The sequence below is a fragment of the Callithrix jacchus genome, chromosome 4, assembly GCF_049354715.1.
Source record: "Callithrix jacchus isolate 240 chromosome 4, calJac240_pri, whole genome shotgun sequence".
NCBI lineage: Eukaryota > Metazoa > Chordata > Mammalia > Primates > Cebidae > Callithrix > Callithrix jacchus.
This window is the reverse complement of record NC_133505.1, coordinates 116,562,680-116,706,344: the sequence shown is the minus strand read 5'-3', so window position 1 is coordinate 116,706,344 and position 143,665 is coordinate 116,562,680. Positions and strand designations below refer to the sequence as shown.

The following is a 143,665-nucleotide window of genomic DNA, read 5'->3' as shown; positions in this document are numbered from 1 at the left end:
CCTGTGAAGTAAATGTTATTATTATACCCAGTTTACAGATGACGAAATTGAGGAACAGAAGGGTGACAGAGTTGGCCCAAGGTTACATAGTAAGTAGCTGAGGGCCCATGTGCTTTATCACTCCATTGTCAAAGAGTATGGTACAGAGGCTTTAAAACCATGACATTTGCATTTATGCAGCCACTAAACCTTTTCGCAGTGTTCTTTATTCATCATTTTCCTTAACATAGTATATTATATTAATACCTGAAAGGCATATTTGAATTGTTATATAACATGTTTGAAATCACAAGAATGGAAAGACCCATTTGGTTCAGTCTGCCTTGAGGAAGATAACAATATATATATAGAAAGTCCAGCCAGAGCAATAAGACAAGAGAAAGAAATAAAAGGCATCCAAATAGGAAAGGACGTCAAACTATCCCTCTTCACTGATGATATGATTCTGTACTTAGAAAACCCTAAAGACTCTGCCGAGAGTTTACTAGAACTGATCAATGATTTTTGGTAAGAGTTCAGGATACAAAATTAATGTACGAAAGTCAATAGCATTTCTACACACTAAAAACATGTAGACTGAGAGTCAAATAAAAAACATGGTCCTCTTTACAACAGCCATGAACAAAATGAAATACCTAGGAATACAGCTAACTAAGGAGGTGAAAGATCTCTACAAGGAGAACTGCAAAACATTGCTGAAAGAACTCAGAGGTGACACTAACAAATGGAAAAACATTCCATGCAAATGGCTTGAAAAAATCAGTATCATTAAAATAGCCCTACTGCCCAGAGCAATTTACAGATTCAAAGCCATTCTTACTAAAATATGATGTTATTCCTCACAGAGTTAGAAAAAGCTATTGTAAAATTCATATGGAACCCAAATAACCAAAGCAATCCTAAGTAAAAGGAACAAAGCCAGAGACATACCTGACTTCAAACTATACTGTAAGGCTACAGTTACTAAAACAGCATAATACTGGTACAAAAAAGATACACAGACCAATGTAACAGAATAGAAAACTCATAAGCAAAGCTGTATTCCTACAACCATCTGGTCAATAAGGCTGACAAAAAGAAAAGCAATAGAGAAAAGACTTTCTATTCAATAAATGGTGCTGGGATAGTTGGCTAGCCATACACAGAAGAGTAAAACTAGACCCTTACCTTTCACCATATACAAAATTAACTCAGGACGGATTAAAAATTTAAATATAAGATCTCAAATTATAAAAATCCTAGAAGAAAACCCAGGAAATACTCTTCTCAATATTGACCTCTGCTAAGAATTTTTGGCTAAGTCCTTAAAAGCAATTGCAACAAAAAACAAAAATTGGCCAGTGGGACCTAACAAAATGAAAGAGCTTCTGCACAGCAAAAGAAACCATCAACAGAGCAAACAGACAACCTACAGAATAGGTCGTGAAATATTCTCAAACTATGCATCTGACAAAAGTCTAATATCCAGAATCTATAAAGAACTTAAATCAACAAGCAAAAACCAAGTAACTCCATTAAAAATGGGCAAAGGACATAAACAGATACTTCTTAAAAGAAGACATATAAGCAGCCAACAAATATATGAAAAACATTCATCATCACTAATCATCAGAGAAATACAAGTCAAAACCACAATGAGATACCATCTTACACCAGTCAGAATGGCAACTATTAAAAAGTAAAAAACAACAGATGCTGGTGAGGCTGTGGAAAAAAGAGAGTGCTTATACACTGTTGATGGGACTGTAAACTAGTTCAGCCACTGTGGAAAGCAGATGGACATTTCTCAAAGAACTTAAAACAGAGCTGCCACCTGACCTAGTGATTCCATTACTGGGTATTTACCCGCAGGAAAATAGATCATTATGCCAAAAAGGCACATGCACCTGTATGTTCATCACAGCACTATTCACAATAGCAAAGACATGGAAACAATGTAGGTGCCCATCAGCAGTGGATTGGATAAAGAAAATGTGGTGCATATACACCATGGAATACTATACAGCCACAAAAAAGAATGAAACATGTCCTTTACAGCAACATGGATGGAGCTGGAAGCTGTAATCCTAAATGAATTAACATTGGAACAGGAAACCAAATACCCATGTCCTCACTTACAAGTGGGAGCTAAACATTGAGCACATATGGACATAAACATGGGGACAACAGACACTGTGGACTACTAGAGGGAGGAAGGAGGAAGCAGAGTGTGTGTTGAAAAACTACCTATTGGATGCTATGCTGACTAACTGGGTACAATATACCCACGTAACAAACTGGCACATGTACCCCCTTTATCTAAAATAACAGTTGATTAAAAAGAATATATATCATCTTATATATATTATACGTAAAATATATATCTGTATTAGGGCCTCACACATGCTAATAATGGCTCATATGGAAAGCCAGTGAGCTTTCGTAAGATATTGCGCACAAGGAAAGTTAAAAACCAGCTTGCTAGGCTGTCTGATCACTGGTTCAGGGTTTCTGCATGAGCTTGGCTCTCTGATAGGAAAATCCAGGGCTCTGAACCTGGAATGAACATATGTATGGCCCAAGCTCCATCAGCAGCTTAATTCACTGTGACAGTTATCAATTAGTTGTCTCTCAGATCCAAATTTGCCCTTCATTACTTGCTCTGTGAGAATGATGAGGGAGTCCTGGAGGGACATTGTGAGAGAAAATGGCTGCTCTTCCTAGTTCTAGGGGACTTGCTTTTTTAGGCTCTTGCAGCCTGCACAGCTTTCTCTGCAGCTCCAGGCGGCCAGCAGCCTGGGATGCCTTCCTGCAGGCAGCTTCCCTGGGCATCTCCCTGTGAATGACCTCTGCCAGATCCCCCTCAGGAAGCTTTGCAGTAGAGTACCAAAAAATGGGGTACCACCCCTTGGATGGCTTCCCTGGCATCCGCTTGGGCAGCTTTGCAGTGGATGCCCTCCTCAGCACTCCAGAGACAGCTTTCTGGAAAGCCTCAGCAGTAAGACCCCTCATGAACTTTTCCCCCATCCTGAAAGCCCTGGCCAGACCCTCTCCCAAAAGGCCTGGATCTCAGGCCTTCCTTGAATGCTGTATCTCAGTCCTAGGGGAGATAGCTGCTGTCTGTATCTGCTATTCCTGTATGCTTCAGAGCTCTCTTTACTGGTTACTAGCCAATCTTTCATCACTTCAACCCCTGTTAATAATTTGTTATAGTTAACTTTCCTTGTAGAAATTACTGATTTGTCTCCTGTTCAGACTTTAGTACCTTCACCATATTTTTTCAGTCCACCATTTAAAATAAAAATGTAGCCCCCTTTACATGGAAAAATCTGCAAGAATCATGGAAGCAACAAAAACAGTATGAAAACACTTTCACCATTAATTTACTCAGAAGATTCTATATTCTCTTTCAGTTCTTGGCTGGCTAGCTGATTTTTCCATCTCTGTAACCCCCGTGCATAATTGGGTCTGCATTCTATCAGTTAACCTTAGTTTACATAAGCAGTTTGATAGCCTTATAGTCCCCAAGTAGTCACTGGTCACATAGTCCTTGCATTTGTCATCAGGCATGGCAATATCATATTCCATTTTCTTCACACACTCAAATTTGCTAAGCTAGTTCCAGATTGTTGGATACCTGGGTTGGTTCATGCTTTTCCATATTACAAGAAGCATAGATCAAAATATTGTTCAAGTTACATCAACCCTACCTAATTTTTTCTCCTGTTTCTTCCTTTCTCGGTTCTCTAACAGCTGGGCTCACATATTTTCCCACCTACAGACAAGAGATTATAGGAAAAGGGGTGAGGAATCCAGAGAGAATGTCTGCACAAAAGGAGGGTAGAGATTTCTTACTGAACTAAAGACTTCAAGAATCAGCAAATGCCTGCTCAGTAAATATCTCCTGCCAGGAACAGAACCAGTCTCAGAGGTGGAGGCAGAGGGGAATCATTGGTTGGAGTGGAGAAATTTAGAGCTGGGAAGCAAGGTCGTTCTAGAGATGAAGACTGTCTTTTCTTGAGTCTCTCATAGTGTAACCTGTGACTAATGCATTAGTCATACTGAGCACGTGGAAACTACACAATATACACTAGGAAAACATTTTAGTTCTCAAGAATAGCCTCAAAATCAGACAATGCCTGAAGTAACTGAGAGTGGGAAGCATATTGTGCAAGTGATTACTGCTCTCTGACATTTTAAACCGCCAATAACTCAATTGTTTCCTGAATTCCCAGAGAGTCAGGGAACATGAAAAAAATCTTCTTTGTCACTCAGTGGAGTAAATGCTAACCTCATACCTAAAAAACCTTTTTCTTTTTCACATAAAAGTGTTTCTGGTATGAAGCCCAGAAAGAAGCTTAAGCACAGCACCCCCACCACCCCCGTACTGTTCATTTTCTTGTTCATACATAATGCTTACCTGGAAATTCTTTTTTCTTTTTTTTATTTTATTTTATTATATTTCTTTTTTACCTGGAAATTCTTTATTTCACATTCATTCTTAAAAGTAATTTTGCTGAGTCTCGAAACGACTGTTTTCAAATTTTTCTTCCATTTTTCTGACTTGGAATCACTAGAAATTAAAACTGTGCTTTTCTTAAAGCCCTGTAAACTGAAGCTAGCAACTTAAACTTTGGGAGAAATAACAGCAATTTATATATATAAACAACTTTTGTGCCTGCCTGCTGATGTTTGGACTTCTCAGAAAGTTCACTTGAACACCCAGTTGGAGCCACAATCCAGAACAATCTGTCAGGTTGCCACTGCAGCCTGAAGATGCTTCAGAGACGCTAGAAAAGCTAGTCTGTAGACTGCTCCAGGGCATTAATCTTTGTTTTTCTTCTGCTTCCATAGAAATGCCTCCCATTAAAGATCTGTTTGCCTCTGTCTTAAATTGTGGCCCCGTCTGCAACTTCACCTCCTAGAATGAGACACAGCTGTTTAACTTAACTGATCTGTTCTCAGGACTAAGAGACTGACTAAAGAAGATACGAGGATAGATATCTACATTTGTTCTTTTCTGTTTTTGCCAATTTGTCTTTCCATTTCATTGACTATCTGTAACAACCTCTAAACCAAATTGCTCCAAAGCTATCTGCTTGGCTTTTAATATGTGAATTTTCGTTTTAAGTTTCAAAGTGACAACTGAAATATTTCACCGCAAAATATGGCTCCCTGGTATAGTGAGTATGTTGAATTAAACACCCTTAAAGATTAACAAGCACCAGAAGAGACTTTTCCCCTGTCTACACAAAGATAGGACTGACCCACCAAGAACAATTGCTCCTGTTCTCCTCTGTTATCTCATTATCCATTACAGGAAAGAAAGCTAAGAATGTAACCACACCTGAACAGAACTTTTTTTGAGATAATGACCGTCTCCAAGGATCATTTAAATTCCAAGAACTATTTACAAGTTTATTTCTGCTCCCTGATCCAACCATTTTCCCTGGTAATCATATATTGCCTCTCAATACAATTATTCTCCTCCCCCTTCTCATAACCTGTTTTACCCAGATCCAAGCCCCATTCTTTCTGTAACCTCAAGATGGCATGTAAGCTGCTGTACCACATTGAGAAATTGGGTCTTCATTCTGAAGGTTCCCAGGTGTACACATTAAATAAGTTTGTATACCTTTCCCCCTATTTATTATTATTACTATTTTTGAGTTGGAGTCTCCGTCTGTTGCCCAGGCTGGAGTGCAATGGCGTGATCTCGGCTCACTGTAAACTCCACCTCTGAGGGTCAAGCGATTCTCCTGCCTCAGCCTTCTGAGTAACTGGGATTACAGGTGCCCACTGCCACACCTGGCGAATTTTTGTATTTTTAGTAGAGATGGGGTTTCACTATGTTGGCCAGGCTGAACTCAAACTCCTGACCTCAAATGATCTACCTGCCTCGGCCTCCCAAAGTGCTGGGATTACAGGCGTGAACCACCATCCCTGGCCATCTTTTCCCCTAATTTTTTTTTGAGTAGTTTTACTGCACATCCAATTCTCAGTTATTTTCTCTTATCACTGTGAAGATACTGTTCCACAGTTGTTTAGTGTCTATTGCTGTGTAAAGGTGTGTTGCTAATAATCTAATTGTTGTTTCTTTGTAGATAACCTATCCTTTTTCTGCTTTAAGATCTTTTTGAGTTTAGCATTCTGCAATTTTATTACTACCTTTTGCAGACTGAATGTAGATTTTTAAAAATGTATCCTGCATGGTATATGGTGTGCATCTGTAACCACCCAGTGAGTTCTTGCCTGCTGCCCAGAGAGAGCCAATTTATCAAGACAGGAGAATTGCAATGGAGAAAGGGTTTAATTCATGTAGAGTTGGCTGAATGGAGAGCAGGCTAAAAGGAAGACTGAAGTGTTATTATTACTCAAATTAGCCTCCCTGAAACACAGCTTGGCAGGCAGGGGGCTAGGGAATGGGGAGTGCTGATTGGTTGGGTTGAGGATGAAATCACAGGGAGGTCAGGCTGTCCTCTTGCTCTGAGTCAGCCCCTGGGTGGTGGCCACAAGACCAGAGGAGCCAGTTTATCGGTCTGGGTGGTGTCACTGGATCCATCAGAGTGCGGAGTCTGAAAAACATCCCAAACATCAATCTTAGGTTTTACAGTAGTAATGTTATTCACAAAAGCAATTAGGGAGGTTAGGAATCTTGTGCCCTCTGGCTGCATGACTCCTAAGCCATAATTTCTAATCTTGTGGTTATTTGTTAGTTTTACAAAGGCAGTCTGGTTCCCATACAAGGAAGGGGCTTGTTTCAGGGAAGGGCTGTTATCCTTGTTTCAAAATTAAACTACAGACTAAATTCCTCCCAAAGTTAGTTTAGTCTATGCCCAGGAAGGAAGGGGCAGGTTGGAGGATAAACGCAGGTTAGAGCCAGTTAGGTCAGATCTCTTTCGTTGTCATAATTTTCTCACTGTCTTAATTTTTGTAAGGGTGGTTTAACTTTCTATATCTGAGAACTCATGTCTCTCATCAGTTCTGGAAATTCTCATTTGTTATCTTTTTTATCATTGGTTTTTCATTAATTTTCTCTAGTCTTTTCTGGGATTCCTATTATAAGTCTATGAAATCTTATTCTATCCTCTATGTGTTAACCTCTCTTTTATGTTCTATTTTCCTGTCTCTTTGTGTTATATTCCAGGTAATTTCTTCAGATACGTTAGTTAAATATTTCTCTTTTCAGTTGTTTCTTATATATTGTTTAATTTGGTCTTTGAGTTTTTAATTTCAACAATTGTATTTTTCATTTATAAATGTTTTACTTGGCTCTTTTTCAAATCTGCCTGGTCATATTTCATAGTCTCTGGGTTACCTCCACACATTTATGATCTCATCTTGGATTTCTTTAAATATTTCCTATACAACACTTGGTATGCACTACTCTGCATTTCAAATGCACTATTTTGCATTTAATAATTCGAATACCAAAGTCTTGGGAGTGTAAATGTATTGTTTATTATTTGTGCCTTCTGTTTCGTATGCTAGCTTATTCTCTTGCTGTTTGGTGGTGGCCTTTGATCCTGAACACATTGTGCTTGATCGTTGAGAGTCTTGAGGACCTAAATTGAAGTTATTTACTCCAGAAGAGGTTGCCACTTGCTTCTTCCATGACTCAGAGGACTGGTTGAGCCTCCTTTAAGGGTCACGGTTGTAGTGGGAGACTTGAAGTTGGCTTTTGCACCTTGCAATGGGCTTGGGGCTTAGTGTCAGATTTTGTCCCACACTTACCTCTTAGCTCTTTCCTGGATTTCAGCCCACTGCTCTTGTTTCTTTGTTTGGAGAGTTTGTTTGCCATTGCTGCAAGCCCAGCAGTGCATTCAAAACCCTGTTGTATCCAGAATGTAGTAGAATTATAGCAGGAGGCCTTCAGAAGATCAGCTTTGTCAGAATGGTGAGAATGTGTGGCATATGTTCATAATGTTCAAGGCATATGGACACGACAGCAAACGTTAGATAGGCACAAGTAGGTGTAGCCCACACGTCAAAATTTTAGCAACAATAAGACAGAGATACAGTAAAGAACTAGAGCACATTTCAAAGCTCTCTGTCTCTCTTTCTCTATGTCTGTCTATCTATGTCTATATCTATATCATGTAAATATCCTCATATGTAATGCAAAGGTAGAGATGGATGAAGAACTGATACCCAGCGTAAGTGCAGGATTTCCTTTAAGGGCCTGAAGCTAGTACTCAGGGTGGAGCAAGCAGCATAAACAGAGGCACTGGCTCATCACTGTGTCTCTGTTTATAACAAGGGCCTTGCCTCACTGTTAATTTATCCTTCTGGCTTCATAATTGCAGAATTTAGCTAGTAATTTTGTATACAAATATCCCTTTTGGGTGTCCCCCGTAATTACCTTATTTACAATATGGATGCTCATTAGGGTCCTCATAGTCTTGTCAGGTGGCTTTCATATGTGAACAATATATGGACTGTATTATTTACCCCTTTGATGATCATTGTAGCTAAGGGTGCTGAAATCAAGCAACAGCCCCTCAGAGAGATGTACCTTGTTTCTGATTTTTGCATGCAAAGTTGCTGTTTTTCGCTTTCATTGTCCATTTATTGAGGTGGGGTTTGAGAGTTCCCGTTTCTGTTTTTTAACACTAAACTTACCGCCGACTTGTCCATCAAGTCAGCAAAGTCTTTCCTTGGTTCAGCAAAGTCTGTCTGGCTCAGCCTCCATCTGGGCCTGTGTCATTCCACTGAACTTTGTAGTTTTTTCTATCCTTCAAAACAAAATTATCTGAAACAGGGTCTACTTCTGGGTTGTAAATTAGCTGTAGAAAATCTGGGCTCTGAACAAAAACCACATTTGAAAGCCCATGTCTTCTCTTGTATTGGCTTTTGCTCTAAAAAGCAAAGGCTGAAAAGCAGCTGTTAGCTGTTTATACAGTATTTTTTATTTAAGTGTTAGACAATAGCTGTTTTCTTCTCCACTTACAATGGCACATTTTTTCTCAGGCCATTTAAGTCCTCTCTCCGTGTGGCCATGGGTATTGGTATGCACCTCCTCCCTTTCCCTAGGTTTCTGATGAGACTAAGGGTTGTTGTTTTTTTTCTTCCTTTCTTTAGTTTCTGGTTTTTGGTTTTGAATTCAGACTTTGGTCTTTCAGAATAGATGGCCAAATTTGGTCCTAGGCCAGAATCCTTCTGGGCCCACTTGACACAGGTATTCACACAAGACACTCTAAAGGAAGCTTCTGTAGGTGCAAAGTGTTGATGGTCTGTGGCTAGATGACATGAGCAGAATTAGATCCAGACGGAGTTATTGCTGTCTGTTCTTCAGCCCTGAACATTGATGGTTTGCTTTCCTCTGTTAGGAATTCAGAAGATAATGCTTTCCAATCCCCTCGTCCTTGGACATGCTCTGAAAACACTGCCATTTCTTATTATCCTCATGATCCCAAGCAAGCAAGATCAGCAGGGCTCAGGGACATATTGCACATGAGTGAAAAACACTCCCTAGCCTGCAAAAGGAACCAGCCAAAATGTTTTTCAGCACTCTTGTGCTGTGTGTTACCATAGCAATTGCTACTACATAAGGCAATGGTAACACCACCAAGTTACTTGTTACATTAGGTTTTTCTGGGATTTTATTTTGCCCACAATCTGCCTCCTTTTAATCAATTTCTATTATTTCAGGTCATCAACTTGTATTGATTTACATGCAGGGGAATAATCTGGCCTGTGACTTCTGAAAAAGACAGGTGCTTTACCTAAGAAGACACAGGGGCTAGGTAAGTCTCCCTGAGATCTCAAAGATTGGAATCCTGCCTAACGAACATGAGCCCCTTCATTTACCCACCCATCACACCATGGGCAGGGCCACCTCTAAACCAGTTTCTGGGACTTGGGAATTCTTTTTATTTTGAGATAAGGTCTCACTCTTCCACCCAGGCTGAAGTGCAGTGGCATGATCACAGCTCACTGCAGCCTCTAGCCCTCGAGGCTCAGGTGATCCTCCCACATCAGCCTCCCAAGTAGCTCAGATGACAGGAGTGTACCACCACACCCAGGTAATTTTTAGTAGAGACAGGGTTTTGCCATGTTGCCCAAGCTTGTCTCAAACTCTTGGGTTCAAGAGATCCTCCCACCTTGGCCTCCCAAAGTGCTGGGATTACAGGCCTGAGCCACCATGCCTGACAAACTTGGGAATTCTTATAAGGTGATGCCGTGGAAGCACTGCAAGCTATTAGAAACTGCCTTTGCAAAACTTATAACAGTGAGAAAATCATGACGGTGAAGGAGATCTGACCTGACCAACTTCATCTTGCCTTTAACCTCCAAACTGCCCCGATCATTCCTGGGCATGGGCTGAGCTAACTTTGGGAAAAGTTAATTTATAGTTTAAGTGATAATAGCTTTTCCTAAAACTAAACTGCCTTTCTAAAACTAATAAAAGGCCACAAGTTTAGGATTATGAGAGGCACTTGAATTCTGCTAAGATGTAGGCATAGTTAAAGGATTACCAGCCATTGTTCCAGAGGTCACAAGATTTGTAACTTCCTCAATTGCTCCTATAAATGGCATCACTATTGTAGACCTTTTGAGATATCTTTTCCGACTTTTGCATTTCTGATGACCGGATGACTCCACCTGGACCCGAGACTCATGACTCAACCAGTCCCGTGGTACCACCCAGAAGTGGACTCAGAGCAAGAGGACCATTTTCCACATTCTAATGATCACATCCCCACCAGTCAGCAGCACCCGAAATTCCCTAGCCCCCTGACCACCAAACTCTCTTTGAGAAACCCTAGCCTCCAAATTTTCTGGGAGGCTAATTTGAATAATAATAAAACTTTGGTCTCCCATGTAGCTGGCTCTATGTGTATTAAACTCTTTCTCTATTGCAGTTCCCCTGCCTTGATAAGTCGGCTTTATCTGGGCACTGGGCAAGAAGAATTCATTGCGTGGTTATATTCATTGAGTCCAGGAGTTCGAGACCAACTTGGCTAACATAGTGAAACCCAATCTCTACTAAAAATACAGAAATTAGCTGGACGTGGTGGCGCATACCTGTAGCCCCAGCTTTGTACCCTTCACAGAGACTCTAGGTATTTGCAAATCTATAGTAACAATGCCACCTCCAATCCCCCCAACAATCCTCCCCAAAGTACTTCTTCATCTTATTCTTCATCACACATGACTAAACACATTTTCTCTTATTTTAAAAGGGAACAACACATTATGATTGTTGCTTTTAGAATAATTGGTCCAAATTAGATGATTAGAAAAGTAGTTCCCATATACATAACTCAAAATAGTGGGTTTGTAAATGACACTATTTCACAAACAGGTTTTGTGGTTAAAATAATACCTCCCTTTGGGAGATAAGAGTTTTGGCATATTAAAGGTTCCAAGAAGTTCTGTGACAAAGACATTTCGTGGAACTCTGTTTCTACAGGATATTTATTAACCTCCTTCAGTACAGCCATGGGGAAAGCAGGTACTGAAATCTGTCTTGAAGTTCTAGTTGTCAGCATCCTCAGGCACGCTTGCCCACTGGGGATCCCGGTTTCAGCCGCCCCATCCCACATCCTGCTGCTGCTGCCTTCTCTCCAATGATCCTCACCCGACTCCCTTTGTTTATGGGACAGGGCTCAAATCAGGAGCCAATAACGGGGTAGGTCAGGGTCCCACACACTTCCTCAGAGCCGTAAAGTAAGAGGGGAGGGGAGCTGATGGTGGAGGGGAAAAAGCTGCCTCTTCTCCACAGTTGTCCTCACCCACCCTTTTGCCTACAGGGGACTGTTTCTCTTGTGTGGTACATTTGCTTTCACTATTAATAACTGTATAGTTCATTTGCCATCCTGTTCTAGTTGTGGGCCACATGGAGGAGGGCATAGTCATAATATGTGAAGAAGGATGCTGACCACAGCTATTCTTCCAGAAAAAGGCAGGCACCCCCAAAGTATAAGGGGAAGGGCACTTCTCCTTAGCCTGGTGAAGGCTGGCATGGAACATTAAGTCTGAGTTAAAATGGATATGGTGACCACAAGGAAACGTGTGACTTTGCAAAGAGAGACAGATGGACAGTGACTTGGACAACTGTACCATACCAGAAGTGCACCAGTTTCCTGAGCACAGAAACATCCATCTGCAGTCCAGAGAGAGAAATCTTTGTAAAACAGCATGGCAAGATTCTGCCCAGTCTCCCGCTAGGTGTCTGGGGAGTGGATGGGGGGATGAGGAGGAGGAGGAGGAGGAAACAGACATGTCCTGGACAGTAATTTTCTTGAACAGGGGCTGAGTATTGTTGCCAGCAGGACTTCTCAAAGGAGGATATCTTAGTTCAGGCTGGCATAATAAAATACCATAGACTAGGGGGCTTATAAACAACAGAAATTTGTTTCTACAGTTCTGGTGGCTGGTACCCCCAAGATCAAGGTGCCAGCAGGTTTGGTGCCTGATAAGGGCCCTGATCCTCATAGATGGCCAAATGCTCACTATAACCTCACAAGGCAGAAGGGGTGAGGGGTCTCTTGGGTCCTGTTTTATGGAGGCACTAATCCATTCATGAGGGCTCTTTATGACCTAACAACCTTCCAAAGGCTCTACCATCATTTTGAGGGGGGTTAGGATTTCAATATATGAATTTGAGGAGGGACACAAATATTCAGGTCATAGCAGAAGATGACTTTCATTTATCAATGAAATCAGACTGTGTATGTATCACTCTTTGCATGTGATGTTGGGCAACAGGTTTATTTGGCCACATGCACGCACACACCCACTAGACATGCACACTTCCCAAGGAGACGGAAAAAAAGCTAGAAACTGATTGCATAACAATCATTAGTTTTATAGCTGAGTAAGTATGAATAATAGTGCTTTCAGCGATTTCATTACCGATCTGCCCCCAGAAGCAAGATGAAGCTGATAAAATATTTATGGGCTAGTAAATTTTTTCTACTAATTTGCAAGGCTATAATAAAATCCATGAACTTGATGGCCTGCAGGAAACATAACAAGAACTAGGAATGTAGAGTAATTTGGAGCTAGAAAGCCTCTTAAGACCCTACAGGAAATGACTCCCAGAAAGCAGATGAATCACAGTATTTTAAACAGAAAATAATGATGTTACGTTTGTACTTAACCAGTTATAGCCTGAGAACAATTTTCCACAAGGAAATTGTGAAAATTTCCTGCTCTCCATTATTCTTTCCTTAAGAAATAAAATTAATTCAAATATATAAAAAAGAATATTCAAATAAAAAAAATTACTGGAACGCAGTGTATCCTGTAATGAATATGAACTTTTAGGATTGTAATTATTAAGAAATGACAGTATACACAGTCACATTGTGCCCTCTTGTGGCAGAAATATTGTGATGAGAGGACACACCCTAGTGTATTTTATTTAGTAATTAATCAGCTTTGTCTGAGGGAAGTTTGTTCAAGTGAAAGAGTTTGCAGAAGGTATTTGTCAAAGAGTTGTTTCCGGGGAAACCCTAGAGGGCGCACACCTGGAAGGGGCTGTTCTTAGCTAGGGGAGCAGCTGTTGAAAGGATTCCTGATGTTTTAGCACATGCTAAGAAATACCCATCACAGAATGCTGTTTTAATTGTCTAATGTTAAACTTGCTCACTTAAAATATTTTATTACTAGTTATCCTCATCTATAAATAACAGTAATTGCTACTATTTAGTGAAACAGACAGTTGATATGCAGTATCTCATTTAATCTCAAAACAATGAGGTAATATAAGGAAACTGAAGATGACAGATATTAAGGAATGCTCTAGTTCACCTAACTAGTAAATAGAGATGGGATTTGAATTTAACTTCCCCTGATTCCATAAGCCTGTGCACTTTCCATCTCTACCAAGCTGAGTCTTTAGCCAAATGTTTCTTGAATACTAAATACATGTGAGACGCTGCTGCTGCTGGGTGCCCTGGAATTCACAAGGTGTAAGTAATATACTCCCATCCTTCAGGAACTTATGGCCTAAATAGGGAAATAAAAACATCGCGGTGGCTCAAGCCTGTAATCCCAGCACTTTGGGAGACCGAGGCGGGTGGATCACGAGGTCAAGAGATCGAGACCATCCTGGTCAACATGGTGAAACCCCATCTCTACTAAAAATACAAAAAAAATTAGCTGGGCATGGTGGCGCGTGCCTGTAATCCCAGCTACTCAGGAGGCTGAGGCAGGAGAATTGCCTGAACCCAGGAGGCGGAGGTTGCGGTGAGCCGAGATCGCGCCACTGCACTCCAGCCTGGGTAACAAGAGCGAAACTCCGTCTCAAAAAAAAAAAAAAAAAAAAAAAAAATTCATAGAAGAGAAACCACCATGTGAGGCAGCATACAAGGGTTTTACATGTAGAACTATTTTTAAAACAAACACCCAAAAGATCTGTATAGTCATGTACATTTCTCCCCATCAGTGCAGTGGAGCTATATACTTTCTGCAGTTACTCTCCTATTGCTTTTGGCTTTGAGTGTGAGCAGGACTTGTGACTTGCTTCTAAGCAGTAGAATATGGCAAAGCTGATGGGATGTATGTGATTATGTGTGACTATCTGATTATGTTACATAAGACATTAGCACTCATCTTGCTGGGGTCTCTTTCTCTCTGGCTTTGAGGAAGCAAGTGATTACTTTGGGGAACACATGGCAAGGAACTGTGTGCGTGGTGTCTAGGAGCTGAGGGCAGTATATTGATGTCCTTAGTCCCAAAACCATAAGAAACTGAATTCTGCCAGTAAGTGTCTCTCTAGTTGAGCAATAACATTGTTACTCAACAATAGATAACTAGTACAATTATCTTTTAAAGTTTTAAATCTTGCACTTAAGTCTTTGTCCATTTCAAGTTAATTTTTGCTTTTTTTTTTTTTTTTTTGAGACAGAGTTTTGCTCTGTCACTCAGGCTAGAGTACAGTGGCAGGAGTTGTTGCTCACTGCAACCTTTACTTCCAGGATTGAAGTGATTCTTGTGCCTCAGCCTCCTGAGTAGCTGGGATTATAGGTGCACGCCACCACATCCAACTAATTTTTGTATTTTTAGTAGAGATGGGGTTTCACCATGTTGGCCAGGCTGGTCTCGAACTCCTGGACTCAAACACTCCACCCACCTCGGCCTTCCAAAGTGCTGGGATTACAGGCATGACCCGCAGTGCCTGGCATCATTTCAAGTTAATTTTTATAGATGGTGCAAGTTTCCCACTGTGAGATACAGCTGACATTCTCTTTCTTTTTCACTTTTTGGCGTATATCTTTTGTCTGTTGAATTGCCTTGGCATCTGTATTATTCTGTTTTCATGCGGCTAATAAAGACATACCCAAGACTGGGAAGAAAAATAGGTTTAATGGACTCACAGTTCCATGTGGCTGGGGAGACCTCACAGTCATGCGGAAGGCAAAAGGCACTGTTTACATGGTGGTGGAAAGAGAGAATGAGAGAGAAGTAAAAGTGGAAACCCTTATAAAACCACGAGATCTCGTGAGACTTACTCACCACCATGAGAAGAGTATGGGGGAAACTACCCTCATGATTCAATTCTCTCCCACAGGGTCCCTCCCACAACATGTGGGAATTGATGGGAGTGCAATTCAAGATGAGATCTAGGTGGGGACACAGAGCCAAACCATATCAGGATCTTTGTCAAAAGAAAATTGGCCATATACATGTGTCTATTTCTTGACTTTCTGTTCAGTTGATCTGTGTGTCTGCTTTTATGCCAATGCATGCTGCTTTACTTATCGTAGCTTTTTAATGATTCTTGAAATCAGATAGAATAAATCTTCCAACTTCATCAGTTTTTTCCCCAAAGATATTTAGCTATTCTCGATGCTTTACATTTCCATAAAATATTAGAATGCAAGTTCATCACAATGCAAGAGCATTCCCCTTTTCTGCCCTGCTGTCCCAGGCCGAGAGCCATAGCCTCTTTCCTTGAGTTTCCTCAACCCCGGATAACCTGTCCTGTGGTTCACAGTTTCAGGGGACATGCATCAAGCTCTCTGGGAGGTTTCCTTGAAGCTCCTCTTCGGACTTATGGTGAGAAAGTGTCATCACTCTCACAGGGTAGCAGCAGTTATCACCAGAAGCCCACAAGCTTACTCCCATTGGAATTCCAAGGGGAAAGTCACTGGACTGTTTTGTGTGTTCAGTGTGACATGTATTCTTGGCCACTTGCATTGAACATCATCTTGGTCTGCCTCAGAACTTGCTTTGTGTCCAGTATTTATCATGTTTTGGTGTTTCGCTCAACACTTCCAATTCAAAGTTTTGTTACTTATCTAAATTTAAATGTTACATGTTTCGATCATTTCATCTAGAATTTTTAGTTGCTTTATAGGCAGAGGGATGTCCAGGGAATTGAGTCTGCAATGGTCTTAGAAACAGAAGTCTGCAATTACTTGCTTACCCATTTTTGCTGCTCTTTTCTTCCAGTTACTGTTATAGTTATAGATCAATCATACAGAATGTACAAATTGTTTCTCTGCAATGCAATCTCATCACAGAATACAGAACTATCCTATTTGGGGCGGGAGAAGAGAGAGAGTAACACTTTGCCTTTTGAATATATTGGGAAGAAGAAAAGTGCTCAGATCTCAGTAAAATCAACATTTCTAGGTCCTTTTCAATATTTATATGTAGCTCTTGTGAGTACTAAGCCCACCTCCCAGCTGGGGAATGTTACATAGCAGCATTGAAATGGGAGATGAACAATCTTAACCACATGCTGGTTCTGAGGCACTTTCCTTCAGAATGACTATATAAATCCAGGTGAGTGCTTGTAAAACACATAATTACACCCCCACAGAGTGGACTGAAAGCTCGTAGGCAGGCAATGAGCACAGTTTCTCAAGTTTAATAATATGGCTGTAAAAGAAACACAGGATCTCCCTCATTTTTTTTTTTTTTTAAAGGAAAAGGCCAATATTTATTGCTTGAGTGTCTTTGTAGTTTGGGACACATTTTTTATTAAAATAAATTAATATGTAATTGATAATGTGTATATACATATGTACCTTGGTTTGGGGTCACTTTTTTTTTTTTTTATAACCTTGTAATTTAAACCCAAGGGACAATTTTTGGAGAAAAAATGGGAAAGTGTCACTTCACGGTCTTGGGACAACTGGCAGTTATTTGGAAGAATGTAACTATGTATCCTTACCTTTTACCTTTCTTTCTTTCTTTCTTCTTTCTTTCTTTATCTCTCTCTCTCTCTCTTTCTCTCTCTCTCTTTCTTTCTTTTTCTCTCTTTCTCCCTCTCTCTCTTTCCTTCCTTCTTTTTTTTTTCTTTTTGTTGAATCTCACTCTGTTGCCCAGGCTGGAGTGAAGTGGCACAATTATAGTTCACTGCAGCCTCAACTTCCCAGACTCAAGTGATCCTCCTGCCTCAGTCTCCCAGAGTGCTGGAATTATAGGTACAAGACACTGCTCCTTGTGACTTTACTCTTTCTACCAATAAAAATTCAAGATTGTAGGGGTCCAAAGAGGCTCCCGCCGGAGGTTGTGGCACGTGCGAAGGCGAGGTCATGAGTTCAAGGCTAACCTGAGCAACCTTATAAGCTCAAACTGATTGGCAAAAAAAATAAAAAATAAAAATAAATAAAAATTCCAGATTGTATTAGTCTGTTCTCACACTGCTATAAAGAACTACCTGAGATTGGGTAATTTATAAAGAAAAGAGGTTTAATTGACTCACAGTTACACAGACTTAACAGAAAGCATGACTAGAAGGCCTCAGGAAACTTAAAATCATGGGAGAAGGTCAAGGGAAAGTGCCCACATCTTTTCAATGGCAGAACAGGAGAGACAGAGCATGCGAAGGGGGAGGTGCCACACACTTTTAAACAACTAGATCTCTGTGAGAACTCACTCATTAGCATGAGATCAGCAAGGGGGAAGTCTGCCCCATGATTCAATCACCTCCCACCAGGACCCTCTCCTGACATGTGGGGATTACATTGCGAGATGAGTTTTGGGTGGGGACACAGAACCAAACCATATCACAGATGAAGTTTTATATGAAAAACACAAAGAAACAAACCTTAAAGCACCAGAATAAACCCATATATGTATATGTACCTATGTGCGTGTGCACACATACATACATGTACTCATGATAAAAATTTTATAGCACCCAGCAGTGTAAAGTAAAAGATAAATGTCCTGTTCATGTCCTCTTCCCTGGGAGAAAAACAAGTTATCCGTTTCTTGCATGTCCTTCCAGAGATATTCTGTATATATTTAAGCATATATGTGTATACTTTTATTAAAGACATTCTATTAATAGAAAAGACTATTCACTTTTTCACAAAATATTAATATCTTGAACATCTTTCCATTTAGTACGTATTGTTCTACCAACTCATCGTTAATGATTGCCTAGGATCTCATGGTATAGATGCACCATAATTTATTTAACCACCTTTCTAAATTGCTTTACTCATATGGCAATGTTTCATGGTCTTCCCAGATAGCACATATGGATCTCAGTATGGGCGATACCTCTACCTCATTTTCCCCTATTGCATAGCATTCCACTCTAAGAATACACCGCAATATATGAATCCATTGACAGGTTGTTTTCCACTTTTCTCTGTTACAAACAGTAGTTTCCGGTAGATGTCCCCTTTGAGAATTTCTTGAAGACAGCAGTTCTCCTACAGTCAAAGGCTCACCCTGGTTATTGTGTTGAGAATAGACAAGGGATCAAGAACAAAAGCAGTGACAGTGGCAGGCCATTGTAAATAGTCCAGATAAGTGACTAAGTGGCTTGTACTAGAGAGTGGTGGCCAGGATGGTGGTGACAAGTGGTTGGAGTGGGGCACATTTTGGAGGTAAGGTAACATGATTTCTCAACACTTTGGTGTAGAGTGTGAGCAGAAAAGAGACATCAATGAAGATTCCAAAGTTTGGGGCCTAAACAACCAAGAGAATAAAGATATCAATTACCAAGACACAGGACACCAGGAGAAGAGCAGCTCTGGGGACAGGATCAATGTCACAAAATCTGTTTTGGACATAATAAGGTTGAGTGCCCATCAGACTTCCCAATAAGGTGTCAAGAAACTAAGAAAGAAGGAAAAGATCCAGGAACAGACATTGTGAAAAAGCAGCCATAGAGACAAGAGGAAACTGGGGAAGCATGGAGTCCTGGTTTCCAGAAAAAGGAAGTGATCAAATTTCTTAAATGCTGCTGACAGGTAAAATAGGTGAAGAGATACCATACACTACAGGAAGTGGCAAAATGGAGTTTACTGATGTGGGCAAAAGCCTGATTGGTGTAGGTTCAAGGGAACAAGGGAGAAGAAGAATTAGAGACTGATTACAATTACAACTCTTAGGAGACTTTTGCTTTAAAGGGGTACCAGAAAAAAGGGACAGTAACTTGAAGGGATGTAGAATCAAGTGAGGATGCTAAGATCACATTTTCGTAGGCTGTTGGGAGATCCCAAAGAGGAGGAAAATGCAGGGAAGAAGGGCACTCAGGACTCAACTGAGGATTGATGTACTTGAGTAGGTGAGAGGAGCTGGGACCCAGTGCACATGTTGTAGGTCTGGCCTTAGGTAGGAGCACAAGAGTTTGCCCTTCATAGCAATGGGAAAACAAAGTACATGAGCATAAACGCAGGAGGGGTTAGATGTAGAGCTGGGAATGTGTAGAAGTTATCTACTAACTGTTTCGATTTTCTTGGTGCAATAGGAAGTTAGGATCAGCTGAAACCGACCGGCTAGGTGACGAAAGGCAGTCACACAAGGGGTGAATGCAAAGTTTTGCCTATGATGAAAGACAAATGGTCACAGTTGTGCCATAAAAGATAACTGAGTTGGCAAGTAAAGACCATCATATCCCCTGGCAAGGCGAGCTTGTAAGCTGTCCCAGCAAACCAAAAACCAAGGAAGCATAAGGCCAGCCGGGAGGTGTGGTGCGGTATGGTGAGGTGCGGGGGAGGGCCCCTTTACCGAGCAACTCCCTTAAACACCGGCTGAGAGCCAGCACTAGGAGAGGATGGTGAGGTGTGATTGTGGGTGAGACAGGTCACCTCCTCTGTGACTGTATAACCTATGGAGATATATTTTTCTGTAAGAATAAATCTCATTTTATAATCAAAATTATTGGTGGGGGAAGATGATATCTTCAGGTATCTGGCGAGAGCAAGTAGAAGAGGGAAGGGAGTTGGGAGAACTGAAGAATGAATTTGCAGAGAAATGGGAGGCACAGTTTTTACAGCTTAGAATAGACATGCACTGTCCTTGTTAGGCGCAACGCACCTTTTTACTTGAGTTATGCAGAGCTAGCTGCCACACACTGTGCTACCAGGTGACTGGATGGACTTTGACAAGTCCCTTTACATGCAAAGCACGTCTGGAAGAGGTGCTTTCTGAGGCTCCAGCCCACAGCCCCATGATTCTTTCACGGGACCTATTTTCCCATTCTGAGCAATAACTGGAGAAGTTGGTTTTTCAAATAGTTATAAGGAACATCTATCCCAGAGATTAACTGCTTTTATAAACCTCTTAAGTCATTCTGTCCCTTTCCTCTTTTATGGTTCCAGGTAAATCCAAGAAGGTCATCATTAAATAAGCCCAATTATAAAAGACATGCTAAGACTTAGTGTGCTTGGCCGCCTCTGCTCTTTAGCCGGCAGTAATAAAACAATGAATCTCAGCGGGACTCCGTTCCAAATCATATTCTGCAGTTATTGTTTTGACTCCTTTCTTCCATTATTGCAGACAGAATCCCACTGAGCTCACACACTTTCAAAACGACTGTTTCCCCATGCTGCAGAAAGTCGTGCGGAATTTCCTAAGCGCTGCTGTTGTTTTCCCATGGCACCTTCATATCTCAAAGCTCCATTACCTAATGCTTGCTGCACATTATGATTTTCATTTGCTTCTTGTAAATGCCCTTCTTTAACGAATTTTTAGAAAATACAGATTTTTTTTTGTCAAACTTTTTTCTACCTTTTTTTTTTTTTTTTTTAAATCTTTGATTATTTTATTCCACTGGACTCAAAGCGGTACTTGGCAATAATTAATTCTAGTCAGCCACTTCAAAAAAGCCATTATTAGCATTTTCTATGAAGGCCTAATTACTAAATAGTTGGTAAAGGCAATAATAATGTCTTTGTTTTCTTGTTCTGGCCTTAAAATATTCTTATTTTCCCATGTATTCTTGTATAGTTCAATGATATTTAATCACTTCGTGCTAAAAATTAAGCGATTCTAAGTTTTCTGCTGTTGGAGGAAATTGGTATGCGACTGCACGAATCATTCTGTATTTTGTAAGCTGGGATAAACCCTGAAGTGTTTTTCTTCCTGACTGTAGGTCCATCTATCCTTAAAGCTTAATATGAAGTCTTCATGCATCTGTGCATCAATAACTCAAAGTAGTTCAAAAACAAAAAAATATATTGGTTTCTGTAACAGAAAATTCACAGGTTGTTGAACTCAAATGAGGTCTGATCCAGAGAACAATGTCATATAGGAGAAAATATTATAGAGGGGACCAGGACATTCATTAATACAAATATTAGGCTAGTTTTTGAGATTTTATGATTTTAAAATAATGTTTTTCAGCAATTTTTTTTTTTTTTTTTTTTGCTGCGGGTGGGCATGTGTCCGCATTTGTTCACCTGAATTGGTTTGTAGGTTCTGTATGCCTCTGCTTTCATGCTGTATTCTTTTGTAAAAAAATTTTAACATTATTCATTAATTTTTTTTTTTGCGACAGGGTCTCACTCTGTTGCCCAGGCTGGAGTGCAGTGGTGCCGTCAAAGCTCACTGGAGCCTTAATCTCCCCAGGCTCAGGTCATCCTCTCACCCATCCAAGTAGCTGGGACCACAAGCACATGCCACCATGCCCAGCTCATTTTGTATTTTTTGTAGAGATGGGGTTTTACCCTGTTGGCCAGGACGGTCTCAAACTCCTGGGCTCAAGCAGTTTGCCCACCTTGGCTTCCCAAAGTGCTGGGATTACAGGTATTAGCCATGCTTCTGGCCCTGTTAATTTTTTAAGCTGACAAGTGATAACTGCCTATATTTATTGTGTACATGTTGTTTTGAAATATGTACATATGGCCGGGCGCAGTGGCTCATGCTTGTAATCCCAGCACTTTGGGAGGCCAAGGCAGGCAGATCGCCCAAGCTCAGGAGTTTGAGACCAGTCTGGGCAACATGGTGAAACCTCATCTCACTAAAATACAAAAAATTAGCTGGGCGTGGTGGCGCAGGCCTGTAGTCCCAGCTACTCAGGAGGCTGAGGCACGAGAATCACTTGAGCCCTGGAGGTGGAGGTTGCAGTGAGCCCCACTGCACCTGGGTGACAGAGTGAGACTCCGTCTCAAAAAAGAAAAAGAAATATGTACATCTTGTGGAATGGCTGAATTGAGCTAATTAACATATGTATTACCTCACATATGAAGGTCAGCTTTTAAAATTTTATAATATATTGTGATTTCTTTTCTTATTCTAAATACCTTCATAATTTTTAATCTTCTAAAGTGGTTCCCCCAAATTGTATAAAGTTTAAGACTCATGAAATCTGGGCTGTTTCTGCTGAACAAAGGGTGAGGTTGCTCCCAGAAGAAAATATTTTGTGCACATGCAGGAGAAAGGACACCTAATGGCAAAACCAGGCATGACCACTCAAGTTTTAAACCTTTTCTGAACTTGCTTTGCTTTGAATTCTGCCTATTTGAGGCTGATGTTTTCATTGGCAATGAAGCTATTTTAAGGCAGGCATTATGTGTTAAACATCTCTGGTTGTGCACCCAGTGATCATCGAACTAAGTTTTGTGGAAGAACATATTGATGTATTAATACTTCTTTCCAGTACAGTGATCCCAAAGTGATTATGCAGTCGTCCCTCGGTATAAGTGTGGATTGGTTCCAGGACCTCTCCTCCTCACCCACCCCCTCACCTACATACCAAAATCCATGCATGCCCAGAGCAAGTCCCATAGTCAGTCTTACTGAACCCGCACATAGGAAAACGCAGCTGGTCCGTACAGGTGGGTTTCATTTCCCTTGAGTACGGTATTTTCAATCCACATTTGGTTGAAAAAAAATCCACATACAGGTGGATCTGTGCCATTCAGACCTGTGTTGTTCAAGGGTCAACTGTATGTTTTTTTATTTGGACACATAAAATTTTCATGGAGGAGTCCAAATTCCATAAAGGAGTTACATCATAAACTCAAAAGGTCGTATAGAGAAAGATTATTACAACAATAGCAAAACATGTTTGCATAACAAAACAATGACTCAAGTCTTGGATGTGGACTCATTTATTTCAAATAATTATCTGTTGGCTGCATCTCTAGTATTTGTTGAATAGTAAGAAATCTTGCTTGATGTCAGATTATCATTAATTTAAGAATGACTAAATGTAACTCAGTGTTTTCTCATGTCCTTGAGGAGTATATATTTGTTTTTAAGGTTAATCTGGAAAATGCATTTTAGGAAAAAGTTAATGTGCATTTACTTGGGAGGTAAATATTTAAATTAGATTATTCCCCTTGGCCTTTCCAAGGAGGTTTGGGTTTCACGTTGCGTTTTGTCATAAATTGAAATTCATTTGCAGCGAGAAAGAGTGAGAGAATAGATTTTGTCAGGTTTGTCCAGAGACTGCTGTGATTGGTCTGGAGAGGGTAGCATCTTACTCCCGTAGAAGGTTTGGCTTCTTCCAGAATGTCCTCATTTGGCAGTTCTGGGTGATACTTTGCTATGTTATTAAGTAACTGTAATTTGACCTCTTGGAGCTTGTCGGGAACAAATTCACATAAACCGGCATCTACCTTCTGTTTGCCTTGTTCGTGCTTTGCTGTTTACCAAATCACCACTCTCAGCAGAGTGTCTTCATTTTATTTTTAAACAGTGTCCCCGGGTAAAAACTAGGGGGTTGTTTCAGAATGAACTTTGAGATTCAGGTAGCTGCAACTTTCTTTTCTTCTAGGATTCTATTTTCAGGAGCACAGATACTTTCAGACAAATGTTAAAAGGCTTGGTTAACATTGGAAATAGTTACTCAAAACTTAGATATCTTCAAAGTTAAAGGACTGACTTTAAACTTTTCTAGAAATTTTCTGGGAACAAGTAGTGGTTGCAAATTTTTTAGAGGAAAGAGACCTTTCTTCCCTACCAGCAGTCTGTCCATCCTTTCAGACAATCATTTTGGATTAAGAATATTTATATAAGTGGTTAGTATGCTTCAGAATACCTGGGGGCTTATTAAACATAGGTGTATGCATTGCCATATATTGTGAATATCTTTCCACATTAATAAATACGCAACTAGACCCTCATTTTTGTTTTCATTTAAAAATTATATATTATTGGTCTGGCACAGTGGCTCAGGTCCATCATCTCAGCACTTTGGGAGGCCAAGGTGGGTGGATCACTTGAGGCCTAGAGTTCAAGATCAGCCTGGCCAAAATGAGGAAACTCTGTTTCTACTAAAAATATAAAAATTAGCCAGGTGTGGTGGTGCACGCCTGCAGTCTCAGCTACTCAGGAGGCTGAGGCATGAGAATTGCTTGAACCTGAAAGGCAGAGGCTGCAGTGAGCCAAGGTTGCTCCACTGCTCTCCAATATGGGCAACAGGGACTCTGTCTTAAATACATATATATATATATATATATATATATATATATATATATATATACACACACACATATACACACACACGCACACACACACATATATATATGTATTTATATTATTACAAAAGTAATAGCATCCTAGTATAAAAACTTCAGACAATTCACTGTATATTCTCCCATGCCAAAATATAATTTTCAATAAGCTGCATAGTACTTTCTTATATAGAAAACACCATTATTTACTTAGTTTCCTGTGAACATTTGACCCTTAAGTTGCTTCCTTTTTTGCTTTTTTTTATAAATAATACTATACTGAAAATGTTGCACATAGACAATTGCACATTTCTCTGATTATTTTCCTCATTTTAATAAACTTATAATTATCAGGGTAATATACTGTATACAGTATTTATTATAGAAAATACAGAAATAATCAAAATACATTTTTTTTTTTTAGATGAAGTCTTGTTCTGTCACCAGGCTGGAGTGCAATGGCACAATCTCAGCTCACTGCAACCTCTGCCTCCTGGGTTCAAGTGATTCTCCTGCCTCAACCTCCTGAGTAACTGGGATTACAGGCACCACCACCAGGCCCAGCTAATTTTTGTATTTTTAGTAGAGATGGTGTTTCACCATGTTGGCCAGGCTGGTCTTGAACTCCTGACCTTATGATCCGCCAGCCTCATCCTCCTAAAGTGCTGGAATTACAGGCTTGAGTCACCACACCTGGCCTAAAAATATTTTTATCTGAGGCAATTAGAACCAGTAGATAGTTGATGAACTGAAAAAGTTGGTAAAGCAAAGAATCATTGAAAAAGAGAAATTTTTTGAAAGATACAGATGACTTCAATGCTATTTGAATTGTTCCAGAGCATAAAAAGAGAAAGTACCCAAGTTATTTTATATGAAGCCAACATAACGTTGAAAATAGTGTGGAACAATGATTGCACAGGAAAATTATAGACCAATCTCAGAATTTATGAATATCAATACAATAGTCCAACATAAAATATTAGCAACCAGACTTCAGCAGCACATCAAAAGGATAATAACATCAACAATTAGAGTTTATTACAGAAATGCAATGACCATTCTTTTTTTTTTTTTTTTTAGGCAGTGTTGCTCTGTTGCCCAGGCTGGAGTGCAATAGCACTATCTCTGCTCACTGCAACCTCTGCCTCCCAGGTTCAAGCAATTATTCTGCCTCAGCTTCCCAAGTAGCTGGGATTACAGGCATGTGCCACCACACCTGTCTAATTTTTGTATTTTTAGTAGAGATCAGGTTTCACCATGTTGGCCAGGCTGGTCTCAAACTCCTGGCCTCAAGTGATTCACACACCTCCGTCTCACAAAGCGTTGGGATTACAGGTGTGAGCCACCACACCTGGCCCAGAAATAGCCTTTTAAAAGTAAAAACAGTAATCAATGAGAAGATGTAATAGAAGATCCTACTTACATTATAGCTGAAAAAGTAGATTATGCTTAAAAGAAATATAGAAATTCCAGTTCAAAAAAATTTAAAGCCTGCTGAGAAACACAGGAGAATGTGAACAATTGCAAAGGCATGTTCTGCTTTTGAGTAGAAACAGTCATCATAATCATGTCAGCTATCTTTATTTTAGTGCAATCTCAGTAAGAACACTTTAAGGAATTTGTTTTTTGAGACCAATTAAGGTGCCTCTCTAGTTAATATGAAAAATAAATGGGTAGGAAGAGCCAAAACAATTATAAAAAGGGGTGGTGGTATTAAAGGATATTATTACATAAAACCAGAATAATTTATGTAGCACAGTGTTGGTATATTATAGGCAGCTTGATGGAACAGGGCATCAAATTCTGAAATGGATCTCAAAATGCACATCAAACCTCATTTATGATACAGACTGTTGTTCTGTGGTATGATAACGGTGCATTTCAAATACAGAAGGAGAAATGGATTACTTAGTTAATGGAAGTGAGACAAACTGGATACTCTCTGGAAATAAGTTGAATTCATATTTCACGTCCTATATCAAAATACATTTGAGATGGAGCCAATATTTAAATATAGCAAGTAAAGAGAAGTAGAAGAAAACCAGGAATGTTTTCATCATGGAATGGGAAACAAATTTCTGAGTATAATATGAAACCCAGAAGAAAAGAAAAGTTTGATCAACTGGATTACATAATAATAAAATAATTCAGTATGACAAAAATAACCACAAGGAAAATGAAAATTCAGACAACAGACTGGGGGAAGTATGCAATTTCCATCATATGTAAAGGTTTTATTTTCCAGTTATATAAGAAGCTCCTATAAAACAATGAAAATACCAATAACCAACAGAAAAATGCAAAAAACTAGATGTGAACTTTAGAAGAAAAACACAATAGGATTTTAATCATATGATAAGATGCTCAATTTCATACATAATAAGAAAGTGTGAGAAAATACAAACTATAAAGTAGTAACATTTTACATGCCAATTTGGCAAATGTCACAACTTTGCTAACATACCGTGTAGGTTAAAGTGAGGGAAAAATAAACAGTATTACAACATACTGAACGGAGTGTAGATTGGCACAATGACTATGAAGAGTAACTTCACAATATTCATCAAGATTATAGATATAAATATACTTTCACCCAGCAATTCACTGCTGGGAATTTAGCCAACAAATAGCTCTCATACATGCAGATAGCACCTATTACTATGGCAAAATTATTCAAGGTAGTTTTGTTTGTAATTGTGAAAGACTGGAAACAATCCAAATGTTCAACAATAGAAGTTTGGTTACAGTGTTTTTGTTTACTGTTTTTTGGTTTTTTTTAAATGATGAAAAAATATTGTGTGACTATTAAAAAAGAGAAATGTAGTGGCTTCAATTGTCCTCTAAGATAGGGTACAGCAAGATGCAGAACTGTTTGTGTGAAAAAAAGGAAGGAAAGAAATATATTGATTTTTTTGCTTGTTTATGCAAAAAATATTTCTGAAAGGATACCTAAATACCTTAGTTAGCTGGGGCTGCCATAACAAAGTACCATAGCATACGTGGTTTAAACAACAAATATTTATCTTCTCACAGTTCTGGAGGCTGGAAGTCCAAAATCAGAGTGCCAGCATGGTTGAGTTTTGCTGAGGGAGAGAGACAGCTCTTCAGTGTCTTCTTTTTCAGATGGAGTCTTGCTTTGTCACCCAGGCCGGAGTGCAGTTCACTGCAAAAACCTCCATCTTCCAGGTTCAAGCAGTTGTCCTGCCTCAGCCTCCCAAGTAGCTGGGATTACAGGCGTATGCCACCACATCTGGCTAACTGGCTAATTTTTTTGTTTTTAGTAGAGACAGGGTTTCGCCATGTTGACCAAGCTGGTCTGGAATTCCTGACCTCAGGTGATCTGCCCGCCTTGGCCTCCCAAACTGCTGGAATTATAGGCATGAGCCACTGCGTCCGGCCCAGTGTCTCTTCTTCTGAGGGTACTAATCCCATTGGCCTCACCCTCATCAACTCATCCAAACCTAATTACCACCCAAAGGCTCCATCTCCAAATACCATCACATTGTGAATTAGGGCTTCAACATATTAATTTGAGGAAGACACAATTCAGTCCACAGCACCAAATATTTGATCATAGCAGTCGCTATGATCATAGCAGTCCCAGGCAGGGAAGCAAGACATAGGAGAATAGGATTGGAAAGGTGATTTTTCATTGTTTGCTCTTTGTACCTCTGTAATTCTCTACTTATCTGATATCAACTGAGTGTCCAACAATTCAATTCAATTCTGACCCACTGTGTTACTGACCACATGTTCTTGGATTCTCAATAGAAAGTGACATGAGGCTGAAAGAGTTTTCCCAGATAAGACTTCATTGGAGCTTATGCCCAGACAGGAAGGCAGCATGAGAGAGAGAGAGAGAGAGACACTGGGGTAGGCTGAAGGGTAGAGTATGCAGGTCAGCATTATCTGCTCATGATGATTATCTTGAATAATGAACCACCTGGTGGTCTGGGCAGCAGCAACAAGGCTGTAATCAATTGTTCAGAATTTCTTCCCAGGTGGGGCATTCCACAACCTTGGTTTGATATTTAGATTTCCTAAGGGCAGTTTCTGGAATTCTTTAAGTAAAAGGCATAAACATGAAGGAGGAGCCGCTTCCCATTGCTGTTCTATCTCATATGTACTTAGGGTTAGCATCAGATTCTGTAAGTTAAAGAGCTCAGTCCCACAAAACTTACAGGACATGCGACAGGGGTGAGACTCATGTGTTTGGCTGTCATACACTCAAACCCCTAACAGGAAGGGGAGCACACAAAGAGGCAGGCACAGGAGCTGAGGTGAGTGCTTTGAGGCTCTGGCCCCAGAATAGCATATGCAGTGGGTGCCTGTGACTCCCAAAGCTCAAGTGGGCATGGCATGTGTTACAGTGTGTTCTTTTAGCTTTGCTGTCCACAGGCGGCTTAAGTGTTATCCAGCTCAGTGGATCCTCTTCATTTTTGCAAGGGCAGAGGGCCAGTGTGACAGCTTTCTGTAACCCAAGCTCTTGTCCAACATCCTGGAAGAATCAGGTCATACACAGACTTGAAGGGTGGTGAATGTGGGGGTTTACTGGGTGGTGAAGGTGGCTCTCAGTGGGATGGATGAGGAGCTAGAAGGGGGATGGAGTGGGAAGATGATCCTCCCTTGAAATTCAGATGCTCTTTCTCTTCTCTCTGCTGTACCATTCTGCTGTTCTTCTGCTCTTCTGTTCATCTGCTCATCTCCTTCTGTAGCTTGAGGTCTGGGGTTTATATGGGTACGAGATGGATGGGTGTGGTGGCCTAACAGGCAACTTTTTGGTCATGAGAACACAAATGCCTGTTTCCATTTATGGCTGTGAGTATCCAGGCTTGAGGATGGAGCCTCTGCCAGAGAACTACCCTCTTCCACACAGTATTTCTCTGTCTCTTGTCCATGTCACTCCTACACTGTCACTAACTATTATTGACTCCTGAAAAAAAGAATTTATCAGATTCCTACTTCCAGGTCAGATTCTAAGAGCAGGCTTCTTCAGAAATGGGACAAGTGGCTGATGAAGAGTCAAACTCTGTAAAATATTTTAAGAGATTTATTCCCATCCAACTTTGAGTGATTGTGGCCTATTAAACAGCTCTCAGGAGGTCCTGAGAACATGTGTCCAAAGTGGTTGGGTTGCAGCTTGGTTTTATACATTTTAGGGAGACATGAGACTTCAATTAAATTCATTTAAGAAATACATTGGAGGCTGGGTGCTGTGGTTCATGCCTGTAATCCCAGAATTTTGGGAGGCTGAGGCAGCTAGATTACTTGAGTTCAGGAGGTTGAGACCAGCCTGGACAACATGGTGAAACCCTGTCACTATTAAAAATAAAAAAATTAGCTGGGTGTAATGGTGTGTGCCTGTAATCCTGGCTCCTTGGGAGGCGGGCGCAAAAATAGCTTGAACCCAGTAGGCGGAGGTTGCAGTGAGTCAAGATCGCGCCACTGCACACTCCAGCCTGGGTGACAAAGTGAGACTCTGTCTTAAGAAAAGAAAAGAAAATACATTGGTTTGGTCTAGAAAGGCAGGACAACTTGAAGCAGGGGCTTCCAGCTTACAGGTAGATTTTAAAATTTTCTGGTTACAATTGGTTGAGTTTATCTAAAGACCTGGGATCAACAGAAAGGAATGTCTGGATTAAGATAACAGGTTGTAGAAGCCAAATTTCTTATTTGCAGAGGAAGCCTTCAGGTAGTCAGAGAGAATAGATTGTAAAATGTTTCTTATGAGACTTAAAGTCTGTGTTGATGTTAATGGCAGAGAGGTATAATGAAACATGTCCAACCCCCAGTTTTCCCATCATGTCCTGAAAGTCTCTCATGTTAAATTTTAAAAGAACCCTGGCTGAGGAGGAAGCCCATTCAGGTGGTTGGGGGCCTTGGAATTTTATTTTTGGTTTACAAAGGGATAATAAATTTTGATTTAAAAAACAAAATACCCGAGGGCTGGGCTCAGTGGCTGATGCCTATGACCTCAGCATTTTGGAAGGCCAAGGTGGGAGAATCACTTGAGGTCAGGAGTTTGAGACCAGCCTGTGCAACATAGGGAGACCTTGTCTACACACACACACACATACACACACACACACTCACACAATCTGAGGATTTTTGTTATTTTTTTCTTCAAAGACAGGGTCTTACTATGTTACCTGGGTTGAATTTGAACCTGTAGACTCAAGGGATCCTCCTGGTTCAGCCTCCCAAGTACATGAGACTACAGGTATATGCCACCACACTCATTCTTTTGGTTTTGTCATCTGTAAAATGAGTGAACTGGACCAGTGTGTCCTCAGATTTCCTTCCTTGAGATTATTTTTCTTACTTGTCAGATGAGGAAACCAATATTCAAGAGTTCCATGATCACCAGCTCTTTTAATCCATTTGAGCTGTTAAGACAAAATACCACAGACTGGGTAACTTATAAAAAATTGGAATTTATTTCTTAGAGTTCTTGAGGCTAGGAATTCAAAGATCCAGGGGGCAGCTGATGAGGGCTCAGTTCCTCTGTGTCCAAGATGGTGCCTTGGGGCAGCATCCTACAGAGGGGATGAATGCTGTCCCCTGATGTGGCAGAAGGCAGAAGAACAAAAAAGGACTGAATGTTACTTGGAGCCTCAGGGCCTTAGTCCCATTCACAAAAAGTAATCTAATCACCTCTTAAATGCTCCACCTCTTAATACTATCACATGAACCATTACGTTTCAACACATATATTTTGGAGGAAATCCATTCAAACCATATCACCAGGCAGGGAGCCTGTTTAGCATGTCCACTTACCTCCAAGTTCCATGGCCTTTCCACTGTATCATACTCATTCATTCATCCTTTGAGTACAAGGTATGATGCTACCTGCTGGGGATGCAAAACCAAAAAGATAAGCCTCCTGCTCTCTGGGGCTGACAGCTGCTAGGGAAAATTAATGCTTATAGAGCCTCATGGTCAGCTCCCTGCTGGAGAGAGAGATGAAGGAAGGAGGACAAAGGGTATCGGGGAATGGGGTCAGAGCAAGTTTCCCAGGAGAGGTCCATCACTGAAGCTGAACAAGAAAGGATGAATAGGTGTTTGGTATAAAGAAAGAGAGGGCCTGCGCTCTCAGGAGACAATACTTTATCCTTAAGTGGGATACTTAGGGTCCATGTCAGTTGTTTGTGGTAGACTGGGAGACAGAAACTTTTGGGTAGAGGGGTCTTTCAACCCTTTTTGGATAAGATCATTTGTCACTGCCCTATTAAAGTCTGTATCAGATTTTCAGGGTCATAGGCTACTTCTAACTTGTTCTTCTGCCAACCCCTATGTGGTCTTTATGCAAGAGGCTACATTGTGAAAGATTGAAGCTGGCAGATAAATAACAGGCCAGGCCATAACTACTTCTTTGGGTGGTTTATACTTGGTTTTACTTCCTAGATTATGAAGAGGGGGATTTGCATTCCTCTTAAGGTTGAGAAAAGACTCAGTAACACACCCAAGTTTCAAAGATGAAACACAAGAGCAAATTTTCATCATTGCTTTTTAAAAAAATGCATGATGGCTACTACCTGGGCTGACGGCTCCCTGGAGCAGGGACAGGTTCTTTCCAGGTAGTTTCAGTGCATCACATTCTGCAGCTCTCTCTTTCACTCCCCAGCCCCTTAAGAAATACATTTTGGAAGCTGAGCTGGAAAAATTTCTCTCTTGCCTTCCTCAGCCCTGTTCCCTATTTTTTGATAACTTTGGTCAGTGTCACTGTGAGAGGCAGCTAGCTGCCTCAAAGGTGTTAGTTTTTCTTCAATTCATTCACAGACCAGTAAACACACACACCCACAACCTTGCACCTCTCTATTGATGCTGGCGGAAACCATCTTCTGCTACATTCTTTGCATTTCTAACACCAACATATTATAACATTCAAGGTTCCTAGGCCAAAATTTTATCCATCTCATGTTCTTAGAAAGGGACTGATAGCAGCTATTCTAGATCTTTTGCACGTTCTACAGATCCCCTGTTTATTTCTTTTTCTTTCATGGGAAGAGGGAAAACATTTCATTCATCAGAATCTTTCTTAATTTGCTGCATTTGTTTAGGAACCAGTCCTTTTCTAGACTGTTCCAGGGAAAGCCCTCAGCTGGTGTGCAAGTGAAATGCATCAGAGCAAGACTGCTGTCCAGGATAAGTGAGAAACATGCATCATTTTGAAAGAGAGTGGGGAGGGAGGGAGGGAGAGGAGGAAAAGAGGGAGGAGGAAAGAGTGAAGCTGGAAAGGTCAGACCACCATCCTCTCAGACACCCAGGCTTGTAACCCCCTCTCTGCTCCTCACATTCATTTACCGTCCCCTGGGAGTAGATTCTCAAAGCCTGTCATTCTTTTCCATCATTGAATGAAGCCCTTTATTCTGTGTCTGAATACCAAGGTCCCAGAGCGTCTTTCTGCCATCAGCTTCTCCACCCTCTGCCACACCTCCGTTGTCGGACCAATCTTCTGACAGCCCCTCGCTGTGGACCCAACTTATCCTTCTTGGTCTATCTTCATAGCATTAGCTTTTATTGAGCACTTATCACAAGCCAGGTACTCTGTTAAAAGCTTCTAAATGTAATTTGTCCATCTAAAATCTCTTTCCTGGAATGTGCTTTCTCCCCTACCTCCTCTCCCACGCTCTGAAATTGCATTGTGATGCTATTGACTAGAGCTGAGCATGTGATGCAGGCCAGCCAATCAGAGCATTTCGCAGCCTTGCCATGGGCCAGCCAATTAGAACCCTTCACAGACTTGCCATGGTCCAGCCAATCAGAACCCTTCACAGCTGGGCCATGGGCCAGCCAATGAGAGAATTTCACAGCCTGGCCACAGGCCTGCCAGTCTGAGCATTGTACCCTCTGCCACCCTACCACCACCCTCAGCTTGCTTGCTTTCTTTTTACTTTTCTCTTTCTTTCTTTCTTTCTTCTTTCTTTCTTTCTTTCTTTCTTTCTTTCTTTCTTTCTTTCTTTCTTTCTTTCTTTTCTTTCTTTCTTTCTTTTTTCTTTCTTCTTTCTTTCTTTCTTTTTTTGGGGATAGAGTCTTGCTCTGTTGCTCAGGTTGGAATGCAGTGGTGGTCACTGAAACCTTCACTCCCCGGGTTCAAGTGAGTCTCCTGTCTGAGCCTTCTGAGTAGCTGGGATTACAGGCACATGCCACCACACCCAGCAAATTTTTGTATTTTTAGTGGAGATGGGGTTTTGTCATGTTGGTCAAGCTGGTCTTGAACTCCTGACCTCAGGTGATCTGCCTGTCTCAGCCTCTCAAAGTTCTGGGATTACAGCCATAAGCCACTGCACCTGGCTCCATCCTCAGCTTTCTAAAATATGATGTGTAGGTGTGGTGGTGAGGAGTCTTCTCTTCTGTGTTTGAAATCTACACAGAGAAGCAGAGAGGAGAGGTGATGCAGAATGAGAGAGAAAGGGAGACCTGATAACATTGTCCCTCTGGATCCCATGGCATGTGGGGCTTGTTCTACCTCTGGACTTTTTCCAGAGTAAGTAAAAAAGTCCCTTTCTTTCTTCAGCCTGTTTGAATTAGGTTTGAAGTTCCTTACAACTGAAGCCATGAAGAAAGTATCATGGATTAGCAATTGCTGAGTCTGTCCTGCAGACTCTGGGCGAGTGACGGATGAAAGGAGTACTCAGACACAGGTATACAGTGTTCAAGAGCAGCTAGGGGACTGCCAGCACTAGTGGTCAAAGAGAGTGAGCAGTCCAATCAGTTGGAGCTGCTAGCATTTACTGCATACAGACAATGCCAAAAACCTGGAGCAAACACAATCTGCTGGTAATTAATTTCTTCCCCCTTACAGGGAGCAGTCATGCTCATGAATGCGAAAGGGTTGGTTTTAGGACAACATGGGTAAACAAGCTATTTAGATCAACTCCCCTACATTTCCTTGTTCTTACTCCTTGCCCTTTGCCTCAGGGTAAGAAGAGCCACCGTCTGCTCATTCTTCCCTGAAGCTTTGCAAAACCTCCCAGCCTTCCAAGAAGGTTTGCATTTTTCCTACAATTTTTCCCACCACCCTGACCAATCTCCCACAAGTGACTGGGCCAGCGGTAGGGAGGTAAAATAATTTACCAAGACAGTTGTAGGTAGAAAAAGGCAGACTCATTAGAGAAAGTATGAAAATACCTTTCAAATAAGCAATGGACAGGATCAGTAGAAGAGGCACTGACTGCAAGGAAACAAAGGCTTGCTGGAGGTTTTATAGTTGGTTCTTGGGCTACAGAGTGCTCAGTGCTGATTAACACCAAGGGTGCAGGGAGCTAAGTTGCGTTTTATCATATCGGCTGCAGGTCTGGTAATAGCTGGGCACAGGAAGATTATGAGTTATTTGTGCAGGAGGGCTGTGTGTCCTGAACCATGTGGAAAGGCAGACTTGTGGCTTATCTGCTTCTTCTTTTTGCTTTTGCCTGCTCTTACCAGCCTGACTCCCTTTCCCTAATTAGGACACTTGAGAGAGAATTTAAGAGGGCCTTTGTCCTTTGATCCTCATGACCAACATGAGGCAAGACTGTTAGTTCACCATTTTGATGGGGAAGTGACAACTGAGAGATAAGCCATTGCTCAAGGTCTCATGGTTTTTAAGTGGTTGAGATAGAATTTATAGCCAGGCCTCTGACTCTGAGGCTGCTCTCTTAACAGTGAGTTCTAAGGCCTTCCAGGAAAATGTACCTGGTATTTCCTGTTTCCCACGCACATCTGCACCAGTTCCCAGCACATTCCACACGCCCCTCAAACAGGCCCTGGGTTTTCCCAGGTCTGCATTTTTACCTGGAACATGCTCTTTGCCCCACCTCTGCCTGGCAATATTTACTTAACTTTCCAATCTTGGATCAAATGTCAAATCTTTCTGGAAGGCTTCAATACCACACTCAGAAAGCAAGTACTTCCTCCCTGGAGTTTTAAGGCTTTTGATTAGACCCCTAGGCCAGGTAGCTACATTTGAGGGCTGATGGCACAGGATCGTGTAGGGATTTCTTAGGGAGACCTAAGTCTTGGGGAACTGATCATTTAAAGTTACCAGATTTAGGTGCTAGTCATTTTGATGGCATCTCAGCAAAACACCACACTTTTCAATAACAAGAAATGACACTGTCATGGAATGGGCAGTGCCTTTGGGGTAAGACAGAAGTGGGTCTGAATCTGGCTCTGGAACTCTAGAGCTTGGGTGACATTAAAAAGATTACCCATTTTCTCTGAGTCTCATTTTTCTCACCTGAATATGAGGATGAGAGCAGTACTGATCTTAGAGAGTTGAGAGAAGTAAATGGGATCATGAATGTTAAGGGCTTAGCACAGCATATATGTTTTTACATAAGGGATTACATCTTAAACTCATTTTTGCTCCTGTATGCAGAGCAGACACAGGTAACACACATACTTATTAAATGAAGGACCAAATCTTACGAATATCCGTCCTATAAACCTTCTCCCAGTCTTTGATAGCAAATGGCCACCTACGGTTGCTCAAAGAAGCTAAAGAGAATTGGAAGCAGCAGGACGGAAGAGAGGTGGAGGGAAATGGGAGTCAGAAAATAAACATCCTTTTAAGAAAGGCTTACAAGAGCAGTGCAGGTGTACCGGTGAGGCAAAAACCAGGATTAGCTTTGTTCCTTAAATGACCCACACTTCGTCCCTTACTTTGTCTTTTCTCAGAGGACACTGGGTGAGATGATCAATGACATAGGCTGCATTGTTTCTTTTGGAACTGTGCAGCGCTCCCAGTTCAATCTTCCTCATAAGCAGGCGTGAGGCAGTGGTGCAGTGGTGGTGTTGCCATGGTGGCAATAGCAGCTACCCAGCAGCTTCCTGACCTCTGAGTTGAAACTCTGGTTGTGTGACCTTGAAACCAATACTCATGTTGTGACCCTTAGCTTCTCCTCCAGCCCCTCCAAAAATGTTGAAAGCATACAATTATCTTTCTTATATCCCTCTCTGCTTGAAATACGTAGAGGGGTTTCTGTTTCCACCACTTAGCACTGAGTAATACACATTGTATAGAAAAACAAGCGTATTAAACATTAGTTTTAAGTTGGGCATGATGGCACACTCCTATAGTCCAAGCTACTCAGGAGTCTGACAAGGGAGAATTGCTTGAGGGCAGGACTTTGAGGATGTAGCAGGCTATGATTGACTTTTACCAGTGGGAAATATCCGAGTGGTGAATCCGTATGGGTCTGCAGCAACCTCAATTCTTGCTTCCTCAGAAGAAAGAATTCAGCCAAGGAGCATAAGGCAGAAAAAGAGACTGAAGCAAGTTTCAGAGTAGTTTATTTTAAAAGGATTTTTTATTTAAAAAAAGGCTTTAGAACAGGAAAGAAAGGAAAATTCACTTGGACCCAAGCAGGTACCTGAAGGTCAGGTGCAGTGTTGAACCTTGATCCTAGGACTTCATAGGCTGGCCCCTTTCCCATGATTCTTCCCTCAGGGTGGGCTGCCTGCATGCACAGTGCCCTCTTTATCCTTGGGAGATGAGCACTCACAGTGTTTAGGAAGTTGTGCACATGCCTATCTGAGGCTTCCTTCCCTTTTCTGGTGGAGTGCCCTCAGAGGATCATCCTCTGCCATTTTGTCTCTTAATGCATATGCCCAGGAAATTGTGTCTCCCTGGAGTTTGCTTTCAATTAACACTTTAGTGCAACAGGTGTGGACCATCAGGAGATGGCCTCTCCCTGGTGCTGGCTGCCAGTGCATCACTTTTAGAGAGGTTATGTGATCACTGCCAAACCATCACCTGATGTTCTTAAAAAAACTTTTTTTAATGTGAGACAATTTATTTAGAAAATTATAGAGATATGACAGTTATGAAGGTGGTCATAAGTGGTGGTATGCTGAAGCGTGGGAAACGCCGGTCTCATTTAATAATCAGAACCAGGTACCATCATTACCTTCAAGAGAAAACTTAGAGAGGTTAAGTGAATTCCTCAGAATTACATAGCTGTTAGGTAGTGGTTCTGACTCCACAGCTCACTTTTTGAAGCTGGGGAAAGAAGTTGGAACTGATTTGGTTGTCATCAGAGACCAAATATCAAGTGGCACCGTAACTGAGTCCTGAAGAATTAGTAGGATTTATCTGTGAGTGAGGTGGGGAGGGATTTCCAGGCTGACATGGACAAAGCTGTGGTGGCGTGAGTGAGCACTATGCATCTTGGGAACTGACGGAGCCCTTAAATTCTAGAGCAGAGGAGTTGCAAGGGAAACTGACTGGAGGTGATACTGAGAGGTGAGCAGGAATCTGGTCCTAGCGTGACGTGGTAAATGCCCCATAAACTGCATACCTTGACCATACCTCGGCTTTCTGTTGAAACTGCTCTCTGTAACCCAAATGTGACAGGAAAGCAGTCCAAACCAATGCCATTTTTGCCCCTGTGCCATTTTAGGAATCGTAGTAAGTAACTAAGGTCTGTGATTTCCACCCTACCCAGACAATGTGTAAACTAATGCTTATCTTGACTTCTGTGAATCACTTAAGTAACAATCAGAATGTCCAAAGCCCCCTGGCCCTCGGAATGTCCAAAGCCCCTCACCCCCACCCCCACCCAGGAGGTGGTTTACAGGCATACAAGGTCTTGACACCCTCCTTTTGGGGCCACAGGTTAGAGAGACACAAGTCTTCCGTGGCTGCCGGCAATAAAGACCCTGTAATTTGGCCTAGTCTTTGTCTCAGTGGTGATTTTGTGCTTGCTCGGTTACAACACTAGGAGTCCTTAAAAGCTATGATGAGGAGATGACACAATTCTGAAAGCCAAGGAGCCATGGAAGGATGTTAGTGACAGGGTGACCTATTTGGATGGGAATCTTAGAGAGGTTACTTCATCCAGTAGAGACTTGGGGCTTAGGATCTAAGCTGAGAGACAGGGGTGGGCTGAGGAGCCTGTAGGTATGTTTTGAGAACTAAAACCATTTCCTTCCACAGCTGACTTTCTACATGGACATCGTTTTACTGTTACACTGTCTTTATTAACATGACTTTACTATTCCAGGAAACTCTTGCCCAGAAGGATAGAGGTTACAAATATCCTGTGGTTCAGTTCAGGAACTTCCCAAATTTGTTTAAATGAATATCAAATGGTTAAACTTTTTAATAGAAAGTGTGAAACAACAGTTTGCTCCCCAGAATCTTTTGAACCCCTTCCCTCAAAATCCTCGCCTCACTGTGTCCTTAAGTCCTAAACTCAGATCAAGATCCTTATCAAACCCCGATCCAGCCCCTTCATTGAAATACCTGCCAGGAACCAGACTCCAAAACCTGATCTCTCTTAGTCCTCTGAACACTCTTAAGACTCTGGCAAGGTTTGTTTTCCTCACTGCCCAGGAGGCTTGGCTTTATCAAATAGTGAAACTGCCTATGCAAAAATTATGACAGTGAGAGAAATCTGATATAGCTTGTGCTAATCCGCTTTGTTAACTTTAAAAAGAAGGTAACAGTCTCTTCCCAGAACTAATCTTCTCCTTGAGCAGGAACTGAAACTGTCTTTGTACGACTCAGGAAAGTCCCCAAGGTTAGGATTATGGGAGCGGCCTGAATTCCAATAAAATGTAGGCGTAGTTAAATGATTACCAGGTATTGTTCCCTAGTTTGCTTTTCTATAAGCCCTTTACAGCTCAAGAGTCACGTCGCTGGAGGGCATAATTTTTGTAATTTACCAATCCCAATTGCTCCTACAGATAACATCATTATTGTCAAAACCTAAAATGGATCTTTGAGATATTTTTTCAGACTTTTGTATTCCGGCAACCAACTGACTCCACCTGGACTCGTGACTCATATCAAGGAACGTGACACCCACACAGAAACTCTCCAGAAACTAACTCAGCACGCAAAGACAATTTGGACACTCCTGTATTTCATTCCCAATCAATCAGCAGCACCCATTTCTTAGCCCCCTGCCAGCCAAATTATACCTAAAAACTCTACCCTCCAAACTTTTGGGAAGGTGAATTTGAGAAATATTTCCTGTCCTGCTTGGCTGGTGATAATTAACTCTTTTTTTTTTGGACAGGTCTCACTCTGTTGCCCAGGCTGGAGTGAAGTGGTGCAATCTTGGCTCACTGCAGCCTCAACCTTCTGGCCTCAAGTGATCCTCCTTCTTCAGCCTCCCTAGTAGCTGAGACTATGGGTGCATGACCACCACACCTGACTAATTTTGTTGTCAGAAAGGGGTCTTGATCCAAACCGTAAGAGAGTGTTCTTGGATGTCGCACAAGAAAGAATTCTAGGTCAATCCATACAGTAAAATGAAAGCAAGCTTATTAAGAAGGTAGAGGAACAGAGAATGGCTACTCCATAGGCAGAGCAGCCCCGAGGGCTGCTGATGGCCTGTTTTAATCATTATTTCCTGATTATATGCCAAAGAAAGGATGGATTATTCATACCTCCCCTTTTACACCATATAAGGTAACTTCCTGACATTGCCATGGTATTTGTAAACTGTCATGGTACTGGTGGGAGTGTAGCAGTGAGGATAACCAGAGGTCACTCTCATTGCCATCTTGGTTTTGGCAGGTTTTAGCTGGCTTCTTTACCTGTTTTATAAGCAAGGTCTTTATGAATTGTATCTTGTGCTGACTTCCTAACTCATCCTGTGACTTAGAATGCCTAACCAGCTGGGAGTCCAACCCAGCAGATCTTAGCCTTATTTTACCCAGCCCCTATTCAAGATGGACTTGCTCTGCTTCAAACACCTCTAACATTTCCTCCCTCCTTTTTATAAGAGAACCCTTAACCCTAAGGGTTGCAGAGAGATGAAGATCCATCTTCTGTAACTTCATGCTGAAGTTCTGCCTATTAGGGTCTCTTGTATTTGGGTAGAGAGGAGCTCAGTTAGAAAGCATTGGTATGGCGAGGGTCATTTATAACTTTTAAGTTCTGACAAAAGAAGATAGCTGGAAGTTTAATAAGTGTTCAGTTTAAGAGAACAGTGTGTAAACTTATCCTGCATTCCCACACAGAGTACAACAGCAATATATTTCACAAGAGTAAAGCTAAATAAGCAAAATTATCCCAAGTAAATGAAATAAGAAGCCTTTCCATCAACTGGGCAGTATGTGCCCAGAATTAGAATATTGATCCAGATTTTTATATTACTCATCCCTCTTGTTTCTTCTGAGCAGCAGCCAGAGATCACTAGGTGGTTCACAGGAATAAGCAGAGTTAATCTAGATTGTAGGAAAAAAAAACCTCAAAAATAACTTATGAGGTTAGAATCTAATAACAGATGTACCATAGTTCTTTAAACATAATTTTTTCTCTCTCCAGTCTGTCACTTTTATTAAAAACAAATCATAGTATGACTCATTTGCTTTGTTATACTCAACCTGATTATTTGTATAAAAAGCAAGAATAATTATTTTTCACATAGGTTTTTAAAGTTGGCTTTGTTGGAACTCTATTCCACAAGGAATCTCACATAAGATCACTTTTTAAAGCTGAGCCCAGCCATGGGTTTGCATCCTCAAAATACTTACGAGTTGGGTAAATTCCTCTCCTCTTGAGGTCCTAAGATTACCTGGGGCTCCAAGGTCTGTCAGAAAGTGACAGTCATTACTTACCAAAGGTCACAAACCCTGTAAAGGGACTGTGTAGACAAGGGATGAGGTCAGTTTTCCCAAGGGGCTTTTATTGGCTCTGTAAGTTAAGTTTGATTCCTTAAAGAAAAGCATGCTATTTTAGTCAAAACCTCAGTAAAATAACCAGTTTTTCCAGTTGTGTCTTGTTACAAATGAAAACAGATGCTTATTACACTGCTGCAAATAACTATATTGGCATTAATTAAGAATACTCACAGATAATCTTCAAATTTTGGAGAAATCAGGTAGAGAGAAACAAATATGCTCCAAATTTTATTCACAGGAGCATACTGTACTCAATTTTTAAAAGCTGTAAATAGCTCAAAGGAAAAGTTTTCATGACTCTGAAAAACAAAACAAAAAAATCAGCAATTTTTTAAAGCAAAAAGTCAAAAAAGATTACTTAAGTCTTCTATTAGTTCAGTCTATTCAGTTAACTCCTATTCTGCTTGATATTCATGATCATTTCAGCTTCTCATGAGTCTTGAAAGGTTTTTCCTCTATATAATGTCACAATCTCCAGAGTTACCAGAAAGACTGCATTTAAGAAAATCTTTTAGAGTTCTATAGTTGATTATAAACCACCTTTTGAAGAGGATTTAAACAAGACAGCAGTTGTCTGTGAATGACAAAAAGTCTTAGAGCAGCCAAAGTCAAAAGCACAGTTGAGGTGGGTACAGTGGCTCATGCTTGTAATCCCAGCAGTTTGGGATGCCAAAGTGGGCGGCCCACTTGAGATCAGGATTTCAAGACCAGTCTAGCCAACCTGGTGAAACTCCATCTCTACTAAAAATACAAAATTAGCCAGATGTGGTGGCATGTGCCTGTAATCCCAGTTACTTGGAGGCTGATGCAGGAGAATCACTTGAACCCAGGAGGCAGAGGTTGCAGTGCCAAGATTGTACCATTGCATTCCAGTCTGGGCAACAGAGCAAGACTCTGTCTCAAAACACAAACAAACAAAAAACAGTATTGACAAGGAAATTTGTTACCTCCGTGGCACACAGTAATTTAACATAACAATTATTACTGGTAATGCACACTAAGTCCTTATAGGAATTTCACATAACTTTGGAACATATCCCAGTAAGATATTGATACAAATACAACCCAAAGAAAGTAAAACATTATTTCATATTTGACAATGCTTCCTATATAACTTTTTTGCCAAATAAGCCAAATTATGTTATTTTTGGACTTCAGGAAACCTAATATGTTAAAATATTAGTTAGGTCAGAAAAAGACCTAATTTCTAATTTTCGTTAAAGAGCAATTAGTGCTCTAAGAAAAATCTGTTATGCTTTTATTCTAATATTCGATTTATGAAAAAGCTGAATATTACTCCTTTAACTTTAACCAATATGTTCAACACTTAATTTCTTTCATAAGACCAATTTTTCACAAACCTTCCAAAAAGTCAAAGAAGCAGTTTATTACCTTAAAGCATTTAGCAAACTTAATATCTGACCTGCCTAATTTAGACCAAATGTCTACTTTTTGGAAGATATTTTTATTTTACCAATAATCTTTAAAAGCATTTTTATTTCTCAAAGATTACTCAAATTGTGTGAACTAAAAGGCATCACACTTTTTACTTTTCTGACAAAATATTTGCCTATTTAGTTATTACACACCAAAGCTCTCTCTCATAATGTGAAGCAATTTTTAATACCCCTGAAAGTCAAAAACATCAGATAATGCAATGCAAAACAATACAGAGCCTTAGATTTTGAGAGGAATCCATCTACTTTGTGATTTCTGGGGTTCCATGAGGAAAAGAGAGGTTTTTCCCAAAACGGGATCCATGGCTCCTCCTATGTTTTTCCCAAGGATTTCCAGGCTATTAGAGCTTGAATAAGCTGATTTTTAACCACAGCATTCTTTTAAACAGTCCTTTAAAATCTCTTATTACTGGATATTAGCCAGGCCAAATAGCTGAGTTTCCAGGCTTTTGAACTTACCAAAAGCAACCTCACAGGTGAAACCAGTAAGTCTTAACAAAGTTATGTCTTGATCATGAGTGGTATGAGGTATTTTCAAAGAGGTGGTAAGCCATTTTTACAAGATCTAGAATCTCCAACGGTAGCTAAAAGAAAGGTTCAAGAAGGGAAACCAGAAGCTGTGCATGGAAGGGAAGAGAATCAACAAATGGTAAAGGTCAGATATCAAACCAGAAAGGAGTCATCCCCTAAGTTGGAATTGAACCCCGGCCACTATTGCAAAATGGCAGAGACCAAGAGAAAGTACTGCCACATAATTACAAGGTCAAGCTCCCAAGGAAATGAAACAAGATGAGAGGAAACTTTATCCAGTTTTTTTGGTTCCAGAGGCCTGTAGCAAAATTTGTAACTGACCAGTTTGCTGGGCCATCTTGAACAGTAGGTTTACAGGGGTCCTCGGCCCACATTCTATCCTAGAGTACCCCTCTTTATGACAGAAAATACAGAAAGACACACAAAGCACACCAGATTAAGGCTAGCCTCACAAATTCTTTTTCCCACTTATTGAAACTTTACAGAAGATAAACAGAGATTTTTACTATTCATTCGATCAGTTTGCACAGCAAGAGAGAAAGGCTAGAAGTCTGACTGGTAAGAGATTCTTACCCTTTTTTGCTTGTAGCCATTACTGGAGATAGTGAAAAAAAAAAGAGAGCGAAAAAAGAAATTCTTACTCTTTTGCCAGTATGCCAGGCTTCTAGGTTCCCTTTCTCTGAGCAGCCCTAGTGACCTAGCTCACTGCACCATAGCTCTGGGGCCAACTCTCAACACAAAGGAAAATTGTCTTTCTCTTTCCAGCTGGAGCAAAATATGTGTGACAAAACCCAGATCTTAGCCACTCTGCTTAGTACCCAATATCAAACTGGCAAGGCTCAAACTTGCCCCCGGTTGGCCCCATAATTGTTAATCCAACCTCCAACCATGAGTTTCAACTTTTGGTCTCTGGGAAAGTTGATCACCCTGGGTAGTAGAAAAGATAAGGAAAGGAGAGAAAAGGAGTAAAGCATTCTCTGCAGCAGAGTGAGGAAGGTAAAGAGCTCAGGGAGGCCAGAGAAAGACCCACTCATCCCAGCTATGCTTAATCAAAAGTTCAGGTGGCTGCTTATCAGTCATGAAGGGATCTTTTCTAGCAGTTTCACCAGCTCTCAAGTTTCTGCCTTTAGGAATGCAAAAGCTCCCCATGTCCCATGATCCTGTACATGCCTAATTCTGTCACCTGCAGCCATCAGTAAAGAGTGCAAGACAGATTAATCCAAAGAAATAGCAGTTAACATCCTGTAGTGCCAAATCCATTCTTAGTTGAGAGGGACTTTACCGAGGGGGGCCTCCAACCCCGTAAATTTTAGGAAGGACTCTTATCTTCCTAAGTTGGGCCTTGAACCCAGGTTTGGTCAAGTGTCCTTGCCTTTTATTAAGAGGGAACTTTAACCCACTATGTCTTAGGAAAGACTCTAACTTCCCTAAGTTGGGCCTCTAACCCAATCAAATCCTTTACCCGGGTACCCCACCATTTACCCAAATTTGGCCAAACAGTCCTAGTCTATGTCCTTTGGGTAGAGGGTCTCCTCAGTATAGTCTCTTCGTGGCTCACCAGAAAGATGCTACTGGATCTCAGAAACAAGTCCAGATTAAAAAAAGAAAGAAAGAAAGTGAAAACAAGTATATTAAGAAAGTAAAGAAATAAAAGAATGGCTACTCCATTGGCAGAGCAGCCCCAAGGGCCACTGGTTGGCCATTTTTATTGTTATTTCTTGATTATGTGCTAAACAAGGAGTGGATTATTCATGCCTCCCTTTTTTAGACCATGGCAATGTCAGGAAGTTACCCTATATGATCTAAAAATGTTAGACTATGGTTACCCTCACTAGCATTTGTAAGCTGTCATGGCACTGGTAGGCGTGTAGCAGTGAAGATGACTGGAGGTCACTGTCCTGGCCATCTTGGTTTTGGTGTTGGCTGGCTTCTGTTTTATCAGCAAGGTCTTTATGACCTGTATCTTGTGCCAACCTCCTATCTCATCCTGTACATTAGAATGCCTAAGCAGCTGGGTATGCAGCCCAGCACATCTCAGCCTTATTTTTCCCAGCCCCTATTCAAGATGTAGTTGCTCTGGTTCTAATGCCTCTGACAATTTTGTTTATTTTTTGTAGAGATGAGATCTCACTGTGCTGCCCAGGCTGGTCTCAAACTCCGGGCTCAAGTAATCCTCCTGCCTTCGTCTCCCAATGTGCTGAGATTACAGGTGTGAACCACCATGCCCAGCTAATTAAACCGTTTATTTGTTGCAATACCTCATGTTCTTAGTGTATCAGCTTTTCTGGATGGTGGGCATTTTTTTTTTTTTCCACAGCACCCACTGTTTATTAGGGGTGGCTTCCTGGAGTCGTGGCAACAGTGAACAGAAGGTCTGGCCAGCCCTCCCCACCGCACCGCTGGACGGAGCCCTGGGAGGGAGGGAGGCAGGAGGATGTCATTTACCGAGATTTACAGGCACTTCTTTCTCGACGGTTTGTGAGTCTTTCACTGCCTCGTGGATCGCACGGCAGATGAACTGTTTTTCTGCTCCCATTAAGCCCTGGTCACCTCCAGGCGGCTGAAGACGAAGAAGCCGGGGCCCTTGGTCTTGTGGGGCGGCGTGGTGCTATACCGGGAGGGCGGGAGCGCCACTCCATTGTGCAACCACTGCACCGAGATGTCCATGGGCAGGAAGTTCTGGATCAGGCAGCTGAGGGTTCGCTTGTCCGGGTTCCCCAACTCCTCTGGTGTTGCAAACACTTGGACTTCCGGGACAGCACGCGAGCCGCTCATCTTGGTCATGGACCAAACAAGGGCCCTGGGCAGGTGGGGTGGGTCACCCTGCAGTGGTAGGTCTTTCCCTCGATCCAATCTCTGGTGCCCACTGGCAGGGTGGACGCGATGGTGACCGTGCCATTGCACTGCTTCTGCTGCTTTGGGATCATGTTGGGCGCCAGGTCCACCACCAGACAGGTGATCGTGGGGGATTTGCTGACGAACAAGTCCAAGGGGCTGGGCCGGCTCACGTAGGTGCTCACCCCTCTCGGGTTGGAGTCTGTACACTTCTTGGCACTTTCCTCAAAGGTGTCGCCTTGATAGGTGTGGTTGGACAGCCAGCGCTTCTGGGTCCGCAGAGGATGAGCTCGCTCTGCCTGGAGGCCAGCTTGCCCTCCAGCATGGGAGCAGAGACGGTCCAGTTCACGTTCACGACCTGCCCGTTCTGCAGCCAGGTGATGTTGATGTCGCCTGGGGTGTACCCGGAAACAGACACAGGAGCTGGATGGTCGGGGGGAAGTGTCCGCCGCCACCACAGGAGGACTGCAGGATCTTCACCGTGGGCGTGTCGACATCCCTGGAGCAGACTCTGAAGGTTTTTTCGACCAGGTCTGGGGATGATGGAGTATGTGCCACCCTGCAGGTGAACCCCTGCTTCTTCCATGCACCCCAGACGGTCAGCTGGCTGGTGGTGGCGTAGTGGCCAGAGGCCATGGGGGTGGTGGCTGGGAGGGTCACAACAATCCCGTTGAGGGAGCCTGTGTCCCAGGTCATGGTCACTGGCATGGGGAAGTATCCTGTGGCCAGGCAGCCCACGGTCACGAAGGCTTTGTTCTTAACTTCTTTGCAGCAGGGGATCAAGGGGAAGACGGATGGGTGCTGTGTGGAGGCTGAAGTGCTGGGTCCTCCGTCTGGTGCCCGCGGCTGGTGTGGCCCGTCTGGCTCCCTGTTGGGTCCCTGGATGGCCCCCAGATAATTGAACAGTTTATTTGTTGCAATACCTCATGTTCTTAGTGTATCAGCTTTTCTGGACGGTGGGCAAGACGAACCCATTAGGCTGTTACAGTTTGGGTGCTATTTTCTGGGATCTGGACCTGGAGAATCTGCTCGCAGCAGAGGGAGCCAGCCACGGTGGCACGAGCACCTGCAGTCCCAGCTACTTAGAAGGCTGAGGTGGGAGAATCACTTGAGCCCACAAATTAGAGTTGTAGCCTAGGCAACATAGTGAGACCCTGTCTCTAATTTTACAAAAAGAGAGAAAGAGAAAGAGGAAATAGGAGAAGAAGAGCCAGGGAAAAGAAATGCAGGAGACATCAACATTCGAAGGCAGTGGAGGAGCCAAGGTAATTTTTTGACAGAGAATCCAATGCTAGCGGAAATTCCATCTAGATTCACAGGCCCTGGAAAGCAGGACTTTGAGAAATGGAGAGGAGGTAATTTGGAATCAAGAGCCTTCAGATGGATAGAACACAATGAGTGCTAGGTAGGGGTGAGGGTGGCAATTAGAAACCAGCTCCAGCCTGGCTCATGGTGGGACAGAGGTGATGAGGTGCCTGGAATTGGAAAGAAGTGTGGGAAGTGAAGGGAGAAGGTGCTGAGACAAACTTGACTCTGGAATGTCCCCAGACAGGCTCTGACGGGGCTCTCCTGAGAAGAACTTCGGCTTGGTAGCTGGAGCAGGCTCTCTGGGCCAAGGGGAGGACAGGGTGGGGTAAAGCCTGGGAGAATGGCTGTAAGACTCTTACTGCGAGAACTCAGTGAGCTGCTACCCTCCGCCTTCCCCACTACACAAACTCCCCTTCCTGCTTTGTTGGTGATTCCTTACCTCTGGACACTTCCAGTGCATTTATAGCTAACTTTATAATCAGATGCATACTTGTCATTTTGTAAGTATAGCTCTGGGTCACTCTTTGCCCATCAATTAACTCAATTATGGTGTTTGCTGTCTATCTTCTTTCTACTTTCTGGATACCTTTTATGGACCTAGACGTAGTTCCAGGGACACTTTGAATAGAAAGGCCAGGCTGAGATGAGAGTTGGAGCCTGGAGGCCCCTTGGACCACAGGACATTAGAACATTTACTCCTGTGCCAGGGAGTCTTAGTCACCCAATTGAACAACTAGCCTTCTAGATTTAGAAGAAGCACACACATAGTTTTCTCTCAGGCCCCTGCTTTCTCCCTTCCCATTCCCCCACTAGCAGAAATATATCTAGTGAGTTCTACTGACTAGCAGAAATATATCCACCCTGTATTGTGATAAGGTGACCTTATTGTATTTCTAAAGGGCAAGTGTGTTGTTGGTAGTCTCCTCTTAAGGAAATCAAAAGGCTTGCCTGAGTGGTGGGTGCGGTTAGAGCCAGGCCCCCGGTCTTCTTGCATTCATGTGTGGAGAAATTGCTTTCAGCAAATTGCTTACAGTTTGTTTTATTATTCCCTATGCTTGGACTGTGTCCATTCATTCATTTATTCAGCATGTATTTACTGAGCACCTACTATATGTCAAAATGCCTGCTCTCATGGAGCTTGTACTCAAGATTAATGATATCAGAATGCATATATTGTATATGTATTACATATAAAATATATACTTAATTAGATTGAAGAAAAACAAAACAAGGTAGCATGGTAAGGAGCTAGAGAGTAATGAGGATTGACATTTTAGGAGGAGCAGAGAACAGTGACCTGACTGAAGTGAGGAGAGCCATGTGGCTCTCCAGGACCAGAAGTTTCAGGCAGAGGGAATACCACGTGTAAAATCCAGAGACTAAGGTGGTGGGTGTTGGCTGACTTTGAGGATGAGCAAGGTTGCCACTGTGGCTGGAGTGGAGTTGGAGTTGAGAATAAGTGGTAAGGAGGTGGGTCAGAGAAGCAGCCAGAGCCGAGGCTGGACTTTGCATTTTGTTCTGAGCATGACAGGAAGCTGCTGAGCAAGGGAGGGACTTGATCTGGATTCTATTTCTGATGAGCACTTGCTGCTATGTGGGGTGAGGGAAGAAGCAAGGAGAACAGTTGGGGGAGAGAGAGTGTAATAGAATCAGGTTCTATTATAAAGGAAGAGCAACCAGAATTTTCTAATGGAAAAGGATGTGGAGTGTGAAACCAAGAGAGGAGTAGTAAAAGACACCAAGGGTTTTGGCCTGAACAACTCAGGGACAGGGTGTCATTTAATGAGATGGGAAGTTTTGAAGAGGAACAGGACTGAGGGTGGCCATGGTGAAATGTGGCTTTGAGATGTGTGGTGGAGAAGGTGGAGGTATTAACAAGTCTGGAGTGCTGGAATGAGATCAGGTTGGACATGAAAATCTGGGAGTCATCAACGTGTGTTTTGAAAGCCCATTAAGACTGTCTGCAAAGAAACAGATGGTAAGTGTTTTAGGCATTGTGGGCCATACTATCTGTCCCAACCACTCAACTCTGCTATTATAATATGAAAGCAGCCATAGACAATATGTGAATGAATGATCATGACCATGTTCCAATAAAACTTTATTTTAGAAAGCAGATAGTGGGCCATATTTGGCCCATAGCCTATAGATTGACAACCCTTGGACTAGGCGGTATTACCTAGGTAGAACTGCAAAAAGAAAGAACTCAGAGCCTCAGGGCATTCCAACATTTAGAAATTGGGAAGAGGAGAGGGATCTAAGAGAAAGAGATACAGCAAGCAGCAAGAGAAGAGGCAAATTAAGAGATTGGGGTGGCATGGGAGATGGAAGATGTTTCAAGAAGGACAAACCAATATTATGGTGCCAATAAACATTGTGAAATACATTGAAATGGACAAAAAAATGGAGTGTTCTGTCCAGATACCTTTTAGGGTTATGTTCATCTTTCATTGTGTTTGAGCTATTTTGCAACTTCGTAAGTTGTAGAAAACTGATATAATGCAAATGATTCTTGTCTATGAAAACGAATCATGTCCAGTTCAATGCAATTAGTTGCACTGGTAGAATTGGTAGAATGCAATTGCCCTGTGAATAAACCACTTTGCATCTATAATCATATGATGCTTAACCACAGAATATGTTCTAAGAAATGTGGTATTTTTAGGCAATTTTGTCATTGTGCAAACGTTATAAAGTGTACTTACACAAACCTAGATGGTATAGCCCACTATACAACTATGCTCTAGGAGAGAGTCTATTGCTCCAAGGCTACAAACCTAAACATCATGTTACTTCACTGAATACTGTAGACAATTGTAGCACAATGGTGAGTATTTCTGCATCTAAACATATTTAAATATTAAAAAGACACCGTAAAAAAAATGTGGTGTAAAAGATTTTTTTTTTTTTTTTTTGAGACGGAGTTTCGCTCTTGTTACCCAGGCTGGAGTGCAATGGCGCGATCTCGGCTCACCGCAATCTCCGCCTCCTGGGTTCAGGCAATTCTCCTGCCTCAGCCTCCCGAGCAGCTGGGATTACAGGCACGCGCCACCATGCCCAGCTAATTTTTTGTAATTTTAGTAGAGACGGGGTTTCACCATGTTGACCAAGATGGTCTCGATCTGTTGACCTCGTGATCCACCCGCCTCGGCCTCCCAAAGTGCTGGGATTACAGGCTTGAGCCACCGCGCCTGGCCAAAAGATTTAAAATACTACATGTATGTAGTGCACTTATCAGGAATGGAGCTTGCAGGACTGGAAATTGCTCTGGGTGAGCCAGTGAGTAAGAGATAGTAAATGTCAAGGCCTAGGACATTATTGTACCTGACTGTAGCTTTTATAAACACTGTACACCTAGGCTGCACTAAGTATAGTTGAAGTATTTTTTTTCAATACTAAATTAACCTTAGATTACTGTAATTTTTTATCCTATGAACTTTAAAATGTTGACAATCTTGTTGACTCTTTAATAATATTTAGCTTAAAACAAATGCATTGTACAGCTGTACAAAAATATTTTTTCTTTATATCCTTATTTTATAAACTTCTTTATTTTTAAATTAAATTTTTTTTTTTTACTTTTTAAACTTTTTTTTGTTAAAAATGAAGACAGAAATACATACATTAGCCTAAGCTACACAGGGTAAGGATTATCAATATCACTGCCTTCCTGTTCTACTCCTTGTCCCACTGGAAGGTCTCCAGGGACATTAATACCCATGGGGCTGTCATCTCCTATGACAACAATGCCATCTTCTGGAGCACCTCCTGAAGGACTTATCTTAGGCTGTTTTACAGTTAACTTTTTTTTTTGAAAGAGTTTTGCTCTTGTTGCCCAGGCTGGAGTGCAATGGTGCAATCTTGGCTCACTGCAACCTCTGCCTCCTGGGTTCAAGCAATTCTCCTGCTTCAGCCTTCTGAGTAGCTGGGATTCCAGGCATGCACCACCACACCCGGCTAATTTTGTATTTTTAGTAGAGATGGGGTTTCTCCATGTTGGTCATGCTGGTCTTGAAATCCCTACCACAGGTGATCCTCCTCCCTCGGCCTCCCAAAGTGCTGAAATTACAGGTGTGAGCCACTGCGCCCAGCCTACAGCCAACTTTTTAAAATAAATGCAATGAGTACACTCTAAAATGATGATAGTATAGTAAATATGCAAACTGGTATACAGTTCTTTATTATCATTATGAAGTCCTATGCATTGTACATAATTGTATGTGCTATGTGTTTATACAACTGGCAGCATGGTAGATTTGTTCACACCAGCATCACCACACATCACACATATGTGAGTAATGCATTGTGCTATGATATTAGGACAGCTATGATGTTATGAGGCAACAGGAATTTTTCAGCTCCATTATAACCTATGGGGATACCAACGTATATGGGGTCCGTTGCTGACCAAAATGTTGTTTTGCAATGTGTGACTACATTTGTAAATTTATAATAGCATTCCTTTTTGCTTTTGTTTGTGAGGTTCATTAACTTCTTTAAACTGGTTGTAGCATGTTACTGGTTCCCTCATTAGCAAGCAAAAGAAAGTAATTTACATATGTTCATTTTGTATTTGCATGTGAGCTATGATTTTACTTTTTGGAAATAAGTATTATTTAACAGTGGAGATTGAGTAAAATAAAGATTAAGAATTAACACTTAACTTTGGCAACATGGAGATCGTGGTGATTATGATAAGAGCTATTTTGGAGTACAAGGGGTGAAAGACTGATTGAAATAAATTGTATAAAGCTATAATAATAAAGACATATGGGCACCAGGGTAATTAAGTAGGCCAATGGAACAGAGTTAGAGATGCCAGAATAAACCCACACATAAATAGAAACTTTATAGATGGCAGAGGAGGTAATGCAGGAAAAGGAGGGAATAGTCAATAAATGGTGCTGGTACCATTTGTCATCTACATGAGAAAAAAACCAAAACTGGACCTCAAACAAATCAATCTGTTCTAGTGGATTTAAGACTTTGATATGGTTTGGATCTGTGTCCCTGCCCAAATCTCACGTCAAATTATAATCCCCTATGTTGGAGAGGGGCCTGGTGGGAGGTGACTGGATCATGGAGGTGGATTTCTCATGAATGGTTTAGTGCCAACCTCTTGGTGCCGTTCTCCATGATAACGAGTGAGTTACTGTGAGATCTGGACATGTAAAAGTGTGTAGCCCCTCCGTACCTCTCTTGCTTCACTTGGCCATGTAACACGCCTGCTTCCCCTTTGCCTTCTGCCATGATTGTAATTTTCCTGAGGCTTCCCCAGAAGCTGAGCAGATGCCAGCACCATGCTTCCTGTACAGCTTCCAGAACAGAGAGCCAATTAAAATTTTTTCTTTGTAAATTACCCCATCTCAGGTATTTCTTTACAGCAATGTGAAAACTTTTAGTAAAAATCGAAGAGAATATTTTTGTGGCCTCATGGTAATGAAAAAAATTTTAAATAAGACACAAAATCACAAACCTTAAAGGAAAATATTTATGAATTTGGCACCATTAAAATAAAAAAAAACACTTTCGATTGTCAAAGGACACATTAAAGAGATTGAAAATACAATTAGTCATAACACATAACTGACAAAAGATGGGTATCCAGATTCTGCAAAGAACACTTACAAATCAATATAAATAAAAATAACCCAATAGAAAAAGGTTCAAAAAATATAAATAAACAATTATCAGTAGAGAAAACTAAAATGATCAATGAACATATGAAAAGATGTAAAACCTCACTACTAATTAGCGAACTGCAAATTAGTATCCCAATGTAATACATTTCACATCTCTCAAATGAACTAGTCTTTAAGAGTTTGATGATCCAAGTATTAGCTAAGTTCTGGGGAAATTAGAACTTTCATACTCTCTTAATTTGAAGGTAAATTGGTATAATCACTTTAGAAAGCAATTTGGAAATATTTAGTATTTTAAGTTTTTCTAAGGTATATCTAGTCTAAGGTATTTTTCTAAGGTATATCACGCTATTTGTGAGTATTGTGCATACTCACAAATACGTACAGAGGGACAGTTTATAGCAGTGTTGCTGTTGTAAAATTTTGGATATAAACTGTCCATCAATAAGAAAATGGTTAAGTAAATTGTGATTTATTGGAACAATGAATTATTATGTAGCAATGAAAAAGAATTGATTAGAGCTGCATGTGTCAATATGGATGAATTTCACAAATACATGTTCAAGGGAAAGAGCAAGTTGTACAATACATGTTCATACCTAGTTTTCAGTGTACAGATCTTGCACATTTTTATCAGATTTATCCCTAAGTATATTTTTAGTGCTATTGAAAATGGTAGGTTAGGCTGGGCATGGTGGCTTGTGCTTGCAATCCCAGCATGGCTTTGGGAGGCTGAGGTGGGAGGATTGCTCCAGTCCAGGAGTTCAAGATCAGCCTCGGCAACATAGTGAGACCTCCTCTCTACAAAGGAAACAAAAATAGCTGGGCACAGTGGATCATGCCTGTAATCCCATCATTTAGGGAGGCAGAGGTGGGGGTGTAGCTTGAGCCCAGGAGTTTGAGACCTGCCTGGCCAATATAGTGAGACCAAGTTCTCTAGAAAAAGTGGGGAAAAGACAAAAGTAATAAAAATTTAAAAAGTTAGTTGGGCATTGTGGTGCATGCCTGAAGTCACAGATACTCGAAAGGCTGAGGTGGGAGGATTACTTGAGCCAGGGAGGTTGAGGCTACAGTGGGCTATGATCATTCTACTGCTCTCCAGCCTATCAGAGTAACAGAATAAGACCCTATCTCAAAAAAAAAAATTTCCGATTTCTTTTTTTTTTAATTTCGGATTTCTAATTGTTCCTTACTAGTATATAGAAATACAGTAACTATTGTATATTAATCTTACATTCTATAACTTTGCTAAAATCACTTATTCTAGTTAGCTATTAAAAGTGTATTTCATCAGATTTTCTCTATATATGACCATGTCATCTGTGAATAAATTACAGTTTTATTTCTTCCTTTTCAATCTGAATGCCTTTTTCCCACCAAACACTCTAGTTAGAACCTGCATACAAGGGTGAATAGAAGCTACAAGAACAGACATCCTTGCCTTGTTCCCAATCTTTGGGAGAAAACATACAGTCTTTCACATGAAGTATACTGTTAGCTATGGGTTTGTTTTTTTTTGATGCCCTTTATGAGATGGATATAATTCCCTTCTATTTTTTGTTCAGTGCTTTTATTATGAAAAGGTGCTGGCTTCTCTCAAATGCTTTTTTTTTTGCATTGATTAGGATGGTCATATGTTTTTTCATATGATCTGTTAGTATGGTAATTTATATTGTTTGATTTTTGGATGTTAAATCACTCTTGCATTCTTTTGATAAATCTCATGTGCTCATGATATATTGTCCTTTTAAAATATAAAGAGACATCTGATTTGCTAAAATATTGTCAAGCATTATATCTATATTCATATAGGTATATTGGTGTATAGTTTTCTTGTCTTATAATGTCTTACCTGATTTTGATATCAGAGTAATGCCAGACCATTCAGTGATTTGGGAGGTATCTCCTTCACTTCAACTTCCTTGAACAGTTTGTGCAGAATCAGTATTATTTCTACTTTAACTGTTCAACCCTGAGGTTTTCTTTCTTTTCATTTCTTTTTTCTTTTTTTGAGGCAGGGTCTCACTCTGTCACCCAGGCTGGAGTGCGGTGGCCCAATCATGGTTCATTGCAGCCTGACTTTCCAGGCTCAAGCAATCATTTCACCTCAGCCTCCCAAGTAGCTAGGATTACAGGCATGCACCACCATGCCTGGCCAAACTTTATGTATTTTTTATAGAGATAAGGTTTCACCATGTTGCCCAGGCTGATTTCAAACTCCTTGGCTCAAGAGATCCTCCTGCCTCAGCCTCCCAAAGTGTTAGGATTACAGGTGTGAGCCACTGCACCCTGCCAACCCTGGGGTTTTCTTTGTGGAAACATGTGTCAGTCTGTTCGCATTGCTATAAAGGAATACCTGAGACTGGATAATCTGTAAAGAAAGGAGACTTATTTGGCTCATGGTTCTGCAGGCTGTACATGAAGCATAGTGCCAGCATCTGGTTCTGATGAGGGCCTCAGGAAGCTTCCAGTCATGGCAGAAGATGAAACAGTGCCTGTGAGTCACATGGTGAGAGAAGGAGCAAGAGAAAAGGGGAAGGAAGTTCAAGACTCTTTCAAACAACCAGATCTTGTATGAACTCATAACTGAGAACTCATTACTGGGGAGGATGGCACCAAGACATTCATGAAGGGTCTATGCTCCAAACACCTCCCATCAGGCCACACCCCCAGCATTGGGAACTACATTTCAACACGAGAGTTGGAGGAGACAAACATCCAGACTATCTCAGAAGGTTTTTAACTGCATATTTAATTTCTTTAACAGATGAAGGCCTATTCTGACTATTTCTTCTTGAGTGTTCTTGGATTGTATTTTTCAAGAAATTTGTCCATTTTATCCATGTCGTGGCATTTCTATCTGATGTAATTAGAATAGTGTTCATATCAAAGTTCGGTTTCTCCATATTTTTTCCAGGTAACTCTCCCTTTGGTGCTTTTCGGAGCCATCAGACCCACTCTTGATGCTCTGCTCTGGCGGACCTCTGTCCTGGCCCTCAAACTGTCGGACTTCTCTGAGAAAGCAATATGTGTGCTCAGATTTTAGGGATGAGGTGGAGAAATTCAAAGAGAGGGCATTTGCTCTGGAACTGAGGCTACCAAAGTGACCAAGAGAATGCATCCCTGTTCTCTGGGAGCTCAAGGTCTAGTGGTCTTACAGCCTGTAGTAGCACACTGACAGTGCAGCCAGGGACCGGCAGGCTGACTAGAGAAGGCGACTGACTCTCGCTGTGGATGTAGTCAGAAACTGGCTTTCTGCTTCAGGGTGCAGACCCGCCGCTCACCTTTCTTCCCTAAATTTCATGCACCTGCTACCTTCCAGAAGGAAGATCACCCTCTGCTTGGGTTGGTTATGTGCCAAACCTCTGTCCACTCCAAAGGCTGGGAATGACGTGGTCTGCTTATTAAAAATCAGATTCCTGTACCCTAGGCAGGCTGCATCATCGGAGATGGAGTCTAGAAACATATAGGTCTCGCTATATGTTGCCCAGGCTGGTCTCAAACTCCTGGGCTCCAAGCAATCCTCCCGCCTCAGCCTCCCAAAGAGCTGAAATTACAAGCCTGAGCCACTGCGCCGGCCTAAATATACCTTTTAAACCAAATGTTGCAGTAGGTTCTTAGGCATGAAAGTTTGAGAGCCACGGTTGTGAGGGGCGTCACGCTGAAGGCCGTATGTTCTTGCTGTCCCCAGACCGAGCCTGGCCCTTGCATTTCCACCCTGGGCTCTTTCTCGGTGCCAACTTTTCCGAGGCGTCGGGGCTTCCCTCGGGCGTGGCGACCCTGCGGGACGCGGTGTCAAGAGCCAGGCTGGGTGGGGGAGCAGCGGGGCTTGGGGCGTGGGCACCCTGGGATCCCGGGCTCCTGGGACCACAGCGACAGGGAAGGAGGCGGGAAGAAGCCGAAGATACTTTGGGGGACGAAGGGGACGAGCGACGGAGGGAGGAACAGAGTCCAGCCTCGCGCTGGTTCCGAGCACTGGGGACTCGCGGGGAGCGCAGGAGGCCGCGCGGGGAGGTTCGGGGCGGTACCCGCGCCCTCCGCGCAGGGCGGGCTGGGCGCGCTGCCCGCAGCCCCCAGCGCTCGGATAACTCCGCGCCCAGTGCACCGCCGCAGCATGGGGTCCAGCCACTTCGAGCTGATTTTTGACCACGTGGGGCACTACGGCAGGTAGGGGGCAGGGTGGGGAGGGGGCTCCACGCGGGAGGGGTCTGTTTCTTTCCGTTGCGGCGGGGTTCTAGCGCGGTGTTCGCGAGCCGAAAACATCTCCACTCCCTCTTTCCCCCCGCGCAGTCGGGACCCTGGCGTCCAGACGCCGGCCAGGAGCTGGGCTTGTCCCCTAGGAACGGCAGCGGGAACTGGCAGGTGAGCAGAGGCGCTGGGCTTGCTCGGGGCGCGCCTGTTGCCGGGCAGGTGCGACCTGGCAAGTGCTCTCCGTGGCAGCAGATGCTGGAGGCCCCCCCCGCGGAGGGACCGGATCGTACGCGAGCGGGTGCCTGTGCCTGGCCGCCGGTTTCTCGAATCCGCCGCCACTTCCCTAGACTGCTTGCTGCCCGGTTCCGCCCCGCGCCGCCTAGGGTCTCTGTGCCTGGCAGGTGTTCCCCAGGGACAACCGTTAGTTAGAGTTGGTTGCTGTTCATTGAAACTTAGTATGTGCCAGGTACACTATACCGGGCGCTTACACACAGTTCTTCATTAATGTTCACTGCCAAGGAGGTGTTCAAATCCTTATTTTTGTGATTGGGAAACTGAAGCTGGCGGGGTCAAGGGCCCACAGCCAACGCATGGTGGAACCACATTTAACCTCCGTACACCCTCTTTTCATTTGTCAAATGGATTTTAAAAATTTTAAATTATTAATTCATTCATTCACGTACCGAGCTCCTCTGTGTGACTCAGAGTGTTTTGAGAGGGGAGGCAGGCGGGTGAGGAGCCATGCAGCGTGATGGCGGGAGACTTGGAGCTGCATCTGAATCCTGGCCTGCTGCATACCTCTGATGCGATTCTGGGGATACTTTGTGTCTCAGTTTCCTATGCAGAAAATGGGAATCAGGCTTAGTGAAGAGATGAGGTGGTGCTGTTCTTCAAGGTGGAAGGTTGCGGGCATTTTGGTTTTAATTCCCAATGTCTGCAAAAAGGAACAGTTAGGACAGAGGAAAGGGGAGGAAGCCCCAACTCTCGCGTGCTTCCTTCTGCTGCTTGCATCATTGAGCGCTGCCTTGTGCCTGGCTCGGTCATAAGCCGTTGGTACATGTTACTTCCCTTAATCTTCACTACAGCTTTATAAGGTTGGTAGTATCACCCTTGTTTCACAGACAAGAAAACCAAGGTTTCTGCCTAAGCACAATTCTAATACCAGCAGGGCAGAATTGGATGTCATTGGATGTCCATCACCTCCACAGCCCCCAACCATGGTGCACTCCTGAGCACGGTTAGGTAGTGGCCCCTTGGCTGGGCCAGGCCCTTTATGTATGAGCTCATTTTATTCTTCTGGAAGCAGAATAGCACAGAGGTTAAAAGTTCGAAGGCTGGATGTCTGGGTTTCCCTTCTGGTGCTACCACACATTAACTATATATGGTCGTAAGCAACTTATTTACCACTTTCTCACCTGTAAAATGGGGCTAATAATAGCAGTACAAATGTTTTCAAAGAGGAGTAGTGAAATGTTTCGATGAGGACTCAACGTGCAGTTTCTCATCCTCACGGTAACTCGGTGAGGTAGGAGGTGCTAACACCTTAGCTCCCTTGTGTTTTTTAGGGATTAGCTGAGTTAATCATATCAGTTGGTGTTTCACTAAGGTGCCCTATCAAACAGATTCCTCAACTGGAAGTCTGTACTTCTCCAGTAACTACCCACAGCAGGATCTGTTCCATGAGGTCATTCAGGGACACAGGCAGGTGGGGCAGCTCTGTCATCCATGGCATGGGGCTCCCTGTCTGTGCTTGGGGCAGCCACTCCCCCATGGCGACAGCTCACCATGGTTAACAGGGGGCAAATGGGTTTGAGGAGACAGCTCTTGGCTGGCCACCATAATGTATGCAAAAGTCTTCCTATTCAGTAAGTCACGGCTATCACTGTTACCTGAGTTCCCATTAGTGGGTAGGGTTGATTATGAAAGCAGCTTACAGGAGGAAAATAACAAACCAATGCTTATATAGCAGAAGGTGAAGACGGCATGACTGTAATACAGTACCCCATTTTTCTCAGGTATTTTCTCTAATCGATCTCTATTCTTTATAAATAGAAAGGGAAGTTATCATGATGTGCATTCAGTCCTCTCTTTAAGGAAACCTAGTGAAAGTGTTAAGTAGAGCAGTGGTCCCAACCTTTTTAACACCAGAAACCATTTCGCGGAATATATTTTTCCCACAGACCTGTGGTGGGGTTGGCAGAATGGTTTCAGGATGAACCTGTTTCACCTCAGATCCTCAGGAATTAGTTAGATTCTCACGAGGAGCATGCAACCTAGATCCCTCATGTGCAGTTCACAATGGGGTTCATGCTCCTGTGAGAATCGAATGCACCACTGAGCTGACAGGAGGCAGAGCTTAGTTATGCTGGGTGGCCGCCGCTCACCTCCTGCTGTGTGGCCCAGCTTCTAACAGGCCATGGACTGGTACTGATTTATGGCCTGGGGCTTGGGACCCCTAAAATAGAGAACTCTGATTCCCTCTCATTTCTCATTGGTCATTTCTAGAGTAAGGAAGCCCTACTGTAGTCACCTTGAAGAGGGGAAAATGGGATACCTGAGAAGAATTAAAATACAATTCCAAGATTGGTTCTGAAACCATTTCATAGTTCCATAAACTTCACAGCTTAAGCTCCCTATGAAAGGAAATTGAGGAGACTGAGATTCAGGCATCTGTATTGGGAGAATCTGAACCTGGATCCCTAAGCTAATTGTCCCAGGATAAAAGGAGAGACAGTTTAAAAGTTGAGAGTTACAATGTGGAGCCTGTGGGAGACCTTCACTGATGGATAGAGGTAGGTTTTGTTTTTCGATATATAGAGCTTTTCTGGCTCTTCTTTTTTGACTTCAGCATATGAACATCCGAACAGCTACCACTTAGATACAGCTATGGTGTGCTTTCCAGGTGTTAACTCATTTCATTCCCACAAAGCCCATTGTTCAGATGAGGAAACTGAGGCACAGAAAAGGTAAGGGTCTTGCTCATGGTCCCTGGTGGTAACAGGGCCAAAATCAAACCTTGGCAATCTGGCTCCAGAGTCCATCCTCTTAACCACCATGGGCTCCATCAGTTATGCTTTTATGCAGAATGGTATAATCTAGGACTAAAGCAGTTTTCTTCATCTGTCACCCAGATTGCATGGGTCCACTCCCTGGGACTTCTGGCTGCCCTTGCTTTTCCTCACCTCTGGGTTTTCTGCTGATTGTTTTGTGTGATTCTTTTTACATTAGTGTGTTGTATCTATAAGCCTGTTGTCCTGGTGGACCCCTAGGCTGGGTACATGAACGACACCTCTGAGGGCCAAGAATCTTTGTAAAGGAGAGAGTGATAGAATGCTAGATGCTACTTTGGGAGGCCAAGGCAGGTGGATCACATGGTCAGGAGTTCGAGACCAGCCTGGCCAATAGGATGAAACTCCATCTCAAAAAAAAAAAAAAAAAAAAAAGCTAGGCACCTAAAGAAATAGGGTTTGGTTTTTTTAAAAGAGGTTATTCTTGCAAAAAGGAAAGGGGAGTTAGAATTGAAGGAATGCTTAGGACTTTTCTAGCACATGGAAAGCATATTTATGTGAACTAGCATGGCTTGATTGGGGGCCACTTAGTGGTTTATTATTTCTGGGGTATAAAATATGAGAGTGAGAGAGGTAGGAGGTTACAGTCATCTCCACAAGTGTTTCTGTGCATCATGCTGCAGAGTTTGGGTATTGAGTAGGGCAAGGGGGCCAGTGAGGACCTCGTAAGGGCCCAGGTGAGAGAGAAAGGGGTCTGCATAGTGGGAGTGTGGGCAGGGAGGACAGGACAGTATTAGCAGGTGGAGTTGATGGGAACTCTTGGCCCTAAGGCATGAAGGAGAAGTGAAAGGGACCACATGCCCCTCCTAGCCCACCTCATGTCCCTTGCCCCAGATTTCTAGTTTGTGTGGGTGATGGTACCCTAAACTCAGAAAGTTACCCTCCAGGAGGGCAGGGCTAGAAATAGAGTTCAGTTTGAGATTGGTTTACCTTGAGTTCCTTGTGGGAATTCCAGGTGGAAACATCCAGTGGGAAGGTGAGTAGATACTCTGTTGCTCAGGAAAAATGCCCCCTTGTCAGTATGGATCAGGTGGCCACCCAGGGCTGCAGTCCAGCTGGCAGGTGCCTTATGGACAGATTAGGCATGCCTTGGCACCTGTTCCAGCTGTTCCTCGGCAGGGGCGTTGCTGAAAACTTTTCCCTCTCCCTGGGCCCTGTAGATAGAAAACTTTTAAAGTGATATATTACATCTATGCAAAGAAGTGTGCACCATAATCTACGAGCCAATTAATCGTCATACAGTGAACACACCCGTGTTACCCCTGCCCAAGTCATCTCTTCCCTCTGTCCCTGTCCCCCAAGCTCAGTATTGTCCTTACATCAACCATACTAAACGTTACATAAGTGGGGTAAAAAGCACGTGCTCTTTGGCTTCTTTTGTTCCACACTGTGTTTGTGAGATCTACCCATATTGTGTGTCACAGTAGTTGGTCAGTTTTCATAGCTACATAGTATTTAATAGCATGAATATTTTATGGTTTATTCATTTGCTGTCAACAGACATTTAGACTCTCTCCAGGTCGGGCGTATTATAATTTGCCTTTCTTGCATATGTCTTTTAGGGTATGGTTATGTGTCGCCTAACGACAGAGATACTTCCGAGAAATGCATTTTGTTGCTGTACGAGCATCACAGGCTGTACTTACACAAACCTAGATGGTACAGCCTGCTACACACTTAGGCTCTGTGGCGTAGCCCACTGTTCCTAGACTATAAACCTGCACAGCATGTTATTGTACTGAATACTGTAGGCAGTTGTAACACGATGGGAAGTATTTGTATACCTAAACGTGGAAAGCATACAGTAAAATATGGTATTAATATTATCTTATGGCACCACCGTTGCATATGTGGCTCATCATTGACTGAAACATTGTTTTGTGGTACATGGCTGTACTTGTGCCTGCATTTCAATGGGTATATACCTAGGAGATGCTGTCATGGGGCATGCATGTGGTCAGCTGCCAGACCGTTTTGCAAAGTGGTTGTAACAAATGATACCTTCACAAGCTGTTTATTGGTTTTCCAGTTGCTCCACAATGATTGTCCAATATTTTGAATGTCAAACCTTGTATCAGTATATCATTAAACCAGAAACCTAGATATCCTGGGGCAATGTTTTCATCTGTACCTGCATCTCCTAGGAAGCTTCTTAGGCTTGTAGAGGCCTTGACCCCACCTTAGACCTCCTGCATTACAACTGCTAAGGATGGAGCAGAAAAGACAAATCCTAGCTTCAGAGGCCTGCCAGAGTGGGTGCTGTGTTGGGGCATCTGTGTGTGTGTGTGTGTGTGTGTGTGTGTGTGTGTGTGTGTACAAGAGGAAAAGAGACTAAGAGAGAAGGAAGGGGGAAGAGAGAATAGTTCTGGTGATGACTGTGGGGGTCAGGTGGCTGAGGAAGAAAAAATCTGAGACCAGGAAGGTAGCAACAAGCTAAAGAAGCTGGTAGGATCTGAAGACTGGATGTCTGAATGGTGCTGGAAATAGGGTCAGTGGGAAGGACGAGGACGAGGATGGGGGAGGTAAGAGGGTGGGAGGTGATGGTCAGAATGTGAGCTGTTCAATGGTGGAGCAGCTCCAGATGATGAGACTAGTCAGGGAACAAACCCAAATGCCTCAGGTAAGCTTTAGCCAAGTTAAACATGTCTGCTGTTTGCAGGGCCTGTGTTGTCATTTGCTGAGTTGAAATTTCGGTGATAGGAGTCAAAGAATTATAAATATGTGCATCATACATACAAGATTTATGTCCTATTTCTCATCATATTCATATGGGATTGTTATTATAGGATGCCTCTTAGGCCCTCAACAGAATTTAGTTTCAAGAGAACCTGATTCCCATACCCCTTATTGCCGTGGTGTGTAGCAGGTAGACGCTGGTCCACAACAAGCCACATTGTAATGATCAGGATGGGCTGATTCTCAATCTGGTTTGGACCTTAGGAATGCTCCTTTAGTTAAACACTGCATGCTCTGGCATCTCCTAGGAGTATCTATACTTTTGTCCTACTTTCACCATAATTTTCATAACCAGCCTCCTGCCAATGGACATTTCAGTTTTTGATGTTTTGCAGTTATAGACAGTGCTGAACATGAAATTTATAAATTAACTTTGAGAGACATGATATCTTTGTGATGTTGACTACTTGTTACTTTCAGAGAAGTCGTTTCAGTATTTCAAGAGCAGATAGTAACTCACTAGTGTAATGTCTTTTAGCAAAGCAAAGACACAGAGGTGCTTGACTTTACAAAAAATTAGTACATATGAACTATTTTCTTAAGCAAGATAAGTTTTCCATTTTATTACATCAGCGATTCACTAAGCAAGGATTTTTTTCTTCTGTACAGTTCAGCTAGCTCACAAGCTCTGATGTTTGTTGAGATGATTAAATGAGATAATGAGTGTGAACATGTTTTAAAGCATGATCCGATGTAAGGTGTTAATATTGTTTTATTTTATTTTATTTATTTATTTATTTATTTTTTTAAAGGCAATTTTTAAAGTTTATTTGATGTATTTGACGATCAGCGATTAGTTCTCATCCACATTGACTGTCTGTAGATTTTTGAAAGTGGTAACAGGTACATAGGTAACCAAAGTATAGAGCTTATTTGGTGAATCTTCATCCTCATTACGTTTTCTGGACAACCGCACACGGATTCGGTATGGGACATTCCTTATTCCTTTGGCCCAGACAGCTTTGTTGAGCCTGGTATCAATGCGCACATCTGGAGTTCCCATCTCCTTCATAGCAAACTTCCGAATCTCTTTGAGTGCCCGAGGGGCACGCTTCTTGAAGCCCACTCCATGGATGCGCTTGTGAATGTTGATGGTGTATTCTCGGGTCACCACCTCGTTGATGGCAGAACGGCCCTTTTTCTTCTCGCCACCCTTCTTTGCGGGAGCCATTCTGTCCGGTCCGAGGCGGAAAGCTATTTTATTTTATTTTATTTTTTTGAGACAGGATCTCTCTCTGTCACCCAGGGTAGAGTGCAATGGCACTATCTTGTCTCATTGCAACTTTTGCCTCCCGGGTTCCAGTGATTCTCTTGCCTCAGTCTCCCGAATAGTTGGGATTACAGGTGCACACCACCACGTACGTGCCTGGCTAATTTTTGTATTTATAGTAGAGAAGGGGTTTCACTATGTTGGCCAGGCTGGTCTCGAACTCCTGACATCAAGTGATCCGCCCACCTCAGCCTTGCCTGGCCTAAGATGTTAGTATTATAGAATATGCACAGTGACCAAGACAATGCTGAATGAGTTGTTATGTGCGGCACAGGCAGGTGTGAACAGAGTAGAGTGGAGAGGGGAGAATTGACTTCAGCTGTGTAAGATGAGGCCCGTGTAGAGTCTGTGCAATAGAAGCAGACTGGATGGCACTGTAGGGTAAGAGAGCCATTCTTGTTGGCTGGAAGATGCTTCCTGAGAAAATGCCAGAAAAGGAAGAAAAATCTCCTGAACTGACAAGACTGCTACCTAGGGTTGGGTGACTCATCTGTCATGCCAGGTGCTCACTTCATGAGGCCACAGGCAGTATAGTGACCCCAAGACTCTGTGGTGACATGGCAGCCAGGGCAGGGGCTGGGGGCGAGGGAGTCTGACCTGCAGGGAGAGGGTCAGCACCACTCCTTCAATCCAAGATCCTGATTTGTATTTATTTATTTATTTGTTTGTTTTGAGACAGCATCTCACTCGCTCGCTCACCCAGGCTGGAGTGCAGTGGTGTGATCTCAGCCCACTACAACCTCCGCTACAACCTCTGCATCCCAGATTCAAGCAATTCTCCTGCCTCAGCCTCATGAGTACCTGGGACTACAGGCACATGCCACCATGCTTGGCTAGTTTTGGGTATTTTTAGTAGAGATGGAGTTTTACCCTGTTGGTCAGGCTTGTCTCAAACTCCCGACCTCAGGTGATCCACCTGCCTTGACCTCCCAAAGTGCTGGGATTACAGGCATGAACAACCATGCCCAGTCTGATTTCTGATCATTTTACTGCTGGCAGGGACATATTAATACTTTCTGGAAAAACAGAGCTAGCTCCCATTTGCCCATCAAGCACTGGGACTTCAAGCTCTTCTCTTGGCTGCTCATCTCAAAGAGACCCTGAGAATAGGAATTAGTGTGCTCTCTCTCATTCTGGAGCTAGAAGAAAGCTACTTACTTCCTGTGTTTTGCTTTGTATTTTTCTTTCATGGACTAGCGAGCTACTAGGGCCAGTGCCACAGAAGGAGTTCAGTTTTGAAACTATGGCCAACATGACCAGCCTGTGGTGTCCTGATAGCCGCAAGACTTGAAATTCACTCCGTCTAACCTATTATTTATCTACATGAGGTTCTATGAGAAGTGAGGAATGGTGGCCATGTGCCAGCCTAGCAGTTATCTGTGAGGACTTGGAGGGGTCACTAGGTTGCAATAGCTCCAAAGTGGGGTGTGTTCACCAGTGTAGGGTTGAGATGATCCCTTGGAGTGCCACCAAGAAAACACCCATTTTATATATGAATGTGTGTACACAAGTCAATATGTACAAATGGAAGTTTATATTTCAATATACATAATATGTTAATTTAGCATTATATGAATATGTGATTATATGTTCACTTTATATGTCTGCATACACATCTGTGCACACACACACTTTTTAAAATTTAGCTGATGGAGAACCAAGGCTAAAGTTTTGGAAACACTGGCCTATTGAGCATCTCTCTTTACCAGGGTACTGAGCATGAGTCAATTTCAGCGCTGTTCATTTTCAGCCCAAGATATTCTCCAGCATTCTATAGCCACTGAGCTACACACTGTGCTGGGTGCTACAGGAGATACTAAAGTGACTGAAGCACAGTTTCTGCTCTGATGAGACCTTAACTCGACCTTTTACAGGACTTCTGTTGTTGGTTTGGTAGAGAAATAGAAAACAGTTGCCTGGTGTTCTTTTAAAAAATCTGCATTGTGAACATAGAAGAGAAGGAAAAATTGGGGGTTAGAAAATGCATAAATGAGAGTGGAAAAGAGGGAGGCAAGTAAAAAGATGGGACTGAGAGAAGCTGGCAGTGAAGGATAAAGAGACTGAAAATCGGCATTTAGGTTGGAGGGAAAAAAGCATGGAGAGAGAGGAGCAGGAGAGGAACAGGCTAGACCAGCAGGTCTCAAAATGTGAGAATTCTTGTATGTCTCTGAAGTCTGCAAGGGCAAAACTTTTTCCTAGCAATACTAAGATATTAGCTGTCTTTTTAAAACTCTCATTCTCTCATGAAAGAACAGTACAGTTTTCCAGAGGCTAGATCATGGTAACGCATGAGATGGAATGCAGACACGGACAAGAGAAACCAGCTGTCTTCTATGAATGCACATGTTAACTATAGCAGTGCCGCTCTTCTAATTTTGTTTCATTTTGTTTGGATAGCTCTAGCTATATGTTAATGTTAATATGTAATGAGTCTATTATATTTAAATGGATTAGTAACCATTTGAAAATTTCTCCATTTCCAGCCTCCTTTATGGCCTTAGGAATTGCATTTATTTTTATTTTTGTTATTTTATTTGTTTTAGATTCAAGGGTACGTGTATGGGTTTGTTACATGAGTATATTGTGTAATGGTGAGGTCTGGGCTTCAAATGAACACCTCATCCAAATAGTGAACATTGCGTCCAATAGGTAATTTTTCAACCCTCATCCCTGTTCCCTCTCTTTCTTCTTTTGGAGTCCCCAGTAGCTATCATTTCCATCTTTATATCTATGTGTACCTATGGTTTAGCTCCCGCTCATAAGTGAGAACATGTGGTATTTAGTTTTCCGTTTCTGAGTTATTTCACTTGGGATTTTCCAGCTCCATTCATGTTACTGGAAAGGACATGATTCCATTCTTTTTTATGGCTGCATAGTATTCCATGGTGTGTATATATACCGCATTTTCTTTATCGGGTTAACCATCAATGGACACTTAGGTTGATTCCTTGGCTTTGCAACTGTGAATAGTGCTGTGAGAAAGAGACAAGTGCAGGTGTCTCTTTGACATAACAATTTCTTTTCCTTTGGGTAAATACCGAGTAGTGGGATTGCTGGATCAATTATTTTTAGTTCTTTGAGAAGTCTCGATAATGTTTTCCATAGTGGTTGTATTAATTTATATTCTCACTAACAGTGTATAAGTGTTCCCTTTTCTCCACAGCCTCATCAATATCTGCTATTTTTGTCTTTTTAATAAAAGCTATTCTGAATGATATGAGATGGTATCTCATTGTGGTTTTGATTTGCATTTCTCTGATGATTAGTGATATTGAACATTTTTTCCAATTTGTTGGCTGCTTGTATGTCTTCTTTTGGAAAATGTCTGTTTATGTCTTTTGCCCACTTTTTAATTTTTTTTTATTAATTTGTTTGAGTTCCTTATGGATTCTGGATGTTAGCTCTTTGTTGGATGCATAGTTTGGCTTGCAAATATTTTCCCCATTCTGTAGGTTATATACCCTATCAATTGTTTCTTTTGCTGTGCAGAAGCTTTTTAGTTTAATTAAGTCCCATTTGTCTATTCTTGGTTTTATTGCATTTGCCTTTGAGGACTTGGTCAAAAATTATTTGCCTGGGCTAATGTCCAAAAGAGTTTGTTCTAGGTTATCTTCCAGGACTTTCAGAGTTTCAGGTCTTCCATTTAGGCCTTTAATTAATCCTGAGTTAATTTTTTTATATGGTGAGAGATAGGAATCCAGTTTCATTCTTCTGCATGTAGCTAGCCAGTTTTCCCAGCACATTTACTGAATAAGGAGTCCTTTTCCCATTGCTTATTTTTGTTGATTTTGTTGACAATCCGTTGGTTGTAGGTGTGTGGCTCTATTTCTGGATTCTCTATTTTGTTCCATCGACCTGTGTGTCTATTTCTGTACCAGTTCTATGCTGTTTTGGTTATTATAGCCTTGTAGTATAGTTTGAAGTCAGGTAATGTGATGCCTCTGGCTTTGCTCTAGGATTTCTTTGGCTATTTGGGCTCTTTTTTAGTTCCATGTGAATTTTAGAAAAGTTTTTTCTAATTCTGTAAAAAATGATGCTAATTCAATAGGAATTACATTGAATTTGTAGATTGTCATGGGAAGTATGGTGATTTAAGTGATATTGATTCTTTTAATCCATAAGCATGGGCTTTTTTTTCATTTTTTGTATCATTTCTGATTTCTTTCATTAGTGTTTTGCAGTTCTCTGTGTATAGGTCTTTCACTTTTTTGGTTAAGAGTATTCCTAGGTATTTTGTGTGTTTGTGTGGCTATAATAAATGGGATTGACTTTTTGATTTAGTTTGCAGCTTGAGTGTTAAATAGAAATGCAAGTGATTTTTGTACATCATTTTTGTATCTTGAAACTTTACTGAAGTTGTTTTCAAGTCTAGGAGTCTTTTGGAGGAGTCTTTAGGATTTTTCTAAGTATAAGATCATGTCATCAGGGAACAAAGATAATTTCACTTTTTCTTTTCCAGTTTGGATACTTTTGTTTCTTTCTCTCCCCTAATTGCTATGTTTAGGACTTCTAGTACTAGGCTATTTAGGAGTTGTGAGAGTGAAATCCTTGTCTTGTTCTAGTACTTAGGAGGAATGCTTTTTACTTTTCCCCATTCGTTATGATGTTGTGGGAGGGACGTGGTGGGAGATGATTGAATCATGGGGGCAGGTAATTCCTGTGCTGTTCTTGTGATAGTGAATGGGTCTCACCAGATCTGATTGTTTTAAAAATGGGAGTTTCTCTGCACAAGCTCTCTTTGCCTGCTGTCATCCACATGAGATGTGACTTGCTCCTCCTTGCCTTCCACCATGATTGTGAGGCCTCCCCAGCCATGGGGAAGTCCAATAAAACTCTTTCTTTTGTAAATTGCCCAGTCTCAGTACGTCTTTATCAGCAGTGTGAAAACAGACAAATATAGAGCTGTTGCTTCCTATTTTTGAATTTTCCAACATTTGAATGAGGCTTTTAAATTTTATATTCTTTTTTTCCTTGAGGATGTGACTGTAGTATGTACTGTGTATGATTGTTTGGCTTTGTTTCTGGGTGCTTTCAGGGGGCCAAGGGTCTGTATGGGTTCCTTGGTTATGGATATCATTTGTGTGGTGGCTTTCCCAGATGCTGCTTGTTGTAGTGATGTATAGGGTGTATGAGTTGACACACTGTCTTCTGTAGGGCTAGGAGTATGGAGTTCTCAGGAAGCTTGTCTCATACACTAGCACTGTGCTTTTCTGACAGCAGGTTTTCGTTTGATGATGCAGTTCAGTCTCTAGTCCAGTAAGTGATGCTTAAGGGTAAGAGGTATCTCACCGTCAGGTTGTTTGATGATGAGTAGAAGCCCCTGCCTTGATGGGGGTGCTGAGGTCTTAGGGGTGGGGGTCATGAGAGGGCTGTACCAGCTCCTCATCCTGGGTAGGCAGGAGCACAATCCATTACCTCTCACACTCGTTTCTCAGTGCTTATGCCCCTCAGTTCATATAAACGCTGTCCTTTGGAATGCTTCCATTGTGGCTACCACCAAAATGGCCTCGGGTCAGAGCCTCTTTCCCCAGGCCAGAGCAGTCAGCCCTGTGGCTTGTTTGTCCTTTGTTGCAGGGACATTGCTACTTTGTGTAGGGAGGGAGAGATGGGTCCCTGCCTTTTCTGAAAGCCCAGGCAGTAAGTACTGTGCCTCACTTTCAGTGGGGGTGCAGCCACTGTGAAAAGTGCACCAGTGCCAACTCCCAGTAGGGAAAGCCTCTCTGCATCTGCAACAGAGAATGGGTGAAGCAGGAGATGGTCCCCTCTCCATGTCCCTTCCCAGCTACTACTACTGTCCCTTTCAGAGATTGGTGCTGTGCCTACATTTTTTTTTTGTCCCAAGGGGCACTTTGGTGGGCTGTGCTCCCCCTTCTCCTAGAAGCAACCTGCAGTGAGGGCTAGATTTCTGGGGTTCCTGCAGCTCCCCAGGGTCCTGCCAGTCCCCCATGGTTGCCAAAGTCAGAGTGGTTGTGGGGTATGTTTCTGGGGGATCTGGTGATACAACATCACAAAGGCTGAGGTTGCTTGGACAGGGCAGTGGCTCAGAACAGGTGTACAACCAGTATAGTGCCCACCATCTCAGTTCAGGCCTGAGGGGAGTGTCAGCACACTTGCATGAGTTGGTCACCTGGCACTCTATTCCCAGGAAGTTCCCAAATCACCACTGACAGCATTGCCCGGTGTCACGAAGGCAGAGGGGCTCTCCCACAATATGGCAGTGAGCAGTCTGTTACTGGGGTGAGGTAAGAAGAGATGCACCCTCACCTATGCTTTCGTAAGACTCCAGGCTCCTCAGGGGTCAGTGTCTGGCAGATTCTTGCTGTTTTCCTTTTCTCTGTCCCAGCTTCTTCCCATGGCCTCCCTGGCAGACCCTGGCTCACTTTCCTCTGCTCTTTCTTCATTTTAATTTCTAATACATAAATAGTGATAAATATGACTCACATAAGGAAAGTCCTTTTGGAATCCTCAAAATTTGTAAAAACATAAAGGCTCCTGAGACCAAAATGTGTGAGAACTGCTGAGCTGAGGGATGGTCAGAAGCATCTTCCAGTGAGAGAGAGCATCAGGATGCAGTAGGGCGGGCAGGTCTGCAAAGGAGGAAGGGCGATGGAGATCACATGTGTCAGTGGTACAATTTGACCTCAATTTGATCTGACAGGACCTATCTCCTACCTCCTATTTTAATGGTTTTATAAAATGTTGGTGATTGTCTGAACTGATTCTGTTTTCAATCTAAATAATTAAGTCACCTGCTCAAAGGTCTGCTATGCCTGTTAATTTCAGGGATTGGGATTCTGTGGCATTCCAAATTTTATCTGTTCTATCCGGCTGTCCTGTGGGCATAATTGTCGTTATGAGGCAGTTTTTTATTTCAGAAAATATGTCACTGTTGGTTTGAGTTTATAAATTTGGAGACTGTATTTTTAAAAAGTTTTTAAATAAATCTTTTTATTTTTGGATAATTTTAGATTTATGGAAAAGTTACATAGATAGTACAGAGTTCCCATATGACCCTCACCCAGTTTCCCCTATTGTTAACGTCTTACATTACTATAACATATTTGTCAAAACTAAGAAACTGATATTAATATGTTACTATTAACTAACTGTATACTTCATTTGAATTTCGCCAGTTTTTCCAAGTGTCCTCTTCCTGCTCTGGGATCCAGTCCAGAGCACCACACTGCTTTTAATTGTCTATAGCAGTTTCTCAGTCTTTCTTTTTTATGACCTTGACAGTCTTTAGGTATATTGGTCAGGTAACCTGTAGATGATGCCCAATTTGGGGTCTTTTTAAAATTATTGAACTAGGAATACGGTTTTTGGAAAGAAAACAACAGAGATGAAGTACCCTTCACATCAGATCATAGGAGAGTTACAGCATATCCACATGACGTCACTGGGGATGTTAACCTTCATCACTTGGTGACATCAGTGTTTGCCATGTTTTCAGGTTTCCCCATTGTGAACTTACTATTTTTCCTCTTTTCCTACTCTGTTCTTTAGAAGCAAGTCAGTAAGTCTAGCCCACCCTTTAGGAGTAAATTGCAGGAATTAAACTCTACTTCCTGGAGAGAGGGAATGTCTACAGATAGTAATTGGAATTCTAATGTAAGAAAGATTGGTCTCTTCTCCCCCTTTTATTTTTTCATTCATTTATTTATATGAGTATGTTGTATTGTATTTGTCAGGCTTCTCCAGAGAAAGAGAACAAATAGGATACACACAGACACACACACACACACACACACACACACACACACACACACGAGATTTATTATAGGAATTGGTTCACATGGTTATAAAGGCTGAGAAGTCTCATGATCTGCTGCCTGCAAGCTGGAGACTCAGGAAAGCTAGTGGTGTAATTCAGTCCCAGACTGAAGGCCTGGTGTAAGTCTTAGTCTAATTCCAAAGCCCAAGAACCAGGAGCTCTGATGTTTGAGATCTGAAGAATATGGATGTCCCAGCTCAAGCAGGGAACAAATTTGCTCTTCCTTCATCTTTTTATTCTATTTAAGCCCTCAAGTGATTGAACGATGCCCACCCTCAATTTGCAAAAGTGATCTTCTCAATTCAGTCTACTGATTCATATGCCAGTCTCTTCCAGAGACTCTCACAGACGCACCCAGAAATAATGTTTTGCCACCTATCTGGGCTTCCCTTAACCCAGTCAAGTTAACACATACAATTAACCATCACAGTATGGACTCATGTATATTTATTTTATGCTTTGGAATATACTATGTGATTTATTTTGTTGTTCAAATTGTTTCAGCTTCCAAATGGCCATTGGGAACTTTTTCAGGTTGCTACCTGGGACCCTTTCATATGCCATTATCCTTTTCTTTTCTGAGTAGTTCCTTACTTTCTGGGGTTATAAGATATTCCAGGCTTATCTTGTGTTCTTCTTGTCCTGGTTTTAGAATCAGCCATTTTTTCTGGCTTCTCTCATTGGAGAATGGTATTTAGAAACTAAGATCTGGGTAATGGGAGTGCTTGTTGCTGTTGGGATGTCATTGCTTCCAGGCCTTCTCTGTAGAAGGAACTAGGTAATACATTAACCCATAGATATATATACATCTATAATTATTTCTATGTTTATCTATTTGTATATATGTTAAGATAAACATAATAAAGACCCTTCAAATTTGCTTATGTTCTTTCTCAGCCTATAGACCAGATATAATATTTAGCTTTTCTTCTCTTGCAGATTCCAGAAAGTCCTCTATTTAATATGTGCCTTCCAGAACATCTCCTGTGGTATTCACTACTTGGCTTCTGTGTTCATGGGAGTCGCCCCTTATCATATCTGTAGGCCCCCAGGCAATGTGAGTCAGGTTGTTTTCCACAATCACTCTAACTGGAGTTTGGAGGACTCTGGGGCCCTGTTGTCTTCAGGCCATAAAGATTATGTTGCAGTGCAGTTGCAGAATGGTGAGATCTGGGAGCTCTCAAGGTGTAGCAGGAGCAAGAGGGAGAACATATCAAGTTTGGACTATGAATACACTGGCAGTAAGAAAGAGTTTCCTTGTGTGGATGGCTACATATATGACCAGAACAAATGGAAAAGCACTGCAGTGACCCAATGGAACCTGGTCTGTGACCGAAAATGGCTTGCAATGCTGATCCAGCCCCTTTTTATGTTTGGAGTTCTACTGGGATCGGTGACTTTCGGCTACTTTTCTGACAGGTAAAATAAAATATTTAGGATTGTTGCATCAGTGTTGGTTTTATTTTCCTATCTGGTTTTCTTGGGAGACAGGGAATTATGTTTAAAACTTGTCATTTTTATACTTCCTGTCTAAATACCTACCTCTTTGCTGATCCAATATTTAGGGATGCATAATGATGAGGATAGGCTCTGAAGACAGTATACCTGAATCCAAATCCTGGTTCTACCACTTACTAGCTGTGGACCCTGGGCAAATTGCCTAACTTATCTGCATTTCAGAATCTTTGTCTATAAGCTGGTGATGAAAATAATATCACTTACCTCAAAAAGTTATTGCAAAATGAATACAGAAGAAAGTACCCTGGATATATAACCTCTCAATAGATACTATTTATTACTTAGAATATTTTCTTCTCTTGCTTTTTAAGAGGAGTAGCCTGATTCTAAGCAGTTAAACTGTAAAATTTTGGGCTTGCTATAACAGCCCCTTTTAGTCTTTCTGTCTGTGCTGCTGTAACAAAATATCACAGACAGGGTAATTTACAAACTAGAAAATTATTTCTCATGGTTCTGGGAGTTGGGAAGTCCAAGATCAAGGTGCCATCAGGATTGCTGTCTGGAAAAGCTGTTGTTTGCTTTCAAGATGGTGCCTTATTGCTGCATCCTCTGGAGGGGATAAATGCAGTGTCTTCACATGGAAGAAGGGATGAAAGGGCAAGAGATTGCCTTCAACCTCAAGCCCCTTTGCGAGGGTGCTAAGGGCTCTGCTGTCATGACTTTATCACCTCCCAAGGCCACCCTTCTTAATACTGCTGTTTCAACATGAATTTTGGAGGGAATACTATCATACAAAGCATAACATGGCCATACTTTTAAAAAACTTACATTAAAATGAATATATAATTCTTAAAATAAAGCAAAGTTGGTCTCTGTATGAACATGGACCACATCAAAGCACAGAGATGAACTTATTTGGTCTCGATAGTTGTGGATTTCACAGGCAGGTGGTGGGCACTGAGGACCTAAAGACAATAGCTTAGGTCGGAAATCCTTGCCCTTGAGGTATACTAGTCTAAAGGGGCTGATAAACATGTCAAAAGAAAAGTTACACAGCTTTGTCATGGACAGGGCCATATGTCTCCTAGTATGTTCAAAGGTGGTAGGTATTACTGTTTTCATTCAGCAAGCCATTATACAAATTATCACTTGAGGCTTTTCTATTGAAATGTGTTCACTGCTTGACTCTTGAAACTCAACATATTTGCAATTACATGTATGAAATGTACTAAAATACATTTGCTGTATGACAAAAGTGGAATATAAATAATGCTTATAACAAGGTCAGAGTACAAAATATGTTAACCGAAAATAAATTTAGTTCCATTGGCTGAACTTGGTATAGTTATATAGACATATATTGAACACTTACAGTCACTTTGATAAGTACAGTATATATAGATTATAATATATAAATAAATATATATTAGTGAAATTATATATATATTTCAGTGAAATATGTATCTATATTAGTGAAAGCAAGTTTATTAGGAAAGTAAAGTAATAAAGAATGGCTACTCCATAGGCAGAGCAGCCATGATGTATATTTTTTAAAGTCCTTGAGAAGTTGTAAACCATTAACTGGTATTCATTTGGCTATGTAGCTTGAATTAACATGACTTGGGAGTTCCAGAAAAATCTTAAGCTAAAAAATTGGTTTGACATGGTCTGTGAGTCCCAGTGTCTGTATTCTCACAGCAGAAATTGCTGAGACAGACAGCCTCTTTACACTTTTTTGTAGTCTTCTACACTTCTTGCTGGATGTGCCAAGATGGCAAGTCCCTGACCACTTTTTTATGTGGGCCATTTCTCAGAGTTGTCTATGCAGCCAGTACCTTAAAAGGTGAGTGCTATGGTTTACATATGATTTGTCTGTTCCCACCAAGGCTCATGTTGAAATTTGATCCCCAGTGTGGGGGTGTTGGGAGGTGAGGCCTAGCGGGAGTTGTTTGGGCTATGAGGGCGAATCACTCATGCATGATTTGGTGCTGTTCTCATGGCAGTGGGTGAACGAGTTCTTGCTGCCACAAGACTGGATTATTTCTCACAGGAATTTATTAGTTCCTGTAAGAATGGGTTGTTTTAAAGTGAGGATGCCCCTCAGTTTTCTCTCTCTTTACATGTGTCTGATTCACCTTTGACCTTCTCTGCCATGTTGTTATCAGCACAAGAGCCCTTGCAAGAAGCCAGTGCCCTTGAACTTCTCAGCCTGCAGAACTGTGAGCTAAATAAACCTCTTTTCTTTATAAATTATCCAGTCTCAGGTGTTCTTTTATAACCAAATAAACAATGTGGCTATAATAGATGAGATAACGTCCCTCTCTGCCACAAAGAGTAGGCTTCCTAACTGCCTGCTACGAAACCAGTGGATTCCCTACATCCGGTCTTCCTCCTCTCTAATTGAACCCACTATACACAAAGTGTCATCTGGGTTCATTGTGGGACCTGGGGATAAGAGGAACCATCACAAAGATGCTGCTGCCCTACTGCTTGCTAATGAAGTTCTTCATCTCTGACCCAACCATCTTGTGTTTTTGCCAGCATCACTTAAATAGTGCAGATTAATGTATAAACTTAGTGTAAAATAAAATTTAATACCCTTTGTTTACCCTCATGTTGGGTCCACATTAACATATTAGAGGACAAAAATCATATGATCAACTCAATGCATATAGGAAAAGCATGTGATGAATTCCAAAATTCATTCATGATAAAAACTAAAAATAGAAGAATGCCTTTAACCTGATAAAAGGTTTCTACAGTAAGGTTTACTTTGAAAATTGTGATTTATGAGAGGATTCTCATAAATTATTTTCCAAGGGGAATAAATAGCTTAGTGAAAACCAAAACACATTATTAAAAGGCACCATGAGTGAGAATTAACAAAACAGTTGGCAGCAGAAGCAGACTTTTGCACAAAGACTTTAAATACTAGAATTACCAGGCACAAATAATAAAATAACCACACTTTCTATTTTTAAAGAAATAGAAGACAAGCTTGAAAATATTGATAAAAACTGGACATTGTATTAAAACTGACACAAAATTGACGAATACCTAGAATATGTAGAAATAAAAAGTGAAATAAGTGAATAACAAAGCTCCTGGATAGTTTTAATAACCTGCTATACACAGCTACAAAAAGAATTCATGAAATGGATGATAACTCAGAAAAAGTTATCAATATTAAAGCTCAGAGACATAAAGAGGCGGGATATATGAGAGCATAAAATTCGTGGAGACTGAAAAAGGAAAAGGTCTGAAATGTATTTAATATTAGAAACTAATCAATAGAATTTACCATATTAACATATTAGAAGACAAAATTCATACGATCAACTCAATACGTATATGAAAAGCATTTGTTGAATTTCAAAATCCACTCATGATGAAAACTAAAAATAGAAGAATGCCTTTAACCTGATAAAAGGTTCCTACAATAAGATTTGCCATAACTGTGACCTTTAAAATATTAATTCTCTTTCTTTCTTTCTGTTCTTTCTTTTTCTTTTCCTTCCTTCCTTCCTTCCCTCCCTCCCTCCCTCCCTTCCTTCCTTTCCTTCTTTCTTTTCTTTTATTTCTTCTTTTTTTAAAGAGACAGGGTCTTGCTATGTTGCCTAGGCTGGTCTTGAATTCCTCGGCTATGCAATTCTCTTGCCTTATCCCTCCCAAGTAGCTGGGATTACAGGCATGTACCACCATACCCAGCTCTTAATTGTGAAATGTTAAAAGCTTTCCTTTGAGATTAGGAACAGACAAGGATGTATGAAACATGTCTTCTACTTAGCATTGTACTGGAGAGTCTAGCCAGTGCTATAAGGAAAAAGAGAGAGAAAGAGGGAGAAGGAAAGGAAGCAAGAAAGCAATAATGCTTGGGAAGGAGGAATAAAAAGTCATTATTTGTAGTCATTACAATTCTGTATGAAAAAAGTCCTACATCTGATTTATTAGAATTAATAAGCATTTAAAATTATATTTCTATATACCAGTAACAAATATAAAATTTTAAAAAGTCATTGCAGAAACCTAAAAGTAGGAAATATAAATGAATAAATATTACAAAAAGCGAGTAAGGACTTCTGTGGAGAAAATTATAAACTTTAAGAATCAAATCATTAAAGTAAATAGATGTATTACTAGACAAACAGATTAAGGCTCCCTTAGAGGCTCCTGGAACAGACTTGTGCATTCATAAACATAAGTATAAAGTATTGTATATTAGCAAGGAAAGGATCAATCAGTAAGTGGTGCTGGACAGATATCTAGCCATATAGAAGGAAATATAATTGGATTAATATTCTCAGATTTTACAGTACAATAGCAGTTTCAGAAGGACTGAAAGTGCATATGTGAAAAGCAGAACTATGCAACTTTAGGAAGAGAATTTAGGAGGATATTTTCAGAACCTAATGGAAGAAAGGATGATTTTTAAAAAAACAAAAATCATTGACCATGAAAGAAAAGATGGATAAATTTGACTTCATTACAAGAATTTGTGTCCATCAAAAGATACCATTAAAAGAGGAAGGACATGAATGTGTGCACACAAGAGAAAGAAAATATTTGCTTTACCTATAACTAAATTATTAGTGTCCAGAATAATCAAAGAATTTTTACTTACATCAATGGGAAAAAGGCAACCCAACAGAAACATGGGAAAAAGATTTGAATTCACTTTATAGAAGAAAAAATCCAAATGGCTAATGAAAAGATGAACTGTCAGTGATATGTAATCACACCATTTATTTTTGACCTGTTGTCAAAGTCTTATAATACTAAGTGTTGGCAAGGATATGGAGTAATAGGATCTCTCATCCTGCTGGTGTGAATGCAAATTGAGATAACCTTGAAGACTGATTTGGTATCATATAGAGTTGGTGATGTGCACAGCCACATGTTCTGGGGCATATACCTTGAGCTCCTCTTGCACAGGTCCACAGAGGTACGTGGATAAAAGTGTTCCCAAGGCATTGTTCCTAACAGCCCTGCACTTTGAACAACTCCAGTGTCCTTCAATCATCTCATGGACACGTGTATTATAATATTTTCTTACAGTAGGATATGCTTCCATGAAAATGAATGAGCCACAGCTACGTGAAACCATATAGATAAATCTCCTAAACATAATGTTTGGTGAAAGAAGCAAGTCATAAAATAACACATGTGGTGTTATCCTGTTATAGAAAATTTAAAATGATATTGCAAAACTAACCTTTACTGTTTATGAACAGTCAACTGTATTGTTTAGCATTGTTTATAAAATGGTAAAATGAAACAAAAAACAAGGGGTTATCACCAAAATTAGAAAAATGTTTCCTCCTAGAAAGGGCAAGGGATTTGTAGTCATAAAGAGAGGTACAAGAAGCTAACAGGGGCCTGTCAATCATCTCTTTCTTGCCTTGGGTTGTGATTTCTAGGCGTTTGATTTTTATTATTCTTGAAGCTGTACATATTTTATGCATAGTTATATATGTATAAAATATTATAATAAGAAAAGCAAAGTAATAAGATCTGATCCCATACTTAAGGAGCTAACAGTGAATAAGATAGACTATTAAACAGATAATTTCAATGAAATGTGGTAATTTTTTTTTTTTTTTTGAGAGGAAGTCTGGCTCTGTTGCCCAGGCTGGAGTGCAGTGATACAATCTTGGGTCACTGCAACCTCTGCCTCCCAGGTTCAAGTGATTCTCCTTCTTCAGCCTCCTGAGTAGCTGGGATTACAGGCATGTGCCACCATGCCTGGCTAATTTTTGCATTTTTAGTAGAGAAGGGCTTATACCATGTTGGCCAGACTAGTCTTGAACTCCTGACCTCAAGTGATCTGCCTGCCTTGGCCTCCCAAAGTGCTGGGATTACAGGCATGAACCACTGTGCCCAGCCAGTAAATGCTTTTAAAATAATAAAAAACTCACATTTATGGACAATTTACTTATACATTGGGTACTACTTTAAATGTCTTATATATCATCTCCTTTAATTATTTAAGGAAGTCTGTGAGGTAGACACTATTGCCCACCCCCGCCAACTTTTCTTTTAACCAGTAAGGAAAAGAAAGCATAGAAAGTTCACATGGAAAATAAGAGATGGAGCTGGGATGTGAGCCCAGGCCAGCATCTCCAACTACTGCATCACACTGTTTCTGAATTTCTGCTATGAGACGCCAAAGGATGATCAATGGAAGTTGTCAGATGGAGAAGGCCCCAAGGGAAAGGAAGAGCTTTGTGTCATGCAACAGCCTGGCATGTTTGGAGAATTGTGGGAAAGTCAGTGTGGCAGAAGTACAGAAGGGCAGATTGTTCAAGGAAATGACAAGAGACAAAACCACAATGGGGATTATTTTATTTTTAGGAAGTGTGCGAAGGTATACTGGTGTGAGGTTAGGAAGATCAGCTGGGGAGCTATTTGGATGAATGATGTAAGAAATGGTGAAGACTTGAGTGAAAGTGGGAAAAGCAGGGAGGAAAAGATGAAGACATATTTGGGTGGCATTTCTAAACTGACAAAATTTGATGACCAATATGCAGGAGGAAGTGGAGGAACGTATTAAGGTTTAGAAGCCCGATGGAAGGGGATTTTGCTAACCAATTCAGGAAATACTAGGAAGAGAGCAGCTTTAGAAGAGAGGGGAATACGTTTGAATATATCCCAATGAGCTTGTCCTATCCCTATACTAAGAAAAACAAAGGGAAGACGTATTCAAAGTTAATACCTTATAACAGCAATTAGAGATTGCAGCTCTGCAGGATATTGAAGTGGAGAAGAACAGCTGGGGCCAGACGGTGAGTGGGGAGTTCATAGCCCATACTTAGGAATCAGAGGCAGGGAAGTAGATGAAATCACAAGGGCAGTGTGTGCAGCAGAGGACTTTAGGGAGTGCCAGCATTGAGGCAGGTCGGTCATCAGGGAGGTACAATCAGAACCAGGAGACAGGGATGTTTTGCAAGCCAAGGGACAGCAGGAGCCTGATGAGTAGGCATGGTCAGTGGCACTAGGGAAGACAGGCAGAAAGGACCAGGAGAGGCAATGTGAAGGTCCCTGGTGACTGCAAAGTGAGCTCAGAAAAGCTGGTTGCACCTGGTCATCGCTGCCTGAGGAAACACGTAGGAGCTGAAGAAGGAGATACTCCCTTCTGATAAGTCTGTCAAGGGAGGAAACGCAAGGTGGCCAAAGGAGCAGTGGGGTCAAGAGAAGTTTCTTGTCTCTCGCTGGAGGAGACTAAAACTGAAAGGAAGAAGTCGAAGGAGAGGGAAAAAATAAAGGAAAAAGAAGTGATGGGTTTCAGTGGAGGTGGGAAGAGGCACAATCCAATACTAAGATTGCAAAATGGTATTTGGAGAGAAAGGGGCATGTGTCTTCAGAGAGGCAGGAGGAAGAGAAGGCTGAATGCAGATGCAGATCGTGTTGGTAAGTGGACAGAGCAGGAAGTTGTGGGGCTTCCTCTTTGATGGTCTTTGTTCTCTGCAGTAGATGGCTGCTCATCTACTGAGAGAGAAGACATTGGAGGTGGGAGAGAGGGTCAAGCAGTGATAGGTTAAAAACAGTTTTAGGTGGCATTCAGGGCTAAAATTAGATTGGGGAACATTCATGCATAGGGCCAGCAATCCCCACTACTGTGCAAAGGAGAAAAGAAGACTGAGATGTGAAGAAGATGACAGTCTCTTATTTATTTGAATATCCTCTGCTGCACCACGCAAACCTGCTGGTTGCCATTTCCAGACAATATTTTTTGCCTTAAACTATCTGAGACAAACTGTACGGAGAAATTATTTGCAAATTATATGTCTGATAAGGGTCTAGTATCCAGACTATATAAAGAAATCTTACAACTCAATATTTAAAAAGTAATATACTAATTCAAAAATGGGCAAAGAATTTGGATAGATATTTCTTTGCAGAATATATGCAAATAGCCAATACACACTTGAAAAGATGCTCAACATCATTAATCTTAGGGAATTGTAAATAAAAACCACAATCAGACACTGAGGTGGCTATAACAAAAAAAGGCAGACAATAACAAGTACTGGGGAGAATGTGGGGAAATTGGAATCCACATACATTGCTGGTGGGAATGGAAAAATGGACCAGCCATCTTAGAAACCAGTTTGGCAGTTCCTCAAAATGTTACACATAAAGTTACCACATGACCCAGGAATTTCACTACTTGGTGTATACCCAAGAGAACTGAAAACATAAGTTCACACAAAATCTTGTTTATGAATGTTTGGTGCAGCATTATTCATAGTAGCCAGGAAGAGGAAAATGACCCATCAATTGATGAATAGATAAAATTCGGAATATCCATAAAATGGTGCTACTCAGATATTAGAAAAGGAACGAAGGACTGACACACGGCACTATGCAGACGAACCTGAAAACATCACGCTAGGTAAGAGAAGCTGGACACAAAAGGCCACATACTGTTTGACTCTATTTATGGGAAATGTCCAGAAGAGGCAAATCTAGGGAGACAGAAGGTGGATGAGTGGTTGTCAGGAACTGGAGGGAGCAGGGAATGGGGAGTGGTGGCTCCTGGGTACAGATCTTCTTTTGGGACTGATGAGTATATCCTGGAATTAAAGAGTGATGATGGTGCACAATCTTGTGAATATACAAAAACCCACCAAATTGTCTACTTTAAAAGGTTGAATTTTATGGAATTTGAATTATATCACGATTTTTAAAATCTAGGTGAAACCCTGTCTCTACTAAAAATACAAAAATTAGCTGGGCATTTGGCACACGCTTGTACTCCCAGCTATTTGGGAGGCTGAGGCGGAAGCATCGCTTGAACCCGAGAGGCGGAGGTTGCAGTGAGCCGAGACTGTGCCACTGTGCTCCAGCCTGGTGACAGAGCAAGACTCCGTCTCAGGAAAAAAAAAATAATAATAAATATTATTTGTTTTTCAGACAAAGAAATGCCTCTTTCAATTATGAAAAAATAGAGCAAATAAGCACATTATTCTAGAAGCAGAAAGTTAGCAAGACCTCTGTTTTTAAGGGGGCTTGGCAAGAGCTGTCATAACCTTGGTGAACAGAGCCAGCCTGGCAGGGAAGAGGCTCCAACAGAGAGCCAAAGTCTTGGAAGCGAGAGGACAGATTCTCCCCTTCTTCCCCCAGTCCCAGGTTAAGGGGTACTGAGGGAACGACTCAGAGTGATCAGGTATGGATATTAGCAGCTGAGGTAGATCCCCTCCACTGAACAGCTGGTCTTTTAAAGAAGCCATGGAACTTATGGTTTGCTCAAAATAAATAAAAGAAAAACAATCAATACGTAAGCTATTCAAGGTATATAGGTGTCACCTATCTTTCATGAATTGGAGTGGATGTTTGAACGGTTACCATGCTACCTTGCCTCTTCCAATGTGTGACTCTTGTGTTTCAGGCTAGGACGCCGGGTGGTCTTGTGGGCCACAAGCAGTGGCATGTTTTTGTTTGGAATAGCGGCGGCATTCGCAGCTGATTATTACACCTTCATGGCCGCACGCTTTTTTCTTGCCATGGTGAGTTGTTGTTTTTTTACTTGCTTAATTCTGCCTCAGTATTTCCATAGGAAACCTTAACTCTCTTCATTTTGCTCATTTAAGATCTAGTGAGTGAGATCGAGGACTAATCTTTGTCCATTCCACTGCAGAAGTCTGTCTACGGAATACCAATGCCTTATGTTTAGACTGGAACTCATTAAAATGAAAAATTGTTGCTGGCTAGGCAGAAACTTTGTGTTTGCCTCTGTGTCTGGCACGTGGCCCACATCTCACAATTACTAAGGCATTATTTTATTTCTGAGTAATTATATTGGTCTAGTCAGGGCCTGTTCACATGAGCAAACACACAGTTAAGGTCACTTGTATAATGTGCAGGAAGAATGAAAACAGGAAGGCATTAGGCCCTTATGTTAGCAGGAACGGGAGTGTAGTGGAAAGGGCATGAGTTTGAACACCAGCTCTGTCATATATTGGTTTGTTAGTTGTACGACCTTGAGCACACTCATTATCCTCTTTGAACCTTAGGTTGTACTCTGTAAACTGTAGAAAAGAATCCCTGTTTATTATTCTTCTTCTCAGGATTCAGTGAGATTAAGTGTAAACAACCCTAGTACCACCCCTGGTTATAATGTTGACCGTTACTAGAAATGGACCAGTGAGCAAGGAAGCTGTTTCCATGCTCAGTGAGGCTTCCAGACAGATTTCCAACTATCAAACAACAGCAGCAGTGATGATTTGCAATTGCAAATCACTGATCAAGAATAATAGCGGGAAGTTTGCCCCTGGGGGAAGCCCTTGTGATCTTGCTAATTGCAAAGCAGCAGCTTGGATGGTCTGAGGGTCCAGAGAGAAGCAAAGGACTTAAATCTCTCTGCAACCCCTCAGAGAACAAGATGGGGTGTCAGTTTTGGAGTCTTTATTAATGGATAGAAAGTGTTCCTAGCAAACCATACAGATGGCCAAGAATAAGGAAGATGCATAAAAATAAATCTAGGAGAATAGAAGGTGCTGTACGTCATCAAAAAGTAAACACATATCTTTGGGACTGTAGAGAGTTTTAAATACAAGATAGCAACCAGTAATTCTGCTTCCACTGAGGACATAACTCTGGGACTGTAGAGTGAGATTTCATGAGAGAGACCTTCTGGTGGGACTGAAGGTTCCACGGAGGCACAGATACTGAGAAAGTATAAAGGTCATCTTTTGGAAGACGTAAGAGGATATTTCTGCAAATATCTGTTTCAGTCTTGCAAAATACCCTGCTTTGGTTTCTAGAGCCAAGGAAACAAGACCACAAACGCATAGACATCTGTGAAATGTGGCCTCAATTTTCTGTGACTATTTCCTTTGATATTCATGGGAAATTGGTTTGCGGTCAAAGTCTGAGTATAGGAGATGCAGGCAGATTCATTTACTTAATGCATTTATTGATCTGACTACAGACTGTAATGCTAAGTAGACCCCACCCAGCTGTCTCAATAAGTCTAGTAGGAAAGGCAAGACGTTGATCAGCCATCTTCAAAAATAAATAAAATGTTGACAGTGAGGGCACAACAGCAGTGGGTCTGGAAGGTTCACCAGGGTCTGGAGGGTCAAGGACTTTTTCATTGTGAGGGATTGGTGAGAGAAGAAGATTTCAGCAAAGATAGAAGCAGATGAAAAGGCCCTGAGACGAGAAAGAATTAAAAATCAGAATGTCTGGAGAATAGAGAGGGGGACAGATGCACTGATGAAGCTGAAAGGGTCAAGGCGGTTAGGTGGTACCTTGTAGGATTGTCAGGATTTTGCTCTATCTCCTAAAGGCAATGGCAATCCACAGAGAGGGTTCCAGGGATTCTGGCTGCTATGAGGGGCTGGAGTCAGAGAAGATGTGAGGAGTAGAGTATTATCAGTGGTAGGGATGGGTGTGAGTGGAGTCACAGAGTGATTTGGAGTTAGATATTTGTATGTAACTTTTCTGAATCCAATGACAGAGGAAGGTGTAGCTGACACATGAGAAATAATCAGCACTGAAAAACCTGACAGGGACAAATATTACAGTTTAATTGAACTGGGAAATTTATAGTATTTGAAAGTTATCACAATCTTTATTTACTCTAACAGCAGCACTTACCAAAAGCGACTTCTGGATTCTTGGATATAGGGTCCTAGTGATCTGAGTCTTGCCATTACAAAGTTGCGCATGGAAATAAAAGCTGTTGTCACAAAAATGTTAAACTGATTCTGAATACAGTAGTTCTCATAATCAGCACCTCATTGAGCACCTCCCTGCCTTCTGCTAGTGTCAGCCTTTCTGACAGCAGGAAAATCCTTGTAGGTCAGCCTCTTTGTGACTTTCTGATGCAAGATGAAATTGCAGATATTATGAGGGATGCATGTTTACAAAAAGTCTTTAAAAGCAATGAGGGAACACTGCCTGAATCCTACCCACAACTCTGGCAGAGATAGACCTATTAACTTTTGAAGAAATTAACATCTGCAAGGATAATCACATGATGAGCCTTTGAAAGAGTATGATTCAAATATCTAATGACTATGAGAGGCCTTTGGGAAAATCAGTGGTGCTCTTGAATAATTTCACAAAAATTAACTTTATGATTTGTGTTGAAGTCAAATGTGAAATAATTTTGTAGGAAAAAATTTTAGCCCCTTCCTCCCAAGAAAACCATCACTGGACTCATTCCTTGTTTATTCCAAAAATGATCACATATATTCTAATCACATATTGTAATCTAATTTTAATTTAAGATAGACATATTTTCAAACTGAAGCTCTTGCCCAGTTTTCCTTATTGTGGTAAAGTACACATAACTCACAATTTACCATCTTAACCATTTTTAAGTGTACAGTTCAATGATACTAAGTGCATTCATATTGTTCAATTACCACCACCGTGCATCTTCAGAACTCTTTTCATCTTGCAAAACAGAAACTGTCCATTAAGTCATAATTCTCTATTCCCTGTCTCCCTAGCCCCTAACAACCACCATTCTACATTCTGCCTCTATGAGTTTGGCCACTCTGAGTACCTCATAAAAGTGGAATCATACGGCATTTGTCTTTTTGTGACCGATTTATTTCACTTAGCATAATACTCATTGTATGCATAGACTACATTTTGCTTATCTGTTCATCTGTGGACAGACACTTGGGGGTTGCTTCCATGCTTTAGCTATTGTGAATAATGCTATGAGCAAGTGTGGAGAAATATCTCTTCCAGGCCCCACTTTCAATCCCTTTGGGCATATACTCAAAGGTGGAATTGCTGGATCATGCCGTAATTGTTTTTTAAGGACTTGCCATATAGTTTTTCCTAGAGCCTGTATCATTATACATTCCAATCACACATTACACGTGGGTTCCAGTTTCTCTACATTCCCACTAAATCTTGTTAATTTTTTTTTTTTTTAATTAGCCACCCTAATGGGTATGAAGTGATATCTCTTTGTAGCTTTGATTTGCGTTTCTCAATGATTGGTAAACATTTGTATTTCTTCTAAAAATGTCAATTCAAAGCCTTTTCCCATTTTTGAATTGGATTGTTTGTATTTTTGTTGTTATTGGCTTTTAGGAGTTCTCCATGAAATCCCTTATCAGATGTTTGATTTGCAAATATTTTACTCAGTTCTGTAGGTTGCCTTTTCACTCAGTTGATAGTGTTCTTTGATGCACAGAAGTTTTAATTTTCATGAAGTCTAAAATTTGTCTACTTTTTTGTCTGTCAAAACAAAATTTTAATTAAATCAGTTTTTCTTGCCACTAGTTAGTGTAAATTTTTTGTCTCCATTTAGCAATTAAAATTTAACAATAAGGACCTCCTAGATACAGATAACTTGATGTGCTCATTTAAAAGGAACTGAGAGATACATCGACACTATCATGGAATGTTTAGTTGAAACAAAAGGCAGTGTCTAACATTTATATTACAAATAATCTATCAAGTTTTGTTATTTGGGGTCAGGAGGATGAGGGAAGATGAAAGGACCTATAAGAAGAAAAACGATAGATTGGATTGAATGTCATTTTATGCATGTGATATGGGTTTCAGAAAGCAAATCTTTGTCATTTTCTTTTTTGCCAATATGTGATTTGCAGTGGGGTCAGACACCTCAATGGTTTTAAGTGTGACCTTAAATATAGATCCCTATTCTTTGTTTTTCAGGTTGCAAGTGGTTATCTCGTGGTGGGGTTTGTCTATGTGATGGAATTGATTGGCATGAAGTATCGGACTTGGGCGTCTGTCCATATGCATACCTTTTTTACAGTTGGAACCCTGCTGGTGGCTTTGACAGGCTACTTGGTCAGGACCTGGTGGCTTTACCAGATGGTCCTCTCCACAGTGACCGTCCCCTTTATTCTGTGCTGTTGGGTGCTCCCAGAGACGCCTTTTTGGCTTCTCTCAGCGGGACGATATGAAGAGGCACAAAAAATAGTTGACATCATAGCCAAGTGGAACAGGACAAGCTCCTGTAAACTGTCAGAACTTTTATCGCTGGACCTACAAGGTCCTGTCGGTAATAGCCCCACTGAAGTCCAGAAGCACAACCTATCATATCTGTTTTATAACTGGAGCATTGCGACAAGGACACTTACCGTTTGGCTAATCTGGTTCACGGGGAGTTTGGGATTCTACTCCTTCTCCTTGAATTCTATTAATTTAGGAGGCAATGAATACTTAAACCTCTTCCTCCTGGGTAAGTAGTTAAGTGTATTTAAATTTTGCAGTGAAGTGAGATTCCTACCATTTATGTGTGTTTCTGTGTGAATTTGAGAAAAAGAGTATGTTTTTAATAGGCCTTTTAAAACCAAGAGCAATACTGCCAACCATATTCTTATGATATCTCTTAGTGTTATGTTCTAACACCTGTACATATGAGGGGACTTCAACAAGTTCATGGAAAAATGGAATTAAAAGATAAAAATGTAAAATCCAAACTTTTTCAATGTGATTGCCTTCAAGGTCAAGATACTTTTGTAAGACAGCAGCCATTTAGTCCACCCCTAAAGAACTGAGGGTCCTGAGAATGCACCCATGTCCATGCAGTCTTATTTACACTATTAACTGAAGAAAAATGGGTGCCATGTGCAGATTTTTTAAGATTAGGAAACAAAAAGAAGTCAGAAGGAACCACCATGAGAACTGTAAGGTGGCTGCTTAGTGCTTTCCAGTTAAAACTCTTGCAAAATTGCCTTTGATGAGAGGAATGAGGGGGACCATTGTCATGGAGGAGAAGGACTCCCTGGTGATGTTTTCCCAGGCATTTTTCTACAAAAGCTTTGGCTAACTTTCTCAAAACACTCTCATCATAAGCAGATATTTACATTCTTTGACCTTCTAGAAAGTTAACAAGCAAAATGCCTTGAGCATCCCCAAACCACGTTGCCATGGCCTTTGCTCTTGACAGGTCCACTTTCGCTTTGACTGGACCACAGCCACCCCTCGGTAGCCACTGCTCTGGTTGAGCTTTGTCTTCAGGATCACAGTGGTAAAACCGTGTTTCATCTTCTGCTAAAGTTCTTACAAGAAATGCTTCAGGGCCTTGATCCCACTTGTTTAAAATTTCCCATGAAAGTTCTGCCCTTTGCAGCTGATCAGGGCACAACTGTTTTGGCACCCACTGAGTGGAAAGTTTGCTCAACTTTAATTTTTCAGTCAGAATTCTGTAAGCCAGACTAATTAAGGTGTCTATGGTGTTGGCTATTGCTTCTTCTATTAATCTCAGCCCTTGGCAATTAGGGCATCAACAAGATGGATTTTTTCCTTCGATGTGGTTCCTCTGCCACTGTGGGCTTCATCTTCAATATTGTCTTGTTCTTTCTTAAAATAGGTTAACCATTTCTAAACTGATGATTTATTTGGGGAATTGTGCCCATAAACTTTCATAGAGCATCAGTGATTTCACCATTCTTCCACCCAACCTTCACCAGAAATTTGATGTCTGTTCTTGCTTCAATTTTAGCAGAATCCATGTTGCTCTAGTGGGAACTCTTTTCAAACTGGTATCTTCTTCTTCTCAGTGCCTCAGACCAGCTCCTCTTCAGACATGTTCTAAGAAGTTAGTACAAGTTTCTTTTGGTGCAGAAAAAAATCTGAAAAAACAATGCATAGCTTTTTCATAATTTGCACTTTTCATGGAAAAAAAATTTTTTTTTGAGACAGAGTCTTGCTCTATCATGCAGGCTGGAGTGCAGTGGTGCTATCTCAGCTCACTGCAGCCTCTGCCTTCTGGGTTCAAGCAATTCTCCTGTCTCAGCCTTCCAAGTAGCTGGTATTACAGATGCACGCCACCATGCCTGGCTAATTTTTGTATTTCTGTAGAGACAGGGTTTCACCGTGTTGGCCAGGCTGGTCTCGAACTCTTAACCTCAGGTGATCTGCCCATCTTGGCCTCCCAAAGTACTGGGATTACAGGCATAAGCCACAGCACCCAGACATCCATGACCTTTTTGAAAACTCTTTGTATTTTTCCATTTGAAAAAAAAATGCGTCAGAAGAATTTAGTCACTCCATTTCTGGCTTCTCTCCTTGCTCACCTTCTTCGTGCCCCAGCCCAGAATTCTCCCCAGGGGTGACTTCTATAATGTTTGGCTTGTACCCTTTCAGATCAATTTTTATGCATTTGTGCCAGACATGGTGGCATGTGCCTATAGTCCCAGCTACTCGGGAGGCTGACGTAGGGGGATTGCTTGAGCTCAGGAGTTCTGGGCTGCAGTGCGCTATGCCAACTGGGTGTCTGCACTAACTTCAGCATCAATATGGTGACCTCCTGGGAGTGGGGGGCCACCAGGTTGCCTAAGGTGGGCTTAACTGGCCCAGGTCGAAAATGAAGCAGGCCAAAAGTCCCATGCTGATTAGATCTGTTTCTAACATTTCCATATACTTGTGCATATAAATGTTTTATATTTTAACACAAATGAGATCACTCACTATATATTGTTGTTTGTAAGTTGCTTCCCTTTTGAAATTTAATATGCCTTAGCTATCTGGCATCTCTCAACCTTTAGGTGTCCTTAATTTAGAAATTTTAGTTGGCAAAATAACTTTTAAATACATGCAACTATAATTTATGTTGTCATACTTCTTTCATTTCAATGGCAAGTTAGATCACTTTCAATAGCTTGAGATGTGACTCCTGATATAAACCAAATTTGAACTAAAACGTGAGAGAAATATTAGAAACCTCTTTTTATCCATCTAGTCTTAACTCCTGGTTATTTCCGCGTAGGCTGCCTGTATTTTTATATTATCCTCAAAACATCTTGCTTCTAAATTTTTATACATAGGTATTGTGCCTTCTCAAAAGCACTCTGATGACACATCTGGCTTTCTTTTTGATTTCCTGAGCAGACACATCTGTTTTGTTTATTATAGCTCAGCAGGAATGATGAGAGAAGTTGTTTTAAGAAAAAAAATTTATTCTTTTCTTTTTTTGAAGCAAACTAACAGGTTTATAGAAAGAGCCTGTCTTGACTTCAAACTCATTCTCTATGACAATCTGGGATGGTGCAGTATCCCTAGAACAGAGTGGCCAATGGTAGGTGGATCAGGTGGGGTGGAGTGTGGATGTGGAAGGTAGGCTAGAAGTTTAGATCTTCATGACATAGTTTCTTACTTTTGCCAAAGATACAAATTCTCAAAAAACTGGACAATCTCATAAATATAAAAATGTTTACAGAGACAAACACACATGGTTTTATATTAGCCACTGTTTTGGATTTTTCATGTCAGTATCCTTCCCATTAGTATTCTTGCAGATGGCTGCTTCTGCTTAGTAATTCTATGCTGTGAAATTTTTGAATAAGTTTTTATCTCCGAAGATGATTTGGGGCTGGTGGGAATTTGAGCTCTGGTTTTGTGCCATTTGCAGGTGCCAGGTGGATTATGAGCATTAGAGCATTTCACAGGAAATGCTTATCCTCAATGCAGTGAGTTTAAAAATGGAGGGGCCCGCTGCCTCACAGCAATCCTTAGAGAGTTTCTAAAGGCCCCTAGAAGTGAGGAAAGGACTGCTCATGCCTTTTGGGTGGTGGGTTAGAAGGCAGGGTCCCCTTGTGCAGCCAGATGCCTAGCCTTATAGAGGGCTCAATGACAGGTGTCGTGGAACTTCCTGCCTACACTTTCGTGTGCATCGCCATGGACAAGGTCGGGAGGAGAACAGTCCTGGTTTTCGCCCTTTTCTGCAGTGCACTGGCCTGTGGTGTCATTATGGTGATCCCCCAGGTGAGTTATTGTATGTTTTATTTAGGGAATTGTTAGTTATACTGTGACAGTTTGATGGGAAGAATTTTAGCTTATTACAGTTAAGTATGAAGGTCAATTCAGAGTATGAATTGGACAGAGTATATAATGTTTAAAAATATGTTTTCTTTAAAAAATTCTTTTTCTGTTATGTAAGTAATATATGTTCATTGTAGAAAATTTAATAAGAAAAATGTTAAAAAAAAAAAAAAAAAGCCCGACCTGGGTACAGTGACTCACACTTATAATCCCAGCAAATCAAGAGGCTCAGGTGGGAGAATGGCTTGAGTTCAGGAGTTTAAGGCTACAGTGAGCTATGATAAAGCCATTGTACTCCAGCCTGGGTGACAGAGTGAGACTCCATCTCAACAAATAAAAAATTAAAAGTCTATAATCCAATTCCCAGAGATGACCAGTGTTGTATTTTGTAAATGCAATAATCTTGTGTGAGGAAAATCTATCACACCTTCCAGCATCGCCATCATATTGAACATTTACTCATTTATTAATTCGGCAAACATTTACTCACCATCTTTTATGTGCCAGGTGTAGGGAACACACAGCATCAGGTTTCTGTAAGTGTAACGAGTGGGCATAGGGCAGGTGTGTGTCCTCTTTTGTCTAGGATGGTCGAGGATGATGTGCCCCTCAGAGGAGGTGACATGTGATCAGAAACCTTAATGAAGGAGGCAGCCATGGAGACATCTGAAGGATATGAGTCAGGTATTCAGGACTCTTAGAGTTTCACTACTCTGTTTTTCATTGCAGGAGATAAGTAGTTTCCAGTGTCTGGTATGTATAAACACCCCGAGGAGCTTGTTTTTAAAAACGATTTCTTAGTGAGAAATGCTGCCCAGAAACTACTGAAATGGTTTTCATATTTCTATATTTTGGCAAACTGCATCCCCCCAAAATACCTTTTGCACCCCGAATTGCTTCCTCTCTGCCCCAAAAACATGTTATCAGACCTGTTTTTAAATTCTTGATTTGGAAAATGTCACTATAACAGTACATAAAATATTTTATTTAATGTTCTCCTGTGATTGTATAATCACTAAACAATAGTATATCAGCATTTAGAGCAAAGCATTTTAAGTTTTGCATATGGTTTGAAATGTAATTTAAGCTAACGGGTGACTTCCTTTTAGAGTAGCACTTTACTTAATGATTAGGATTGATGAGCCAAATATTTTATGTAATTAAATTTCCAGGTGATTGATACACAACTCACAGTGCAATAAAACTAATCAGGCCATCCTAACAAGGACGTCTCTGCCAGTTTGAGGGAACTTCATCCACACCTTTTAAAAAGTAGTTTGCAGTTATGACAGTCGAGTAGTTGGCAGCTGCCTTTAGGTTGGTGAAGAGTTGGGGAACACCGGAACCTTTGAGTTTGTAGTAATGGGGAAGATGAGAAAGAGGCTGATGGAGATTTCTATAAATAGAGCACTAACCCACAACCACAGATTTCTCCCCTTCAATAAAATTTTCCCCAAATGATAATGCCAACACAATACAAATACTAATTTCATTAACAAATAATATCTACAATTGTAATTAAGGTGACATTAGCTGCTTTAATAGAGACATTCCAGAATCTCAGTGACTTAACATAAAGGATGTTTGTCACCTGCTCATAGAAAGTTCTATAGTTGGCCTGGTTGGCCAAAGCAGGAGTGGTGAGTGGGTGTTCGGGTCCATGGAGTCATTCAGGGACAAGGCTGACAGAGGCACTGCCTTCCTTAACACGTGAGCCCCAAGGCCACCCTGGGTCTCAGCATCCAGCTGGCAGGTGGGGGAGGAGGGAGATTTTGGAATATGGGGTGTCTTTGTTAGTTACCTCTGGAAGTGGAACACCTGAGGGAGAATAGAAACTGAGGTGGAGATAAAGGTTTTGCTGTTTGCAGCCACAAACAAACAAACAAACAAACAGATAAAAAGTCTGTACTAATAATCCAGTTATCACTTTCAAATTATTTTCTGTAGAGACTTTATGAGCCAGGAATTACTGCCACAAAGGGTACAAGTTGTTGCTGTTGTTTTTAATAAAGAGATTAAATAGAGACAAGATCTCACTCTGTCACCCAAGCTGAAGTGCAGTGGTGTGATGATAGCTCTCTCTAATCTCAAACTCCTGGCTTCTCCAGTAGCTGGGACCACAGGCATATACCATCACACACAGCTAATTTTTTTGTTTTTGTTTTTGTAGAAATGGAGTCTTGCTCTGTTGCCCTGGCTGGTCTAAAACTCTTGGCCTCAAGTAATTATCCTACCTTAGCATCCTTAAGTGCTGGGATTACCATGTGTGAGCCATTGTGCCCAGCCCACAATTGTTTTTATGGCTCCTTAATTCATTCTGTTGGATCAGTTCCAGGAGGAGTGGGGAAATTCTTGGTGCCACCAGCACTGTCTGGGCGTGTCTCCTTCCAAAACAGTCTTCCCACCTGGCTTTTATCACAGTTCAAACCCTCCAAAGTGGACGGAGAGGAGAGGCATGCGAAAACTTTCCTCTACATTTTATAAAGATGGAAAGCTTTTACAGACTTTGAGTAGAGTTTAATATATTTAAACAGAAAAATATGGCTCTTCAGTGTTCTGAAAAAATACTGAAGGAATTAGAATGTTTTAAATAGTGATTTTAAAGATTTTCTATTTTCCTTTAAAAATATTACTTGTGATTATCTATTTTGCTAAATTATTTTCAGAAACATTATGTTTTGGGTGTGGCAACAGCTATGGTTGGAAAATTTGCCATCGGGGCAGCGTTTGGCCTCATTTATCTTTATACAGCTGAGCTGTATCCAACCATTGTAAGGTAAGGATGAATTGTTTTTCTGGTTGTTTTCCTGTTATCTTTTCACTTGGCCTTTACATGTAAGTGCTGGATTTTTTTCATAGAAGTTACCTGGATCTCTGAGATGGGAAAATGACATGCTGATGCTAATTCTGAGTCTGAGGCTTTGGACCTTATTAGCAAGGATATCAAACAAATTATTTTGAAATAAGACTCTGTTATTCCCAAAACATTTTAAGTTTCAGGTACCATAGACTTTCACTGAATATCTGTATTGACTCAAAGCTAATTTCTCAGGATGCTCTCAATGTTCTGATGCCAGTTGTGTTAGTCGGCTTGGGCTGTTGTAACACGGGCTGGGTAGCTTAAACAATAGAAATTTATTTTCTCACAGTTCTGGAGGCTGAAGTTCAAGAACAAGGTGTCGGCAGGTTTGGATTCTCCTGGGGCCTCTCTCTGTGGTCTTCAGGTGGCACCCTCTTGCTATGTCCTCTTGGGTCTTACCTCTGTGTGCACTGCTGGTGTCCCTCTCTCTTCTTATAAGACATCAGCCATATTGGATTAGGGCCTCACCCTAACAGCCTTGTTTTAACTTAATCACCTCTTTAAAGACCTTATCTAGAAATACCATTACGTCATAAAGTACTGGGGGTTGAGACTCTAACACTTGAACTTTGGAGGCACAACTCAGCCCATAACACCGGCAGTCATTGGCTCCCTGAGAAGATCACCATATCCGGAGGCTCTCAAAGCTGGCTGCTCATAAGAGTCATTGAGGGGCATTTCATAAAAAATATCAGTCTTGGGTCCTTACACCAGACTTGCTGGATCAATCCAAGAATGAGACTCGGGATTTTTTTTTTTTCTTTTTTTCGAGATGGAGTCTCACTTTGTCACCCAGGCTGGAGGTCAGTGGCATGATCTTGGCTCACTGCAACCTTGGCCTTCCAGGTTCAAGTGATTTTCCTGCCTCAGCCTTCTGAGTAGCTGGGATTACAGGTGTGCACCACCACGCCTGGCTAATTTTTGTATTTTTAGTAGAGATGGGGTGTCACCATGTTGATCAGGCTGGTCTCAAACTTCTGACCTTGTGATCCACCTGCCTCAGCCTCCCAAAGTGCTGGTATTACAGGTGTCAGCCACCATGCCCAACCAAGACTCGGGATTTTTAATAAGTCTGCAGGTGACTCTGAGTTGCTGCCCCCCATCTTTGAGAATGTCTGATGTGATTCCCACTGATTTGGGAACCTCAGGGATTTTCAAGCTTTTAAAAAGTTTTTCCAAACAAGTTTTACATGGAAACTCTTTATGAAGAGTTGAAGAGGACAGAGGTCCTTTGTGGAAGCTCTGCTGGGGAACCTGGAATCCCCCCAGTGCTCCTGCCTTCTTGCTCCAGGGTCCTGCAGCAGAACTTCAAGGCCTTAACAGAGCATTCTTTGTAAACCACAGTTCTTGCTGTAGCCCTCATGTCCACATAAGACAGCTGAGAGCAGGGAGATCAAGTACCTGGTGCAAGACGCACAGCTGGGTCCCCAGCTATAAAGGGAAGGCATCCTTTCTCTGATCCTCCATTGGACTTGTTTTTTTATTTTTTTGAGACAGTGTCTCACTCTGTCACCCAGGCTGGAGTACAGTGGCAAGATCTTGGCTCACTGCAACCTCTACTTCTTGAGTTCAAGTGATTCTCATGCCTCAGCCTCTTGAGGAGCTGGGATTATAGGCACACACCACCACGCCCAGCTGATTTTTGTATTTTTAGTAGAGACAGCGTTTCGCCATGTTGGCCAGACTGGTCTTGAACGCATGACCTCAAGTAATCTACCCGCCTTGGCCTCCCAAAGTCCTAGGATTATAGGTGTGAGCCACTGCACCCCGCCCATCAGACTTTTTGAGTCTTTCTTTGCAACATGATCTTGTATTTTAAAGTGTAAATAGTTAGGGTCACACTGCGGCCAAGAGACATTTGTCCCACAGATCTCCCTCTGAAGTTTCATAATAGTTTCCTATAGCAGTCCTCCCTTAAATTCTCCACGTGGCATTTTCCTAACACCTGCTTTATCAAATATGTTTTTATTTTATTTTTTTGAGACAGAGTCTTGTTCCTTCACCAGGTGCCAGGCTGGAGTGCAGTGGCACAATCTCGGCTCACTGCAACCTCTGCCTCCTGGGTTCAGGCAATTCTCCTGCCTCAGCCTCCTGAGTAGCTGGGACTACAGGCATGCGCCACCACGCCCAGCTAATTTTTTGTATTTTTAGTAGAAATGGGGTTTCACCATGTTGACCAGGATGGTCTCGATCTCTTGACCTTGTGATCCACCCGCCTCAGCCTCCCAAAGTGCTGGGATTACAGGCGTGGCACCCGGCCAAGTTTTTATTTTCTAAGGGAAAAAATTTGTTAGTGAGCTTGGACAATTTCTTAGCCTATTAAAGACCCAATCTTAATGACAACAAATGCACAAACAAGATATTAAGTTTTCTCACAGGAAACTTTTTCTAAAAATCTAACTGCTCAGCTAGTGGATTTATCCCTTTTAGGAGTATATTATTTGTCATGGGTTACAAGTTTGAAAGGCAAGTGACTTTCTGTAGAGATAAGCCCACATAATACCAGCCCAGAGGTGTCTCCTCCTTGTCTCCACAAGCAGGAGGGATATACGAATTGGAAAATCCATTAGTTAAGAGATAGCATAAATCTTTCCCTGGGAATTTTCCATGCCCACAGACCTGCCTGCTGAAATGTTAGGGCAGGCAGCCCTGTGGACCAGGATGGGTAAGTACATTTGTGTTGGCTGTAGACGGACGGATGGATGGATGAAAGAATGGATAGATAAAATAGGTACACATATATATCTAAGAAAAAGTTTATCAGACTAATATGTGACCATGGGTGTAGAAGAGCAGAGGAATAACTCCCTATGTAATTGTCTCTTAACCCAGTTGTCTGAGAGTAGAGTTTTTCTTCTTCCTTCCTACTTTCCCTCTAGGTCACCCAGAGTGCTCGGGGGAGCAGTCTAAAAATAAATACATCTTCTGTCCATTTTATAGGTTTTGGAACTGATATTTAGACAAGATTAGGGTCAGAGCCAAAGGCACCTGGCGAGTCAGTGACCCATCAGAACTCAGATCCACATCTTTTGGCCCTTTCTGCACCCAGTGAAAGACACTAGAATTTTTATGGGAGACAGTGCTTAACATTAGCCAAGGATGGTTGCTAGCAGTAGAGCTTTAGTAGCAGAGAGGAAGAAGGTATTTTGGGGTAAGGGCTTTGTGAACTCTTCTCAGATCATATTGTAAACGTGGCAGGCAGAATAACAGATTACATTCTAGCACTTACGGGGTGACAATGATGGAGACTAGTTGAATGCAATAGAGTGAAGTTATGTAATCTCCAATTCATGTAGCTTTCGCTCCCTTGTGGCTGACCCAGGGAATAAGCTGCTCTAAATCAGGGAGAATGTCTTTGGCATGTCCTGTGGGACCCTTCTGGCCTCTCAGGTGGATTTCTGCTCAGCCAGGAAAAGCTGCAGATTTTCCCAGTTCAGAATCCAGATTGGACCAGATCCATGCAGTGTCTGGCATGTATTAGACTCTTGACACACATGTGCTGAGTGAATGAGTGTCACATACTAAAAAGGTGACAATCCAATCAAATAATGTCAATGTGCATTGCAATTTTTTTTTGTTGGGTTGGTTGTTGGTTTACAACCACAGGTACATGAGACCTCAAAAAAATCTAGTATATAAATATTTAATATAGGAAATCTTTAACCAACTCTGCACTCCCTAAACACCCTCACACTGCATGCAAAATTTTACTTATATATGATCTCTTTCTCAGAAGAATGCCATACTTTTTATCTGTTTTTTATAAATGTGTGTGACCCAGAAAAGATGAGCCACCATTAATTTAAAGAGGTACTTATTTGCATAAAAGAACAGTCTTTTTTTACTAACATTCTATACATTTTCTCTAAGTAACCTTTAAAGAAAAGCACATTAAGATATTTCTTGACTTGGCCGGGCGCGGTGACTCACACCTGTAATCCCAGCACTTTGGGAAGCCGAGGCAGGCGGATCACGAGGTCAAAAGATCGAGACCATCCTGGCCAACATGGTGAAACCCCATCTCTAGTAAAAAAAATACAAAAATTAGTGGGGCATGGTGGCTTGCACCTGTTCCAGCTACGCAGGAGGCTGAGGCAGGAGAATTGCTTGAACTCGGGAGGTGGAGGTTGCAGTGAGCCAAGATTGCCCCACTGCACTCCAGCCTGGTGCCTGGTGACAGAGCAAGATTCTATCTCAAAAAAAAAAAAAGGATATTTATTGACTCTAAAAAGTTGAAATAGAATAGTCTACAGGTATACAGATACTTCGTTCTCTCTCTACCTGAAACAAATTCCTTATTATTCCCACTCCCTACCTGAAACAAATTCCTTATTATTCTCAATATTAGTCTGGGCCAATACACATAAGGGCCTGATCTGCACAGCAGATGAAGGATGGCTTACCTCCACACCCCTACCTTTTTTTGTCTTTTTTTTTTTGAGATAGACTTCCACTCTTGTTACCCAGACTGAAGTGCAATGGCTTGATCTCGGGTCACTGTAACCTCTGCCTCTCGAGTTTGAGCGATTCTCCTGCCTCAGCCTCCCAAGTAGTTGGGATTATAGGCATGTACCACCACACCCAGCTAATTTTTGTGTTTTGGGTAGGAAAAGGGTTTTACCATGTTGGCCAGGTCCGCCCGCCTTGGCCTCCCAAAGTGCTGGGATTATAGGTGTCAGCCACCACACCTGGCCCCTTTTTATGTCTGGAATTGTCTTGAATTATGTGCGTGCTTGTATACACCACTGTTTCACACAATGTAGGTATTGTGATTCTTGAAAACTAAGTAACATTATTTTCAAGCTTACATTTTTTTACGGTCATGTGTTGCCTAATGATGGGCATATGTTTTGAGAAATGCATCCTTTGGTGATTGGTGGTTGTCAGAACATCACAGAGTGAACTTACACAAACGTAGATGGCCCAGCCTACTACCCAGGCTGTGTGGTACAGCGTGTTGCTTGCTCCTCAGCTGTGATCCTACGCACCATGTAACTGCATGAACACTGCAGGCAGTCATAACAATGGTAAGTATTTGTGCACCTACACATGTTGAAAGATAGAAAAAGTAGAGTAAAAATGTGCTATTATAATCTCACGGGACCATTGAGGTTGAGCGAAACGTTGTAATGCGGTGCCTGAACACCCTTATCCTTGCTGGGGAGGGTGGAAAAGGAGTTGCAGGAAGCAGGTCTGTCACTCCCCACGTCACTTGTGCCTTACTTATCTTGGTCTCTCTCCTCTGTTTCCAGGTCGCTGGCTGTGGGAAGCGGCAGCATGGTGTGCCGCCTGGCCAGCATCCTGGCACCATTCTCCGTGGACCTCAGGAGTATTTGGATCTTCATACCACAGGTTGGCTTCAGTTTGCAGACCCTTCCCAAGGTGGCAGGGAAGCACAGTTTCTAACTGCCTATTAGCGACTTCTCTACTGTTACTTATTGAAAGCCAGTTCAAAATTTCCTAATGGGGTTTGTAAAAACAACCCCATTATCCACAGCTCACCAGTTAATGAGTAGGGTGGTGAGTGCTGTGCGACTGGTCATTGGTGGCCATTCGCTGCTGAGCTGTGCATTACAACTCTGCCTGCCACAGACATGTGTCCTCACTCTTCCCTGGAAGCCAGGCCTGGGGAAGGGAGAGCTCTGGTCTCTGTCCTCCCCAGGGCATCTGTCCCTACCCTCTGGCCCCACCCTTGCCTCTGTGTTTCCACTGAATGCCTGCTGGGCAAGGCGAATTCTGGTGGCAGCCTGCTCTCAAAAGATTCTGTGGTGCCTAATGGAGAGCATTAGCAACCCATGGTTCTCAACTGACCTGAACCCGAGGGTCTCCTTGTGGGCAAGGCTTCTGGCTCCAGCAGTGTGACCTATTTGCCTGGTTTCAAAGAGTAAGTACAGGAACACTTAGTTTGCAGATCCTCAGGTAGGGGCTGAGAGGCTGGGAAGACACGCAAGCACTGTTGCACCTGGCTTTAGCGGACTCTTCTACTCAGGAAGAAGATGCTGGACGGGTGGAGAGCAGGGATGACTTCCGGGCCCACAGCCCCTCCCCCTCCCTCTCCTCCAGTGCCTCCTTTCTTTTTTCTGATTGCGCTTTTGATAGACTCAGGTTGCAGGATTTCCTCCTGGCCTCCTCCCGGCCCCCTGAATGCATGACCTCTCCTCCTGGCTGCAGGCACGTGTTTCCTCCAGCCTCATGGGCATTCTCCCTGGATGTCTTACAACAAACTCAATGTCTCCCCACAAACTCAATGTCTCCCAAGCAGAACTGACCAGTGACATCTGTCTCCCATTTCTAGTTAAGGATAAGTCAGTGGCCTCAAGCATGACATGGTGGCATTGGCTTCTCATTGATCCTGTTCTTTCTCCTACCCTTCTAACCCATTCATCACTGAATCCTCACATTCTCTTTCAAAACTGTGCCTGCAGCCTGCCTCCAGTGACTCCCCATCTTCTCCCTGTAGAAAGTAAAAAGTTCCAGCTGGGTGCAGTGGCTCACGCCTATAATCCCAGCACTTTGGGAGGCCGAGGCGGGTGGATCATGAGCTCAGGAGTTTGAGACCAGCCTGACCAACATGGTGAAACCCTGTCTCTACTAAAATTACAAAAATTAGCCAAGCATGGTGGTGCACACCTGCAGTCCCAGCTACTCAGGAGGCTGAGGTAGGAGAATCCCTTGAACCTGGGTGGTGGAGGTTGCAGTGAGCTGAAATTGTGCCACTGTACTCCAGCCTGAGCAACAGAGTGAGATTCTGTCTCCAAAAAAAAAAGGAAAGAAAGTTAAAAGTTCCTCTTCAAAATTTCTCTTCTTGTTAAAGAATAATAATGAATGCTGGAAATAATTGTTTGTTTTAAAGACTAACTTTCTTCAAAGCCTTCTTGCTTTTGCTAATAACTCTTTGTTAAGTCCTATCCTAAGTAGCTGTTAGACATGCTCATAAGCACTTCGTACATTCTATGTCCTTGTACTTTAACCAAGATATCTGTGCTGGACGGGCTGGCAGGCATGTCCCAGCTCTTGGCCTATTTCCCTTCCTCATTTAGACTTCCTCTTTTCCTTTGTTCTCTATTGCCTTTACCTACTGAGAAAAGTTTTAAGTTGTTAGCCTATCAAGTTCAGCTTAAATTGTGAAGTCTAGCTCCAACCAACAGAGATCAGACACAGCAGTAAAGACCCGATGCATGAGGAATAAATATGCCTGCCTTTCCTTTGTTCATTGCATTCTCACAGCACGATAGTTAACCAGAGTACCCTTTCTGCAGTAAGTAAAATTGCCTTGCTAAGAAAACATTTTGGCTGAATGCTAATTTTTCCTTGCAGTACCTAAGAACAAGCATCTGTCTCTAACAATCCCCACCTCATCAGGGTAGCATAGATGGCACTACGGCCATGACTTAGTGCCCCAGTCAGCTTCAGAATAAAGATCCAAACTCAGTTGATACCCAGGGCCTTTCCCGATTGACCCCCCTGCCCATCTTCCCTATTCTGTTCCTCATGCAGCTTCCCCTCCTCTCCACACGCAGCCACCATGCTTAGCCCCTGTTTTTGTCTTGAACTGTCTTGAATTATGTGTGTGCTTCCCATCTCCTCCCTGTCCTCACCCCACCTCCTCCCCTTCCATGCCACTGCCCCAGTGGCCCCTCCAAAGAGAAAGCTCCTCTCTCATGTATCTGTTAAGTAGCCTTCCAGGTATCCTCTTTCCAGGAGGCCACCCAGATCCAGTGACCCCGCCTCTCCTTTTCTCAAGCATGTCTGTACAGCATTTATCGGGTGCCTCTTTCCAGTCCATTCGCAGCGTGGTTTTATCATTTGCACGTGTGTCTTTGTCACCTCAGTCAGGCTGCTGTGCTTTGCAGAGCAGGGCATTTTGCATCCCCACAGCTAGGGCCAGCAAAGTGTTTCCCTCAGCTTGTGTGCCACCCATGCTATCATTCACCTACTATTTTAAAATCAAATAGATTGCCTTTTGGAAATTAGCTTTGTCCTAAACAATAACATCAGTGCGATCATGGGTGTTATACTAGTTATGTGTTTTTCTAAGACATGCTAGCATAATCTAGCAAGTGATAAAACAGTGCTTGGTACCCCATGGAGTCTCCTTGTACACACAGCGGGTACCCATACTGCTCTTCAGGAACTGCTGGCTTGGCATGAGTGTCTCCTGTGTCCCAGGAGCAGGCGCTCAGTAAAGTGCTTGGATGTGTCATTGGGGTGTTAGATCCCAGCCTCTATCTCAGGCTGACTCAGGTTAAGAAACCATATGGGCTATGTGGGAGGTGTTTTTGGGGAGTCTATCACCCTTTTTAGGTCATGGACTTTTCCAGAAGCATCTCCTTTGTGCTAGCACTTATTTTCCTTATTTTGTTTTAAGAAAAGATAAAATGGAAAAGTGTTTATTAAAACAAGTTGAAACATACAAAAATGAAATAGATAAATTTATAAAAGCAAATTACTATAAACAGACTAAAACCAAATAAAGATTTTTTAAATGGATATCTGTAAGGCTCAATTAAGGACTATAGACTTAAAAGGGATCTCTAATTTTATTTAACAGATATTTAAACAAGCTCTTTTTATTTTTATTGTTTCTCTGAGACAGAGTCTCACTCTGTCAACCAGGCTAGAGTACAGTGGTCTGATCCCAGCTCACTGCAACCTCCACCTCCTGGGTCCAAGTGATTCTCCTGCCTTAGCCTCCCAATTAGCTGAGACTACAGGCATGCACCACCAAGCCTGGCTAATTTTTTTTTTTTTTTAATTTTTTAGTAGAGTTGGGGTTTCACTATGTTGGCCAGACTGGTCTTGTACTCCTGACCTCAGGTGGTCCGCCCACCTCAGCCTCCCAAAGTGCTGGGATTACAGGCATGAAACACCACGCCCTGCCTAAACAAGCTATTTTTAAAGTGCTTTATAAAAATTAGTCTTAATATAATGCAGTGTGTTATATTATGCACTTAATATAATGCATATATTAAGTCTTAATATAATGCAGATACTGTTGTTCTCATTTTACAGATGAGGAGACTAATGGACAGAAAATAGTCATTAGCCCAGGGTCACACACCTTAAAGGTGGCAGAGCTGGGATTTGAGAAGTGAAAACTCTGTCTGATCTGAAAGATGTTTATATTTTCTTTTCTGAAAAGAGGCACATAAAAAATCACTCATTCTGCTGCCATTATTTTCTACATAGTCTAAAAAGATGGACACATAATTAACTTTTTGTGTGTTCATTAACTTATTTGGCAAACACTGACAGAGTGTTGATTTTGAACTAGCCACCCTGCTAGGTGCCAAGGAGCAGAGATGAAAGAAACAGACTGTCTTGAGAGACGTCCAGTCTGGTGGAAAGGGCAGGAGAGCAAACCTTCACCAGACCCGGAGAGAAGGGCTGGGGTGGGGAAATGCCAGGTGTGGTGATTTAAAAGATATAACAGCAGTAATCACTAAACATTAAGAAACATCTTGTTTTTCAATACGTAATGGCAGTAATGAGAGCTCACATGTATTGGCTGCTTACCTCGGCCAGGCACTGTTCCAGGTGCCTTTTGTGTAATATTTAATTCCATCCTCTCAACAGTACTTTGTGACAGATACTACTCTTTCATCTATTTTACAGAAAAGGAAACTGAAGAGCAGAGAGGTTAAGTAACTCGTCCAAGGCCACACAGGTAGCAGGTGGCAAATACCCAGGCAACGTGGGTATGGAGATTATAAAAGGGTCAGGAACATGTCTTTTTCTTTTCTTTTTTTTGAAACTGGGTCTCATTCTGTCACTGAGATTGGAGTGCAGTGGGGCGATCTCGGCTCATTGCAACCTCTGCCTCCTGGGCTCAAGCGATTCTTCCACCTCAGCCTCCCAAGTAGCTGGGACCACAGGCATGTGCCACACACACTTGGCTAATTTTTATATTTTTCATAGAGACAGAGTTTCACCATATTGCCCAGGCCGGTCTCAAACTTCTGATGTCAAGTGATCCACCAGCCTTAGCCTCGCAAAGTGCTGGCATTACAAGTGTGAGCCACCTCACCCAACCTTTGAGAACCTTTTCTTTTTTTTTTGAGATGGAGTTTTGTTCTTGTTGCCTAGGCTGGAGTGCAGTGGCACAATCTTGGCTCACCACAACCCCTTCCTCCTGGGTTCAAGAGATCCTCGTGTCTCAGCCTCCCAAGTAGCTGGGATTACAGGCATGTGCCACCATGTCTAGATAATTTTGTAATTTTAGTAGAGACGGAGTTTCACTATGTTGGCCAGGCTGGTCTTGAACTCCTGACCTCAGGTGATCCACCTGCCTTAGCCTCCCAAAGTGCTGGGATTATGGGTGTGAGCCACCATGTCCGGCCCTTTGATAGCTTTTCTTTTTGCTGAGGGAAAATAATTGGCAGAAAGGAAAAGGTCAAAAACGTGTGAGAAGGAGGTTGGACCATTGATGGAGGGAGATATCTGAGGAGGAGGTGAGAGGAGATGGAAAGCATAGAAGGATCCACCTGACCAGGAGGAGGGAAGGGTGGGGAAGTGGGGGCTTGTTTCAATGTTTGGTTTGAGGTTTATGGGATTGTGGGGAGCTGGCCAGGGGAGCAGGAGTAAGGAGGAGATGGAGATGTATGATTTGTTTACTGCCTATTTTTACTACAAAGCTAAGAAGAAAAATTCCATTCTGTTCTGGATCTTCCATTTGATTCTATTTCTTTTAGACTTACTCAGTGTTTTTCAGACCCTGACATAGGGCCCTCCTGGGGTTTCTAGATCACTGGATGTACTTGCCACGTCTTGAGAGATCAGAAAATGCCTTAAAATCCCTTTAGAATGTCACTTGAAATTCTGCTACTGCTGCCAGGTTAAGCTTACTCATATATTTCTTAGAATTAGGTTATCAGTGCTCTGCAAAACAAAATAAAAAACTGCCTTCCCAGTTCTCATCTGTTATGGATGTGGTCTGGCATCACTTCACACTTGCTCTATGTATTTTATGATTCTCATTCTCAGAGGCTATAAACATACCAAGTGTGAAGATTTATCAGAAAAGCCATACCTTAATTTATTCTTATAGGGTCTTTCTAGCAAATATATTTTGCTAAAGGAGTTTAAATTAAGTAAGGATGGATTATGTTTTTACAGACTGTATAGAGATTTAGTTCTGTTAATAAAAGCCACCTAGCATCTTCATAATGATAAACAGAGAATAGATATGCAGACTTTAATTTTTAATGTGACCTACATTTTTAAAAGCAAATGCCTTGGCGTTAGTCTAAAAGGTTGCCTTTTATGTGTCAAAATCTGGAAAACAAAGAAATCATACCTAACTATATAGGAAATCACATGGATCCCTCCCCCATAAAGTAACCGTTTGTTTTCACTACCTTAGCTTCCCCCGAATTCTGGTTTATTGAAACCTGTATTCATTCATTCATTCCCTATCATTTCCTGAACTCTAATAGTGTACTGATTATTGGGGCAGGGACAGGCTTTACTAAGATGGTCCCTGCTTGGTGTGTCCTAGCCCAGGGCTCGGTTGCTTGTTTCCTCCACAAGACTCTGGGGTCTGGAAAGATGGGGCAAGGGTCTTTTTCCTTTGAGACCACAGCTTCTAGGACAGCACCTCCAGGAGTAATAATGCAGGCAGCAGCTGGCAATTGAGTAGGCGCTCCACAGTGGATCATGAATGAATTAATGAATGAGTGATGAGATTAAGTCTCATTGATGAGGAAAAGAACTCGAAGTCCAGCACAAGTAACCAAAGGTCTCACTGAGTAATCACAATGACAATTGTTATGTCAAACTCAATTTCGTTACCCTCTGAAAACAGTTAGGAAATTATATTATTTGATGGACGCGTTTCTTGATGTGTCACTTATCATTATTTTTAATTTCTTCCAGGTGTTTGTTGGGACTATGGCCTTCCTCAGTGGAGTGTTAACACTGAAGCTTCCAGAAACCCTTGGGAAGCAGCTGGCATCTACTTGGGAGGAGGCTGCAAAACTGGAGTCAGAGAATGAAAGAAATTCAAGCAAATTACTTCCCACAACTGATAATATTGGGCTGGAAAAAACAGAAGCGATTACCCCCACGGATTCTGGTCTTGGTGAATAAATGTGCTGTGCGTGCTGTCTATCACCTAAAATGTTATTTACCTTAATGCTTTTGTATTCGAGGAACCTTATTCTCATCTCCCACATGTTGTTTGTATGTCTTTTTAATACATTTTGTAAGAAAGTTTTAAAGCAAATGTGTTATAAAATAAATAAAAACTAAGATGAAAATTCTCATTTATAAAAACTGCTTTCTTATTGCTGCAAAGTATTTTTCCACATTTGTTCTTCTATGTTGCTGATTCTCAACCTTTCCCCACCACCACCCAACCACGCATGCCAGAGGGGGTTTACCTATTTCTATCCTCACCAGAGCTGCCCGTCAAGGCTTCCGAAAAGAAGGGGGCATGTGAGAGTATGTTTCTCTCGACAAACCTTCTTGCAGATTCTATTTCTGATATTTTTTCCCCCTTATGAGAATCATAGCTCTAAATACAAGTCTCATTCAGAAATGCCCTGTCAAAAAATGCCCGTCTTCACAATTAAACCTTAAAAAATCAGAGCTACAAAAACGGTTTTGCTTTCCAGAACCTTGAGGCAAGAAGGCTTGATGTACAGACAATTGTGCTTGTGTTTGGTCCAGATGAGGGACACACACCTGCTGGGGTCCGAGAGAGCTTTCTAGTCTGGCATTCTCATTTTTCCCAAATTTACCAAATTCTCCCTGTAAGTTTCCTTCACAGCCCAGAGAGGCTGTGACATTTTAGTGCATTGCAGACTTTTTCAGTTTGCAGATCATCCAGGAAACTGACTTTAAGTACCATCTGGATTTGTGGCCAATGTAAAAACGTTTGTAAGTAATCTTGCCTTTTAAAAAATAACTTACATGAAGATTTTACTCTTTTTTAGTATACATTTTTTCTCAACCATACTTAAAACCATAGTCTTCCAAAAACATTAATATTCTGGACATTTCAACTGCAAATTACCTCCTCATTTATCTGTGGAAGAATGCATTTCAGATTTACAGTCAGTTTCCCATAGGTTTTGGGTTTTTCTTTACTGTGGTTTCATCATAAGTTTATTATTTTTTTCTTTACTGTGGTTTCATCATAAGTTCATTATTTTTTTCTTTGCTCTTGAGATTTTGCTGTTGGGTATGTCTTACATCCTGCATTTGAATTGGTGAAATATTAGCGTTATCTGCAGAGGCAAGTAGAAGACAGTTATATAGATGTGCGTTTACAAAGCATTGCCAAGGGGGAAAAAAAGGAGGAATTTAACCTGAATTTGACCTAAACTTTGTATATGAGTTTAGTTCTCTGGGTAATTGCTTAGTTCTTCACTTGGACTTTCCATTAACAAACTAAAAATAAAGCCAACATTTTTTTCTCCCTTTACAAAAGAAAATAAAATATATGGGAATTTAAGGAAAAAAAGGAAGAAGACATTTCTTGAACCTTTCTCTCATTTCTTATTTTATCTCTTTTTTCTTTTTCTTCAGCATGTTTTTCTACTTCCATCATAATTTTTCATCTTAGTTAACATTTCATTCATTTTTTCTTTTTTTGAGACAAGGTCTGGCTCTGGCACCCAGGCTGGAATGCAGTGGGCTCACTGCAATTTCTGCCTCTTGGGCTCAAGTGATCCTCCCATCTCAGGATTGCAGGTGTCCGCCATCATACCCAGCTAATTTTGGTATTTTTCATAGGATTTGTATTTTTTGACAGGATTTCACCATGTCGTCCAGGCTAGTCTCAAACTCCTGAGCTCATGCAATCCACCCGTCTTGGCCTCCCAAAGTGCTGGGATTGCAGTGTGAGCCACCACGCCCGGCAATACTTTCTTGACTTTACTTTTATATTCTGTTCATTTGCTAAGGTGATCATAGCAGAATACCACAGACTGAGTGGCTTAAACAAGAGAAATTATTTCCTCAGAGTTCTGGAGGCTGGAAGTTCCAGGTCACGGTGCCAGCACAGTTGGTTTTCTGATGCCTCTCTGGCTAACAGCTGGTTGCCCTCTTGCTGTTATCCCCTTATGCATACATACCCCTGGCTGGTGTCTTTCCCTCTTCTCCTTTTGTGCATACATACCCCTGGCTGGTATCTTTCCCTCTTCTCCCCTTGTGCATACATATCCCTGGCTGATATCTTTCCCTCTTCTCCCCTTGTGCATACATACCCCTGGCTGGTATCTTTCCCTCTTCTCCCCTTGTGCATACATATCCCTGGCTGATATCTTTCCCTCTTCTCCCCTTGTGCATACATACCCCTGGCTGGTATCTTTCCCTCTTCTCCCCTTGTGCATACATATCCCTGGCTGGTATCTTTCCCTCTCCTTTTATGGCCAGCAGTCATATGGGATTAGGGTTCCACTCCGATGACCTCATTTTAACTTAATCACCATTTGAAGGCCTCATCTCCATATATGGTTGCATTCTAAGGGTTGGGATTTCAACATATGAATGTCAAGGCATTTCTTTACATTTTTATTGCCCACTGTCTTTGTCAACTTGGGCTTCTACTCAAAAAATACCACAAACTGGGCAGCTTGAACAACAGAAATGTATTTCTTACAGTTCTGGAGGCTGGGAAGTCCTAAGGTGCCAGGAAGGTAAGTTTCATTCTGAGGCTTTTTCTCTTGACTTGTAGGTGGCTGACATCTCACTATGTGCTAACAGGACCATGTCTTTGTGTGCACAGGTGTGGAGAGAGAGCAAGCTCTCTTGTGTCTCTCATCATAAGGGCCCGAATCCCATTAAGGACCCCACCCTCAGACCCTTGTCTAACCCTAATTACCTCCCCAAAGCCCCATCTTCCAATACCATCACATTGATGGGGGTAGGGCTTCCACATATGAATTTTCAGGGGACACATTCAGATCATGACATCTACATATGTATCACTGTATCAATGTCTAATCAGGAAAACAGAAACCACTGGAGATAATTCAAACAGAGAGGATTTTCATGCACAGTTAGTTATGAAAGTGTAGGAAAAACAAAATGGAGAAGTTACCTAGCGATCAGGAAGCCACTACTAACATGGCTGGGTTGGGAGCCTGCAAGCCTACACTTTCTGCTGTCACTGCTCAGGCTGAAACTACATTTCTGCTGCTGACCAGAAACCTAGGAGCCCATATCCCCACTGATTCTACCTAAACGGCCTATGTTTTCAACTGGAATGAGTTGAATTTTCAGACTAAGTTAGGGGAAATTCACTCTTTTTTCTGGTGTTGACTCTTCTACCCATTATCCTGGGTTATCTCTCCATTTACTTGGGTCATCGTTGATATCTTTTACTAAAGTATAATTTTCTCCATAAAGGTTGTATACATTTTTGTTATATTCTTATATATAAATTTCCATTATAATTAGAAATGAGAACTTTCTAATAATTTTATCTTCTGGCTGTATATTGCTGGCATAAAAGAAAGTGATTGATTTTATATGTTGATTTTGTATCCATAAACCTTGATTAAAGTATTTTAATTCAAAAGGAAAAAAAAATTCTTTATTGGGGCTGGGTGCAGTGGCTTATCCCTATAATTCCAGCACTTTGGGAGGCTGAGGCAGGTGGATCATCTGAGGCCAGGAGTTCAAGACCAGCCTGGCCAAACATGGTGAAATCCCATCTCTACTAAAAATACAAAAAAATTAGCCAGGCGTGGTAGTGTGCACCTATAATCCCAGATACTCAGGAGACTGAGGTAGGAGAATTGCTTGAACCTGGGAGGTGGAGGTTTCAGTGAGCCAAGATTGCACCATTGCACTCCAGCCTGGGCAACTCTGTCTATAAAAAAAAAAAAAAAAAGTTTTTTTTTTCTTAATGGGAAGAAAAATTAGGCTTTTTGTTGTAAAAATTTACAAATGTTTATCATGCAGGAAGTCAAACATACTTTGTTCCTTCAGCATTTCTTAATATGTGTAGCCTTCTGATTTTATACTTGGAAAATGGTGTTGTTTTGCATAGATATATATCTATGATCGTTGGAACCTAGTCATAACGCATCCAATCTGTCTCTGATTGCAAATATTTCAAGGAGTACTTTGCCATAGCATTGGAGTGATCAGAGAACAAACACGTACAAGTAAACTTCGGAGAGGTGACCTTGTGTCTCAGTTCTGTGTAACCGAGGTTCACGCACTAACTTGACTTTGACAGGTCACAAAGTGTGAGGGGCAATAGAAGCCTGAAAATAAAAAAGCCCTGGCTATAAGCCTTCCCACTTAAGCAAACCAATCTCTCTTTACCTCAATCTTCTCATTTGGAAATTCAGGATTATAATACAATGTCCCTCTGGAAAGGGGAATATTAAAAGAAATAATATAGTGAAGTCATTTAATGCCTCTCTGCACAGCCCCAATATTTTATCAGCCTATTTCTCTGTTCTCTGTATGCGACTTCACCCTCGTTGGGTGTCCTGCCCAGTCTTGGCCTTGGCCCGTGGGCACGGGGGCCCCTCCTGTCAGGACCCCACATGCAGTCACTGTTCGACTGTGCCTACTGCATGCTATTGTCCTCCCTTGTGGACTCTGCAGTTTAGCTACCTGGAGGTACTTCTGCGGTCTCTGTTGTGCCCTGATGGTTAGTTTCGGTCCATGATAGCTGCAGGGAAGACTCACTGTGAAACTAATGATGCATAAACTTCAGGCTCCTTGAATTGCACAGGCTCCTGTGATGGAGTTTAATAATGGGTCCATTTGGACATACGCTTTCGTAAAATTTTGTAAATTTGCAAAAGTAAGATCTATTCACTACAATCAGCTGTGACCACTGTCTTTTTCCACTTGGTTTTCTATCACATTCTCCCTCTGTCATATGGCATCAAAGTGGTCACAGGCATTCTTTTCTTTCATGATTTTGTATTTTTTTCCTCTAAAGAGGGCTCTTGAAACTGTATAAATTTCAAGACCCCACAAAAGCTGAATCTGTCCCCTGAATCACTGTTAGAAGATGTGTTGTCAGAGAGGTTCATACTCAAAATATGCTCTGAATGTATTCAATTGAATGCTCTGTTCTGAGGGGCACACCTGTGCGCTTTCTCTCCTGTCAAATATGTGTTGAAAACATACTAAAGGCAAAAAGGTGTAGGCAAAGGGGCACTTAATAAATTCTTGTGCATGGTGAAGAGGAGTATTTTCTTATCGAAGCTGATAAAGCTGACTATGGCAGCCAACATCTTTGGCAACTTCCCCCAAGAGAATGTCTGGAAGTTTGGATGTTTGCTGTTTTACCTGAATTTGCCAGAAGTCACTGATGGTGCTGTTTTTATGTCTGAAGTCTTCAGTGCACCAACATTTCACTGGTAACTGCTCACTCTAAATAAATTAAATTTTTTAAATTCCTGGCCTCTCTCTGGGCTCACCCATGCCAGCTGGGTCAGCCATTCTGCTGAAATTGCGGCTCTGAAGAACACCTTAAGCAATTCTTCGGAAAAAGATCCACTGTCAGAGATTTTATCTGCAGGAACAAGACCTCGGGGGAGCAGGTGGTCAGCATGCTACTTGATTCTTGATTAGTTAACAGTTTCAGGGAGGCGGATCAAAAAGTGCACCAACCCACCCTGGCCAATGTCTAACTATAATTCTCCCTAAAGCCTGGCTTATAATCTCATTAACCCTGTGAGGGCAATTTCACTGTCCTTCTTCCCTGCCCCAAATTGCTGTACACATGGGAATCCCTGGCCCCCGAGCCTGGTATCTTCAATAGTCTTCTGAAGAATGTAGGCTTAGGTCCTGCATTTACTGGCCATGGACACACCAGCAAGGCTAACACCCTGCAAGCCAGGAACACCTGTGAAGAGCACAGCAGGAGTGGCAGGGTGGCTAGGGAGACCCTAAATGTGCTGCAGAAGTGAGGCCCTGGGACCTCTGCAGTCCAAGTTTCAAAGTTTCTGAAGAAGTGCTGGGAAGATTATGACGCTTGGCTCCCCTGCAGTCTCAGGAAGATGAGGTCAGCTCTTCGGGCCTCAACCACTCACCTGGAAAGCAATAACACTGATTGTCCCCAGGATGTTCCTGAGGTCCCTTTTAGGAGTTACTCTCAGTGATATCTAAATCAGTTTTCCTAAACTTTTTCTGAAGGACCCTTCACTCAAGTCATAGCGCTACAGCTCTGTGCAAAAAAGAAAAAAAATAAAGGATTTATTAATCTTATCTTACTACTACAGAGAAGCTTTCTTTCGGGGTTTCATTTCTAAGTATTTCCTCCTCTTCTTGCTTTTCAGGAAAACAGAGTCCCAACCTGGGCCAGGGGAAGAAGGAGCCTTCTCACAACTCTTCCATGGCTACCATTACTTTTTGAGGACAGTCTTGCATCCCAGCCAGATTTCCAGCACTTTCACACCATGGTCTTGTGCAAACCTCCCCGTGAACCCCCCACTCTTTCCTCAGCTCATTTTCAACTTCCTGCCTCTGTGGGTTTCTGTATCCTGAGACTTTTCTCCCTCCTCTTCTTTGTCCATTGAAATCCCATTGATTGTTTGGGGCCTTCCTCACTTCTCATTGATGCCCCTGGACTGGCCCATTGGGTCCCCCATACTCCTCTGTCTCCTGAGCCTTCACAGCAGCTGCAGTCTGTGCTGTTGGTTAGAGGACAGTCTTATTCTGCCTTGTTTCCTTTCTTGAGGGAGAAAACATCTCAGAAGTCCTTAAATATCTTATAGCCCTTGTAGTATGTCTTGGACAAAGTGACTGCTCTATAAATGTTTGTTGATTGATTTTTATAGTACGTGCTCAGTGAAATATGTATCCCACTGGTGATACTGGGAAATAAGTATTCAGTTTTAATTCCCATTTCCTGACATACAGATCCTAAAACGTTGGAATCTCCAGAGTGATGAGTGTCTTTTGTATGCTAATGAGATGTCTAGTGGCTGGGACCCACTAGTAAGCTTTAGGATGGGAGCTGATCATCTGGAAAGGACAAGACATGATCAGAGAGTGGGGCCTTTCAGTCCTATCCCCACCCTCTGGGGAGAAGGGGTTGAAGGTTAAGTTGGCCACTAGTGGCCAATGTTTTAACATCATTCCTACATACTAAAGCTTTCATTAAAAAAAGAAAAACACAAGACACTGTTTGAGGAGCTTCCAGATGGATGAATACATGGAGGTTCCTGGAGGTGGTTCCCCCAGAGAGGACACAGGAGCTCCTTGCTCCTTCCCACATGCCTGGCCTTGGCTTTCTCTGCCCCGTGGCTCTTCATCTGTATCCTTTGTAGTATCCATATTAGTAAATGGGTTAAGGTAAGCAAAGTGGTCTCCTGAGTTCAGGAGCCACTCTAGCAAATAGAACCATTATTAATTGAACCTGAAAAGAGGCTTGTAGGGCCCCCGATTTATAGCCCATCAGTCAGAAACCCACAACCCGGGGCTTAGCAATTGGCATCTGAAGTGAGGGAAGTCTTGTGGGACTGAGCCCTCAACCTGTGGGATCTGACACTATCTCCAGGTAGCTGGTGTCAGAATGGAATTGAATTAGAGGACACACAGCTGGAGTGCCTGCTACGGAATCTACAGAACGGGATGCTTGGTGTGTAGGGAGACAACACTCACCACCTGGTTACAGGAAGTGTTTTATATTTCGTGACTGTGACAGTATTAAGCATAGCAGGAGGAAAAGCCGCTTCCTCCCCCTGCCCTCAGACCTTACAGAATTGTACAGATCTTAGTTTATCAGAGACCTACAATAACATGGTATCAAAGTGGTCACAGGCATTCTTTTCAGTTTTCTTTTTTTTGAGATAGGGTTTCACTCTGTCACCCAGGCTAGAGTGCAGTGGTGCAATCTTGGCTCCCTGCAGCCTCAATCTCCCAGGATCAAGCGATCCTCCTACCTCAGCCTCTTGAGTAGCTGGGACTACAGGTGCATACCTTCATACCTGGATAATTTTTGTATTTTTGTAGAGATGAGGTTTTGCCGTGTTGCCCAGGCTGGTCTCCAACTGGCCTCAAGGAGTTGGAGACCAGCCTGCGCAACATGGCAAGGCATTCTTAGTTCATTCTCAGTTTTCAGATGGGCAGTCAAACTCAGAAGTTAGGTGATTTGCTCGGGTGAAAAGGCAGGTCTCTTGAGACCGAAGTTTGTGCTTTGGTTAAGAGCTTGAGCCTTGATATCAGATACCCAGACTAGGTTTTACCACTGAAGAGACCCTGTGTCCTTCCTTGTTGTCTTAGAGCCTCCATGTACTCATCTGTAGAATGAGGATAGTGATAATAGTACTTGCTTCATAGGGTGGTTGTGATATATGATGTCATACATGTGCCTAGCACATGGTTAATGCTAAATATACATTATTGGAAATATTATTGTCACTATTTTGACACATCACACTGCCTCCCTGGAAACAAACTTGTTAACTGTAAAGTGCTTCATGCCTAGAGCACAGTAGGCACTCATCAGATACTGAATCCCTTCTTTGAATATGTGGGTTAAAGCAGAAATCCCAAATTCCTAGGCCACAGACCACTACCTGTCCACAGCCTGTTAGGAACTGGGCCTCACAGCTGGAGGTGAGCTGTGGGTGAGCGAGCGAAGCTTCACCTGTGTTTACAGTGGCTCCCTATCATTTGCATTACCGCCTGAGCTCCACCTCTTGTCAGATCGGCTGCAGCACTAGATTCTTAGAGGGGTGAAAACCCTACCGTAAACTGCGTACATGAGAGATCTAGGTTGTGTGCTCTTTATGGGAATCTAATTTCTGATGCTATATCACTGTCTCCCATTACTCCCGGAGAAAAACATCTAGTTGCAGGAAAATAAGCTCAGGGCTCCCACTAATTCTATGTTGAGTTGTATAATTATTTCATTATATATTACGATGTAACAATAAAAAAAGTACACAACAAATGTAATATACTTGAATCATCCTGAAACCATCACCCCATCCCCAGTCGGTGGAAAAATTGTCTTCCACAAAACCAGCCCTGGTTGGTGCCTAAAAGGCTGGGGATGGCTGGGCAAAAGAATCATGTGGTTCTATCCTAGATTATCTCCTGAATGATGTTTCCAGCTCCAATCAATCAACAACATTACTCAGCCCTCACGCCCTCCTTCCTGCTTTCCCACCAGCTGACCCAGCAGAGCCAGGCAGCCGGCTAACTGTGGGCAGCCAAACAAGGTCGGAAGTTGGACAGGCTTACCCATTATTCACCATGCCTACAAATCAGCTGGAGAAAGCCCAGGCTGGTGGCCAGATGGAGGGTTTGCAGGCCAGCAAGGGAAGGGCTTGGCAGAGACAGCGCCACAGAGATGGCAGGTTGAGGTCACTTGCTCCTTTCTCCAGGGCAATGGGTGACAGAGACAGCCGTACAGGCCAATGGTAAGTAAGCCCAGGGGGAAACGTCCTGAATAAGTCACCAATGGGAAGCAGTTTCACTTTCCCTCTCTCTCTCAGGGCACGAGACCAGCTAAGCTCTGGGAAACAAGTTTTGGTGCCAGAGACTTCGGTGGCTTCCAAGACTGCTTTTTCAGAGACAGGTACTTGAATTCCTGCTTTCAGCTGAGGGGTCATTCCATCCATGCTCGGGGAGTGTGGAGGTGTGTCTGAATAGGGTCAGGGGACAGTGACGGACAGGCCATCGTGCCAGGACACACTGCGCTGCTGGCTTACTCCCCCTCCCCGGCAGCTGGTTATTCTTAGCCACAGATTGCTTGCCCTTTCAACCTAGTTTATTAGAGCTGTTTTGAGAGAGTTGCTGGATACGGGAGGTCGGCGTGCAACAACAAAGCCAGTAAGGGCATCGGTGGCTGCAGGGCTGCCATCCTCAATCCTGCCCCTACCAGGCTGCTCCGGTCCGGGTCCCTTCCCTTTTCTTCCCTCTGCCCTGGCAGGCCTGCTCCCTCTCAGCCGACAGCCCACTGTACTGTAGTCAAATTAACAAATCAAATTAACACAGAAATGCATAGACTGCTCGAGGAATAGGAATAGCACTAAACCTCACTGGAGGGCTTTAAAGTCTCATAGTGCGAGAATCTTCAGAACTGGAAGAGAAAGCAGAGACCACTAACAACCAAGCCCACGTTTGTCCTGCCAACAGCCCTTGCTGAGGAAGCCGCCCACCCGCTTCCAGAGAAGGTGAACCTGTGTGTGTGGGAGGTCATGGTTTGTACCTTGTGGCCCAGTGCCCTGACCACTGTGCTGCGGACAGAGAAGGGCAACTATGCCAAGGGCAGATTCAGAGCCTGGCTTAGCCCAGCAAGCTGGCCTGGTGCTAGAATTTTGTCCAACAGGGGTGGCAATGACCAGGTGGGATAATTGCATTTTCTCTGTCTGGAGTTTAAACCTGAGCCATACAGAGAGAGTTAGAGCAGGAACGGAGGGGAAAAGCCAAAAACAGGGAAACAAGGCAGGTGGGGATGCTGGCAGTGGACCAAGGCTCCATGGTGAGGGGCGGGACACTAAGTGCCAGCCCCAGGATGCCCAGCTTGGGCTCCAGGATGTCTGCTACCGAGTTCCAGCTCGGTCGGGAGACCTCCACCCAGGCGGCGCTGAAGGCAATGAGAAGCAGACACCCAGGTAGAACAATAAAGTGGGTCTATCCAGGGTGCCTAGCGATCTGAGAGCCTCAGGCGCTGACAGCATTCCAGGCTGAAGGCCCCAAGCAGATGCTGATCCATGTATTTATTCTCTCTTAACAAGTGATTATTATTAATAAGCAGGTGTTCTGTATTCATTTATAACTCAAAAACATTCCAAGCAGGCAGCTGTTACCCACTTACCACTAATCACAAACTAAAAGGTATTCTCCACAAGGGAGCCATGGGGGCAGGTAAATGTAATGTTTCTCAACACTCTGCCCCCTGCATTTCCATTCAGACTCTTCCAAGGAGCCCCCTTTATGAGGCCACCTCACTGGGTCTCTCCTGTTTACCACCCAAAGGAGCAAGTAATCTGTCCATTCTATGTTACAGATGAGGGAGTCAAGGCGAGGAGACCACAAGATGCTCCTGAGGTTACAGGACCAGTCCAGGACAGAGAAGGGGCTGGTGTCAGAGGCAGATGACAGAGGAGATTGAGTTCAGCTGCTGAAACTTTCTGTGATGTCCTTCTTCTTAGAAACAAGTTTGTAGACAGAGTTGAGTTTCAAGTTGCTCATGGCTCATGCCCCTCACCACCGCTCCTCAGGTGGTTTCTGGGAGCAGAGACTACAGCTCTGTGGTTTTTCATCAGTCTTCCCTAGGTTGTACCCATGAGGAAAATGATTTTGGAAAGGGGGAAGAGGCCTGGTGTGGTGGCTCACTCCTGTAATCCCAGGACTTTGAGAGGCTGAGGCGGGTGGATCATGAGGTCAGGAGTTGGAGACCAGCCTGGCCAACATGCTAAAACCCCATCTCTACTAAAAATACAAAAATTAACTGGATGTGGTGGTGGGCACCTGTTATCCCAGCTACTCAGGAGACTGAGGCAGGAGAATTGCTTGAACCTAGGAGGCAGAGGTTACAGTGAGCTGAGATTTCGCCACTGCACTCCAGCCTGGTTGATTGAGCAAGACACCATCTTGGGGGGAAAAAAAAGAAAAAAGGAAAAGGGGAAGAATGAGTAGAAAACTCCCTCCAAATGCAGAGCTACTTACTGGCTGTGTGTTCTAAAGGCAAATCCAAGCCAGTTTTGTGCTACTCTCTAAAAACCCATAGAAACCTTGTTGCCCATATCCCAATAATTAATTAATGGAAAGTGAGCTTATAGCGATATCCTCTTTATCCCACAAGAAACACCAATAGACTAAGTTTTATTCTGAGTGGCTGAAGACCTAAGGGAAAAACTGTCAAGGCCAAACTTTGTCTGGCTGGGATAATCCTTAAAACAAGGTGGATATTTCCCTCTTCACAGGCCCATGGACACAGCACAGATTGCAGTTGTTGGGGCAGGTGTGGCAGGGCTCTCTACGGCTGTGTGCATCTCCAAGCTGGTACCCCGATGCTCCGTTACCATCGTTTCAGACAAGTTTACTCCGGATACCACCAGCGATGTGGCAGCTGGAATGCTCATCCCTCACACTTATTCAGGTGAGAGATTTCAGCTCCTGTGTCAAACACAGTAAATGTCTGATGGAATGATGTTAGTGGAATTCTCTCGACAAAGATAGCTGGCTGTAGGTGTAAGGGTAATGCCTGTTTTTTTTTTTTTTTTTTTCTTTTTCTTTCTTTTTCTTTCTTTTTTTTTTTTTTTGAGATAGGGTTTTACTCTGTCACCCAGGCTAGAGTGCAGTGGTGCGATCTTGGCTCACTGCAGCCTCAATCTCCCAGGCTCAAGCGATCCTCCTACCTCAGCCCCTTGAGTAGCTGGGACTACAGGTACATACTTTCATACCTGGCTAATTTTTGTATTTTTTTAGAGATGAGGTCTTGCCATGTTGCCCAGGCTGGTCTCCAACTCCTGGCCTCAAGCGATCCACCTGCCTCTGCCTCCCAAAGTGCTAGGATTACAGCTGCCATGCTTAGTTTTTACATCCTGTTGGTTCATCTCTTAGGACAGCCTCAGTTATGCCGCAGGACAAAAACAACCTCCAAATCTTAGCAGCTTAAAAGGCAAAGGTTTGTTCATGCTCACACTACAGGTGGGTTGAGTATCAGCAAGGGGCCAGCTTGTCATCCAGGGTCCTAAGACAGTGGAGCAGCTGTCATCTTGATTGTCATCAGTGCATGTGCCCAGGGGCAGGGATCTCTGAGGGTCTCACTTCTATGATTAAACACTCTGGACAGGAAGCAACTTTTAACACTTCCAGTGATAGCTCTTTGGCAGAGCAGGCCACATGTCCCCACCCTCAGCAGGAGGCCAGCAAGTGTGACTCTATAGTTCCTAGAAGATGTGTAGCAAAAGCATGTGATGAACAGCACTGACGACTATGTGATTGGTGGCTCTGCTTTTCCACTGACACTCAGTAATGTCCATCAAGTCAGAAATTACTTGTAGTGGAACTAAAATTATCCTGACTTCTAAGCCTGTATAAGAATAATTATCAATATGTTCGTAATTAGTCGATCATAGTTAGTCCATATGTATTAAAACCTGAAGATGCATGGACTTTTTTTTTTTTTTTTTTTTGAGACAGAGTTTGCTCTGTCACCCAGGCTGTAGTGCAGTGGCATGATCCTGGCTCACTGGCTCACTGCAACCTCCACTTCTGGGGTTCAAGCAATTCTCGTGCCTCAGCCTTCTGAGTAGCTGGGACTAAAGGCATGTGCCACCATGTCCCGCTAAGTTTTGTATTTTTAGTAGAGACAAGGTTTTGCCATGTTGATCAGTCTGGTCTCGAACTCCTGGCCTCACAGTGCTAGGATCACAGACGTGAGACACTATGCCCCACCAGTGCATTGATTTTTGAACAAGTCCACGCATTCTTTCCTTTCTGCATTTTCCACTTGAAATGAGAAGAGGAAGAAAATAGCATTAAATAGAAACCAAAATCACACTGCAGAAATGAGGTTTATACTCATTGTCCCCATTTTCTCATTTCCAGTCTTTTACTTCTTTAATTTTATTTTTTATCAAAGTTATATATGTCCAAAGTTTAAATGATCAAATAGTTTACACCATTGATTACGAACCCCAGCAATCTGGAATATAAAAATTGCCCTGTCCTTTTAATCTGGAAACGCATGTTCTTCAATTTGAGAAGCAGCCTTGGAGTTACTCAGTTGTTAACTTCCTCCCTTCTGAAGTCCTTACAGCATCATGGCTAAGCATGGCGGCTGTAATCCTAGCACTTTGGGAGGCAGAGGCAGGTGGATCGCTTGAGGCCAGGAGTTGGAGACCAGCCTGGGCAACATGGCAAGACCTCATCTCTACAAAAATACAAAAATTAGCCAGGTATGAAAGTATGCACCTGTCGTCCCAGCTACAAATCTTTCTGGAAATGTTGATATGCTGGACCTCCCAGACTGGTCCTCCAATTCTTTTAGTTTTTTCCTCCTCCTATTTATCTTTCTTTATTTTACTTTCTGAGAGACGTTCTCAATTTTATCTCTTATCTTGATATTGAATTTTTTATTTCTACTGCAATATTTCTAATATTCCAAAGCTCTTTTTTGTTCTCTGAATTTTCCTTTAACATGTTATTTGTGTTAGAGGGTTGTAATGTCTTACCTTATCTTTATGGAGATACTAATACAGTTTTTAAAAACTTTCTCCCTGAGTAGTGTCTGAGTTTCTGTCATCTCCAAATTGTGGGGGCTTTTTGTTTTATGAGGTTCTCCTTTTTCATGATAGAGGTTTTTCTTGGCCATGTGGTATTCTTTACCTGTCTATTAATGTTTATGAGTGGAACCCTGAACAGCAGATAGGAATTTCTGAGTGTTTGCATAGGCCTTGTTGCTTATGAGTTTGCTGGAGTAAGAGGGCAGGGCCATTTATTTGGAGACATCTGTGATGTCATTCAGTTTAAGCTTTTCTTCTTGGGTGGGTCATGTTTCCCAGGGAAGAGGCTTCCATGACCTGCCTGGGGAGAGTGAAGGCCCAGATGCCAGCTGGCATTCTAGAAGGTGAGGGGGGAAGAGGCTGGGGTCTTAGCATACAGTTTGCATGGGTTTCCTTAACCCTCCTGTTTTCAGCGTGGCATCCCTGCCTTGGTGCTTGGTGTTTTCCAGCCCAAAGACCCCTAAGAAAGAATAGACACATCTTTTGTTAGGGTGGTAATGGCAGTGGCCTTTGCTTTGCAGGTCTGGGAACTTGGCTGGTCAGCTCCTGGTAACTACCTCCCGGGAAACAAACACAGGTACCTGGTATGTCCACCAGATGCCAGCTGATATAGTTTGGCTGTGTTCCCACCCAATTGTCATCTTGAATTGTAGTTCCCATAATCCCTAAATGTCATGGGAAGGATCTGGTGGGAGGAAATTGAATCATGGAGCCAGTTACCTCCATGCTACTGTTCTCACAATAGTGAGTGATTTCTCAGGAGATCTGATGGTTTTATAAGGGGCTTTTCCCCCTTTGCTCAGCTCTCATTCTTCTCTTCCTACCACCATGTGAAGAAGTACTTGTTTGCTTCCCTTTCCACCATGATTGTAAGTTTCCTTAGGCTTCCCCAGCCATGCTGAACTGTGAGTCAATTAAACTTCTTTCCTTTATAAATTACCCTGTCTGGAGTATGTCTTTATTAGCAGTGCCAGAACAGACTAATACACCAGCTTACACTAGGTGCTTTTCTTGTGACGAGAATTCTTGAGACCGTTTTCCAGGCTCCCCCTTTTCTGCTCCAGGCCTGAGTGAGTGTTCAGAAGGCTATCAGCTAGTCATAGAATCATCCCTCAAAGAGGATCACTCATCTAAGGGTTCATCAGGCCATCGAGGCCCGCACCCTCTCTTTGGCCAGGTGGCTCGGTCTCCTGGCCCAGGGTTTTTATCTCTGTGGTGCTGCTAGATAAAGACTTGGTCTTCTCATTAGGTTTTTTTTCTAAACATTATTCAGATGAGTCCCAGTCATAAATATCTCCTGTGCTCATAAATGCCAATACCATATGGAGGCCGTGCCTGTCCCATAGGGTTGCTCTGGGGATTAAATGAGTTGATATACGTAAACATTTAGAAGAGTACCTGGCACATAGTGAGTGCTATATTGGCATTTGCTATTATTCCCATCATTCCGGCTATAGTTGGTGTTGCCAGCACTCGAACGTGAATTAGATTACCAGGCTTCCTAGACCCACTGTTGAGTGGGAATTGTCTGTACTTTCGGGATAACTTCTGCAGCATGTGAGTCTCTGCCACTATTTTGTTTTTAAGGTTTGGGGTGAGAACAGGGAGTTGCATTTCAATACAACCTCACACATTGGCATAGATTGTTGGGTAAAATCTACTTGAGGTCTAATTTAGTTCTCTCTGAAGCTTATAATTTATTTGTTCCTTGTTTCTACAGCAGCATCCCCAGTGTGCAATTTTGGAATATAGCGTTAATTTCACATGGGCACATGTTTAAAATTGGCAGTAGAGGTTTGCTACTAGAGAAATATTTATTGGCCCTATAACAAGTGAATTGTCTGAAATATCCCACTAGTGACATGCCTTCAGTGACCTGGGGGCTTTGCCTGGGAAGCAGAATGTCTCCAAAGATCTTTCTATCTGTTCCTTGAATTTCAGCGATACCTCTCCAAGTGGAGCCAACCTAGCATCCTCTCTGCCTCAGTTTCCATGTCTCCTCTGTGGCTCCCCTCATAGCAACCCCTCAGGCTTATTGTTCCTTTGTCCCTGCCCTAACACTAGCCACTCTCTCGTGATCCTTCCACAGGAATCAGAGGGCCACATACTTCAGCCACAGCTGGATTTGTGTGTGATTTGGGGTCACTCCTGCTCTCTCTGTGCCTACACTGGACACTATTATTTTGAGGCTTAAACCCTGCATTTTGTTTCTTCCCCAACAGGCCTGGCACCCTTCTAAAAGCTGTGTCTGGGTCCAACCTCATGTGCTTTGGCAGAGATGCCTGGGGGATGGTGTAGTCCCCGTATACTGTGCTGACCTCAGAAATGCTGCTCTGGCTGGCGCCTAATTCCTTGGTGTGGAGGGTAATGGCAGCCCCTGCTGGGAAGTCTGACCTGCAGGGGGCTGCCTCCAGCATGCAAGGCTTGTTTCCTTGTACCAGGAGGCGAGCCCCTAGGGCTCCCCATCAAGGTGCAGTCTGTTCCCTGTCCTGATTGACCTGGGCCCCACAGACCTGCTCATGTCATCCATTATGTTTTCAGTCCCCCAAAAATAGGCCCTTGGTCCTTTGTCCTATTGTCTCAACTGTGTGGCCAGCTGGATCCTGTAGCCATGAACTAAGCTCTGCTCAGGTTGGTTATAGATCTGCCAAGGACCTCTGCAATATACCTAGTACCAAAGACCACCTTCCAGCTGGCTCGCAGATCAGGTTTGGCCCTTATTGGCCTGTTTTTCCTCCATTGATTAATCATATGAGCAGATATGGACAGCATGTGTCAACATGCAAATCTCTTGTTGCTGGCAGATCCTCCACCACAATGTGGTACTTTATATTAATATTCCTCCCTGCTTCCTTATTGTATTTTTGCCTCCTAATTTTTCTCCAAGTTTCTGGGAAGGAGTTTATTTGAAGCACTGTCATCATCATCATTTTCCTCTCTGTTCTGCTTTGCTTTTCTCCATGATTACAGACACACCCATTCACAAGCAGAAGCAGTGGTTCAGAGAGACCTTTAATCACCTCTTTGCAATTGCCAATTCTGCAGAAGCTGGAGATGCTGGTGTTCATTTAGTATCAGGGTAAGTGAGGAAATCTGAAGTTGTTTTAGAATGTAGAGTGGTCTTAATGGGCATTAGAGTTCAACATAAAACATTTATTGAGTATCTGCTGTGAGCAGAGTGCTGACTTAGATGCAGGAGGATTCAGAAAGAGCATTACAGGCTTTACTCCAGAGAACTTAAGAAAGACAAGTTGTGGTATTACACTTTTTTTAACAATAAACAGCAATCACGGTTTTGCATCACAAATACGACTGATTTTGGGTTTCCTTGGAGACCATGCAGTGATTGGCAAATTTGGTTAAAAAAACATGTAGGAGGTAAATGATGGGCTTGGGTGATGTGGGGATGGTGCAGCCGATGGAAAGCAAACAGGTAGGATGTTGGAATGGCTGCAGAGACCTAAGGGAGAGGGACTTCTTGTTTATTTGGTGTCCTTGGAGAATGAGATATTCCAAATAAGTAAATTTTAGGTCACTAAACTTGTCTTTTGAAGTGCCATTTGGAAAAATATATTTCTGAAACTGTTAGCACACTTCTATTTCATTTTTAGGTGTAATTTCAGTAGATATCCATAATTAAATGAAAGTTTGAGAATAAATACTATTTAACATTTCTGTTAGTAAGACTAGCATTTAAAACATGACATCTTTTAGTATCTTCTTAAACAGAGATCCCTAAATATTCTATTACTTTCAATTTACATCTCAGTGTCATCATATCATATGATGTAAAAACATGTCGTTGGTGTATGTTACTCATGTAACATACATGTTATCCTGTGTGATAACACAGTCTTTCTGCAGTCTTCTGAAAAAATGTGTCTTACCTCCTCTTTCAATGTCAGGCTGTCCACTGACGTTTTCTGCTAGTCTAGTGTATACACTTGAATTGGGTGAATTTCTACCCTTTTTCTCTTCTTGCTTTCCCTTACCATTGCAAACATCAAGACGATATTGACATCAGCAATTTCCCAAAAGCCCCTCCCCCAAGTAGCAGCTTTGCTTTTCTATCAATCTATGGATCAACTCTTCCGTATAACTAAATGTAGAGCCAGTTGATGAGCCAAGTAGAAAAAACGTCTCATTGATTTACAATCACACTGTCTTTTCCCAAAAACCAACGTGAATCAGTCTCATTCACAAATTTTGGCTCTAAATAATTTTTGGAAACAGCCATGTCCAGAATTCAAATGTCCTGTGCATCTTTGGCATAAGTATATAGCCTTATTCATCTATTCATTTCTTCAAAATGATATATTCAGCATTCTTCAGAATCAGGTTCTTTCTTAGGTATTAGGCCTATAGCAATGAGCAATTTAGTAATACTGCTTGGTATATGGTACGTGCTTAATAAATATGTGTTGAGTTAATTTTTAAAGAAGCCAGATACAGTCCTTCCTTACGTAGCTTACAGTCTGTAGGGAATGCACTAAATCAAATGAGTTACCAAACTGACTGGGACATGAGTTACCAAAAAGAAGAGGGTAGGGTGCTTTGGAAGCATATGTCTGGAAAAGAAATTTGCTCTGAGAAGTGATGAGAAGCCATCCAGATCAAAGTGTTTTATCTGAGACCATCAGGAAGAGTGTAAGTTAGACTGGTGATGTTGTAGAGTTGAAGTGGGGGCAGAGACCAGGTGGGAAAAGGAGACAGCATTCCAGGTGGAGAGAACAGCACACACCTAGACCTGAGTCTAGGGTGACTGTGATACGTGGGAGGGACTGAAGGAAGTCCAGAGAAATGAGAAGCCATTGAGAGAGTTTACACAGTGAAGTGAGTGGTCATAATTGCATTTCAAAGATGTTTTCTGCAGTGTAGAGAATGGATTTGTGGGAAGAGACGATGATGAGATAGATAGGGTGTGGGTAGTAGAAACAGAGTAGATGGACTTGAGAAATGCCTAAGAGGAGATTTGCTGGGACTTGACAGTTGATGGTGTGTGAAAGGTGAGTAGGGAGAGAGAATCAAAAATGATTCTTGGGTTTCTGGGTATTAGCACCTGCCTGCATGGATGGATAACTCATTTTCTGAGTTATGTAGGAGTGGGAAAGTTGTGTGTGTGTGTGTGTGTGTGTGTGTGTGTGTGTGTGTGTGTGTGTAAATGCATGAGACTTCTAAGTGGACTTATCCTGTAGGGAGTAGATAACATGGGTCAGGATCTGTTTTTGGAACTCAAGAGAGAGAATGGACTGGAGTTACAAGCTTCTAAGTGCTCAGGACTGGAGAGGTGGCCTTCTAAATGTCTCGCCTGTAGGTCATGGTGAGGATATGGAAGAGGGCAATCTAGCCCAGGGCAAGAGTGGGCCAGCACAGAGCGCTGCAGTAAAGGACATTTGCACCTTCATGGGGACTGTTCTGAATCAATTACCTAGAGATGCACATTCTGATATGGGAATTATTAGCAACTATGCACAGCACTCAAATTATTTTCCTTGCTTTTTTTGAGTAATGATGATTTCTAACATTTATTCTTCTTTTTTTTGTTTTGAGGCAGGGTACCACTTGTCTAGGCTGGAGTGCAGTGGTGCAATTCAGCTCACTGTAGCCTCCACCTCCCAGGGCTCTGTTGATCCTCCCACCTCCACCTCCCTGATAGCTGGGACTACAGCCTTGTGCCACCACACCTGGCTAATTTTTGTATTTTTTGTAGAGATAGGGTTTCACCGTGTTGCCCGGACTGGTCCCGAACTTCGCCTCAGCCATCCAAAGTGCTGGAATTATAGGTGTGAGTCACAACTCCTGGTATTTTAACATTTATTCATTTACTGATAAAAACAACCCAATACTTACCAATCTAAACATTTGCATAGCAGCTATTAGTAGTACTATTACAGCCTTCTTGTTAACAACCAAATCTGGGCAAGAGCTTTTTAGAAAAGAAGTATTAAATTCAATCTTTAAAAGGCATGTTACTTTTAAGATATCTTATTTGCCCAATCACCAACATCTGCTATTTATTTAGCTACTGAGTTATCTGAATCCAAGAGGATAGTAAAATAGATCATTTTCTCTTTGTGTTTATATAAGCTACATTTTTTAAATGCTCTAGGCCAGGTGTGGTGACTCATGCCTATAATCCCAGCACTTTGGGAGGCCAAGGCAGGTGAATCACTTGAGCCCAGGAGTTTGAGACCAGCCTGGGCAACATAGTAAGACCCCGACTCTACAGATAATTTAGAAAATTAGTTGGAAGTGGTGGCATGTGCCTGTGGTCCCAGCGACCTGGGAAGCTGAAGCAGGAGGATTGCCTGAGCCTGGAAAGTTGAGGCTGCAGTGAGCCATAATTGTGCCACTGCACTCCTGCCTGGGTGATGGAATGAGACCCTGTCTCAAAAATAAAATAAAATAAAATAAGTGTTCTACAGAATGTCACATGAAGTTTACTATAAATACGTTATTTTACAAATTTCAGGAAATTTTTTCATTTAATGTGTTTGAGTTGGCAGATATTTCAGAGCACTCCTACTGAAGAAGTGCCATTTTGGGCTGATGTGGTTCTGGGATTTCGAAAGATGACTGAGGCTGAGCTGAAGAAATTCCCCCAACATGTGTTTGGTCAGGCTTTTACAACCCTGAAATGCGAATGCCCTGCCTACCTCCCGTGGTTGGAGAAAAGGTCAGTTGAAATGTTCCTTGCTATTTCCTTATCTGTCATAGCCATAAATCATTTCATAGCTATTCATAAAATACATACTGAAAAGTCTCTGCCATCCCTCAGAGCTCTTTTACATTGTCTTGTCACTCACAAATGACTAGGGCTTTGTAAAGCAATCTGCAGACAGTGTTTGTGTCACAAGGACTAAGTCACACTGTGCTTATAGTAATTTGTCTGTCTTCTATTTTTGGTGTGTACCTTGATGTCTGACTTATTCCCTACCCTTCTTGACCCAGGTAAAACCCTCTTGTTGAAACAGTATCTTAGTTTTCCTCATCTGTAAAATGAACAGTTTTGAAAATGTGTTTCCAGCTATAAAATGATATGATTTACTCTAATTCTTTGGATGAGAGAATCACTTGCTTATTATAAATTATTATTGAATTTTTTTCTCATTTGCGGTATAGAAAAAAATTTCATTATTTCCTTTTGTCTTAAATCAGAACTCTAAAACCGAGGGCCTATCTAAATTGTCACTGCTTCCTCACTAAGTTCAGCCCATAATAGCTTGAACTTGCATTTTGGCTTACTTTCCAGGACTTTTGGGAAACTACTACCTATTTTCCAGTTAGGAAACACATCAAGAGTGTCTTTATTTGAGACGCATCAATAAATCTGTCTTTAGTTTATTCTGGACTTGCAGGCATGTTGAGGGTTGTGAAACATTTGTCCTTTCGATGCCCACATGTGTATATTTGATAGGTAAATAGGGACAATGTGAATTATCGTGTAAATGTTGGAAAAGTGACTTGACGTAAGCTGGGGCAACAGTGATCTGATTCCAGATGTAGGCTCTAGGATAATTGATTCATATAATTCACTAATTACACAATTTTTTGTTGAACACATATATATGGCATTATGCTAGAAGCTGGTCAAAAAGAAGAATAGAATATGATTTCTTTTAAAAATAATTTTCTGGTGTATCGGGGATGACTATGTGTGTATGTGTTTGTATATTAATTAACAATGACAGTAACACACATGGTAAAATAAAGTACAGACTTATGCAGGTTGGAATGGGAGCACAAAGGAGGAAGCCTAGGACTGCTAGGCACATGTCAGTGGCATCAGGATCCAGTTTTGCAGCTTTATAAGTGCTCTTCTCACTTTTACCTCTTATCAATTTATACAGGACATTTTGCTTCTGTAAGTTTTAGTTTTGTAAAACCCATGCCCTTTTGTGCCTTGTTCACTGGCCCATAAATCACTGTTTATATGCCGAGTTTGGACTTGTATACATCAGCGGATAAACATATATTTTGAGCTATCACGTGATGAAGTTGCCTGCCAGCCAACATTGCAAATTTTAGCGGCATCATCACCTTTCCTGAGTGGCAATAGTGTGTAGTGTTGCATTTTTCCCCTTATAAAAATGACTAGAAATAGAAAATTGGAAACACTCATGCTAGTGATAAGAAATTGAGGCATCAGCCAGGCGCGGTGGCTCACGCCTATAATCCCAACACTTTGGGAGGCCGAGGCAGATGGATCATCTGAGGTCAGGAATTCAAGAACTGCCTGGCCAACATGGCAAAACCTGTCTCTACTAAAAGTATAAAAATTAGCTGGGTGTGGTGGCAGGCACTTGTAATCCCAACTACTTGGGAGGCTGAGGCAGGAGAATCGCTTGAACTTGGGAGGCAGAGGTTGCAGTGAGCCAAAATTGAGCCACTGCACTCCAGCCTGGGCAACTAGTGAGACTCCATCTCAAAAAAAAAAAAAAAAAAAAAAAAAAGGAAAAAGAGAAAGAAATTGAGGCATCATATACCTTATGTTAATAATCCAAAATATAAAACAAAAAAATTAGAACGTGGAAAAAGGCAAAAAAAATAAAATTTAGGTAAGTGGAAATTATTAGGTATGCCAAAAAGTGGTAGAGTTTAGATTCAATACAATGCATAAGTATTTGGATTATGACCCCAAAGAAGCTCAAAATGGAAGAACATTTATAAAATATTATGTATAAAAGGTAAAAAAAAAATTAGCTAAGCATGGTGGAACATGCCTGTAGTCCCAGCTACTCAAGAGGCTGAGGCAGGAGAATTGCTGGAATCTGGGAGGCAGAGGTTGCAGTGAGCCAAGATCACGCCACTGCACTCCAGCCCGCACAATAGAGGGAGACTCCATGTCAAAAAAAAAAGGTGAGGTGTCATTAGGGAGTTTAACATTTTTATATATATATATATATTTTAGTGGTCTTGGGCTAAAGTTTCATTATTACCCCCAAGTCCATTGTGTGGCTTTCTCATCTTGAATTTTTGTCTTAATTATCAGGAAGGTCTCTAGAAAACTTGGCTGGAGCCCTGTGGTCTCTGGCAAATCAGGAAGATGCAAATCAGTGGGAACCTGAGAGTGTTGTTCTCCCTCAGTGACACGGTCAAGGGCTGATCAAGGGCGTGGGGACGGCCAGGGGTGTGTGTAAGGGATGGTAATGGACACAGAGCTAAGGGAGGTAGAGGAACTCCGACTCTTCATCCAGATTCCTAACATTTTGCTTCACTATTTTCTCTTCTATTTACTCCTTATACATATTTTCCTTCAGAACCATTTGAAAGTAAGTTGTAGATACGATGCCCCATTATTCCTAATTACTTCTATGTTTGTTAGTTAGTACATTTATTTACTTATTTTGAGATGGAGTTTTGCTCTTGTCACCCAGGCTGGAGTATAATGGCGCGATCTTAGCTCACTGCAATCTCCGCCTCCCAGGTTCAAGCAATTTTCCTGCCTCGGCCTCCCAAGTAGCTGGAATTACAGGTACACACCACCATGCCCAGCTAATTTTTGTATTTTTAGTAGAGACGGGGTTTCACCACATTGGCCAGTCTGGTCTCAAACTCCTGACCTCAGGTGATTCAACCATCTCAGCCTCCCAAAGTGCAGGGATTACAGGCATGAAGCACTGCGCCTGGCCCCATGTTTAAATACTTAAATACTTGTTTTCAGAACACGGGCATTCTCTTACATAAACACAGTACTATAATAAAATCAATACCATTATATTGATACAACACTATAATCTGTGGACCTTATTCATATTCTTCCAATTGTCCAAATAATGTCCACATATAAATATAAATACACACAACACGTCACTTTTTCCCAGTCCATGATCCAATCCACAATCACACATTGTCTTCAGTTGTCATGTCTCTTGAGTCTTTAGTCTGTCTTTGTCTTTTATTACACTTACAACTTTGAATAGTACAGACCAGTTGTTTTCTATAATAGACTGTCCCTCAATTGGGGTTTGTGTGATGTTTCCTCGGGATCAGATTGAGGGCCTGCATGTTGGCATGAGAATGCACAGAAGTAATGTTGAATCCTTATTGCCTCATAGCAGGAGGCCAATGGTATCAGTTTATCCCCTTATTGAGGCTGTTAACTTCCATTACCCAGAATGCCAGGTATCTCTTCTGTGAGGTTACTACTTTTTCTCTTTGTAATTACTAATATTTTGTTGTGATATACCTGAGAGTATGTAAATATCTTATTCCCATGAAACGAGTTTCTATGAAAGTAGTACTTTCATCTATGAGTTTTAGTATCCATTGATGATTCTTGCCTGAATTATTTATTACTGTGATGTTTGCCAAGTGATCATTTCATAACTCCATCTACATAGTTTGTTTTCTACTGCGAAGAAGTTTTCCTTTTCCTGTATTTATTTATATCAGCATGGACTGATGGATACCTATTTTGTTAAATGAATTATTATCTACCCCCTCTTATTATTTTGATGTTCAAATTGTCCAAGATTAACTGTGTAGGAGCTTCTTCAAACTGCTCCTGTGTCTTTTTGATATGTTCACTTGATTTGCCTTTCTTTTAAAAGCTTTTATTTATTTATTTATTTATTTTTTACTTTGGGGCACAGTAAAATTCCACACACAGCCAGTTGCGAGAAGAAAAACATTTTCTTTTCATGAATATTTTCCACCATCTTTCCCTTAACACAAACCTGAGGCAATGCCACAATTTAAATTTGTGAATTCAGTGCAGGAAGAAATTGTCTTTACTCTTTTTCCATTCTTTTTTCCTCTGTCCCCTGAAATTTTCTGTCTGTTGCAATGTAAATCCTGATTTGAGGTGTAGCTAAAGAACACACCCAACATCAGACCAACCTCTACCACAACCAGCAGGAAGGCCAAGTTGGCATTTAGAATTTATAGATTCCTGAGAGTGTTGCATCTTCACATGGCAGCAAGGAGGCCCAGGGACACGGCAGGAAGCACCTGCACTCTATCCATATCTCCCCTGAAGACAGTTGTCCTTGGCCACTCCGTGGGCTCTGGGGTGCACACAGTGGCACAGTCTGCCCCTGGGAGGAAGACAATGCAGGCTCTGGAAGAGGACAGAGAATATGGGGATCTTGGGTCCCAGAAGACAGGCTGGAAGTGAAGGGAGAGGGTTCTGGGTGGGCACATGCAGGAGCCCCAAATACTTCCTTGAGAAGAAGGGCATGGCTGGAGAAGGGCCAGAGCCGGCTCCTCCAGGTACCCAGCTGAAAGAAGGTGCGGCCCAGATGAGCCAGGATAAGTTTTGCATCCTAGTGATAGCCTTGAGCTTATGGGTAATCAGGGAAGGGAGTGTGAAGCGTTTCTTCACCAATTTTCTTCTGCCCAAACTTTCATCAAAGCATTGGCTCTAAAGCCTAGACGTGCATCGAAAATGCCTAACTACTCCTGAGGGAGAGGGCTCAGTTGCTTTCGTTTTGCTTTAAAGGGCAAATTGTTGATAAGGCCCTGGGTAGATGAGGAGAGTTCTGGTGAGGCAGGGACGAGGCGTGAAGGCCCAGGGTACCTGAAGGGGTATCACTGTGGGAGGGGGCAGAGGCAGGGACACGCCAGCCTTCCCCCACCAGCGCACAGTCACCTTCTCTGAGGAATCCTCATAAGTCTCGCAGCTGGCCTGGTGATGTTCTGCATCACAGGCAGCGACCTCCTCTGTGGGGGCTGGGGGTCCCCCATGTGGGACTGTGAGTGGGCGCCAGCCCTCGCCCCGGTGCGCTCCTGTGCACCCTGCCGGCTCCCACTCCTCCCAGAGTGAGTGTTTTAGCTCCAGGCAGCCCCCGGTCATTTCCACACCGAACCAGATATTATCTGAACAATGTCTTCTTCCTGCTTCCAAAGCATCGCCTTCTAGAAGACAGGCCTGGTAGTTCCATCATCGCCGTGTTTTCAGGCCTGATCCTTGGCTGCGGCAGGAAGGCCTGGAAACAACCCCGCTGCCCGGTCCTGAGCTGCGGGCCCACAGTCAGCGTTTCCTGCCACTGAAAGTGACTCCCACCTGGGGGCTTAGGGCTTGGCGGGGACGCAACACCATCGGCCTGACCCCGGCAGAGGCGGCGCTACCTGGGAATACACCACCTCCCGGCTGTGGGTAGGTTGTGGACAGCGGGGACTGGAGGACCGAGGGCTGCCCTTGTCCCCCAGAGTCCTGGGGAGACCTTCGGTCCGTTTGATAAGTGTGTCCGCCAGGAAGGCGGGTGACACTTGAGTGCCTCAGACAGAAGGCACAGGGTCTGCTGCGGGAGAAGACTTCAGCACCCCTGCCTCTTACCCCCGTGCCCCTGAGACCTAGCTCCCTCCTGCCCCCGGTGTGGGCCTCCACAGACGGCGCCAGGTGGCCCCTCACCATGCCGATTGGCTCCCTGCAGCCCGCAGCCTGGGTCCGATCAGGCTGGTGGAGGAACAGGGACCCGTGTCCCTTTTCCTCCCACGGAGGCTTTGCAGCCCAAGACAGGCCTTTCAGGGCGAGCCTTTCAGGCGGGGTGGGCCCCGGTGAGAGCGAAGGGGCGACATGTGGGGCTCACTCTGGGCTGCCACCCACTGGCGTCCCGCCAGGTGTCACAGATGGGACGCCTCACAATCCCTGCTCCTTCTTCACTCTCGGGGTTGCCACCTACGCCTCTTCCACACAATGTGAATGTTCAGCCTTCAGTGTTCTTACTCAAAAATAAGCATTGGCTCAGCAAGCCACACAGCAATGGCTTCAGTCTAAGCACCATTCTTGTGAAATAATACAAACTTCCACACAAAAAAAAGTTTATACTGCAAATTAGATCTGCATTATTTTTCAAAAGATAGAAGAGATCATCTCCTTCTCAAACAAAAAATAAGACAATAATGCCCCATACTATACAGAACAAAAACAAAACCCCAACAGAGTTTGAATCACTCATACAGGTCACATTTTATATCATATTCTGCCAGTGGAGTTCAATTCTGCTGCTTTTTTCTGGTGCCTTCCAGGAAATGAATCAGCAAGGCAGTAAGTCTTCCTCCAGGCAGCCTACTTAAATCCATCCTCCCAGAGGGACCAGGATTGTCCTGCCTCTGATGACTTTCAGAAGGCTGGGTGGCCCATTTCTGTGCTGGGCCCTGTAATGATGACACATGGATCTGTTTCCAAGAGGCCACAGCTTATCCTGTGTCCTCTAGGAGGCCCCCATGCTGACCGCAGCTCTGGTCACACTAAGCTCCTTGCCTGGCACTTCGCTTGCCCCTCGTCTGATTAGGTCTCTCTGTGACTTTCTCTGGGAGACTCTTCTGGCGCCCATCTTTTTCTTCTCCTATGTCTTGTGCTCTACTGCTCGGCCTGACTCACAGCAATGCCTACGAAAGAAACTGACTTCCTCAGCACCATCATTAACCCCTTAGCCAGCAATGTGTCTTTCCCGTGTCCCTGCTGCTGGCCATGGGGTCTCCAGGTCACAGCCCCCACCTCCCTGTTTAGTGCTACCCAAGATTCCTTTCTCACCGTGGCTTCAGCTTCAGTGGGGCATGGGAATTGTCTCTGATTCCAAGAGCCAGAGGGGATGAGGCTCCTGGGAGGCTGAGTGTGTGTGTGAGTGTGTGTGTGTGTATACATTTAAGGTTTGCTTAGTGGAACCTTGTTTTTCTCAGGGGCACAGCCAACTCAATTTGAGCATTAACTCCTTGCTGAAACTCCCAGTGAGGTGAAGGAAGGGCGCTGAGGACAACCATCCTCCATGTTCGTGGGTCAGGCTCAGGCAGTCTAGCAGGGAGCTAACCTAAGCTTGGGGAAATGAACACTCTTATGTTTTAGGGTGAGGACCTGAGGGTGTTGGGCTTGGGCTATTTCATGAGCCCAGCTTCTTGAGTGACCCCCAACCCTGTTTCCTCATGGGAGGTTGGGACAAAGGTATACACTCTCTCCAGGATGAAGGCTTGCTCAGTTGCAAGAAGCCCCAAGAGGAAAGCACCATGCTTCTTGTACCTCTAACCATGTGACCCCAAACTTCCAGATAACTACCTCATATGGTCATAAAAGCAGCCTGGTAGGCACTTGGTCACCTAATTTAACATCTGACTTCTGGGTACCATTCCCTCCTATGAACTGGTGCCATCTGATGCGTTGCCCTTGGGATATATAATAATGACTGGGCATCACTATGTGGTTGCATTACAACAGTGTAAAGGTGACCAGTCTCCAGACACGTTTAGTGAGTTTCCCTCTGGGATCCAAGGCCTGGGAGCAATCCAGCACAGCAAGCCTGACAAGGCCCAGCCACTGGGTTAGCTTAAGAATCAGCAGGCACAGGTTGGACTTTTATTAGTAGCTTGACCAGCAGGGAACCCTTGAAATGAAAAAGAAAGACATTTGCACTTATTGAATTCTTGCATAAGCATCATAAAAACTGTGCAAGCTAGGCACTCTTATCCCTAGGAAACAATTTCAGTGAGTTTTAGAAATTTGCTGAAATCCCAAGGCTGGCAGATTCTCTTATTCCCCTGAATTAGGAAAATAATTCTGAGTTTTAATTAGGATATCTGGAGCACAGAATAAAATGTTCAAATATTAACACATGGAATCTACAATGTAAGAATAAAAACAAACCCCACAAAATCAAAATAATGTTCAAATAATGATCAGTTAAAACTTTCCAACATTGAAATATCATCCTTAATGAAATGTAAGTGATATACAGGTATGGAGGGTAAGAATACTCATAGATGATGCACTGGGTCTTGTATTTTATAGTAGCATGAAAAAAACCCTAAGCACTTTTTTTAATAAAAGGTCTTTATTGAGCAGCTGCAGTGTGTTCTGCACAGTGTTCTGCTTTTTTCAAACATTGTCTCACTTCATTTTCACGAGCCTAGGGAGATCAGTATTTTTACCCCGAATTGTGGGTATGTGATTAAAGCTTAGAGAAGTGAAATAACTTGACTAAGGTCAAATGAATGGTAAAAGGTAGAACCCCCCCTAAGCCGTTTTTAAAGATCTTTTCTTTGTGTTCACTTTTTAGAAGATTCTAAAAACACTAAAATGTGTTGCTTAGTATTACTACAAAACTCCAATTTACTCTTCTTTCTATGCCAATGTTATGGGAAAAAACCTTTACAGAGTTATTTTACCTTTAAAAGTATTTATTATATGTTTAACAATATAATTTAAGCTTCTAAATTGGTTATTCTTACTGAGAGAGCAAAAAAACCCCTACCCCCATAAAATTTGCTGCATTAAATACTTTTTATCTATGAGTAGTTTTATTTATAAAACAAACAAAACAGTAGCTCCAGCTTCATTCTCTCTCTTTTAACTACTTTTAGTTATACCAAAAAGTAATCCATTGGCTTTACTGGTTCTCTGCGGCCCCAAAATGTAGATGCTTGCCAGATTCTTTTCTTTGGTTTCTTCATCTCAGGTAAATAACCACTGCCTTCCTTGGATTTTTAGAATAAAAAGAAACAGCATTTACGCTCTGTTGTTTGAAACATTGATGCTGGCAATGCAGCTTGCATTTAACAGGAAGTGTGCTGCAGGTTCATGTGATCTCAGAGCAAGTGTAGCCTCTGCGTTCTTCTTGCCTTCCAAGGGTGCTGGGAACAGTACCGGCTCTCAAAAAAATATTTGTTGAATAATCAGTGAATATAATCCAGAGGTTTCAAACTGTTCTTGAAACTGCTCAGTGGAGATACTTTAGAGGTCTCTGCAGAGAGATGGAGTGTGGAGAGACTGAGCAGATGGAGCTCTGCCCAGCAGCTTGGCCTTCAGTCAGATGCAGAGAAGCTGCAAAGATGCTGAGACAGCCTGAGGCTGGTATTTGATGGAACTGGAAGCTGAGCTATTGGGGTTAGGGTCTAAGACGCTGTGAGCAGCAATGTTGGTCTCTTCCACTCTCACTCATCAATGTGAGGCTCTCTTTCTTTCTTTTTTTCTTTCTTTCTTCTTTCTTTCTTTCTCTCTCTCTCTCTCTCTATCTCTATCTCTCTCCTCCCTCCCTCCCTCCCTCCCTCCCTCCCTCCCTTCCTTCCTTCCTTCCTTCCATGGTGCCTTACTCTGTATCTCAGGCTTGAGGGCAGTGGTGCAATCTCAGCCTGAACCTCCACCTCCTGGGTTCAAGCGATCCTCCCACCTCAGCCTCCCGAGTAGCTGGAATTACAGGCACGCACCACCACAAGCATAAGGCATTTTCTAGAAATGCAACCCAGCATCAGAAGGCCAGTTTTCTGCTGATCTTAATACAAGTTTCAATTAAACTTTCCAACCAAGAAGTGGGGTGGAAAGTTAGAATCACTTCAAAGAGTCCCTCCTTGCTAAGTTCAAATTAGTTGTCAAACCCATGCTGTTCATTGACCATCATTGACCACCTCAGCCACTGCAGAAGTTTCTGTCTTTTCTTATTATTTTCCTTCACATTAAACCTGTTTATCTGGACTTGAAAGTAGATGGTGCTCAGAACTGCCATGAGGATCACTTCTGCTCTCTTAGGGGCAGGCAGGACACAAGCACTCTGCCTCCATTTTCAAGGTCAACCCTTCCCGGTTTCTCCCTGAAACGGCTTGGATTGCAGCAGTCAGAGAGAGAAGATGCCAAAGTTATGCCACCCTGTATTTCTCTCCAGATAAAAAGAACTAATAGTATGTGTAAGATCAGCAGGGTGAATCGGCAGGCAAGCAGGAGACCCAGGAAAGCTAATGAAAGGCCAGCAGGCTTGAGACCCAGGAAAAGCCAACGTTTTTTTCCAGTCCAAAAGGAGGAAAAAGCCAATGTCCCAGGCAGAAGGCAGTCCAGCAGAAGGAATTCTTTCTTCCTTGGGGAAGAGTCTACTTTTTTGTTTTATTCAGGCTTTCAACTGATAGGATTAGGCATACCCACGTTAGAGAAAGAAATCAGCTTTACTCCACCACCAATTTAAACGTTGTTCTCATCCAAAAACACTTTCCACAGAAATACAGAGTATGTTTGACCAAATATCTGAGCACCCCATAGCCCAATCAAGTTGACACATAAATTAACCATCACAGGCCCCGACCAGGAAATCATCTTGTCTTTAGTATTGGCTAACACTTACTTCCAGTCTACTAGGTACGGATCACTTAGCTGGGTCACAGGGATGGTAAGAAGCCTAAGATACAATCTGTTCCCACAAATGAGGAGTTTGTGATTAATTGATATCAGTCCTCTAAAATTTATTGTGATTGATGACTTTTCAAAGAAGTGGCCATTATTTCATTGGAACCTCACAAGCATCCTGTGAGACAGTCAAGGGAGGTATCCTCCCCATGGTGCAGATGAGGAAACTGATTTGGAGAAGTGAGGCGAGTTGGCCAAGAGCTCAAAGCTAATGTGAGGCAGAGCTGGGACATAAAGTCAGCCTTCTGATTCCACATCACTTCTCCTTTAGAACTTAGTCCATTCTGCCAAGCATTTACACTTCTGTCTGCCAATTCCTCGGTCAGCCCTTGAGGAAGGGCACTGTCACTCACAAACTTCTGGTCCCTCTTAGCAGTGCCCTGCATCCAGGCATTCGGCCTGCGTCTGCTGAACAGAGCTACTGATAGTCCCTTTCTCATATTAAATCTCCTATACTCTACAAGTGACCTATGAACAAGATTACAAGTCCTGAGGGTTATTGCTTAATGGGCACAGACTTTCCATTTTGCAAGATTAAAAAAGTTCTGGAGGCCAGGCTTGGTGGCCCATGGCTATAATCCCAGCACTTTGGGAGGCCGAGGCAGGTGGATTGAGTGAGCTTGTGAGTTGCAGACCAGCCTGGGCAACGAGGTGAAACCCTGTCTCTATCAAAAATACAAAAAATTAGCCGGGCATGGTGGCGCACACCTGTGGTCTCAACTACTCAGGAGGCTGAGATGGGAGGATCACTTGAACCCAGGAATTCAAGGCTGCAGTGAGCCAAGATCACACCACTGCACTCCAGCCTGGGTGACAGAGTGAGATTCACAACTCAAAAAAAGTCAAAATGTTCTGGAGACGGATAGTGGATGTGGATGGTAATGACGATTGCACAACAAGGTGAATGTGCTTAATACTACTGAACTTTACACTTAAAAATGGTCAGAATGGTAAATTTTATGTTATTTGTATTTTACCTCAATTTAAAAGAAGAGTACAGGTGGTACAGAATACTCAATTTATTTTCATTATTGATATACTTCGTCCAGAAAATACAATAATTACCGACCACCGCTGCCATTTAGCTCATCAGCTGCAAATATTTTGTGTTCTTCTTGTGCTAACATACTTATAGACATAAAGCAGGTGGGGATATGACCCCTGTACCTTTTAGTTAGGGAGACCAGGCTAATACAAAGGAGCATGCAAAAGTGAGCAATATGAGACAAAATGTTTAAGTTGTAAATTTAGGTGTTAAATAAGTGGTATAAATAAGAAATGCCTGGACACTTAAAATACCAGATCAACTTTGCATTTATTCAGCATCTAGTATAATATAGGAGCTCTACAAAACTTAAAAAGGTCAAAGCATATAATCTCCTTTGAATTTTCAAAAGTGGTTTCCATTTAGATTCAACTTTAGAAATCCCCAGTTCCTAGGATGTGAAGCAGTTGATGGCTAGAATTTGACCTGATTGGGCCCTGGAAGCTCTTGAGGTGTCTGTTCATCAGACCATCATCTAATTTTGTTCCCGGGTTCCTTTTCTTTACTTCCTGGAAGTAGTTGATCAGGATGCTAACAAAGGATCACCTCATGGTCTCTCTTCCATAGGATAAAAGGAAGTGGAGGCTGGACAGTCACTCGGCGAATAGAAGACCTGTGGGAGCTTCATCCGTCCTTTGATGTCGTGGTCAACTGTTCAGGTCTTGGAAGCAGAGAGCTTGCAGGAGACTCGAAGATTTTCCCCGTAAGGGGCCAAGTGCTCCAAGTTCAGGCTCCCTGGGTGGAGCATTTTATCCGAGATGGCAGTGGGCTGACGTATATTTATCCTGGTACATCCCATGTAACCCTGGGTGGAACTAGGCAAAAAGGAGACTGGAATCTGTTCCCAGATGCAGAAAATAGCAGAGAGATTCTTTCTCGATGCTGTGCTCTTGAGCCCTCCCTCCATGGAGCCTGCAACATCAGGGAGAAGGTGGGCTTGAGGCCCTACAGGCCAGGCGTGCGACTGCAGACAGAGCTCCTTGTCCGAGATGGCCGGAGGCTGCCTGTGGTCCACCACTATGGCCATGGGAGCGGGGGCATCTCAGTGCACTGGGGCACTGCTCTGGAGGCTGCCAGGCTGGTCAGCGAGTGTGTCCATGCCCTCAGGACCCCCACTCCCAAGTCAAAGCTGTAGATGACATAAAATGACAGCAAATAGACTGAGAGACTGTTGATCAAAACACAGAACAGATTCAAATAACTTCCACTGCATGGAAGTTTAATTAGACATTTCTTTGTTTTCAGCATTAGAAGTGGTACAACATGTAAGCTGATCACAGTGGCATGCCTAGAGTCCCAGCTACTTGAGAGGCTGGGGCAGGAGGATCACTTGAGCCCAAGAGTTTGAGTCCAATCTGGGTAACATAGCCAGACCCCACCTCTAAAAAACCCAACAACAACAAAAGAAATGGTGCAACATGTAGACTTATTTAGGAAGTCTAGTATTAATGATATAGGGCAAAAGCTCTATTTTTTTCTTAAAAATACTTCTTACAGAGTAAAGTTTCTTTAGATCTGATGTCCAAGGTCCTATGCAGATATATATGAATGTTGGAAGCTGTACAGATTTTGATATCATTTGGCTCATAAATTCACAGGAGGAGATAATGTATGAAAAACATTTAAATTGCTGTCAATTGCAGAGCTGCCCATGATCTTCTTAGGTTATAGCCAAGTCATCAATATCATTCCTCTAAATAAAATCACACAGTGATCACACAATGCAGGATTACTATGTTTAATTGAAAACAAAGCATGCTTGCTGCTAGTACTAGCGGCAACCTTTTCCTCCCCTCAGCTGGTAATGATGGTAGGAGACAGAGTTGAAGTCGCCTATGGATGTCATATCTATTCAATAGCTGCTTGGGGTCAAACACCTAAGGGTTGTACGTTCCATTACTGTAAGTGATTGAGAGCTGGTTGCGATATGGTTGGCTTTGCCTAAGCATTTCTGAAGATGAACAGCATGTGCAGCCAAAGAACTAATTTGCTAATTAAGGTGGAACAATCATTCTGAATGAAATATAATCAGAGTATTCTGTGGTTCGTTAAGTATTGGGAGGAGGGGAATGTGTCTCACAATAAAATGAGTTGGAATTGTTGAGTTAAATGAATTTAACCTGATTTTTGACTCAGACTTACTCAGAGCCTTTAATGTGTACATGTATATTATGAATCCTCTAGAAGGTTTGGGTGGATGGAAAAGGACATGCTGTATTGAAGTAAAGAGGCTTGAGGAGGCTGGGCGTGGTGGCTCATGCCTGCAATCCCAGTACTTTGGGAGGCTGAGGTGGGTGGATCACCTGTGGTCAGGAGTTCAAGACCAGCCTGGCCAAAATGGTGAAACCCCTTCTCTAAAAAATACAAAAATTAGCCTAGCATGATGGTGGGTGCCTGTAATCCCAACTACTCAGGAGGCTGAGGTGGGAGAATAGCTTGAACCCAGGAGGCAGAGGTTTCAGTGAGCTGAGATCGCACCATTACACTCTAGCCTGGGCCACAGAGCAAGACTCTGTCTCAAAAACAAACAAAAAAACAAAACAAAGAGGCTTGAGAAAGGGATTTAATTTTAATTTGGGGGGAAGACGACTTCTGTTAAATGATGCAATAAGATACATTTTGGACATCCAGAGTGAGATATAGGGTTGCCGATGAAAGCGTGGGAAAGAGAAAGTTCTCAGCACAGTTACAACGCTACTGCTGTGTTCACCCAGAACTTGTATATGATTTTGTTTGCAGAGAACATTCTGCTGGTAGACAGTGACAGAAGCCCACCAGTGTTTTATGTGATCATAATCGTTCCCTGCAGTATTAATATTCTCAAGTAAAATCAAGTGTGGGATCTTTTCTATGGATTTCCACCAGGGGGTGGTGTTGTATCAGATTCAGATAGATTGGTACATTCAAAAATTTAAAAATGACTAGTAATAAAAGATGGACAGGTGTATAGAGTGTGTGTGTGCTTCTTTTGAGGTTTTGGAGTTTATATATCCCAAGTGAAATTCTTCTGAATTCTGTTTTAAGCATTTGAGAAATGTATAAGTTTAGACAGACTGAAAACACATGCCTCCTACATAATCTGTGAAAAATAAAATGTTATGATAAAACGACATTTTTAAAAGAAGAAAATAATTTTTAATAGTTAAAATTGCAGGATACTATTCAGAACAGGTAGAATTTCAGTCATTTCGCAGCAGCTTTGAGTGTGCTCCTTTGTTCATTACGCCTGTGGTTTAGATCCTGTGGCATTTCTATTGTGTGTAGTGGGCTCACACTATGACCTTTGCCTATTTGCTACTCTAGTTCAGCTTCACTCTGCATTTTATATTTCTTTTTCTTTTTATTTTTTGAAACGGAATTTCACTCTTGTTGCCCAGGCTGCAGTGCAAGGGTGCCATCTCAGCTCACTGCAACCTCCACCTCCCAGGTTCAAGTGATTCTCCTGCTTCAGCCTCCCAAGCAGCTGGGATTACAGGCATTTGCCAACATACCTGGCTAATTTAGATTTTTAGTAGAAATGGGGTTTCTCCATGTTGGTCAGGCTGGTCTCGAACTCCTGACCTCAGGTGATCTGCCCACCTCGGCGGCCCAAAGTGCTGTGATTATAAATGTGAGCCACTATGCCCAGGCTGCATTTTATATTTCTAAAGCACAAAGCTACAAGAATGCAAGATTGGAGGCTTCTTGAGAAAGTGGTCATGGCTGCATGTCCTGATTTCATTTTCACTAATTGCTAAATATTTGTTCCCATTGTCTCTGAAATATTATTCATTTTGGTCAGCAGCTGCCAACCCGGGCTGTACCTTAGAATCACCTGGGAAGTTTTTAAACAATGTTGATGCCCAGCCCTGCTTTATGAAATTAGAATCTTTGGTGGGTGGGGCAGAGTTGCTGCATCACTGTTTACTTAAAGCTGTCCTCAACGTTCTAACTGAAAGCCAGGGCTGAGAAGCACTGAGCACTTCTTCCCTCCTCTCCTCCTAGGCCCCCGCCGCTAGTGTCACCATTATCCTTCCCTTCCTTCCTCTCCATCGTGGTGCATCAAGCTCAGAGGGATGTGCTCACTCAGGCAGCTGTATCCTTAGGCACTTCTGGGCAGGGTGGCCTAGAGGAGTTAGCTGTCTCCCAAAGTAATTCTCCAGAAATACTGGAATCACCTTGCTGGCTATCGGTCAGCTGCTCAAGACAGCTATCTGTCTTCATCTGAAAGACAAGAGACTAAGCATACAAATGGGCAATGGCTAGGCTATATAATATATAAAAATAGAACTCCAGACCACAAGCTGTAGCAACCTGCCCAGGAAACCAATTCCCTTATCTGCAATAAATAACACAAGAAGCCAGCCTGCTATGTGAGTATATCAGACTTGCAGGAAGCCAGATTGCTATCTCTGGAAATAATCCAGAAAGATAATAACTTGTGTAACAATTGGCACAAAACAGCCAGGACTTAATAATTGACAGCATCCCTAATGTTTGCCCCCACTTCTAACTTAGAACAAATCAGAGAAAAACAATGCGTTTGCCCCCACTTCTAACTTAGGACCAACCACACAGGATGCTCTGCTTCCAGTTAACTCACCTACAGAGTCCCCATGCCGATCGGGACGTATGTGAAGTCTTCTCTTTGTTCTTCTGTGAAGCTTTCTCACCCCTCTGCCTACCTTTGAATCTCTGCCAAATGTAAGTGTGGTGGGCTGACTCCCTTGCCATAGTAAAATCTAAAGAAATAGCTTTGCATTTCTCATTTAACTGGTATATCAGTCAGGGTTCTCCAAAGAAACAGAACCAGCAGGACATATGTAGACATAGAAAGAAATTTCTTATGAGGGTTGGCTCACACGATTATGGAGGCTGAGAAATCCCATGATTTGCTGTCTGCAAGCTGGAGGCTCAGGAGAGCTGATGTAGTTCTAGCCCAAACCTGAAGGCCTGAGACCCAGAGGGGCCAGTGGAGTAAGTCTGAAGGCAATGGTGCTGATGTCCAGGGACAGGAGAAGACAGATGTCCTAGTTTAAACAGACAGCAAATGTGTCCTTCCTCACCTTTTTCTTCTATTCAGGCCCTCAACAGATTGGATGATGTCCACTCACATTGGTGAAGACAATCTCCTTTACTTAGCTTACTGATTCAAATGCTTATCTCTTCCAAATATATCCTCCTGTATACACCCAGAAATAATGTGTTTGCCAGCTAGCTGGGCACCCGTAGCTCAGTCCAGTTGACACATAAAATTAACCAATACAGCTGA

General features: G+C 42.3%; 3 protein-coding genes, 4 long non-coding RNA genes and 1 pseudogene across 19 annotated transcripts; 3 read left to right on the top strand and 5 right to left on the bottom strand.

Moving 5' to 3' along the window:
• Window positions 1-26,744: 26,744 nt before the first annotated feature.
• LOC118152949 (uncharacterized) lies at window positions 26,745-33,233 on the bottom strand. Of its 2 annotated transcripts, none has more exons than XR_004742012.3 (3): window positions 32,879-33,233; window positions 31,362-31,436; window positions 26,745-31,145 (listed from the first exon to the last, which is right to left on the bottom strand). It is a non-coding gene; the product is annotated as an uncharacterized LOC118152949 (long non-coding RNA). The 2 variants fall into 2 exon arrangements; XR_004742011.3 differs by having other exon boundaries at window positions 32,889-33,233.
• Window positions 33,234-33,448: 215 nt separating this feature from the next.
• On the top strand, window positions 33,449-45,491 carry LOC128931808 (uncharacterized). The gene is made up of 3 exons (XR_008480792.2): window positions 33,449-33,681; window positions 33,959-34,071; window positions 45,307-45,491. It is a non-coding gene; the product is annotated as an uncharacterized LOC128931808 (long non-coding RNA).
• A 135-nt stretch (window positions 45,492-45,626) lies between these two features.
• Window positions 45,627-56,685, bottom strand: LOC103792632 (immunoglobulin heavy constant epsilon pseudogene; annotated as a pseudogene).
• A 321-nt stretch (window positions 56,686-57,006) lies between these two features.
• Window positions 57,007-106,364, top strand: SLC22A16 (solute carrier family 22 member 16). 3 transcript variants are annotated; one of them, XM_008994905.5, is made up of 9 exons: window positions 57,007-57,141; window positions 72,953-73,432; window positions 75,213-75,314; window positions 82,860-82,977; window positions 87,122-87,653; window positions 91,053-91,180; window positions 93,904-94,013; window positions 99,350-99,449; window positions 105,972-106,333. In XM_008994905.5, the coding sequence occupies exons 1-9, from the start codon at window positions 57,089-57,091 to the stop codon at window positions 106,182-106,184; spliced, it is 1,836 nt and encodes a 611-aa protein (XP_008993153.2). In that variant the 5' UTR covers window positions 57,007-57,088; the 3' UTR covers window positions 106,185-106,333. The 3 variants fall into 3 exon arrangements, with proteins under 3 accessions (XP_008993153.2, XP_008993154.2, XP_035152407.2); XM_008994906.5 differs by lacking the exon at window positions 75,213-75,314 and having other exon boundaries at window positions 105,972-106,364; XM_035296516.3 differs by lacking the exons at window positions 57,007-57,141; window positions 75,213-75,314 and adding an exon at window positions 57,247-57,336 and having other exon boundaries at window positions 105,972-106,328.
• On the bottom strand, window positions 63,680-64,164 carry LOC108591274 (large ribosomal subunit protein eL31). Its single transcript, XM_017971318.3, has one exon. It carries the CDS (start codon window positions 64,138-64,140, stop codon window positions 63,763-63,765), a length of 378 nt encoding a protein of 125 aa, XP_017826807.1. The 5' UTR covers window positions 64,141-64,164; the 3' UTR covers window positions 63,680-63,762.
• LOC118152948 (uncharacterized) lies at window positions 87,967-92,692 on the bottom strand. Its single transcript, XR_004742010.3, has 3 exons — window positions 92,500-92,692; window positions 91,728-91,903; window positions 87,967-89,049 (listed from the first exon to the last, which is right to left on the bottom strand). It is a non-coding gene; the product is annotated as an uncharacterized LOC118152948 (long non-coding RNA).
• Window positions 106,365-115,359: 8,995 nt separating the features above from the next.
• Window positions 115,360-141,359, top strand: DDO (D-aspartate oxidase). 10 transcript variants are annotated; one of them, XM_035296505.3, is made up of 7 exons: window positions 115,360-115,447; window positions 117,959-118,134; window positions 119,791-119,938; window positions 120,787-120,842; window positions 123,236-123,344; window positions 126,765-126,941; window positions 138,982-141,359. In XM_035296505.3, exons 1-7 carry the CDS (start codon window positions 115,416-115,418, stop codon window positions 139,547-139,549), a joined length of 1,266 nt encoding a protein of 421 aa, XP_035152396.3. In that variant the 5' UTR covers window positions 115,360-115,415; the 3' UTR covers window positions 139,550-141,359. The 10 variants fall into 10 exon arrangements, with proteins under 10 accessions (XP_035152396.3, XP_035152399.3, XP_035152398.3 ...); XM_035296513.3 differs by lacking the exon at window positions 115,360-115,447 and adding an exon at window positions 115,497-115,605; XM_035296511.3 differs by lacking the exons at window positions 115,360-115,447; window positions 119,791-119,938 and adding exons at window positions 115,497-115,605; window positions 116,085-116,203.
• On the bottom strand, window positions 138,668-143,438 carry LOC144582347 (uncharacterized). Its single transcript, XR_013534878.1, has 2 exons — window positions 142,997-143,438; window positions 138,668-139,543 (listed from the first exon to the last, which is right to left on the bottom strand). It is a non-coding gene; the product is annotated as an uncharacterized LOC144582347 (long non-coding RNA).
• Window positions 143,439-143,665: the final 227 nt, after the last annotated feature.

Bases quoted from the DNA above. Each gene is read 5' to 3' on its own strand.
- SLC22A16 (XM_008994905.5), top strand. From the start codon at position 57,089: ATGGGGTCCAGCCACTTCGAGCTGATTTTTGACCACGTGGGGCACTAC. The intron at 73,433-75,212 runs GTAAAATAAAAT...ACTTTTTTGTAG, and splicing joins TTCGGCTACTTTTCTGACAG to TCTTCTACACTTCTTGCTGG. The intron at 87,654-91,052 runs GTAAGTAGTTAA...GCTCAATGACAG, and splicing joins CTTAAACCTCTTCCTCCTGG to GTGTCGTGGAACTTCCTGCC.
- LOC108591274 (XM_017971318.3), bottom strand. From the start codon at position 64,140: ATGGCTCCCGCAAAGAAGGGTGGCGAGAAGAAAAAGGGCCGTTCTGCC.
- DDO (XM_035296505.3), top strand. From the start codon at position 115,416: ATGGGTGACAGAGACAGCCGTACAGGCCAATG. The intron at 120,843-123,235 runs GTACCTGGTATG...CCATGATTACAG, and splicing joins CTCCCGGGAAACAAACACAG to ACACACCCATTCACAAGCAG. The intron at 123,345-126,764 runs GTAAGTGAGGAA...AATGTGTTTGAG, and splicing joins GGTGTTCATTTAGTATCAGG to TTGGCAGATATTTCAGAGCA.